Source organism: Pelecanus crispus, chromosome 10 (genome assembly GCF_030463565.1).
Source record: "Pelecanus crispus isolate bPelCri1 chromosome 10, bPelCri1.pri, whole genome shotgun sequence".
NCBI classification, from domain to species: Eukaryota; Metazoa; Chordata; class Aves; order Pelecaniformes; family Pelecanidae; genus Pelecanus; species Pelecanus crispus.
The window spans coordinates 24,175,403-24,317,530 of NC_134652.1; the positions used below are offsets into that span (position 1 = coordinate 24,175,403).

General features: G+C 43.4%; 6 protein-coding genes across 10 annotated transcripts in view; 4 read left to right on the forward strand and 2 right to left on the reverse strand.

The window, feature by feature from the left end:
- Positions 1-10,452: 10,452 nt before the first annotated feature.
- MYOZ1 (myozenin 1) lies at positions 10,453-24,625 on the reverse strand. Its single transcript, XM_009492235.2, has 5 exons — positions 24,550-24,625; positions 22,708-22,889; positions 14,070-14,304; positions 11,532-11,691; positions 10,453-10,684 (listed from the first exon to the last, which is right to left on the reverse strand). Exons 1-5 carry the CDS (start codon positions 24,623-24,625, stop codon positions 10,453-10,455), a joined length of 885 nt encoding a protein of 294 aa, XP_009490510.1.
- A 13,132-nt stretch (positions 24,626-37,757) lies between these two features.
- SYNPO2L (synaptopodin 2 like) lies at positions 37,758-74,016 on the reverse strand. The gene is made up of 4 exons (XM_075717646.1): positions 72,682-74,016; positions 58,746-58,897; positions 55,268-55,929; positions 37,758-40,096 (listed from the first exon to the last, which is right to left on the reverse strand). The coding sequence occupies exons 1-4, from the start codon at positions 72,784-72,786 to the stop codon at positions 37,758-37,760; spliced, it is 3,258 nt and encodes a 1,085-aa protein (XP_075573761.1). The 5' UTR covers positions 72,787-74,016.
- A 663-nt stretch (positions 74,017-74,679) lies between these two features.
- On the forward strand, positions 74,680-113,034 carry SEC24C (SEC24 homolog C, COPII component). 2 transcript variants are annotated; one of them, XM_075717514.1, is made up of 24 exons: positions 74,680-74,705; positions 82,605-82,807; positions 88,481-88,622; positions 89,599-89,777; positions 90,981-91,430; positions 92,509-92,639; positions 93,907-93,975; positions 95,760-95,871; positions 96,740-96,867; positions 99,556-99,694; positions 101,598-101,713; positions 102,995-103,119; positions 103,383-103,574; positions 104,517-104,610; positions 105,975-106,091; positions 106,574-106,744; positions 107,691-107,787; positions 108,076-108,221; positions 108,705-108,843; positions 109,650-109,768; positions 110,175-110,354; positions 111,016-111,207; positions 111,631-111,720; positions 112,166-113,034. In XM_075717514.1, exons 2-24 carry the CDS (start codon positions 82,633-82,635, stop codon positions 112,304-112,306), a joined length of 3,444 nt encoding a protein of 1,147 aa, XP_075573629.1. In that variant the 5' UTR covers positions 74,680-74,705; positions 82,605-82,632; the 3' UTR covers positions 112,307-113,034. The 2 variants fall into 2 exon arrangements, with proteins under 2 accessions (XP_075573629.1, XP_075573630.1); XM_075717515.1 differs by lacking the exon at positions 93,907-93,975.
- A 3,519-nt stretch (positions 113,035-116,553) lies between these two features.
- POFUT4 (protein O-fucosyltransferase 4) lies at positions 116,554-126,194 on the forward strand. Of its 4 annotated transcripts, none has more exons than XR_012831435.1 (4): positions 116,554-117,297; positions 118,618-119,243; positions 124,174-125,540; positions 126,169-126,194. XR_012831435.1 is itself a non-coding variant. In XM_009490946.2 (3 exons), the coding sequence occupies exons 1-3, from the start codon at positions 116,554-116,556 to the stop codon at positions 124,319-124,321; spliced, it is 1,518 nt and encodes a 505-aa protein (XP_009489221.2). In that variant the 3' UTR covers positions 124,322-125,746. The 4 variants fall into 4 exon arrangements, 1 of the variants encoding a protein (XP_009489221.2); XR_012831436.1 differs by having other exon boundaries at positions 124,174-125,363; positions 126,169-126,187; XR_012831437.1 differs by lacking the exon at positions 126,169-126,194 and having other exon boundaries at positions 124,174-124,600; positions 124,969-124,992.
- Positions 126,195-131,793: 5,599 nt separating this feature from the next.
- Positions 131,794-134,853, forward strand: CHCHD1 (coiled-coil-helix-coiled-coil-helix domain containing 1). Its single transcript, XM_075717756.1, has 3 exons — positions 131,794-131,935; positions 132,539-132,657; positions 134,066-134,853. The coding sequence occupies exons 1-3, from the start codon at positions 131,794-131,796 to the stop codon at positions 134,174-134,176; spliced, it is 372 nt and encodes a 123-aa protein (XP_075573871.1). The 3' UTR covers positions 134,177-134,853.
- A 4,536-nt stretch (positions 134,854-139,389) lies between these two features.
- LOC104027554 (neurotrypsin-like) overlaps positions 139,390-142,128 on the forward strand; it is a 15,549-nt gene continuing 12,810 nt past the window's right edge. Inside the window, exons 1-2 of the mRNA XM_009478320.2 lie at positions 139,390-139,461; positions 141,579-141,624. Coding sequence (XP_009476595.2) covers positions 139,390-139,461; positions 141,579-141,624 — 118 coding nt within the window. The remainder of the gene's footprint in view (positions 139,462-141,578; positions 141,625-142,128) is intronic.

A 142,128-nucleotide genomic window follows, 5' to 3' on the forward strand; every position in this document is an offset into this window, starting at 1 on the left:
ATGGAATAAACTGCATGCTAAACTTGCGTGTCAAGAGACACGACAAGAGACCTATATATAGTGTCACTTGCCTTAGAAAGTATCCAGGCTGCAGCTAGGAGGTGGTTCCTCCTAGCTGCCTCACACACAGGGTGCAAGCCTAGGAAAGGGGGCTGCCTACAGATGAAGGCAAAATCTTAAAGACTATAGACTGCCTATTACTTAACTTGCAATTATCAGGAACAACAGAGAGATCCGTGCAAGATGATCAAAATTCCTTGACAGTCAGTGACAAGATTTCTTGCTGCTCCTCTCTGCCATCAGACACTGCATATCTGTGCTAGGGAATGACCTTCAGTGACAGAAATACACAATGACTTTGGAATGGTGACTGCAGACACTACTGATAGAAAAGAAAGCAATTAAAAGGCAAAGTTTAGACAAAGGCAAGAAATGGAGTATATCTGAGAACAAATTAAAATAAACTGTTTGAATAAATGTGGGTGGAACATATGTTAGGAAACTGAAGGATGTGTAAGGGATTTAACTTTCAGGAGGTTGCATGAGAAAAATGAAAAGACTAGTAAGTTCTACAGGTGGCAGTACACTTATACTTTTATTGGGTCTAAACAGTAAGGTAAGCAGATTTTAAAAAAATAATAGCTGTGACTTTTTATTATTCTTTCATCCTCCTACCTCAGTTTCTTTTTTGTATCATCTGCTGCATTTTGCATAGTTGCACCAAAAAGTTATTCCGGACAGCCACAACTGTTCTTTATATAGATATGTTTATAGAGCACTCAAAGATAGTGAAGGCTAAATTCTGATTAGTGCAGATAGAACCTACTATAACTACAATAATGTGATACCTAGGAGCTCTGCCACTATTCTTTCGTCTCCAGGTAACAAGGTTTTTGAAGCTCCACAGACTGGGAAATAAACACACTTTCTCTTCTATGCACTCTCCATGAAAATTCGCATAAGAAGGCTTAATGCCTAATAACATACCAGGACTGGATAAAGAAGGATTTAAATTCCCGTTGTCCTTTTTAATGAACTCATGACTATGGTCTCAAAATAGACTGTTAACCCAGAACAGAGAGGAGAACTGACATAATTTTTGCCTGCGATGACTGAAAGAAATGAACTGAAATGCTTTTACAGCTGTCACTAGCATAAAGAAAGCAAAATTTCTAAATTCTCTGGGATAACTGTAAGTAAGTTTGTCTCTACTGGACAAATCAAGCACACCCTTCCCCCTCACCCCACCCCAAGAACGTTGCAGCAAAAGGCTTCCTGGCTGGCATCACCCAGGGGCGGGTGGTGTAGAAAAGGCTCCTATTTAATTCAGTCTGAATGATATGCAGCATTCTTGATTAGATATACTCTTGATTAGGCGCTGGAATAGAATTTAAACAGTATCCTGTCTTGTGAAATTATCATTATTTCTATCACGTCCTAAATGAGAACAGATTTCAACAGGCTCATTCAAAATTTTTTTAGCCCATAATACATTTTTGGTAATTATTTTTAAAAGCTGTCAAGTTCAAATTATGTATTACCTCACCAGTTTAGTTCCCAGCACAGCAGTACTTTCTTTCCCTCTGGAAACAAACACAAGACTATCTATGTTGCTATTGTCGCAATTGCTATTGTTGCTATTGTCTTCCAAAACTGCTATTCAACGTCAAGTATATTGCAGCACAAAACCCTTCAGCCACAGATTTTCATTTTCAAGTCTGAAGAGCAGCACAAGCTTAGAGAGGTTTGTTTTCAGTACATACTTCTTCCTTTCAAACTGCGTGAGAAATTACACAACTGTTTTTCCTCCCATTACACATGCATATTTTTCCGTGATTCTAACACTCAGAATTTGTTCTGAAATCCAAAAAACTCTTTGAATTCGTTTCACATGCACGATCAGCCACCACGTTACTTGCAACAATTTCACTCAGCTGAAAGACCAGAAAGCCGCTGTGTCTGCAACTTTTTGAAAGCAGAAGGTGTATATTGTTATGGTTTCTATTTAGGGCTGTAATCCTCATGAATCCTCACTCATAATCCTCCTACAGAACGAAGGGTTTCAAGCGAATTTAGATCCTGGAAAAGCAAGCAACTTCTGCCTTTTTTTTTTTTAAAGAGGGAAAAAAAAAAAAAGTACATGCTTGTGTCTGCCTTGGACCAACATAGTAAATCTAATACTATAACTGAGCAGCTTCTTCTAACCAACAGCTTCTCTACAAGTTTAACTTTTAAGGGCAGTTGATCACGTCTGAGTTATTAACCAACGTAATACAATGTCAGTGATACTAATCTTAAAGACCCCTGCTGATAAAAGGCCTTTTTAGCCTCCAGAAAAAGAATCCTCTCCTACCTGCTACCTCTTCCCTCCGTAAAGCTGCCCAGCTGCAGGCACGCCGGGGGCCCTGCGCTTGCTTACAGGCACCACGCCGGCGGTCAGGCCCCGGGGCCGGCGGCCGAGCCCCAGCAGACCCCGCCGACCGCAGCCTCCCCACGCGTGGGCTGCCTGCCCGCCGGCGGCAGCGGCCGGGCCGTACGGGCGTACGGGGCTGCACTGCTCTACAGAGCCGGGAGAGTCACCGACGGGTCTCCAGGCACATGGAGGAAGCAAGCAGTTAACGGTTGTTTTGTGGCTTTTTGATTTTTCCCCTGAGGGGACGGGACAGGAGGAAAGGAACCCCAAGTACTCCCGAGCGCGGTGGATCCGGGGTTCCCGCCGCGCCCCGCAAGCACCCGGCGGCTGCCGGCACCGCGGTACAAACTGCCCCGGCCCCTCACCCAGCCCGCCCGAGCCGCTGAGGGGAGCGACCGCTCCCGGCTCCCGTCCCGCCGCCGGAGCCACGGCCCCGCTGCCGCCCGGCGCCGAGAGGGTCAGGACGGCTCCGGACAGTGGCAGCGGGACCCCGCTGAAGGGCGGGGGGGCGGCGGGGGACCCAGCCCCTCCCCGGGACGGCGGTGCGGCGAGTCCCCTACCTGCCGGTGCCGGGTCCCGCCGCGGGACGCAGCGTCCCCTCCCCTCGGCCGCCCTCATCCCCCGCTGCTATAGCTACGGGGAGCCGCGGCAGCCGCCTCTCGCGAGAGGCGCCATCTTCCCGCGAGAGCCGCGGGCCGCGCCGGCGGCCAGGGGCGCCTCCTCTCGCGAGAGGTGAGGGCGCCCAGCCCAGGCCGGCGCGGCCCGGCCCGGCCCGGTTTCTCCACCGCCATTCCGCATTCCCTCAGCGCCGGGCAGCCCTGCCCCGGCTCGGGGCGCTCCGGAGGGCGGGCGGCATAACCCGGTGTCCCGTCCCAGAAGGGGTGAGAGGTCTCCGGGGTATTTAACTGACCCCCTCGCTGGGAGGCAGCCCAGGGTGTGTGTAACCTCTGACAGCTGCAAAGTATGGACTGTGATGGCTGCGGGATATGGCCGGAGCCAAGGTAACAGCCCAACACATTCATGTCTACAACAGTTTACTTGCACCTCATGTGAGAGCTGGGTTTCCTCACAGGTTAGAGCCGTAACATCATATCTTCACCATCATCCATCCAAGTACCTCAGGCGTGAATTAGACCATCTCAGGATCTGGGAAAATTTGAATAAGTCTTTTACAAATTTGTATTTGATTTTCTGAATACTAGACAATGTGTAAAATTTAATATTAAGCTTACATTCCCTGAAGTGCATCAGCTGCACACTGCAGTATGCGATTTTCCTGTCACCAGTGCAGGGTGCTGGTAATTATATTAACTCTGGCATAGTATTTTTGGTGAGAACCAAGAAGCACATTTCAAGCCCACTGAAATAAATGTGTCCTTTCCTATAAATTCAGGATCACACATGTGGAGAAAGCCTGAAGATGGGGGGGGGGGGGGGGGGGGGGCTGTCATTTCCATGAGCAGTTATCTCAGTGCTAGCACCCTGGATAAACAATGTAATATAAACAATGTAATTAATTAGTCAAACATGAAGACATGAGGGCTAATACACTTCCTTTTCTGCCCTTGTATTTCAGTGTTCCTGACATCTGAGAGAGATGTCTTTTGTAACAATCCTTAGAGGAGTGCCACCAGCTCTGTAAGTTGTGGAGGAAGTTCTTTTTATCCAGTTGGCTGAGCCCCATTTTTACATACAAGAAGTCAGTGAGTTGATGCATAATGTTCTGTATCTAAAAGATGTATTTCTGTATGCCAGAATTAGCAGCTTCTGATAATGCAAGTATACTGTCAGTGGTATACCAGATGCATAGAGTATGCCTGAAGGACTTGGGACTACCTTTTGTCCTGCCCAGAGCAAACACTTAAAGCATACTGTTTGTATATATGGGTGTCTGCAATACTGTTTGCACTGCTTCTGTCCATATGGTATTTCTAACACCACTAAAATAATTAAAAAAAAAAAAAAGTTTGTGCCTTTGGAAGAATGCTTGTTTACTTGTTGTGACTTCCCATCCCATTTCAGTCTTTTGCTTTGGGAATCAAGCCAATCATACTGGGAGAGAGAGCAAATGAGGAAGGCCTCAAGCCTCTCTTAGGGACCAAAGATAATTAAGAGAAACATTTAGAGACAGTAGATATAATGAAGTCCTGAATCCATGCTAGCTTCAGGCCCATTAAAGTATAGCTGTTTCCTTAATAGAATATGGAAGTAATTACTCATCTGAGCCAGGCACTATGGAGTTCGACTAAAGCGCTTTGCGGCGTCATTGAATTTGGATAGCATCTGTGAGCAGGGGAGGTCCTGTGTGGTAAGGCCCACAGGTTGTCCTTAGGCTGGCCAGCAGAAAGTTTCTCATTTGTTTGTTCCTACTTCCAGGGGCCACTTTGTTTTCCCTGCAGTGAATGATGTATAATGAGGTTGTTGCTTAAGGCAGGAACTTCCCCCATTAAGAAGGGGAAGTCTGCAGAGTCCTTATTTACCCTTTTGTGTAGAGGGATGTTTTAGAGCACAAGTAAAACATTGCCTAGTGGGTAGCCTTTTTTACTGCTGTTAGTGCCCTCCTTCTATGTTTTTTTTCTCCCCAGCTGCAAACGCAGGGACCTGGATTAAAACAGTGGTGCTGCCCTTAGCTCATGTCTGAGCCCAGGAAGAGTTGAGACCTTTGTCAGCCTTTCATAGTACGGTTGTTCCTTCCCTGTCCAAATTTCCCCAAAATAAGTGTTCCCAGGAAGCCTCGTTAGAAGAACAAAGAAGAAAAAATATTTTGGTTTGGCACTAGAAGAAGAACTTATAACCATAAATTAATCTTGCCTTATTTATGCATTTATTTGTTCACTGTGGACTTAGGAAAGGCAAATGTTCATTATAACTCTGGGTAGAGCTATACCTATAACTTCTTCCTATTTTTTAAAGGGTAGTGGTCCCTCTCTGCAAATTTATTTGTGTCAGTTCTCCCTGAAAGTACATCAGATGGAATTTTCTTTAAATGAAAATCTTTTAAAATGAAAACTCTTTGCACAAAACATTTTGTGTTCTTTTATGGTTAATCAGAAGGTGAAAAAAAAAAGAGCCTGCAGGTTTTCTTCAAAAAAGTTGGAAAATGTGCATTAAAAATTTTGATATAAATAATGTTTCTAAAAAGTATAATTGAAAATTAAAGGAAGAGTTTATACTTGAGAATTTGTTTATTAAGCTGACTGTAGTTTAGGATGCGTTTAAAAGCATTGCTTCAGATGGTGTATGTAGTTCTCTTCCCCTTACTGCATGTGTTAATTAAGACTATATGTCTGAGCAAGTACTTGCACTCATTGAAGCATCATGTAAGCTGTGCTGCAAGCAGAAGATCATCAGAGAGAAGATGACACTTACTGTGTGTTAAATACGTAGAGAGCAAGAGGTACAGCAGAAAGGAACTGCTATTTACTTTAGCTGAAGAGACTTTTACTAGTACATGAATATGATTAATAGTTTCTCAAATCCCACATACTCAGCAGTTCACAGCAGTTGTAGGGTTCCACAAAATGTGTGCAATCTTGCTTCTGCATGTGTCTGCAAATTCTGCTTGATTATCTGTGGTCCTGGTCAGGCACATCTCCAAGACAGAATAGGCAACTTGTCTAAGCTAGTTTGTAACCTGCAATTTGAGGATTTGGGCATAGATGAGATTACATATAAATGTATTAATGTGCTGTGAGCCAGCAGGCTGGCTTGCAAACTTTTCTAATACTCATTCAAGAGAAATTAGCATACATGCTGCTGATGGGCAGCAGTGGACCCCAGAAGTTGCCAGAGAAGTGCTAACAGCAGCTTGTTGTGCCAAGGGGCAGTCCTTTGGAAGTGGGTTGTTTGCCAGATGATTGTACCTGTGGCAGAGAACATACACTTGCAGACAAGGTAGGCAGGGAAGAAACCTCAGTGCAGTGAATGTTCAAGCCTTGCACCACAAGTCAGCGCTTCCCATGGAGGGACGGCCACATGCAGGCCTCTTTGCTCCATAACAGAGTGATCGTGTTAAGGCTCTTGGCTGTCTGGTGCCTGCCATCTTCTATAAGAGAGGTGTATACATTTTATGTATTCACAGTATGATTTAAAAAAAAAAAAGCCAAACAAGATGAAGCCCATATTCTAACAGCCTGAAACTGTTCCAAATTTTGAGTCACTAAGCCTAATGACAAAGCCATCTCCTCTAAATGCTCTGTCAATAACAACATCAAATGTTATTCCCAGATGTTAGCTGTATGAATTATATCATCATCACCACTAATGGCAAGCTGCTCACAGGAGAGAGACAATTATGAGATGGAAACCCTTTGATTAGGGAATACATTGTAGTCAAATGGAGTATTTTCTGCACAACACAGAGAAGCATACCAACTGTGCTACTACCTGCCGAATATTTATGCCATCAGCTATAACTTCAGGCAAGATTTTAAAACATATGAGTCCATATTTGTGGATAGTATTGCTGAGATTTTGTTAAAACACCTTTGTTTTACACTGAAATGTGGGCACTATTTTTTACACATTTTCAGTATGGCTTGGATTCTTTATCATACAAATTGCCTTACATGAGAGAAACATTTCAAAGCTTGCAAACTGTAAAATAATGTTTCTAAAAATAACTAAATATATAAATACATGTATATAAATATATGTAAATAACTAAAAATATAAGAAGTTTTTGTTCTGAATGAAAGATCTGAATGTCACAACATTCTGTCCAATCTGTTTTTCATGGGCCAGCCCCTCTCTATTAAATGGATTTTGGGCTGCTGTTCCATGGAGCATAAGCTTAATATCCAGTACACCCTCTATGAGGGAAGTGTAGCCTGCTTTTACAAGAGGATGGGCTCAATAATTTGTTAGTTCTTTTTTATCTCTAACTATGATGATCCTGCTTAAAAGCAGATGACTGAGTTTCCATTCTGTAGCTCCTAGTATGTGGGGGAAATCCACTGTAATTAAATCTTATAAAATCCTCTTATTCCCAATATAAATAATTCTCTGACATAGGCAATTCCCCTGAGTCTACATCATAGCCCAAGGAAAACAAAGAGCCGGAGCAGTTACTTAGTTCCTCTTAAATATTTGATCATTTGGACAAACTTCTGCCCTGATTACAGTAGCTGCAAGCCTCACTGAAATGAATTATTTTTGAGACAGAATTTGGATTACTGATTTTTCTCACTTTTAACGTTACTTTGAATGACTAAACTAGCATGTATCTTAAGCTATGTAAACAGCAAGACAATAGTCTGAACTGTTCTACAACTTGTAGTGTTGTATTTCTCATTTTGTACTAGAAACAAAAGCACATAAATCCTGCTTGACAGGATTTGAGATTGAAAGTGTACTGGCAAAAGAAGAGCTATATGCCTCATGAAGCAAATTTACCAAAACTGAAGGATCCTTTTATCTTACAAATATGAATTATAGCAATATTATTAATAATTTGCAGTGATACAATACTAATTCCAAGCACATTGCAACTTTTTATTCCCATTTAGGGTTTGGGATAATGGAGCGCACAGACAAAAACTCTTGTCCAACAGTACATGATGAACCAGAGAGAGCTTTGGGTATATACCTAGTCCTTTGACCTACTTGCTGGATGCTGCTGCCTTCCTTGCATGCGGGAACTTTGAAACTACACCACCAGAGAGCACTGTGCTATTTCTGCACAGTATTTCTTACTTTTCCTTGCACGTTTAAGGACCTATTTTATTTAGTCTTTTTTTCCTATGCTTCAGTAGAACTCAAATGATTGTTGTGATTATATTGGCATTCCCAAACATTTTGGTATCATTGCCCTGTGTGCATCAACAGCCCTTAGCTGCCCTGACCAGCCTCACCTGGGACCTGCACCCCACTTATGGCCCAGAAACTCCATTTAAGCTCAGTCCTGGGCCTGAGGTCCTTGTCTGAGCTACGTTGTAGGGGTGCTGGCCTGCACTCTTGTCTCCTGGGTGGACCTGAGACCTGTGCTGGAGCTAGCCTGTCTCCTAGATGGACTTTGGACCCACAGTGTAGCTTGTGTCCAGCCCTGTCTCCCTTTGCTCCTGACCAGACTCCCTGGATGGCCCCCGTGCCTGATTCATCCCCTCACCATGTCTGGGATGATTGGTGGACCCTGTCACCAGCACTTGGCTTTGCCTGCCATGCTCAGATGTGGTGGGCATGTGTGCTGGTTGCTGAGGGCACTGCCTGTGCCGGGCTTGCCTGGGGCTCACCCCTCCTTGGAGCAGCCAGCCCTCCCTGCACCTTGACATGTCTAACTAGCCCATGATCTGGAACACCTGCTACTGAAAATAGACCATGACATCCAGGTACCCAACTGTCTTGTTTCTGCGGCTCCTGATATATTTACCGTGAAAGCATCATGTCTTTCACTTTAAAAAATCATGTAATTCTGTATTGCAAGAGTCTAAAATCACTGTCAGAAAAGGGGAGGCAATAAATGGCATATTTGGTGGGAAAATATTTTGCTTAGTGTCACCTAGTTTTCTCTGAAATTTCCTGTCTTTCTGAACTTCTGGCATTCTCTTTGTAGCCTGGATTCTTGTAATACAGGTAGAATACTTTTCAAACTGGAAAAGAAATCCCTCCCCCTTAATTACAATGCAATTGAAAAAGGTAGATTGATTAAAAATGTTGGAAAAACCACAGCAACCTTATCTCCAGACAGAGATCAAATACAGAATAAACTAATAGTTTAGTAGAATGTGAGAATTTCTCATTTAAATGTCTTTCACCAGTGAAATTTGCATGTATTCATGTAGGAATTAGAAAAGGAAATCACTGTGGGAAATGTCTTTTCAACTAATTCCAGGATCCATTTTATCCAAAGAAACAAAAGAAGTTTTTCTGAGGATTTATTTTCAACTCAAAATACTTTGTAGGAACATGTCAAAAAGACAACCTTTTTCATTTTTGTTGAAATATTCTTCAGAAGATCAAAGTACCACCTTAATGTTTTTTAGCTTAGTCACAGAACTGAGTTATGGATACTTCTTAATCATGTAATAGGACATATAATAAATGTTCTTTAGCCATTTCAGCAAAAAGGTTAGGAAACTACTCATTCATTACTTCTGCAGCCTGTTAGCACAATTTTTAAGAGATCTCAGGGTAGCCCTGGCGGTAGCCTTGCAGAGGAGTGTAATAAAGCCAACCTCATAACTATCCAAACAGAATAAAATTCAAATATATGGTTGCAAGGATTTCTAGACAAGGAGGAAAAACTCCTACTTCTGTTGTAATTAAAGCTGCTGCTTACTTGCTGTGTAACTACGGGCAAGTTGTCTCACTTGGGTGTGCCTCTGTTCCTTCCGACCTATTGCCTTCTTGGTCTATCTGTGGGAAAAAAAAACCTTAAGCTATCACCTATTTTATACTCTGGAGAACTGGGGAATCTTAGGTGACGGTGAAATACTTTAATCTGTCTGTTACACTGACAGGCTGACTCGCTATTTTATCTCTGATGCTGTCATGATTATCTGTATCATTTCCTGTCAAAGTCCTCATTCTTCACCATCAGTTTTGCAGTATTTATCCAAGCCACCTTGATGTATACCTATCTTATGACCATCCCCATCAGTCCCCAATCTTTCTTCCAAGTCTAGTTGTGAGACTGAAACTTTTGTTATTGCTGATCCCCAAATTGATTTAGATTTGGCAGCATTTTTAAAGAGAAAACACAAAGGCTTATATTCCTCTTGGTGTTTTATTACTTGTTAATATATGACAAAACAGATTTATTATGGAGCAGAGAGGCAGCATTTAGCATTGCTAAACACAAAAACACTTCCTAGTTTTGCCCCTTTATGCCCTGGCGAATAAAAAGCTCCTTTCCCTCAAACTTTTCCTGATACCGATTAACACCACAGCGAAGATAAGTTTAGAACCTGCTAGGAACCTGTCTGGGCTAATGGCAAAAGAAAGGAAGGGCTGACAGAACTAGAGTTGCACTTTTCAGCTCCTTACTATCAACTTGCAAATAGAAAGGGCTGAGAAAAAAGGAAGGCCTTGGCAGTGGGGATTTACAGCTCTTCTGTTTCACCACTCCTTGGCACATTGATCTCAGTGTGGTACTCAGATGAGTCTCCTGAAGGCATCCAAGGTATTGGGGTTCTGTTGAAGGAGGGTCTGTTGCTGAAATTTTGATTATATATCATGAGAGATTCTGGAAGCAAAGGGCAAATATCAAACTGAGGCACTTTGAAGGTCATCCGTTTGGCTGCTTTCTCATAACCCCCATAAGGCATGGCAGTCCTGGCATAGGGGAATAGATGGAGTTAGTGAACAGAGCATAGGTAGACAATGGGATTTAGAAAATAAATCATCTCAGTTATCAAGATTGTCAATTTTACCACTGTTGCAGTTGGCTAGCCAACAAATCCTTCCCAAGAATATATACATATCCATTGCCTATATACTAAAAAAGATTTAAAACAAAAAAAAAAAACCCTCTCTGCTCCTGTGCACTTCCTTCACCCTTGTTGCATAAATCTCCATCAAACCACACACCTTTCACACCTGTTGGTGCCCCATACATGTAGGAGGCAGAGGCTGTGTTATTGCAGAAATTATTGGGATTTGGGTTTGTCCTGGGTTCTGATGTCCCGAGGCTATGGAAGGGAGTGGCAAAATCATATAGAGAGGTTAACAGGAAATTGTTGCTGCCCTAGAAATATTTGTAAAACTTTCAGTTCTTATCAGAAGCAGCAGGAAGATCCTGATTCTTATCTGAAGTACTGTGAAGTATATGGTCTCTGATCCTAAGTATTTTTCCTGAACTCTTGAACTTTAAATGGCTGCAGTAATAAACAGTGGCAAGCTAAAGCTCCTTGGTCAAATTGGGCAAGAAAGAAAGGGAAATAGCATTAAAGTCCTCTTAGCCTGCTGCGTAGGTTTTCTCTCCATAAACTGAATTAAAATCTCTAGCTTTTAATGTATCTTCTCTGTAGGCCTCCAAATGTTTCATCCACAGGAGACTGTGCTAAGCAACACGACATGCAACTTAAAAATTATTTATATTGCACAAGACGGGAGGGCTATGGCGGGGTTATTGTGTTTTCTCATGCTAAATAAACTGAATTGAATATCCAAGAAGACTTACCGGTTAAAAGACTTGTAATGGGGGAAATCAGCTTTGGGACTATATGACAGTAAGTCAATGGTGAACTGACTTTTGTCCTCAGGGCTGATACCCATTGCTCGTTCCCAGGGGGAGATGTAAGTTTTAAATACAGTGATTTTTTTGCCTCCTGACTTTCCATCTGTAAACAGAGGAAGGTAAAACACTCTAGTTAGATGACACTCTAAATACATTGCCTTTCTGTATTCTGCTATTGAAGTTGAGACACCAGCTTTGTTTCCAAATTCTGTACCTCCTAGATCAAGTCCAAGATTTTATGGTTAGATTTCTCTTAAAAAAGACTGTCATATGCCACTTCCATCTTTATCCACAAAAGCAGGTTTACCACAGTCTAAGAGCCACTCATCCAGGAATTTGGATTAGAGCATATATTTGAAAGCTAATTTTTCATTGTTCGCTGATTGCTCAGATAGAAACCTCTTACCACAAGAACCAACGTCCTTACCCCATCATCTCTTTCACTACCTCAGGGGAAGCTTTATATAAGGCAAAATGCTATCTAATTTCATAATTTACTTCTCTCCTCCCTGTCTGATCATAGCAGACATAACCCCTCCACATAAACCTCATCATCATGTGCAACAAACAAAGCCCTGATTGTAAACTGCAAAACTAGGCTCAGACTTTGAAGTTGGCTCTAACTGACCAAAAACCTTTAACCATCATATTTCAGGGTCTTGGCAACTCACAACCATCTTTACTAATGTCTTCCTCAGTAGACTATTCTTGAATGTTCTAAAATTACCATCTCCCTTGTCTCGGTATTTTTATAAGTTAGCATTTTGTTTGTGATTACATGAACAGACATTCATATTTTACCCCTGCTGAGCCAGGATGTTACAGACAAACACCTCAGGATGGCTAAAAGCAGTTTGAAAATATGATGGGATATCTCTCTGGGAGTTAAAATCCTGTCAATGACAGAACTGCACTTTGCTGTTAAGTCAGATAGTTGATTGCCAGAAATTTTAGGTTAGCTTCTGGCTGCTCTATTAAGCGAATTTGCTTAGACAAGGGTTTTCATTCTGTGTGCCTTTTTCTTTTTTTTTTTTTTTTCCTTCCCTTCCAGTTGTATATAATACGACCTTGCTAATAAGAGCACTGGTTGTGTATTGATATGTAGCACACTTTTAAGATTCTCGTCCTTCAGAAACCTTGAAACTCCTGAGCAATGACTAATGCTCAGCTTGATTAGGACAGATGGGAATAATAGGTTAATGAAATTAGTTAGACATTCTGGTGCTTTCATGGTGCTATAGTTTGTGTAGAAATCATAAATCCTTATGCCTTAAGTGGCAAAGAATGAGCACTATTACTCTTATCTGAAACTTTCTTCTTTCTCACACCTTCTTTCTTTGTCTTGCTTATTTTCTTCAAACCTTGCCAAATCCTGGGCTTTCCTGGTTACAGAGAATTGCAGACATGTACAAGAATCTCACTTTCATTAAAAAAATAAAACCAACTACCCCCCTCTTTCTGTGTGAACAAATTTAAGTAGTTTAGAAGTAAATTGATTGCTAGGGTTGAAAAATAAAAGCAGTTGGGATCCATCTCTGCAGTAAAAGCTGTGGTATGTTGTTAATTCTCCTTCTCCCTGCACACAGAAATAGGATAACAATGGAGAAAAATCTCCTATAAGAAGACAGAGAGTCTACACAGATTTCTTTTTCACAAGGATGCCCAGAAATGTAAAAGATTATTTTGATATAAAATGCACATTCTTCCAGAATGTAAATGAAAAACCTTGGATTTTACAAGTCACTCGTTTGGTCACTTACGACAGCGTTTCCTGGTTCCCAAGCAAATTTGCTTTTTGTGTAAAATCCCATAGGGACTGTTAAAATAACGATTTCACTTGCTGATTTTCATACAAGGGATTTGGTTCTAGAGGTTTCTGGCCAAACCACACAGACGGTAAAATTAAGCAAGGACTAAATTCAATGAAAAATACTTTTACTTGTAAAGATATTGCTTCAGTAGACCAGTGGTGATTACCAGATAACTTTTCAAAATACTACTGTCAGTTTCTGAAGATTATCCAAAAAGTGCTGTTTGTTTAGGTGAAAACTTTGATTTGAAAGCAGGATTGACATACTCGAGACTGATGTGTCAGGTCAGACTGCTGAGCTAAAGAGCTAGTACTACTATCTCCAGTAGTGGTCAGTGTGAAACACTTGAAAGGAAAGGGTTTCTTTCTGGCATACTGCCATACTGGCAGACTGCTGTATCAACCTTAGGAGCTCAGTAGTTAAGTTTCCCATCACTTCTTTGGGCCAGCCAAAGCAGGTATTTCTGCTTCTTGCCTATGATTGAGCAACACAGAAGCACGCAAACGAAACTGTCAAGCTAAAGGCAGTTCAACTTTTCTAGACTTTGCAATGGAACTTAGTTTGGAAGAATTCAGGTTTTAGTCGAATTAATTTACCTGTTCCTAAGAGTAAGGTTGGCACGAGCTCTGATAGCTTTAGTTATTTCTTGTTCTTGCAGAGAGATACTTGCCTTTCTCAGTACCGCCGCCGCCTCCTCCACCACTTCCAGCCGATTCCCCAGCACGCTCCCCTTCGCTGTCCCCAGGGCCTCCTTTGCTTCCAGGCCTAGGAGGAACAGCAGGATGCTGCTGCTTACTGGAGCCATGCTGCCCAGCTGTCACTCCTCCTACCATCCGCCCGTGGGCATAGCCATGAGCATCTTCCCTGTAATGCCCTCCTGGTGGGATGAACTTCTGAAAATGATCCTAGGGCAGGAGAAAAGAGAGTAGGAATCCCTGTTACAGGACATGGTCCATTCACATTTGCAGGGTTGGGTCCCAGAACGTGAAGTCCCGAGTCCCTGTGATCTGACCAGTTTTGTGTCTCAGTTACGAAACCAGTGGCAGAACTTCGTGTGAGTTATTCTCTATATTCAGTATAGGAGCAGTTGTAGAACAGCAGCAAGGGCAATGGAAGCACACCTTTTAATGGACACCTCATAGTCATTTTATATGATCAGGGTGAGAAGAGAAGGATCTGTGTATTGTCCCCAACAGTGATCAGTGTGAAATACAGGAGGAAGGGAAAGGAAATACAGGTTTTGCCAGAGCAGGTAGAGGTCCAGACACAGATGCATTGGCTGGCCTGTGGGAAAGCAAGGTGGACAAGAAATAGGAAATGTTTTCACATCAAGGTTAAGATAGTCCAACAAAGTCAGCTCGATTACAATGTTGGAGCTAAGTGTTACAGGGCACCAGAACAACAGGGTACCTGTGACAACATAAAAGCCTGTATGTCTGTTTTCCCTATGTATGAAGGTCTGCATGGGGAGGGGTATTTACACATTGAGAAAGACTGAAGAAATAGCAGCCTGGGAAAACATGAAAGACTTCCTGGAGACCACAAGAGGAAAATTACAAAAAGGAAGAGTTTTGTTTGCAGCAATATGTGCATTAATGAACCAAATCTAACCAGCAACAAGGCAAGAAAGCAAGCTATATCTATCAGTAAAATGAAGTTGGTCTTATTGACCAGGCCACCCACTCTCCCCAGTGCAGGGTAGAATGCACAATCCCTGCAGTACATAGTGAAAGAGCAAACGGTCTGTGCAGCATATATAGACCCTGGGGTGCTTAAGCTGAATGAATCCGTGGTTCCTCATGCTGCAATTCTGCTTGTATAAATTCATCCCAGGCAGTCAATGGGAGACAAGCATGCCAACCTCAGGGCTGGCTCTCAAAGGGTTAAGGCATCTCAGGGCTTACACCTAGTACAGTCTAGCAAAAAGAAGCTTTCCAAGCTGTAAACAGGCTTCCAAGGCCAGCTGTTCAGTCAGCTAAAAATAGATGAGAAATGAAAACCCCACAAGGCTCAAGGCAGAATTATCTAACCCTCTGCTCCCTGTGTCTGCAGCAACAGTGTCCAGTGTTTCACAGCAGGTCATCAGGCTGCAACCCAGGCAGGCAGCCAGCTGCAGGCTGAAGTGGCAGAGCTGGTGCCCCCAGGGCCTTTAGGGACTGTCTGTCCTTCTCCTAGCTATAGGGAATTCCCTTTTTAGGAACAGAGGAGATAATGTTCCCCTGAATGTCAGGAAGCACTGAGAAGGGAGAGGATTGTGAGCATTAAGCTGTACACAGGAGCTAGCAGGGCAATCTGTTCAATTATGTGTGGGAGCTATGTAGCTGTAAAAGGGCAAACTGAAAAGGGGTTTTTTTTGAGGGCTAGGGGTCAGAAAGAGGTTATTCTCAAAACGTTAATATATATGCAAGGTTAATGCTTCTACTGATTTGCTCAGTAATTTCAAAACAGGATTTGCATCTGTTTTCCTTCAAGTTTCATCCATGCTGTGTGCCCTTCCCGAGAATTAAATGCTTTTTTCTCTTTTCCTCTGGTTACTTACATGCACTCTCCTGAAAAAAAAAAAAAAAAGGGTCACAAAACATCAGCATAACATGAGCTACTGTAAAAATGGCTGGTTTGATTTTGTGCACAGCACTATTTGACATGACCAGGAAGGGGCATCATTGTCATCTGGTGTTATTTTAAATTGCAGTATTAACACTAAGCAGGAGTGAAGTTTCTCTGAAACACAAGGTCTACCTCAGGAAAGCCATACCTAAATCTTATTTAGCTGCAAATGAAATTAGTTTGATTGGTCTCAGGCTAGTTCCTGATTCTTCATGGACCCACTGGGAAAACATCCTATGTTCAGCAGACATCTCCATTCAGATAGGAAAGACCCATTTTCCATGCAATACCCCAGTCTACTAACGTGCTACAATAATAATATAATTTTCTTTAGTTCTGGCCACAACAATAGATTGTCTTAGCTCAAATTAACAGGAGAATCTTTTTTTTTCTATAACAGGAGGCGAAGGCAAATTAATCTTTTTGAAATCTTGAACCTTGGTGAATTCAAATGAGCTTATTCCAAGAGACTGGAGCACAGGAACAGCAGCCTCAAGCAGGAGTCTCAATGTAGTCAAAGCTGGGTAGGTGCAGCTTTGTCTCTGGTACTTACAGTATGCCTCTGGTCAGGGTGTTTGGAGTGAAATACGGCTTACACTTGAGGGGAATGCATGTCTTGGGCCGTTGCTAACAGGATGTGGAGCTTTTACATATATGCCTATTCACATCACAAAACCGACCTCTCAGGGTTGATTGACCCTGTTGCTGGAAGTCACAGGAGAGAAGCCCAGGAGTGCCAACTGAGAAGGCTGATAACCTTCTCCTGTTGGCTCTGGGGGCAGATCACACAGTCCCTGCGTGGTAGGGTCTGCCCTGTCTGTGCATTGCTGGAGGTAGTGGATGTTATCAGTCCCTGGGCATCCCTAAATCCACTCTAACAAAAGAACAACTATGGCAAGTTCATGTGATGTGTAGTCCCCTGGGTTGGCTAAACAAATTGGGCTCATGTCTTTCAAGTCCTTAGTGTTAGCAAGAGCCTGATCCTGCAGGCTGAGTGCCTAGATGGATGAATTCTGAGTTCTCTAGAGCTACTGCATATGTCTCATAAAAAATAGATAATGAAAGATGATCCAACTAATGGAGCTGAGATCTCTTAAGTATCTCAAGGCCCTGACGTCACTGCAGGCAGTCCCCAGGAGGAGACACTGTGTGCTCCCCGTCAGCTCCTTGCTGTGCCCTAAAGAGAATGATTGAGGCCACCAAATGTGTTTCTATTTCCACCTCTGATAAAGAGCTTCCCAAAGGGCTGATGCCTATGTAGTTACTAACACTTCTGAAGTTACTGTGACTGCATCCTCTCAGTGGCAGCCCCTCAAATGCTCCTTAATGGTGCGATGGGAGATTTAAAATTCAGACACTTGGAGAGTCTCATAGACTGCCTGCTGTTTTTATCGAAGTGTGTACCTCGGTCTTTAATTTGGAGTTGCATAGCCTTAAACCTATGATTCACTGTAAAAAAAAAGGATGAAAATAAAAAGTAACCTCAGCTCTTAAAGTATCTTAAGCTAATTTTTTTTTTAAACATGCTCCTCCAAGAGGCACAGTTCAGTAGGTTGAGCTCCTGCTTTCTATTTCCAGGTCTACTTCTGACTTGCTGTTTAATCTTAGGCAAATTATTTTTCACCTCTGTGCCTGAATTTACCAGTCTAAATAATGGGAATTTTAATCTAATACTACCAAAAAATATTTATATCTTATTTGTATATTTTATATCATCCTTGCCACATTTTCTTTGTGGATGAAAGAAATTGAGTTTCAGAATTTCAGTCCAAAGTTTTCTCGCAGTGCTCCAACAAACTGGTGTGGAAAATAAAAGGCTCTTCCTCTCTGTCATTCTGCTGTTTCCACACCAGTCACTTCTTGAGTAAGAAGGCGTCAGACTTCATGTTCACTCTTATACAGCTTTGGGTATAGTTGGGACCTCCAGGTCTTCTGCACCAATCCAACTCCAGCACAGCAAAGCTCATTTTGTTAGAAAGGTTACATCTCAGCTGGCTTGCTCTACTTAGGTCATAACCTGAGACTCTCTCATATCTCAGCTTGCAGTTATCCTGTAACATTTGTTCAAGAGGTTTAATATTCCCTGCAGAACAGGCTTCCTAGAAAGCATGCTTTTCCTAACATTTTGCCTTTAACTGTACTTTCAGTGATCTTGATTGGCATTCTTCTAAGTACATTAAGGGACAAAGCCATCAGTGCACGCTTGTGCATTAAACCAAGTAGCTGCATGATAACATCTCTGTTCCTCCGTCCTTATGCTTTCCTTCCCACACTGTATCATGTCTGGCTATTTAACATGCAAGATCTCTGAGGCACATTGTTTGTGCACTTCTGTCTGCTGTGAAGTACCACTTTTGGCGTTGTAACATAACCACTTCCATACTCGTCCTGCCATCTCTGCTTACTCCTCTTGAGTTCTTGTTCAGCAGCAAAAGGAATACAGGGTAACTCCTGACATTACCCAGAAGAACTGTAAGTCAATTCTTTAACCCTTTTTCACTTCTTATGTTTTGTTTCACAGTTGGCGTCGTAGCTTATCTGAAGAGACGTCTTGACTGAAGTCCAGCAGAAATTACTTGCCAATACATGTTCAGCTTGTTTTCATACAAGTGTTGCCAAGACGTGGAAACTGTATTTATTTTAACTTGTGGGCGAGTCTGAGAAAGTATCAAGGTGGGGTTTTTTGTCTGTTGGTCTGGGGTTTTTTGGTATGCTACTGCTGATAATTGTCTACTGAGATATTGGTTATTCCACCTTCCTAATGGTTTTAATTTAAGATCTGGTAGGTAAAGCAGAAAGAGGGGAAGAAAAAAAAAGAGGCAAATCAAGTCTTTCTATACTCCTGCATGTAACCCAAATCAGGCCACAGGTTTTGACTAGCAGGCCATTTTTAAGGATCCTCGCTGGAAGAAAAACAGCATAACAGCAACACCCAACAAGTGTAACTATGGTTTTGTTTTCAGTTTCCACTCAATGATAGCAGGAAGGTCTTACACAGAGGTTCCCAAAGTAGAGGTGGGACCTTGAGAGGAGTTAGGGCAATAATGAGTGGGGCTGTAAGGCTAAGAAACAGCTTCATATGATCTTGATGTGTTTGAGGCCAAACAAATTTACCATTATGAAGTGGAGAAACAGTCTATGAACTGCTGATCTATTAATTGCTGAACAGTGAAGTGGGATTTAGGAGACCTGGAGGTAGGACTGAGACCCTCTCTGTGATTTTGGGTGATTCGTTAATCTACCCCATGGTTCAGTTTCATCGTTAAAAAATAAATGTAGTAATTTCCTTCATGGTATAATTGGTCAGATGCTACAGTAATAGAGCACATAGCACATTGGAAGATAGGATTTCATCATGGTCTTTAGTCAGAGGTAAATTGCATCTTGCAGCTTCACAGTGAGGTTGATAATATCCTCTGAGAAATGGCGATAACCACAGTTCCTGCAACAGGGTGGCACAGCCTGGGGTGAGGAGAAGAAATCCTTTGGGTTTACTAGACAGGGCTCAGAGGACCTCAGCTTCTCCAGCACAGCAGCAAACAAGGAGGATGTCACATGAACTCTCCCTGTATGGCAGGATATTGGTGTGCTAAAAGTGTCAAACTCAGCCCTCCCTAAAAACATCCCCTTGTACTGTATATCTGCAAGAGAAGAGGGTCACAGTATTGAAAACAGCTATACAGTAGGTAGTGCATTTCATTTTGCTCATGTTGGGAATGGTCAGTCCTTTTCACTGTGCGTTTAGCTACTATTTGCCTTTAACTGGATGGGGTGGAGCCGCAGCAGCGATAGAAAGAGTGGCAGGTTCTCACTTCTGCATGGAGCTGTCTGACGTTCATGCACACACAACATATATGTTTTCCCTGCTGAAAGTAAGGAGAGTGATCTGATTGTCCAGTGTGGTTGGTTGGCTGGAGAAGGAGGAGGAGAGAAGCAGGAGGGTGGATCGATGGCACATGACTGCTGAGATCTTCTCCCTTGTGTGGAAGGTTTATGGCTACAGCACAGGCTATTCTGGGACCTCTTACATGGTTTGGATTTATTTTTAATAACCTTTCTCTTTGTGTATGTTTATATTACATTACCTTGCTGTTAAACTTTTTTCTGGGAGAAAGAAACAACCTGTAGTCCATCCTGGACCTTTCTTGCCCTGCTTTGCTGAGTGTGTCCTGAGAATATTCTAAGACAGTTAAGGAATCTATGACATAAAAGCAGAAAACACACCACTAGCTTTAAATCCCTTCACTGTCCCACAGCACAAGGAGTTCTTTGGGATGGGGAGCAAAGGACATGAAAATTAACTGGGGGGAGAAGTAACTGGACGTAGCAGTAGGAATTCTTTTATTCTGCCATTATCCCACAGTTCCTTTTTGTTTAAGCCTTTGTTTAAGCCTTCTGCATCCACCTTTGAGCAAAGCCAGGAGCAAGAAAGGAAAGGAACAGAAAGCTAATCAATATTGCACTCAGAAGGGCTTTTTGATGAAAGGTATTTGGTGCTAAGGTTAGGCATTGTCCTGATGAAACCATCAAGAAGATTACAGCGAGGCCACAGATCTGTTGCCTTTACCTGCCCAAGAGCAACCAGCTCTCTGAGAGGATGGCTCAGTTGCTGTGATAGCTCAGCTTTTCTTCTCACTGCTCTGACTGCCAGCAAAGGTGCTAACTCATGCTGGCTGTGGTGGTGAGAATAGTTATCCACAGAGGCAGTGGATGCAGCCTGGCAGAGTCCTTGCATAGAGCGCACAGGGCAGCCAGCAAATGGTAACAATTATGTTTGTGATCCTGCTAAGCTGGCCCCGAGCAAGGGTTATAGGGCAGACTGAAATCTTCCTGCACTGGCCAATGGAGATTTGTTATCTGTACCATGAATGTGGAGAAAAGATAGCTCTGAAAGCGAATCATGGAGGATTTTAAAGCAGAGTACCAGCTGCTGTTTGGAGGCCATGCCGTTGTTCTCATATAGCAAAGCCATGAAGAAAACCTTAGGCTTGTTAGGGTCTTGTCTAACCCCCAAATACATTTCTTCACAGCACAGAATCTTACAGTCTTGCTCAGAGAGCTTGGGAGCAGGCATGTTCTTACAGAATAGAAGGCAAGATTCACTACAGAAAGGGTACGGAGTGAATGTGAGGTGCGGATGAATAAACAAAGTAGGAAAACCAGCTAACAAAAAAGAAGTGATTGTCGTCAGCCTTTGTAATGTCAGTCTTGGAGGGACTCTGTGCATGTCCAGTTTTGAGTCAGTTTGTCACAACTCATTCGCGTTGTATTTCTCTTGACTGGACACCCTTAAGTGACACCCTCAAATTTTTGAACGTTTGGACTTCAGCGTTTTTATTTCCTCACCTTATTATTTTCCAGCTCCTCACTGCAGCAGATTCTGACATATGAACTTGGCCCTCATGTGTTTAAGGAACTCTGAGATTGCTGAATATTTATAAAAACAGCTTGCATTTCTCTAGGGTTTTCATCTGAAGAGTCCAAAGTTCAACACACCATTCATTCTTACATCCTTTCTAGGAGACAGCTCACTGAAGAGATGAACTACCTAAAGCACAAATAGATGAAGAAACTGCCCGAAGTCTAATACCAGATAGACTTGCTGTATCTCTGGTCTGTCATACCTGATCTGTCATCTGGCCTACTGTTGTAATTTTAATGACATTTTTTTTTCAACCATCTTTCCACATCCTGCTTCCCAAATTGTCAGTTTTAGAAATGAACTACAAAGATTTACTTATTGCTGCTTTTGAAAACATCAGAGGGCTAAAAAATAGTGTGGTTTTGTTTGGCAGAACACTTTCTTCAGCTTGACTTTTATTATTTTGCTTGAGTTTCCTTGGACTGGAAAATAGATGCCATAAATGGATAAAATGACACCAAACTGATTTTAAAGAACATCAGAAGAGGAGATGCTACATCAAAATGTATACGAACCTGAAACATTTTCTATTTGTTTTACTGAACTGCTGACAATAATGTGAAAGGAGAGTTTCAGCTGTAAGAGTTTAAGTATCTTCAGAAGACTTTACACCAGGCAACTAACTGTAGAGAGAAGTTCAAAGATTAAGTAACAGTGCTCACTCATGGGAAAGGGGAAAAAAAAAGGATGCCTGAATTTATACACCATATCTGATAGGAAAATACTTTAGAAGAAAAAAACCCATAGCTTCTAGCAAATAAACTAAAGATATTGCAGTGTGAGGTTAGAGGTTTCTGTATGAATTTTCATTTATGGAACTTCTTGCGGAAATGAGCAGAGGACTCTGCCCAGCAGGAAGCATAAAAGTGTATCCTAGGCTAAAAATAGAACCGCACCTACTGGAGCAGAAGTCAGACCTGGACAGATCATTTCCATCTTGCAAAAAAGAAACAGAATGGGTACAAAAACAATTAGTCCTGCCCTGTGCAGCTCTGAACACCTGCCAAACGTGCAGTCCTCCCTCGTCACTCAGTACTGAATTTTCTCATGCTTCTGCATGTGTGATACCAAGTATTTGCCAAAGGAAGCTAATGCTGCTGCTGAAAGGGAATAAAACTTGTGTGTTTATGTAATTTTGACTTTTTCCTGCACCACTTTGCTAATAGATCCCCCCCACACCCAGCCCATGCACATACAGACAGAGGAGGGCTTGGGCACACTCTGTTCCTGTTTCTCCTGGACGTATGGAGCAGCTTTTTAGTTTTAATCTCCAACCTACCACAGAATTGTCGGTGAAGGCATCAGGGTTATTCTCATAAATGAACTTCTCCACCCTCAGCTGACGTAATTTGAACATCTTGGATCCTTTGTTGGTGAGGAGAGAAAGCTCTTCTAGCATCACATCTCTGGGGATGCTGATCTTCTTCCCCAAGTTCAGCTTGGACACCTCTTGTGGCATGACTACAAAACATATGAAATGGGATGCTTTAGGAAGTGCTCTGGTCCAAGTCTTTTGTCCATTCCTTCCCAGCATCAGTATTTTTGTTAACTTCAAAGCAACAAAATTCTCTTCTAAACCAAGTTTTTAGGAAATAACCTATGCACCAAATTTTGACATTGATGATGCTTTGTGTATAGATGGGTGGAATTTACTCTGGATTGCAATCAAAGCAAATCTGCACGGAGAAGAGTTGCATAAGGGTGGAGCTAGATGCATGTGTCCTACATCTGAAGCACCTCAGTCAGAGCAGCAGGATTCCTTAGTACTGCCTCAAAATGCACCACTGCCTTGTCTGGTTACTGCCCTACACTCGCCTCCCCTCCTTTGGAATTAGATGAGTGGCAGTCAGCTTTTCGGATTGGGCTGACATACAATAAAGACAGACAGCTCTGGCATGCTTTGGTTTAAACATTATCCTGAAACCATGGCAAGATTCAGTGTTATTATATCATTTTGTTTGTTTGTTTTAAGGAGAATTTTTAAAGGGAAAAGTAGTTTAAGTTCTCTTCGAGTCTTAATACCCTGGTTACTCAACAAGTCCTTTTCCATTTAATTTGGTACCGCCAATTCTCCATCAAAGCAATGGATTCAAACATTTTCAGTGTAAAAGTCTTGCAGAAATGCAGTTAAAGCTTTTCATTCAGAAACAAGCAACTTTTCCTAGGCTTTCTTTTTTTCTGCATTAAGCAAGGTTAAGACCACTTATCCACCTCTACATCTCATTTACAACAGAAAATGAACCTCCATTCTTAAGCTGGTATAAAATTGGTATAAGCCCATTCGTTTTATTAGATAGGCTCCGAAGAAATTAGATTTTTAGGAACCGAATTTTATATAGCACTATTTCATAGCACAGGAGGAAATGCCCTTTAAGTAAAAATTGGATTTTTACTTACTTGTTTACTTGAATAAAGGGTTAGGGACAAACAGAAAAATATATAACTGTACCCTAGCAAAGAAGTTTCTACAGCCCTTTTTGGGGGCTGAAGAAAGGGACAGCACTGAATTACTGCTTTTCAAAACCTCTAAAAACCTTCCCCATGCTGTCAAAAGTAAAGAGAAGATAAGGATATCACAGTTAATTAAAAGTCACCCTACCCAATACACAGGTATTCTGTAGAAAGAAAATTATCCCAAGTTATATTCTTCCTGGTGTATTACCTCCTCTAAGACACTTTGACTTTTTCAACTAATGAGTGCTGGAATCAAAGGAATTCTCTCATATAGAGGAAAAACAAATTTGAGACAAAGGTTATAAGAGAGAGAACAACATAGAATATAACTAGGCACTGCAGTATTCATACCCCTAAAAGATTATGTTCTCTTTCTGTTCACACTGGTGTGCATCCAAATTAATGCTGCAGCAGAATATGGGTTTACAAAGTGTAATCTAGGTCAACATTTGACCTCTGTGTGTGTGTACAATGCTTTTGAACAGTAAATTAGAAAATGTGATGTGGTTGAAGGCTGAGCTTTAGTAATATTTGTGGCTCTGCCTCCTGGTATGTTCACTGCATGTCTTGCGCTGGGAGTTCAGTGAGACAGGGTGTAAAATTTTAAGGGCTGAAATTCAGGCTGAAATCCAAACAATTCTCATGTGTGTAGTTTTGCATATCTTACCTTCGTGTGTCAGCTTCCCAATGAGTTTAGTGGACTTTTTCCTTTTAACAGGAGCAGGAGTCCCTGCAAGGGGCATTCCCACAAAGGGTTCTCTGCTTTGCTCTAAACACACAAGGAAATGGAGAATGAAACGCTGGAAAGGTATTTCTTGCCTCTCTTTAGTTGCCATCTACAGTTAAGAGATACACAGCCTTCATTTCACACACAGGTTCTTTTCCACCCCTTCCACATGAAGGAGCTAGTAAATGGTATCATCTCATACAGAGTATCATCAGCAGGCCATTGTGGTGTTCTCTGGAGACTTAGAATTATGACACAAAACATGGCAGCAGGTCACAGCAGAAGCATTGCTAACGTGCCATATAGCATTGTCATCCAAAATAGGCATTTTAATTGCAACATGGCAGTCTCCCAGCACCCACGTGTGCCACTGTGGTGCTCTGTTACCATCTTGTGCTGCAGTAGCAGAATGCCAGTTTGAAAATTTGCTCTATCATACCATGTTATAATACCATGCAGTTATCATTAGATGGTAATATATATTTTTTTATAAAGACTTTGGGTCTGTCTGTGAGTTATTTGGGAGCATTTTGAATAATGTGCAAGTTTGGTTTGGATATTTAGATAGCCCTATTAGCATTAGAATAGGTATTCAGAAAACCACTAGACTGCAAGGTCTGAAAAAAACCCAAATAAATCAAAACCCTAAGTAATTCTGTCTTTTATGACTGCTACTGTTTTGTTACAGAAGGGCTGGAGGAAGAAGGTACAGGCAAACTTGTTAAAGTTGTTCGCCCAAGTTGTTTGAAGTCACTTGCTTATTGATCTTATCGCATTTCATTTTGGAGGGGGGAGGAGGGGAAGAGGGAGATTTCTTCTGGTACAGTGTTCCCCATCTCCATCCCCAGATAGGATGAGAAGTCTGTATTGCAAAGTGGGAAAGTTAGGACAAATCTCAGCAATTCCTCTTCAGGCAGCTTCTCAGAGTCCTTCTTGGGGGTTATCACACATAATGTAAGTAGGGCAAATGTCTTGCCTTCACTTCAGCACTGCCCATGCCCAAGCAACAGTATATAGGGGGACAGATCCTCACCTAATACAATATAATACAAAGAAAAATGAGTAAAGACCCATTTGCTTCAGCAATAGCAGACAATAACTGATCATCTCTGTCCTTGTTCTTCTTTGCACTTTAGTTGCTTAAAATTTCAGAACTGAAGACATTGAACTATGAGTTATATTTTAAAACTAGAAAGCGAACAGCTGGCTCTAGGAGTTTGTACACTGCCCTTGTTGTGATCAAGACATTTTTATCTCCTATGTATTTTACAGTTTCATTCCACCATTGCTCCTTTTGCAACATGATTTTCAAGTGATGAGGTGATGGTAACTGCGAAAAGAAGCCCAGCCACAGCAAACCAGCTCCAATCACATGGGCAGATACTCCCTTGGATTAGTTTTTCTTTCCGATTTCCAAGCTTTTCTTTTTACTGAGATGCTGTCTATGTAGTTCACATCGTAAAAGAGCCTATCTTGGTGTATTCCCAAAGCAAGCGTGAGCAGGTGCAGCCATAAAGCACGCGCTGCACATTCTCCTCGAGCAGACGGACATCTGTTTGGCTATATAAAAGAAGCAGGCCCTGCTTGACAGGAAAGGGGCAACGCTGCCAGGAGGCAAGGGGGGTAGGAGGTTATGGCCCACCTGATGGGTCATGAGACTGGCAAAACAGAGGGAAATCATCTGTATGTCCCAAACGTGGACTCCCTGGGTAAGGCAGAAAGGGCTGGCCCTGGTGGGGAACCGTGCTCCTCTAACACACCCATTCCCAAGGAGCAGCGAGGGCAAGTCCATCCCATTCTGCTCTCTTCGTCTACTAATCCAGCAGGACTGAGGAGTGGAAAACCTGCTGCATGCAATTGGTCTAGCATAAGGAAAGGGACTGCAGTCTTTCACTATGGACAGGGTCCAGAGCTACACTGGGACTACTGTTCTTTCAGCCACCCCACTGCGGGGAGGCTGCTGGAGCCTCAGTACCCATCCTCCCCACTATCCTGTACGTAAAGCCAGGGCCACAATTATCCTTTTCTCCCCTGAGCTCTCTGCCTTGGTTCAATTCCTGTCTTTTTCTGCATCAGTCTTTGCAGCAGTCATTTCCTTGGTTTTGCTGCAAACCAAACCAGTCTTTACCCTCTCCAGCGCCTGCTCTAAACTATTTTGCTGCCCGGTCAACTCACCTCAGGCTTGCAGTGCCAGGCTCAGACCAGCTCACGCACCTGCCCCAGAGCTCAGCAGTGGGCTGCCTCCTCCCAGCCCGTCTCTGGGTGCTGCTGGGGAAGCTTGTTCAGCAGCCCCGCTCACCCAGGGTGCCTGGGCGCAGGCAAGCTCTGCCCAGCACAAAGTGCTGATGCGAAGTGCTGTGAATTTGACTCCTGAAGGCTGCTCGCACAGGCATCCTGCAGTTATTAATAGCCAATGGCCCAGAGGGCAGAGTCTCAGATAGCACCACCGCCGGCCCCGAGGAGAGGGGAAAGGAAAAGGTTGCTCCTCAGGCCTCCTGCAGTCACTGCCTCAGTTCCCAGGAAGACCAGGCACACCGTAGGTGCCTCGCTTCTTCCTCCTCTCTGTTCAAATCAACATGCCGTTCCCCTTCCTCCTCCTATTGCATTTTAATGCTATTCATAAAACCTTCTAAATGTCCTGTTTGTCAGTAATGCCTCAATAGCTCTCTTGGGTCTTGCTCTGTTTTATGCTCTCCTTCTGCCCCCTCCTCACTCCATCATTCAACCTGTGTCCTCTAGGCTCTCATACATAATGCCTAAAATGCCAGGCATTCCAATTATGCATCAGAAAGCACAGAAGAAAAATAACTGTATGCATGAAGCAAGAAGTAGTAGGAAAACCACAAAGCCTAGAAAGCTATTTACAGAGTTCTAGGAAGTAGCTGTGTACTGTGTGTGGGAAACCCAGCAGAATCAAATAGCAAGGAAATGAATTTTCTGATTCATGACAGAAATGGGGTTGATTGTCTGCATTTGGTGCAGCTTTGTACATGCAAAAGACTCCCCTTCTTTGGCTCCTGTTCATTATGAGGCAACTCTCCCTGTTTCTTTCCCCATACCCAGTTGGGTTCTGTTTCTAGGATGAAGGGGATGTATCTCATTATACTGGATGACTCAAAGGTGCACATACCTTTCAGCTTCCATGTAAAGCAGAAATCCTACAGAAAGCATTGTCTTCCTACTTCACATTGGATCAAAATCAAGTTGTCCACTGAATAAACCTAGAGTCTAGTGGGAGAAAAAAAAAACAAAACAAAAACACAGCTGTGATTGTAGTAGAAAATCATCTGCACAGAGAATTGCAGGCAAAGTTGATAGAAAGAAACATCAGGAGACAGTCACTTTCCCTTTCTCCTGATTTTGTAGAGTTGTTTTTGCTTGCACCAAAGCATATAAAACTTCCCAGTGTGCTAAGTGGTTTGAAAGCACAAAGCGTTGACCCCCAGTACTATTTGGAAGATCCTGTATAAAAGCGCTGTAACATGCCTATGGGCAATAATCATCCTTTATACCATGCTTGGAGTCAGGGCATGTATGGCAATCTCCTGGCCTAAAGTTTCCCATTTTCCTCTCGCATCCATATAACCACTTTGTATACCTCACATTGCGCCTATAGCACAGCTCATATTCTCCCTCATTTGTATCTACTGTAACACCATGCTGTAAGCTTTCCACTATCCAAAAGAGTGCTGCATCCTTCACTGTGCCCAACAGGTACACCAGGATGATCCGTGGGGGCTGGATGGCCCAGATCCTGTCCCCACACTCCCGTGCCAGTGATCTGTGAGTAAATCCCCGGAGCTGTGCCAGTGTAAAACAGGTGTGGGGCATAGCAGAATTGAACTGTAAACACCCAGTGCCTGCTCTGGGCACCATCACAGAGCTCTACGTCTGGTGAAGGCATTTACATCTGCACAAAGCTGGAGGGTGTCGAATACTACTGTCACAACTGACCATCTGTCCACATTTCACACCCACTCTGCACAAGTGCAGGTGGCCACAGAGGAGCAGGTCTCTTGGTGTTGGCCAAGCCCTGCTCACTGCAGGTTGTACAAAGAGGAGTATTTTTTCACCACATTTATTTCCCTTGGATTGGTTAAGCACCATGCTGGGTGTTTTCCCAGAGTGCCCAGTGCCTGCTGTGAAGTCCAGTTATGCTCTTTGAGATGCTGCTCACCTATTGAAGTTCCCTGCATTCTAAAACCTGTTTATCAAGGGAGCCATTGCCTATCATAAGGTGATGGCATGCAGTGGGGGCACAGTGAGGACAGACACGATGTGCTGCTATATTGCTTAAAATCAGCAGCCCTTTGCCTCCCCTTTCCCAAAGGCATGAGGTACAGTTACCTCTTAATTTTAAGAAGTTTCTAGCTCCATTTTGATAATCATCTAAGAAATGAATGTGATTTTTATTATGGGGTGAGAAGCTGAGAAATGCAGCTACCACTATGTGGCACCTTCTTCCAATCACTAGAGTGATGCTAAACTCTGCTTCCTCTCTGCTTTCAGCAGCTGTTTTCAGACCAATTTATAGCTGCTGTATTATTTCTCCAGTCATCTCCTGTGCCTTCCTGAGCACAAATTACACCTTAGGGGAACAGTTTGTGCCAGATGGATATCATGTGGAAACCTGCTGGATTTTGAGGCATGGTGTAGCTCCAAAAGATGATGTAGCAGGGAAGTATGTGGTTGCTCTTCCCTGCCATGAGCATGGCCTGCTGCTCCTCTGCTTCCTCCCACCCCAGGGGTTCACAGCAGCTGCAGGGAGAGAGGAGCTGAGCAGGCTGGAAGGAAGGAGAGTGCCCCATGGCTAGCTGGTAATTGGAGGTGCGCAGGGAACAGATGTGAGCCCTCTTATGAAACTCAAGAGAGACTAGGGAAAAGCAATAGCTAGGAGATGAAGAGAGGGCATGTCTAGCATGGTGGGTGAGCATCTCAATCAGGATAAGAGCAGGCATGCCCAGCAATTAGGACCAGGAACAAGGCACTGACAGCAATTCAGGGTAAGCCAACTCCAGGAGACAAGACTCCTCTGTGGATCCCCAGCCCAAAGGGCAAGAGGCAAGCAAGGTTAAGGGCAAGGCCAAGGACCTTGAAGTCCAGCTTCAAGGACTGATGGGAACTGTGGTCTGATGGGAACAAAGCGTTTGTACGCCAAGTCAAGGTCTCTTGTGAGAAGTAGGCAGGGTGGTGAGGAACTGGAAATGAGACAGGCTGAGCAGGCACATGAAGGAAAGTAAGCTAGGAGTAGAGAGTACAGGGCAGGATCTTTATCCAGGGCTCAGAAATAGTATCTGGAAGCTGAAATGATGAAATGGGGAGATTCCTTTATTCCCTGGATGCTGGTGGGTAGTATTTATGTTCCTAGACCAATCATCAGACTCCTCAGAAAATCCAGTAGCAAAATCCAAGGTTTAGACCAGTCTCTTGTCCAGGTTTTTCAGTGCTGTTGTGTCTGTGGCTGTCATCAGGCTCAAATTCTGAAGAGACCGTGGCCACCTCCACTTTGAAAGATGATCCATAGCCCTCATTCAGTGCTATGTGAAGTCCCGTTCTGTCCTTGCAACCCTGATCCTCCAGAGGTTATTTTCATCTGCATGTGCATATATGCATACACCGGGTGAGACACAGGACCTAGGAGTGCAGCTGGAGTGTACCACACAGAGCCTGAGCCTTGAACCCAGAAGGAATATAAGAGAGGGTTTATCCTATTAGTATGGCACCAGGATTTATAGGGAGATTTGGATAAAGCAGTCTCATGTCTGACACTTATGCACCAAGGCACATCCTTAACTGAGATTCTCACCTCCTACTCTACCTTCAGATAAAATTATATATCTCCATTTTCAGTTACCAGGCTGAGAACTAAATCCTGCTCCTTTCTCCTCTCTATGCACAGTTTCTCTTGAGAGATAGAAATCTCTAGTTCAGTAGTCCAGAAATGTCAATGGTGGGGTCTAGCAGAGACTTCACTTGTGCCCTGCCATGGTGCCAGGTTCAGCAGCTCAGTGGCTTTTTCCGCTGGGAATATTGTACCAATCTGATATCTCTGCCATAAGTAATATGATGAACTCACCATAGATAAGAAGTTATGTAAGGCTCTTGCTGTTATCTTACCCACTCATGCTACTCAGTGCTCAAGGTTTTAAATCATGACAAGCCTTGGTCGATGAGCTGGTTTAGTTTTGGTTTGGGGGGTGGGATCTACCTGGAGTGTGGTGAGGTTTGGTGGCTAAACTCAATCTTTGCTAGGGTACATGGAGTTTCCACTTAGGTCAGCGGGGTAGTACATGTGCCGCCTGTAGGACGTTTCAGCACTTCAGGGAGGAGTTTTTAATCATACAAGGAACTGTTGGTATCTCACTGTGACGACCTCCCTCTTTCCAAATATACCCTTTGCTTAAGTGTCCTTAGGAACAGCCTGTGCAAAGCTTTGCTTTCTCTGACATATCTTCAAAATGAATTTATTTTTGCACTGCGTTCTTGTGCACCTAATTTCAAATGGTCTAACTTCAAATTGTTCATGTCTGCAAAATCAAGTCAAGAGCAGCAGATGAGATCTGCTTCATTACACAGTACTAGATGGACATAAGCAGTAGCTAAGACAGGCGTTGTCAGCAGGGCTGTCTCCTGAGCACACTTTTATCATGTGGAATTCTGGCAAACGGCGTCAGTCTGGCAAATAGCCTTCACCATTTTAACTTTCCAAAGATAGAGAATTAAACCTTGATGCTGCTCCCCTTTTTCCCTGGAGCCCAGGATTGATCTGTGCTGAAAGTATTCATAAGCAGCGGATTTCAACACGATTCAGTTGGTTCTGAAAAAAAAGTTGCAAAACTCTTGATATGGCGCTTTTTTCTGGTTGTTTTTTATTTTGAAATACATCATATATAATAATTTGTTATTTTAAAATATTTCATATTTGCTTAATCTCTTCCACTTTTACACAGACATCAGGAAGACTTGTCAGTAGTTTGTAGCACCACACAGTTAATGCCAGTCTCCCTCCTGCCACTAAGTGGGCTTAATGCACGATGAGATGTAGGACTGGGACAGAAATATGTAGGATTTGATCACAGAGCTGGAGCGTTGAAATAACTGGCATGCCCATGGTGTGTTACTTGTTGGGAAGCCTGTTTGCCTGCGTGCCCCACATGCTACCACCCAGGAATCCCCTCCAAGCTGCAGCAAGCCTCTTGCTGCCAAAACTCCCTGGTATGAAGCTGGCCTTCTCCTCTGGTATGTGGGACTGAGCGACACCATATGTGAACAACAAAAGAGGATAGATTAGGAAGAAAGGATTTCCTAAGATTTTAAACCCTCCAGACTTAACACCACATCAGGCGAATGCCAAAACCCCAGGTAACTCAGAGAAGAACAGTGGCAACATCTAGTGGCCGTTGAAGCTATAGGTCTGTACTGCCTGGGAATACCCTTAATTCTTCCTACATGCCACATACTTGCCCTGCTGTGCTCTTTGCTGGACACTTCTGCTTCCATCGGGTATGATTGTTTGGGGGTAGATACCCCTGCTAGGCACCTTACTATTTTCTGGTTTTAAACTACTGTCCGAGTAGCACACTGAAGTCCCAAGTTCACCCCTAGCCTGCTGCATAGCTGTTCAGTAATCCTTCGGCTTTGCATTGGGCCGGTAACCTCAGGGCTGGCTCCTGTTCCATCTTTGAAAGTCTGTTTGTCTGGCTCCTTCTGACATGATCTGCTGTGAGAAGGAATGACTCTCACTTGAGAAGGTTGTAGAGGTGAACAGGGAATTTAATCAGAGCCGTGGACACAGCAGCTCTCCTGCAATGTGTCATACCACCTGGTAGCTCATAATCCTACTATGTCAGCTTTATTAAGCAAAACAAGATTCAGTCCTAATCTGCAGCCTGTGCATCTGTAGACTTGTATCTCTGGGAGCTGTGCTTCTAGTTGGACAGAAGCTCAGGTTTGGCATCAGCAAACATTGCTTCCCCTTTGTGCGTTTCCTGTCCACAAATCAATCAGAAATATGCCGGAGAGTCCCAAGACCCATCTCCAGACCACCTCATAAGGGACCTCTCCTTGTAATTAATCTAAAAACATCCACAAAATGATACCTGGACAAGTGTCCAGAGTCTGCAGTCCAATCCTACATCTGACCCCAGCATCTCCTGCAGAGCTCAGGAATTGCTGTCTGTGAGTGACATGCATCTGGGAAAGGTGACCTGCTAACACTTGTCCAAAACTGAGCACAATTAACCCCTCAGGATCCAGAAATTGAGTAGACTTTAACAGGAATTGGGTTAGGGTTAGGGTTAGGTTAGGGTTAGGGTTAGAGTTAGGATTAGCCTTGGAGCCTGAGGATACGATGGGATATATTTGATTTTCTGACTGATTTGTTTTTCTGATCTCTTGGTCAATATTAAGTTGAATCATTCAATTTGAGTTTATATTTGGATTTACCAGAGCTGACAAACTTACGTTGATACCAGATTTACAAGCAGAGGGTAGGGCTCAGGTTAGAGCAGGCTGAAGGGCAGGGCTGGGGCAGGCCAGCTGGGGCTGGCCCATAAATTTCTTCACCCTGTCAGTAAGTGCATGTTTTATAGCCTGTAGTACCAAAGTTTTGGATTTCACTTAAGTTTTTGCTTGCATGGGACCTTTTTAATGTATAGAGGGTTTAAGTTCAACTTAGGTGTTTTTATTCTATTGCTGAGACATCCCATCATTTTTTGGACTCCTTATATTCTCATGGCCTAGTAGTTTGTTGGTACTGCTAACTGCATGTGCTGTACACAGCAGTTCCTCCTAGGTGTCAAGCAAAGAAGGTGACAAAACACCACATGTAAAGTGCATATCACAAGTTTATTCTTCTGCACAAACAAATAGAAAGTGACTGTAAATTGGAAAAAAAAAAAGACAGAAAAGGAAAAAAAGTATTTCCATAAACAAAGATGCCAACTCTGTTCTTCTTCTGGGGTCACATCTTCCACCAGACAGAGCACTGCTGCTGGGCTCCCATTTACTGAGCACTGATGAGTCTCTTCTAGGAACAGGGTCTGGTAGGGGATGCTGGATATTATAGCAGAAAGGGAGCATATTCTTCTCAGCAGACAATCTTGGCTTGCACTGCACTCATGTCTGGTGATCAGTGACCCCTCATCACACCAGTCTCTTCCGAGATTCTTCCTCTCAGCTGTTGCAGGATCTTGAGGTTATCTCTGGCAAGTGTTCCCACATATTCAGAGGGAAAGGACTGATACTTCTGAAGCAAAGATAAACCCCCAGAACTGCCATAGCTGCAATGTGTAACCTGCAGCATGCTAGAGAGGAGGGATGATAGGCAGTTTTAAATCAGAGCCCATGTGGACATCTTCAAATGCTTAACAAGGGGACACTGGGGTTTGGCCTACCACTGCAGCTTATAACTTAGCAGGTGGGAGCTAAAACTTGTCAAACAACTGTTTCTGTCTGTGCTTATTCAACAGCTAAGGAATTAGAAATTTGGAGAGGCTCAAGACAAGCTTATATAGTTCAAAAGTATTCCTCGTAACCTCACCTGAGACCTTTCTAACAGGCCAGCCACAATATTTTCATGAGCAGTCACTAGCAGAGCTGCTTGAAGCCAGCAGTAGTGCAGGTTTCTTCATTATAGCTTAGCAGATGCATCTCAGTGTTATTTCTCATCTCATGCTACTTGCAGCCACAGGCCTTATTTGGGATATGCCACAAGCACTGTAGGCCTCATCTGCAACACCCTCTGCTTCTGCACATCATGTCCTGTGTCAGCATACCATCCAGAAAAGATCGGGAGGGGCTGAGAGCCATCAGACTACTTTGGCTTTGCTTCTAAACATAGCTTTGAACCAAGCATGTTAGAAGTGAAATGCAGGATGCCCAGCCTCCTGGTTCTTTTCCTTGCTCTGATGTTTAATACTCATTCCCCAATCAAATCTATCTTTTTTTCATCTCCTGCCCATTACACTATCAGAAATGATGAGCCAAATGCAGTTATTCCACCCACTTGAGTCCTGACATCTAACACTCAACAGTGTTTGGCCATCACTCCTTGGCTTGCATCAGCGTCTCCCAGAAATCTGGAGTGTGACCACTGAAATCCTAACCCCACGCAATTTCCCTTACATGCTAAGGCCAGACCTTTCTTTTTTCCCAGTGGAAAAATGAATTTCCCAAGACACTCAGGCCCTGAGAGCACTTACCTTTAGGGGCCTGAGGGAAAGAGACACTGGAGTAAGATTCAGACTTTCTGAGGTTATTTCTTCACTGCAGAATTATCTTGAGCACCCTTTCTCTGGTCCACACAACCCCTCTCTACACCTGAGTTCAGTAATGCTTTCAACCTGGGCTAGCTTGTCTGTCTAAGGCTAGTGGCTAAAACCACTAGCCAGTGACAGCACTCCGCATGGAGACTAGAGACAAAGCTTTTGGAACACTGCTAGTCCTTGAGCTCCTTCCCACAGCTTTCCTAGAAAAATAGAAGATGACTCCTTCCATGTTTGGGAAGAATCACAGAGATTCAGCTTGCTACAGCACACAGGATTTTTTTTCCAGAAACGCTGGCAATGCAATGCAGCACAGGATGAGTGAGAAAGCAATTGTCCAAGTCAGGTTTTGTAGCGTGGCTGCTCCCCTTCAACAGAGCTAAGTGGATTCTGGTGATCCGAATTAACTCTGTGGTGACAGCTTGTCCTAAGACCTCCCCTGTGGGGCTTTCCAGGAACACATACAATCACCTCATCAGTTCAGCTCGGCTGCTCTGCTATGTCATACAACGAATTGCAACACCTCTTCTGGCTCACCCACCCCTTTGCTTATTAACTAAAGGCAATCCCAAAGGTTTTCTCTCCATCCTCTCCCATGGCTGATAGTCTGCCAAGTGAGGTGTAAATACTGTCCTCCTCCCTTCCCAGCACGCTCATCCTATGCTTCAGGGCCCCCAGGAATGTGCACTGCAAACACAGGCCTGCAGAACAAGCCCAGCCAGAGCGTGAAGGATTCAAAGGCAGGATTGTGTATTACTTTTCCTTTTCTTTCATTCTCTCCCCCCCAAGCTTGTCCAGGACTAGTGCTGCTAGCTAGGTTCTTTAGCCCTCTTTTTCTTCATGGGAGAGCACACATGCAAAATCTCCAGGTGCTCACAGAGAAGCACTTTAGAGCCTTCAAGAAAAAGTAGAGCCCCCAGCTTTTGTGAGAAGAGCTACACATCATAAGCTCCAGCTGCACAGAGGAAGGTTGGCTTGGACTTAGTGTGAAACCACACTAGCTGCACTGCTTACAGACTTGGCATCAGCCCCATTTGCACTCCTTTTTTTCTCCCCAGAACCTACAGTTTTGTACATCCAAAGATTGTGCTCAGTCCAGTCAGAGAACGGCTTCTGCTTGAAGGAGAGGAGCTAGTCTAATGAGATGGAGACATGTCTCTGGCAGGGCTATGGGACCCTCATCCTGCCTCCAGTACTCATTCCTGAGGGTCCAGCAAAAGACTGGGGAACCCCTGCCCAGGAAGAGGTGGCAAGCCCCTTCCCTGCAGCTGGGGCATCTGCTGTGTTTGGGAGCCAGTGCTTCAGGAGCAGTGCTTTCTTGGTGTACTTGTGCGATCACACTGTAAAAGTGGCTGCTGCCAAAGGGGGAGCACAGGCAGAAAGCAAGTGGCAGGGGTGTGTGCAAACCAGAGCACAGATGACATGGACATACACATGCACAGTCCCTGCTAATATCCTGAATTCTTCCTTGGGAAACGGAATGCTTTCTTTTTGTATGCCTTTAGTGTAGGGATTAAGTCTGAGGCTAGCCTGGGATGTTCAAGGAATAACCAGTCCTGTTTCCCCAGCATCGCCAGCAAACTGAGCTCTCTATGTGTGTGACAGTGCAGATCCTCTGGGACTCTCAGAGCACTTCAGTTCTTACCAAATAGACCTCAGGGATACTTAAATAATTTAGTATGAAATTCTACTTGTGACTGTTTCCCTGTCCTCCACTTCCATACTGAGAGCATCTGTAAAGGGGCTTCGTTTTCCAGCTCATCACAGAGTTTTCAGCAAGTTTGATGTCATGACTCATTGCCAATCTAGCCACACTTCTGTCCTAAACTAAACAAAAAGATGATGTGCAAATGCATATTCAATCCTGTCTCCTTTTAAAGCAACTGTACCTTCTCCCACACGATCCTCCTTTGTACTTACACGATCTGTATCCTGTTCCAGTGGGACTAATGCTGCAGAACCTTCCTTGTGCCAACCAGCCAATGCCTGAGCTTAGCTTTGATTTTGTTTATCCTCAAAAATTGATAGTTCCTTCTGCAGTTCCTCCAGCTTGTGACAGCCCCATCAAGTCCATTCAACGCCCCTCTTCGGCAGACCGCTCGCAGACCTGATGATAGCCATGTTTAGCACCAGCTAGGATGACTCTCCCTTTTACCCCGAGCCCTGGTGACTGGAGGGACAGGCCCACATGGCCACACTCCTGCGCAGGGCACACTGCCCACACATGCATGCACAAGCACCCCTGCTCACTCTGCTCTCTTGCCTCCTTTCCCATACCCCTCCGGAGGGGAGTCTGAGAGAAGTGTCCAAGGCGGAGCCCCACTTCTACTTTGACTTCCTATTGAGTGTTGCTGTGTGCATGTGTGTGTGCACACACAGGTGTGTGTGTACAGACTGACAGGCTTAGAGGAAAGCAGTCTAGCGGGGAAGCTAGGGCTTCTGTACCATAATCCCACCTCTGACCCTTTCTTCCTGGAAAGCTCTTGCCCCCCAGTCTCCCTCCATTCAGGGGGGTGACTCCAAAGCCCTTGGGGAAGGACAACCACTACTGTCTTCATGTCCTCATGTTAGACAGCCCCTGCCATTCACCCCCTCCAGAGGTGGGTTTTGCTGTTGCGTGCAAGTTCCCAGTCTCTGTGTACGACACGTGCCCTCTCTCCACATTCTTCCTCCTGCTGTAAGCCACAGCCTGTAAGCCCTGCCATGAAGCTGCCCATGTGAGACCAAGGGGAGGCTGGGGGAGAGGGTGGTGCAGAAGGAGCGTAATTTTTTTTTCTCTTTTCTTCATTTTGTGTCACTCATCCCAACATACTCAGCTGACAAGAAAGACAAAACGAGCACTACCTCTGCAGGGCCATGGACGGGATGGGAGGGGTGCCTGCCTTAGTGGTGGCCAAAGCTCGGCCTCCACACATTGGCCTGCATCCCTGTTCTTGCTGCTGAGAATTTGGGCCTGGCCACCTGAAACCGAGAGGCCGAGGCTGGGTTTGGGGAAGGCCCCTGGCCCACCTGACCGGGCTCTGGGGAGCTCTGGTATGGCTTAGGGGACTGGCTGAGCTCCACCTGGAAGGGCGCTGGTGTAGTGGGGGCGGAAGAGGCCATTTCTGTTCTCCACACCGGCTCATCCAACGTGGTGGCCGAGCGGGGCACAAGCACGGTGGGTGCCAGGCTGCTTGAGGCTGGCATGGGAGCCGGAGTGGAGAAGCGACGAATCTCCTGGGTCTTGGCTGTTTTCACCGGGACCTGCTTGGCTGCCGTGAAGGACGAGCTAGCCTGAGGGGCTGCCTGACCAGGAGACTCCTGAATGCTGGAGCTTGGGGGATCCCCAAAACAGAACATGGCTGACTTTAATTGGTAGGGCTGGTGGCGCATTAAATCAATGACCTTGATCCCTGATTTCTGGCCAGGTGCCTTTTTCACTTTGCTCTCTGCTTTGCTAGCCTGAGATTTGCTAGCTGCCAGAGGATAGAAAGGGGAATGCATGGGGTTGTAAGCTATTGGAGGGGGAGCCCTGATGTTGGGTGAATATTTCCAGGATGAGGGTAGAGAAGGGGAAGGAGAGGGGGTCCTGGGCTTGGACTCTGGCTTCGGTGTCGTCTCCACCACAAATTTGTCCATGCGGCTCTGGCGTTTGGCAAAGAGCTCTGCCCCCTTGCCTTTAAGCTGAGGCATGTCCTGGGCCCCATTTACCAGACCACCATCTTGCTGCTGAGGCTTAGGAGCCACCGGAGGTGGGGTCTTGAACTTTCGGCCAGAGGACTGCATGAAGTTGCAGGCCTCAGCGCCCAGGCTGAGGAAGTCTTCCTCAGGCCCAGACTCGAAGCCTGCCCCAGGGTGGTCACCTTTCGGCTTCTCATCCAGGTTCTGCACCAGAGACAGGAGCTCTGGGTTGGGTGAATTCTTCTTCTTCTCCTCAATCTTACTGAACATGGGTTTCTTGTTGCCCCGCCGGCGAGCCTCCTGCAGGATGCCTGTGCGGGGAGCTGGTACGGCAATCCTCTGCTCCCTGGAGGTTAAGGGCTCAGAAGGAGGTCGTGGCATTGCTGGTGAGATGGCAGGAGAAGGCTGCTTTGGCACGGGGGAACTGCTTATCGTGTGCTGTGATGGTGCTGGACTAATATACAAAGAAGAAGAGGCTGTTCCAGGGACTCGTGGCTGGGATGCTGCGGAGGCCACCTCCCCCCCTGGCTTCGAGGGAGTTGACAGAAAGATAGAGGTGGTGGATGTCCGGGCAGTGTTGGCAGAAGGCTTCGTCTCTGGAGCACTTCCTCCCCCTCTTGGCTGTGACTCCAGTGGTGGTGTTGGCCTTCCTGGTGCAGGAATATACAGAGATGTGGAGGAGCTGACTGGACTGCGGTGCGTTGGCACTGGTGCATTGGCAGGTGTTCCTGGAGCCAGAGGCGAGAAAGGGGGAACCACTGTGCTTTGCCCACCCAGACTTTCACTAGGTTTTTTGGGTGCAGATGGCCTGAAGATGACAGAGGATGTTGCTGGGCGTTGGCCAGAAAAGCCAGGAGTAAAGGGCCGTGCAGACCTGTTGAACATGCTCGTTGTGCTTGCAGAGGAGGGGTCAGGGGTGCTTGGGGGAGGCGGGAAGAAAGTGGGGCTAGGGGGAGCCAGGAGCTGAGTGGGGAGGGTGGCTGGCTGCTTGCTGGGCATTTGCACGCCTTCCAGGTGGATGCTGAGGGGCACACTGTCTGCCTTCTGTGGCACAGGCATGTCTCCGTTCACTGTGCCCTGCTGCGGCTGGGCAGCCGGGGCAAGCTGGGGCCTCTTCTGTGCTGGGACTTTCTCGACTGTGTACTTCCCAACCCGTTCCCTCTGCTGCTCAAATAATCGTGCTCCTTTACCTGAGGCCTCACTTAAACCTTTTTGCTTCTCTTCCTTCTGTTCAGAGTCAGACTTGGCCTTTTCAATGTCCAGGTAAGTGGTGTCCCAGTCTGAGTGATTAGTTAGGCTTCGGGCATCAGAGAAACCTTCCTCATCAAATTCAGACTCACTAGTTGGAAAAACTCCGTCTTCCTCCTCGTAGGAGCGGTCTTCGTCGACACTCCCAAAGCTTACCAATGTATACTTCTTAGCCCTCTGCCTGCGCTTCTTGAACATCAGCACCCCCTTGGAGTGGGGGTTGGGTGCGTCTGTCAGCAGGGATGCAATGGTTCTGCACTTGGTTTTGGCTTCTTTCACGTTCTTCTCTTGGATGCTCTCGTGGCGGTGGAGCTCTGCAATGAACAAAAAGAGGCAAGCTCAGAGTTCAGCAAGGGGCTGGGTGAGCAAAGATGGACAGTGGTATGGCTGTAAGTATTCTAGTACCCATACGAGGAGACACACTGTCACCCCCTGCCCTTCTTTTTCTTTCCTACTTTTGCTGATAGTGTCTTTAGGAACTGCTGATAGAAACCCAGGTGCAGTTTTCTCTTTCCCTGCAAACACAACAGAAGTCCATGCAGGTGTGGGGAAGGAACTGTCCCCACTCTGACAGATGGTCTCTGTTTCCTGGTCAGACCTGGGATTTCCTATTTCTGCAGCATGTGGCCAAGAGTCCTAGGCTGTATATCACAGCGTTTTTAAAGTGCGTGCCCTTGCTCCTGGGAATTTTTACCATTTACTTATCACCCTGAAGGTGGAGCCTTGCTTTTTGTAGACCTTCCTCCTACCATATGGAGGATTCCCAGGAGCAAGCAATCCCAGTGGTCCTGAGAGCTTGGGAAGCAGCCGCTGCTACTGTTAGCACACACATGTGTGCAATGGGAGAGGTGCTCTTCAGGCACAGCCGGGCTGCTCCTGCTCTAGGCCCTGCAGTGCCAGCGACAGAATCAGTGTCTTGCAGCAGCACTGTGTATAGGGCTGTTCACAGCTCTCTGCAGCAGCCCTGCAACAGCAGCAGGCATGTTTTCACCCTTGCTGCAGTCCCTTGCCTGTGCCCCATGCCCAGCAAGGAAGAAGAGCATTTGCTCCTGAGCAAGAATCCCAGAACTCCACAACTAATAAGCCAGGCCAGAAAGAATCCACTTAGGCTTGCTTGGAAAAGCCAACACCTGTTGGGACACTGGCATGAAAGTGTGGCACAATCATTTTCCACCTGCTCTGCCAGGCCAGCGGTCAGTAAAGCCCCAGGGAGGAACGTTGTGTTCTCTGCCCTGCGTGCAGGCAAAGCAGAGGGTGAATAAGATTCAATAGTAACACCAAATTCCGCTGCCCTAAGGAAGGTATGGACATGCCTTGAATCAGTGTTCAAGTGACAGAAATCAGTGCTAACCTTGCACAGAAGAAAAAGAACACACCTAAACCATAGACTAATTTCTGATTTCTTTCATCATTTTCCTTAGTCCCATTGTCTTTTTGCCAGCATGATAGTACAGATGAAACATCTATTCACTGCCTACATCTAATAATTTGTCAAAAAACTGTGTAGCACCTGGTCCAGCCCTGACATTCTCCAGAAGGAGGTACAAAATTATAGCCTGCTGAGAGGAGAGGAGAGGAGAGGAGAGGAGAGGAGAGGAGAGGAGAGGAGAGGAGAGGAGAGGAGAGGAGAGGAGAGGAGAGGAGAGGAGAGGAGAGGAGAGCTGCAGGCAGTGCTGGGGGACAGTGTTAGCTCAGGAGAGGATGAAAGCTGCTCGGGATCTCACCTCTAGCCATTTTATCACAGAGCATTCATTCAGTGGGGATCTGCTAATGTGGCAAAGTTACTTGCAGTGGGGGACAAGGAGCTTAGCTAGGAAGGATACTAGTTTTCCTGAGGGCTACAAATGCCCCCCAAAACCTGGCTAGGCTGCACAATTGTGGCAGGTGTCATCATTCCATATTGCACCAGTGTAACCACAGCAGAAAGAGCTTCCCTCTCTCACCCCATGCTGAAAATTAGGTATTGATTTGCAGAACAGTCATTCTCCCAGGAAGCTTAAGATAAATACAAGGAAAGACTTTTCTCAAGGTTTGCAGCCATTCCATAGCATGTGCTGCTGCTTTGGGATTTCAGCAAAGGGACTTTGGTGGCTTGAGATCATCTCATGTGGATGTACAGTCCATTCCTCCCCTTTGCACCCAGAAAACTGGAAACAGCAAAATCAATGCTGAAGAGATGGCTCACTATTTGTACTCACACTTGCAAAGGGAAGGCTCTCTACAAAACTTTCCTTACAGAATGATTCCACCTTGCTGAACCAAGACTGAAGTAGCTTCCAGGTTTTTGTGGAGACCTACTGGTCTTCCAGGCACTCATAGACTTGCCCTCAAAGACCTGCTGTCCATGATGGAAATGAGCTACAGTCCCTGAAGGTCTGTGCACTCCATTTAGAAATCTGCATGCATGTGTCTCTTGTTCACAATGGAGGAAATAAGAGAAATTTCTTTCTTGCTACCATCCTTGCTACAAGCTACTACACCTCACCTGGCTCATATTTTGCTTCTAACTTTACAAGGAGGAAGAGCAGCACTACAGAATCTTAGTCAAGTCCAGAATATGTAAACTCTGGGTCCTGAGTGACTCACAGGAGGATTTCTGGCATCGGGAACTAACAGCTAGGGAGCTACACTGTCCAAAGTGAGTGTCTGTGCAACCCCTTCCATCAGCAGAGTGCTGTGAAAGCGCTCAGCTCTGGTCCAGCAAGTAGTGTCAGAGAAAATATAACAGTAGACAGTCTTGGCTATGCCTCCACCAACTCTTGGTCCTGGCTCAGCATTAGCATCCACGCACAACTTCCCTAGGAAGTTGTTCTGAACTGCCCTGTGCTCTGAAGCAGTTGGCAAGTAAGGCCCTCTGGGACCTGCCACTCACCTACCTCTTCTCTTCTTCCTACTTTCCTTCTCATCAAAGGCTAAAGCACATAAATAATTATAGTGATCCTCCCAACAGAAAAATTATCGTGGTATTTAAGCTACAATCTCCCACAACAGTTTAAGAAAAAAGGGAAAGAGAAATCTTCCTGAGATTACTTGCTGAAGGTAAAGAGCAAGAGTGAAATCAGAATAGGCAAAAGAACAGGGGAAGGAGAGGAGAAGAAAAATGAGAAGAGAGGAAAGGAAAGGGGGAAGAAAGAAAAGGAAAAGAAAAAAGAAAAGGAAAAGAAAAAAGAAAAGAAAAGAAAAGAAAAGAAAAGAAAAGAAAAGAAAAGAAAAGAAAAGAAAAGAAAAGAAAAGAAAAGAAAAGAAAAGAAAAGAAAAGAAAAAGAAAAGGAAAAGAAAAGAAAAGAAAAGAAAAGAAAAGAAAAGAAAAGAAAAGAAAAGAAAAGAAAAGAAAAGAAAAGAAAAGAAAAAGAAAAGAAAAAGGGAAAAGAAGAAAATAAAAGAAAAAGGGAAAAGAAGAAAATAAAAGAAAGGAAAAGAATAGAAAAGAAGAGACATCTGTACCTGCATAAGGCTGATCCAAGCTTGAGAAGGCAGAGTCCAGACCTGGAGAGCTGGGCATGTCACAAAGCCCGTTTAATTCACAACTCCCCATAAACAGAGAGAGAGGCAATGAGAGAGAAGCAAAGCAGTTCCCTGCTGGAGCAGAACCAAAACTCTGAGGTGTCCAAGCCCTTTGCTATCAGCTCCACAAGCCTTTTAAAGCCTCTCTTTTGTCTCGTAGGCATTGCTGCCGAAAGCCATGAGGTCACTTTGTCTATTTTTGTCTTCTTAGCTTCATCACTGAGCAGTGTGATGGACATTGTCACCTGGCACTTAAACACTCCTTCTTTCCCCCATCCTCTACTCCCTGTGAGAAGAAACTCCTCTTTTTTATTTTAAAATACGAAAAATATATTCTATACTCTCACTGCTTCTGTGGTGCAAGCTTCAGGTTAGAAAGGTGCAAGCTTCAGGTTAGTGTTTCCAATGCCTCAACATCCAGCATTTCTGTACTAAAGAGCCGTTCAAAGAGACGAGACTAACACTGTGCTCATGTCCAACATGGACAGGCAGAGAAGCCCACCCAGCAGAAAAGAAACTTTCCTTTTCTGAAACCCTCAGAGAGCACCCAGCTGCAGGTAAATATAAGGAAGAAAAGAGAGAGAAGAGGCTTTCTTTTCCTGTGTATACCAATTTCTTCCCATGTCTGAGGAGAACCAGGTACAGATTCCTGTTGTGTACCAGGGCTGAGGAACATTTAACAGAGGAGCATTAGGATCCTGGGTGCCTGTAGTGAAGTGTTTTAGTTGAATTAAAATTGCAGAGGCTGTTACGTACACCACTGAAGAGTGTGGCTGTGCCCAGGGAGGGTGATGGAGTGTTTGGAGGCCAAGGAGTGGTGTGTTGGCAGCACCATTCAGAGCTCCAGTGCTGGAGACTGAGAGGTGTTGAAAGATGAGGTGCTGATAGTGAGGACTGGGGTGGACAGGGAGGAAGGGAACAGAGGATGCTGGGAGTCTACAAATCTCCACCGTTGTGGCCTGCTCAGCATCTCCTCACATTTTGGCTAGGTCTCGTCTTACTGCCTCTTTCAGTACACGAGTAACAGGTCCTGTGAGAGAATCCAGAGTTGTGGCCAAGGGACACCCTGTGATTCTTCCTCCCAGCAGTCCCAGCCTTACAACACTGTAGCCCAGGACCGGAGCAGACCTTCTCCAGTGTTAGTGAGTCTAGAAAAGTGAAGGTCTGACCATGCCTCCTGAAATCCACTACCCATCGCAGCATGCCAAGGAAGACAACTTCCACAAGCAATGTTGGTATAAGAGAGACCTGTCATGCGTCATACAGAGGCTCTTGCAGCAAGAGCAATGAAAGTGGTTCAGTCTCTTCTTCTTTGATGAATATTTACACATATAGGGATACAGTCTCTGTGGGAAAACCTTACAGAATCTGATATATACAATATGCAACTGGAAATGAAAATACAGCTCTGCAGTACAGAAGAAAATCTCTATTAAGAACATTCAAATGGAATAGATAAAAATGTAAGTGGAAGGGTTATAAAAGTCTCCTACATTCTGGTATGGTGGATAATTTCTATAGAAAACTTTTTGTTAACATTTAAAGCACTAAGTTCTGTTGGAATAATCCACAAAAAGGAAAAATGTCTATTAAGCAAAGCCTACAAAGTTTTTTCCATTAACTTAACTAAATTTCACTGAAGTGAAATGAATTACATTACTAATTACAGTAAAGAGAAGTGTAAAAAGTGTAAATCTTTTCAAGATCAGGCCCTATTAAAAGAAAGCATTTTAATGTATGCTCAGGAAAACTACTGAACAAGCAGGCTTACATGAGGCCAGATACTGTTCATATTCACTAGGAAACAAACAACAGTAAATTTTATTACCAAAGACCAAATTCTAGAAAAGCCATTACCATAGAAAATAAGCACACTGCTAATTTCAGAGATATAGAGCCTGTTCCTCTGTGATGAAATACTACTTGTCTACTATTTTTTCATGTGGGATCAACTATAATTTTGTTCTTCCAGCTATTTATGTTAGGCAAGGTCATTTTTCCATGGCTAACATTGCAAATATCTCAGTAAGTCATTAGAGGCTATAGACATCTCATGCTTTTCATACCTGGAGTCCTTTCAAAATAAGATTTGGATAGGTTATATTGGCCTTCTAAGTATTTCCCTGTTGAAAGCTTCAACCTTTCAAGCTTCGACCAATGTTTGAATTGCAAAAATAAAGCAGAGGAGAATATATTCTTCTACATAAAAGAAGTGGAAAACTCTTGGGACAGAAAACTTGTTTCTCATTCTTGGATATTTGCACACTTCCATCACATAATCCGTGCATAATATAAAACATAGATATGGCTTCAGCTCCAATTTAGGATGCTACAGGCAAATGCTTCAGTCCTACTCAAGTCTGCAACACTTAAGCATGTATCTGAAGTTAAATATATAGTTACTGTCAACCAATATTTCTTCTTAAATGGCTAGTGATTTTAAGAGTTCCCAGTGAAACACTGCCCCACTGCAATCTCCTGGTTTTAGAAGAACAGAAATCATGCTTCTCTGCAGGTGAATTGACAGCCCATGGGAAAAAGCATGCCCAGTAATTTTGTAGATTTTTGACCATACTTAGCCATTCTGTGGCTCTGACGCTGCTACTGAAGAGCTCTGCTAGGCAGAGAAGGTGTGGAAACATTGCTGTGCGTGGCTGCAGTAGATTAGTCTCATGGTATCCTGCTGGAGACTTGAATAGCTTGTTCACTCACAAAAATCTCCCTCAGTTGAGTGAGAGAGGGTTTGCCTTTCTTCCTGAGCTGGATGGAAATGTGTCCTGAGCGCAAAAGGTAGCACACATGGCCAGCTTTCCTGTGCTGACCGCTCACACTCGGGCACTGGATATTCCCTACATAGTCTTCTGCGACAAGACTGCCAAAGGAGAGCTTTCTTTTGCCAGGACAGCACCTGTTGAATGCACTAGTGAATCTGTCTTTTGCAGTTTTAGCCTGATTTCCTAAGAAAGGCTTATGCAGTCATGCTGCATGTCTTTCGCTCTTACCTGTTTCATGCTAATAGCTTTTGAGCCTATTTGCTAATTTTGAGTCTGAAGTCACAAAGATACAATGCTCCTACAAGTTTGCATGAAAATATGTGGCTGGACAGAGGAGAGAGACCCCACCATAGGAAGCAGGAAGCCTGAGTACAGTCTTAATTAGGCACCAAAAACTGCAGAACACACACAACAGAGAGATTATGAGTTCTCATTTTGAATGTGAGAGACATCAGACCGATTGCCATTTTACCAGACATGAGAGCATGAGAAATCAAATACAAGACATTAATTAAAAGGACACCAGGATCTGTTAATTCTGCTGCTCACAAAATTGTTTGATGTCTGACAGCAGGATACCACTGATTCATCTTCTCCTTGTCCTTCAGTGTTTCCAGCATCCACTCTCTAGTAATACAGACAAGCATATGCTCACCATCTGGGTCTGTGAACTTGATTAATCCTGTAGCACTTGCCATATATTCTTGTTATCCAATTGATTTTAGTCCTTTTCTGCAACCAGTCAAGTTCCTACTACATTTAAAAATCCAGCCTTTCATGAGACAACTGTATACCTTCCATGCTTTATGTCATCTGCTGATTAATACACAGCAATCTCTGCTGAATACTCAGGCCATCCATTAAAAATGCTATTACTGCTATTTCCTGTTACTGCTTGCTAGGTACAACACACTCAAGAGAAACAAAAAACATTTAAAAAGCGTCATTAGCAGAAATTTGCAGTTGAAAAAGCAGACAGGAAGACAATACTGGTGTACCTCCTCAGTCCAGGTAACCCACCTCCCTCCCCTGTGTCCCCCACACACCTGGGTTTCTGTGGGAAGAAACACCAAAGAAAAGCTGCAAGGTGTCCCAGACAGGTCCCAGTTCTGAATAGCAGCAGTTTCGGGGCTGTGGGGTGCCCCACAGCACATACTGCCTGTTCTGTCTAGATGCAGCCAGAGGACAAGATCCACTGACAGAAGAGAGGAGGGTTGGGATTTTTAATCATCTGTCTCCTCGCCAGTCATATAACATTGAGGTGGAGAAGACATTTGATTGACATATGTTAGTGTTTAAAGCTCCATGGGTGAAAATATAGAGGTAGTCCTGTTAGATTCAGAAGCCCAGTGAAACACTACTACCAACTTAGTCAGTTAGCTAATCTGACATCATGAGCCATTAATAGTTATGTTTTCTGTTCTATTCTTATCCAATTGTGCAGTCACCTTACAGTAGTCCTATCTCATCCATATTTCTCTCATTGGAAGAGTCATGTGGAACCATATCAGATATCTTACAGAGGCCAACATATACTGTGTCCACCCTATTTCTTTAGCCACAAAGTCTTGTCTTACTGAACAGGTCAAAGACTATCTCTTTTTCTAGTTTTTATTAATCCATGTTGGTTTTACTGATCATTTTGTTTTCCACAAAGCGTGCCCAAGAGAACAACTTTGTTCACCTAGCCGAAGCTAAAAATTTTTTTTTCTTATCCCCAGAGCCTGTGTCTATAAGAAGGGTGCTATTCTTGATCTCTTTCCCTGAGACCCTTCCCATTATTGCAGAGTATTTATCAAGGACTGAGGGCCATTCTGATACAATTTTCACTAATTCCTTACATTTCACCTCTACAGAGAATATGATTCAGCCTTGTCCTTTCAGTATAGTCAGTGTATCAAGATATGCTGAATCTACTCGCCCCCGTTCCTGCTCCCTATTTCTTTTATACAAAGGGCTAGATTCTTGGTTAACATAAGCAGTAGATACACTGATGACAGTGGAGCTTTACAGATTTCACAACAAACTGATCTCCCTTACTACGATGGATTTAAGTGAAACTGATGAACGATTATTTGTCAGGTTGACAGTTTTCTCCTTCCTAGCTATAATTTTCTCTCACTGTTGTTGAGCAATGACTCTGTTGTTTAATTGCCCCTTGTCAAAGTCCTTTTATGCCTCACCCTTTTATGCCTCTCCCTCCCCCATCACTATCACTTTGTCTTATTTCAGTGTTGCCTCTGAGCTGACTTGTCCCAACCTTGCCAGCAAGTCCCATATCACTTTCAGAACTGATGGAAACAACATTGGACAAGGAGAGGGATTCCCATTACCAGTTTGCATTACAATTTCTTTCAACTCTGCTCTCAAAATCCTGGAACCTAGAAACTATCAGTTTGACTAAGACAGTCTATGGGGCTATATATAGTTGTTTCAGTGTGATTATTGCTCTAATCACCTTGAAATCTGAATTACTGGCAAAATTTTGGCTTAATCCCATTGTTTCCCATCCTAAGTCACTCCAGAAGTGCATGTGCAAGGACAGGCTATGTTAAGTTAAGGTGTGTGGCAGCTCATTCTGAAAAATCACTAGCTGGGGCTCTGCAAGGACCATGGAAGCGTGAGCTCAGAAAAAAACTGCTGACACTGTTTCACCAGCAGCAGGATGATGAATGACCTCTGACCATGTCTGAGGAAGTGTGACCCAGAGTCAGAGTCCCTGCGCTGACAATAGTAACATAGAGAAGCAATGTCTGAGTAACTGACAGTTTCAAAAAGATGCTCAAAATGGTGTCTCATATAGTGGAAATACTAGGACAAAAGAGAGTATATACCTTTTCATTTCAGGGATCACATACAGCTTTCCTCCAAACATCTTCAAATACTGAAGATCTTTCCCCTCCCAGAGAATATTATATGCAGCTAGATTTACCTTGAGCTAACACATGTTCAGCTAAATCCATGTCTCTGTCAGGCTCTGGTGCAGCAGGATAGCAGTGAGGTACATAGGTGAAGCAGAGCAGAGCTCTATCAACCTTATTTCCAGTGCTGCAATGCACAGCATCTGCACTGAAATGCTGGACAAGAGTGATGCCTGAGGGAACAATGCTGGAAGTCTCCAATAAGGATACCTGAAGAAGATGGCCAATTACTTGTGGCAATTTCTGAGATGGCCCAAGAAAAAAGGAAAAATTCATCCACAGTAGCCAAGACAGACAACACTAGCTTATAATCTCTGTCTTCTGCCCAAACAGTTAATACATCAGCCTGAAAATATCACCTCTGTGCTTTTAATAGAATATAAAATGAAAGCCCAAGTTCAAATGCCATACTCAAGCCTAAAACTGGAGGAAGAGGGCTCCAGAAGCACAGTGTTTATCTCACTGTTTTCGTCTTTAGCAAATGCCTTCCAAGCTGCAGAGAATTCAAAACTGAATGTTAGTTATTAAGTGGGATATTCTTAAGCAAAGGCATACAACTGGACTGCATACACCAGTGTATGTAAATTGATTTCCCAGGCGGAGGCAATTTCCATCCAGTTCAATGCATGCTGAAGTGAGATCAGACTCTTCACCTGTGATTCAGCTATGGAGGCTGTTGTCCTTGTTTTCCTAGTGGTTGGCTGCTCATTGAGTAGCAAGGGCCAAGGGTTATTTAGCATTGCTTCATACTGCTAGGAACAGACTTTCTGTAAGATCAATAGTTCAGGCAATTAATTTTAATCTCCTGGTCTGAGCAGAATGCTTTTCTATTCTACTTTAAAGCAGGTAGGATGGGGACAGTTGACTACTATCCCAAACCTTTTGGTCTTCTAGACTGCAGTGAATGGCAAAACCAGTAAGTTAGCCTAACAGCCGCGTAACTGTGATCATTAGGGTCACAACTGTCAAAGTTGAAAGCCAAGTAGAAAATGTGGTGCAGTAAGTTCAAACTGCCATTCAGGTACTTTATCTTGTTCTCAGCTCCTGTGGCCTTATACCAATTGTAATAGGCTGATAGATGGCTTGCTGCACTCACCCCCTCTGCAGAGAAATGTGACTGCAGTCACTCTTAGAAGAGGTAATCTGTATGACCCTCCAATGAATAGGCCACTTATAAATAAGCATCCTATCTCGTCAAGTGATGCTGCTGTACATCCGCTTTAAACAAGAAGGATTTCCTTTTCTGATATGGAATGTAGTAACTTTGATGACTCTGCACAGGCAGCCAGGCCCATATAAAGCAGAGGAGGAAATTTCCCCACCCATTTTTCCCTCCCTTCCCCTACCGTACATGGAGAGGCTCTCGAGTCCTGGGAACTAAAAATAGTCCAGCGGATAAGTTTAAATTGAGATATTTTGAAGCACTTCTTGCACTGAAACAAATTCCTACAGTGTGATAGCAAGTTAGGACTAGACAGCTGTCCTGGTAGGTCTGTATTCTGCTAGCAACTGGTATTTCCAGTTGTGAGAAAGCCTGAGCCCATTGTCCCTGGGAGATGATTTAGGATGGGGGTGAAAGTAGAGTGCACCTTAGAGAGCACACCCACAGTCCTGGCTACAGATGGATCCCAAGGCTGTGAGGGTGGGGTGAGCAGAGGAGGACACTGCAGGAGCTACAGGGAACCAAAGAACCTCACTAGCAATTACTTGTGACAACTATAGTCTGATTCTCCCTGCCACAAGCTCCTGCTTTCCACTAACCTCCTGAAACTCATTCAGATTATTTTTATTTGTATTTTCTGTCTTGTTATCTCTTCCTTTCCTTCTGCACTGTCCAAGCAGCACAGAAATCATTTCAGGGAGGGGTGTGGCTTGGCCCTTTACAGTGATGATGAACTTAGGCCCTAAAGATCCCCGATTGCCCCAGGGATTAATCACCTCTTTAAAGAGAGCAAGTTACTGCTGTAGTGAGGAGGAGACAAATTTGTACTTTTGTTTCTTCAGATTAGGCAAAATACTGGCTATTTGCAAGTATGAATGCTCTCCTGTAGTTCATTTAGAGTACAGCAAAGAGTCCCTGTTTGCTGGCTGTTCTCTTGCCCCACTGACCAAAACACCAGGGTGCATAGTAGCCACTGGGTAGCAATGAAGACTGAAGTCCTATTACTTGTAGGGCGAGTTTCCCACATTTGGACGGTGTGTGGCTCCCCACACTGCCCCACTAGTCTGCATCAGCAATGCTCCAAGTGGTTTTTGAGCAGGCATGTCCAAGTCATGTGTCCTGTGGAGGGCTGGGATGATGTACATGCTCATCCCACAGGTTGGAAAAAATGAGCCAATACCAATGTACAAATTGTGATAGAGCAGGAACTTTGGAAGGACAGGCCCAAACCTCACTGCAAGGCCTGTTGCCTCTCTAAGGAGTTCCAAGGCCTTGTGTCTTTGCTGGGGAAGGAGAGGCAAGCTCAGCAGCTGGTGACATGTGGGGCATTGTGAGGTGGCACTGTCAGCTCCTGCCCCTTCTTTCCTGTGCTTATTTTGCTCCACTCCACCCACTGTCAAATCCTCTCTTGGGCTGTTGGTTCTTGCCACCACACTGCATTCTGCTCCCAGAGTCAAATCCTTGCCTAGTGTACAAGTGAGCTCCATTTGCTCCTGACTTACTGCAGTGCAAAGCAGGTGTTACAGCAGTGTCACCTCCGGCAATTGCCATGTGATTTGTATCCTCACAGCAAAGACAAGGAAAGCAGCTGTAGTTGTCAGGAGTTGGTGGAGTTGATGCAAAAATAAATACATGTACTGGAGAAATGTCAGTCAGATGAAAATGAAGAGAAAATGAATCGGTAACAATCAGAACATAAAGAGTGATCACCCATCATGATGAGACTAGGAAAGATGGTGGGGAAATATGGGAAACATTTCTTAGTTTCAGTGATGGTCTTGAGGACAGTATACAGTCAGCCCAGATCAGATTTGCTAACAACATCAGAAATGAAGGAAAATCATACAGAAAAGGGGAGGTAGGGGGGCTGAATCAACTTGCCTATGATCTGGAAAGCTCAGAGCTCTGGAAAGCATGCAGTGAGGACAAAGGTCTACAAAAGCTCTAGAGACAGGAAATAAAGAGCAGAGCTACAGACCTTAAGTTTGAGAAAACCCAAGAGCTGACAGGCGATATAGCAGTCTTACTGAGATAGATCCTTGCAGGGCGATAGAGCTGTGAAGGATGTCAGTTGCTACTCTCAGTGATGTACAAGAGAATTATTATGTATCTTTGTTCTTGTACAGGGATTTCAATTATTCATCTAGAAATGTGATGTTTCTAGATACTCATCTAGAAATACTATACCTGCAATTCTGTCTGCCTGAGGTGCAGGGACAGGTGGGAAAGGGAGAAAGTCTCTGTAGCTTAAAAATTACAGTGAAAAGTTAGAAAGAATGAATACAAAGGACAAAACAAATACCCCCAAAATTGGAGAAAACATCAGAGCAGGCATGAGAAAGGAGTACGTTCTAGAAAGAAAAGGTGAGCAACCATCTGGGTAACAGTCCCAACAAAGAAAAAAGGAGTTTTTCACATTCTTATGTTGCAGTGGTGGGAGCTATAATGGAGAAGGCCATGGCAAGGCAAGGCGAGTGTGCTGAGCAGGTGCACTGGGAATATATTTAGATAGGTAGTGCTCCAAAAGGCAGACATCTGATTAGGTAGTCAGAATGGTCCTTAAATGTCTTCTGTGTATATATCAAGCTCCAGGCTCCCATGACTGATCGTCCAAGTCACCTACTGTAGTTAACTCAGATTTTAAAAACTTGCCTAGCTTCTAAACCATGAGCTTCATTTTGCATTCTTGTTTAGCAAAACCCAGGAGTCTCTGTGTTCCAGAGTAGGCTACTGTGCTGTGGGCATTACTAAGGAAAGGCAGAGAAACAGAGCTTTAAACTCTGCTGGCTCCATCAGAGCCTGGAGCAGCTGTAGGAGCTAAACCAATGCATGCCCAAACATCCTTGCCAAGGCTACATCTTTCTGGCAAGAGATGCTGTACCGTGTGCCTCCCATGCCGATAGCTCCTCTGCAGGCAGCCTCCCCACAAAGCCAGTGCAGCTTAGCAGTCCCACATCCTCCTGTGTTTATTCCAGGTATAGGTGCTCCTTAGCGCTGTTCACCACATAATGAACACCCTCCATCTCTCTTCCTTCTTTGCTTCCTTCCTTCATAGAGTTACTGGCTGCTGATCATGACTTTTGTTTTAATGTCTGCAGTGCTCCAGCATTATCAGGACATAGAGTTTTGCCTTCACATTTACTGCCAAGATTCCTAACCCAATAAAAGGCCAAGCTGGCCATGTGAGTTGCCGTCCATGGCAGAGTAACTCTTACATAAGGACACCCATGGCCAAACATAATCCAGAAGCGGGGTGAGCAGTGGAGGGGTAATAGGAGAATAAAATATTATCTCAGTCTGCAGTGCTTCTGGGAACCCTACCTCTAGCTGGCAAGAGAGTTGCATCATCTTCTGCCATGGGATATTATTTTGCCATCAGAAATGATCTGCATTAAATACATGGCTTTCCTGGGAGCCTTCTGTACTGACGCTGTCCATGGAAATAAGTCTTGATGTAAAGCAATTGCTCATCCACTGCTAGAACTATCAGGTGGCAGGGAGCAGCTGAACATGCCTTTCTCAACATTCACCTCATGCTTGTACGTTATTCAAAGGGGGAAAAAATAGCTTCATCCTCAGGGAGGCTGAAATTGCTACTTTCTTTGCTGTCCTAAGGAAAGTAAGTGCTAAAGACTAGGAAGAAATAGTACAAAGTACCAGGTCAGTTGTACTGCCTAGCAGGGCCTCACATAAAGGACCCAACCAAGTCTGTCCTCTCAACACAGGGCAGAGCAGTAAGATAGTGCCCTGCCTGATGGAAGCAGCCTAGTTTTGAAAGTTACTCCTATAGGATCCCTTGGGCAGAACAGATAAAGGAATGTTTAGCCCAAGGAAAAGAGAAAAGAGAGGCTTAACAATTGCCTTGCAATATTATCTGGTCTGGGGGAAAATGTCTAGCGTTTGGAGCAGAGAATCTGTGTGCTTTATTTCTCATTCAGTCTAGTAACATTTCTGTTTCTCAGTTTCCCCATTCTGTCCCCCAGCTAAGTCACTTTTTAAAACCTGCTTTGTTTCTAGGCTCACAGAAGCGTCAATTAGTCAATCATACTGCACACTGAAGTACTCATATGAAAACAAGTTTTTGATTACCTTGTTTTTAATATTACTGGATAGATCACAGCTGTGAAGTCAGGTAACATCTTATTCTGCCTTCATGTCTGGGTTTGAAATACTCCACGTGTAGCAGAAACCAGGAAAGATATTCACAATTAAGGTCACTTCAGGTCCATCACCCATGTACTATACTACATTTTTCAGTACTGTATTCCATGTGGAGAGGTCTTGACTAGTAGGGGTCCCACTACAAGGAACTGTTCCAAAGGCTGATTTACCAGCTCCCGCCTGTCCTTGCTGGCAGCCCTCCACTGCCAATACCTAAAAAGTGATAAATTCTACCAGAGCTCACCAGCTGCTGCCAGACGTGGACACCCTTGCTGCAGTTAAGTACCTGCAGAGAAAACATCCTCCAAAAGTTGATGTAGACAAGCTCCTCCCGGAGCTTGACAGAGTGAGAGAAATAAATGAGCTAGTGACAACACTCTTTTAGGGCTATGCTGACTGAAAATTATCTCTATGTGGTCCTTAATCATGTGTAATACTACATGCCTGTGTGCCCATGGAGAGCTGAGCTGAACAGGGGGCTCCTCGGGAGCCTTGGAATGAGCGTCCTGTGCTTGGACACACCGATAGCTAAGGAGCAAACTGAGCTGCTGTGAGATCTCTGAAAGGCCAGGCCTGGGAAATTTAACCCCCAGCTTCTTCCCTGACACCATCATTTCCCCTGAGTCTTCTTCAGCCCAAACTGTTGAAGAAACCAATGACCTCCACCCTGTTTCCAGCACATATACGTGCTAGAGCACAGCTGGTTGTGTGGCTGCAGCTTCTATGAGTGACTCCCAGATCCCAGACCCTTTCTCCCATCTGTTCCTTGGGACATCTTGGGTGAGGTAGACCCCAGTGCCAAAGCTACAATAGGAAGCCCCAGTCCCTGCAGGTCTGACTTGACTCTGCTTCTTCCCAAGCTAGAGGAGCTAACACACTGGACCTTTACAGGAATGAGGTTTTTGGAAGGAGATCCAGCATAGGAAGAGGACATGGGTGAGTGGCAGGGTGCAGAGGACTTACTGGCCTGCTTGGCTTTCTCCGCATACGTGGTGGTTAGGTCTTCGTCAACCGGGTGCTCCACTGGCCCCACCATGGGGATGAGATGGCGTTCTGCTCGGATAGCCTTGGTGGCATGGGGCAGGAGCATCGCCTCTGGAGAAGGCTCCCGTCCCTCTGTTGACGGTGGCCGCAACTGTCCCTCGCTCTCCGAGAATGGAGTGTCTGTGCGGCTGCCAGGCGGGCAGGCAATCTCCCTCTTGGCCACCCCGACAGAGGTGGCCACCTCGGGTCCCCCCTGCGCAGCAGCCTCCGGCATGCTCTCGTAGCCGCTCTGTTCGGACAGGGACACCTCATCCTGAGGCGCATCCCCCTTGCTGTTGGTGCTGTCGGGTGGGGAGCGCGGGCTTTTCTTGCGAGCCCGGCGGTGCTTCTCCTGGGCCACGTTGTCAGCATCGCTGTCCGTCTCGCCATAGTAGGCCTCACTGTCCGGTGGGGAGGTGAGGCTCTCCAGGTGCCTCTGCGACTTCCGTGGCTGCGAGGGCTGTGCTGTGGCTGGGGCTCCTGCCGGTTCAGGGCTGAGTAGCTGCGCCGGGGGGCTGAGCGGGGACGGTGGGGAGAGCACTCGCTGCCCTGGAGAAGGGGAGCGCTGGAGCCGTGGGCCGGTCTGGTCCCCACCAACTATCCTATGGGGAGAATGAAAAGCGGTGAGCGAGGTCTGCTTGGTAGGGCTGAGCTGGGAGGAAACTCCCACATGTGAGAGAGGAGTAAGGATTGAGCTGGTGTTTCAGGTGTCTTTCAGGTGGTACAGACACCTGAATTGCAGACACCAAGGGCAGACTCATCTCTGACATCAGCTACATGCTCTCATCCTGACTTTCTGCTTCATGACTCTTTGAAAACCAGGTGTTAAACACTTGAAAATCAGAATGCCCTGAGAGCATAAAAATCTACTGAGACAGCTTAATCAGCTCCCCAGGCATTTCTCCTGGGGAGGTGAATTCCTGCACAGCAAACATTCCCCAGGACAGTGGGACATAGCCCTGCAGCCTGCCGCTTGGCTTGCCGGGGGGGCAGGTGGTGCCTCAGCCACCACACTGCGCTCCAGCTGCCCCCGCAGCTGGGACTGCACCACGGAGCTGTCAGCTCTGCAGATCCTGCATCCCCCAAACTGCTTTAGTTCAGAGAGGGCTCCAAACAAAGGAGTCGGTGCTGTTTGTTTGCCCTGACCTCTACGTGGGAGTAAATAGCAAATACTTAGGAGCAAAAGGCCCAAGCGTTTTTGCGGGTAGGACTCTGCTATACTGTGGTAGGGGTCCACCCTGATGCGTGTGGCCTGCTCACTGCGGGACTGCTTTGCAAGCTAGCCACCAGTGCCTAAACCAGGGTTTTGACGACCCCACTGCAGTCATGCCAGCCAGCCCAATCCATGGTGGCATTTGTCATTGGCTTAGACATAGCAACTTCTAGTCTGTAAGTCAGCTGGAAGGATGACTAGGGTAGGGGCAGGGCAGACTGGGGCAGTGAGCCCGACTGCTGACTGCCAGAGGGAGGGAGAACTGGCTGTGCTGATGGGAAAAGAGCCAGCTCTGCCCTCCCGCTCCTCAAGAGTGAGTCTGGATTTCAACAGCAGTTTGACACCAGGCCACGCAGATGGGGTGGGGAACTTCTTCCTTCCCTTGCCAGAGTCACCAGGGCTTGTTAGAGTTATAAAGGAGCCCTAAGTATTTGCCTTCTGAGCATGCATACTGGGAAGCCAGGCAGACAGCACTGCCTCTGTAAAGCTGTGGAATTCATGACTTGGATCCCAATTCTGAACTGTGAAGAATTATATTCATGTCAAATGTAAACCTTTGTGGAAGCTAAGGGTGGGGCGATTTCTCCGACAGTTTATTTTTTAATAATGTTTGCTATTATGAACTCTCACTGGGGAACAAACTCAAAGCTCCCCAAGCAAAGCAGAGCAGTCCTTTCTCTTCTTTAAATAGTTGACCAAATAACTGAAAAGCATTACTGCTTGTAAGCCAGTTTCTCCTCTTCTGCACTGTCAGGTCACAGTCTCTCTCCCTGCCTCTCTTTCTCTCTCTTCACACACATCCCACACTGGAAGACATAAACATATGACCTTGCGTACTCCAGAGTCATCCAGCTACCTTTGCTTTCTGAACAGGACTGATTGGTGTTTTCCCTGGGAACATAAATATGAAGTGGGAATAGGGATCTGATCAGAAAGCAGTATTTGATGAGTTCTCCACTAGCCCAAGATGAAGCCAACTGGTTACATTATTTCCAAACCATCCAGTGTTGGCTCCCAGGGGCCTGCGAGAAGCCTGCCTTTGTCACTTTGCTAATTCAAAGTGTGCTGATTTTGGCCCATTGGAATTTGCCCAGGCACCTGTTGGCTGCAGATAGGCTCCGATGGGGTGAGATCAGGCTTTGGCAAGGGACCAGGAGCTATTCTGGACACCTTGTGCAGGGGTCACTCATCCCACTTAATCACAGCTAGGGTATGGGGTGAGCACATCAGAAGGTGCCGGCGCTTTCCCTGAAGCCAAGGGGAAGATCCTACATGCTCAGGCTTTACTTCTCTGAGCACTGCCCACCTCTGCCCCCACTTTATAGATGCCAGCAACCAGTGTGGCTCTCCCTCCCCAATGCTCACAGTGCTCTGTCTTTTCAGGGCTGTAAAAAAACCGCATCTCCCAGCCCCCTTCACCAGGGCCATACTTCCTGAGGGTGACTTCTGTTTTGGCAGTACTGTGGACTAGCTGGGACCTCACACAGCTTTGCTGCCTTCATCTTTATATGATTAATTTACAGCTTGGGCCTCATCCAGCATGTGCTGAGGCACTGGGTTAGCTTTAGCACAGGTAGAACCAGGGACATTACTGAGACCATATTTGTGCTTAAATTTGAGCCTGATCTCCAGTATTCTGCTGGAGTAGAGACTTTGCCAGAGATATTTCTTCCTGCAAGAAGGGACACAGCTACACAGCTCTGTTGAAGTCAATTCACACCCTATCAGACTGCAACGGCCTGCTCTAGTAAATACTTGGGTCATCTTGTCTTGGCTCAATTATCCAATGTGTAGTCAAATCCATTTCTACAGAACAGTTATGTACACAGAATGAACTGGGGTCTCTGTTAATTGCTGAGATGAACTGCCCTATGGGATCTGCTTGCTTGGAGCCTAAATTGCTCGTTCTTTGCAGCATAGCCCTCACACTGCAAACATTTCCCTCCAGCCTGAGGGGCAGGGGCAGGGAGGTCTGGGGTCAGTTCAGCCCCAGGGCCAGGCACTCTGGAGAGCAGCACAGAGACAGTGCAAAACTTTTGGACGGCCACGTTAGCCATGGGGAAGTCCTCCTAGTACACCTTGCAGTATGGAGAAACCAAAGGCTTCTGCCTGCCTTCTTTCTGCTAGGTGTGGATAGCTGCTGGGCTGGATGAAGATGCCCTGATGCCTGCACTGTCACAGCACCAGCACTTGGGAGCAGGTTACCTTTTCACGCGGATGTTGAGCGTGCCATTGGAGGAGTCAATGATCTGCATGGCAGTAGCATGGGAGAGGCCAGCACATGACTTCCCGTTGATAGATACTAGCACGTCATTTTCCCACAGGCCTCCACGGCACGCTTTGCTTCTCTTTCGGATCTGGAAAAGCAGAATAGAGAGGATAGGGATGAAGGGAAGAAGAGCAGCTATTTAGTTCAGTTGCTTGTCTCCTGCTGGCCCTACTCTTGCTCCACCCCTGACAATAAAATAAGGCCTAAGACTATGGTGCTGCCAGGGTGGAGGACCAGTCCTCTCGGGTGAGCCCTGGCTGTGCCTTTCAGTCTCTGTATTCCTGTTAATTCCAAGAGTCACTCTGCTGAGCGTAGGTCTGACTTGATGACCAACCCAATTCAAGTCCTTTAGTGCAGATGAAAGACTCAAGAGCACCTACGTGCTCTTCTCCTCTCGTTCCCTAAGTTGCTTAGTGAGTCTGTGTTTCAGAGAGGGAACAGGAACTCTTTCCAGACTATCCCTTTACATGGCTGTGTGTCCTTCCAGACTACCCCTGCACATGGCTGTGTGTCCTTCCGTATGGCCCTACTGCGCTTCCTTGGTATGATCCCTGACACTCACATGGAGCCTCTGCAGGTACCATCCTCGGGGAAGCTGACATTGGGAAGAGATGGTGGCGCTGAGGCACTTCCTGCTGTCAAGCATTCCTGCTCTATTGGCTTTGGCCACTGTATTTCTGGACATCTGCATCAGGCCATATGGTGTCCTGTTACACAAGTGTAAACTTGGAGTGAATCTTTAGCCTTAACAGGAGCTGTGCAGGATATGCATTGCTGTATCTGAGCATGGACTCTGGGTCTCTAGTTCCAGGTTAGTTCCTAGATTTGGCCTCTCATAGCCGTCTTGGTGTAAACCAAGTGTTTCCTCTCCCTTTTGTTCCATCATCCATCAGTTAAACCTCTTACTGAAACCCCCAACCCAGCCTAGCCTTTCTGTTAGGGCAAGCAAACAAACCAAATGCTTACTCAGCTCAAAACCACAGACCTCTCCCATATAGGCAAGCAATGGGATAGTCTTGTAGGACAGCTTGGCACCCACAATGCAGTCATTTTGCACATAAAAGAGTAGCCAGAAAAAAACACTGGGTTGGGGCAAATCAGGCCCAAGATACGCTGGATTTGTAGATGCTTCTAGAATATTTCTTCAGATCTTGCAGTTAAGTGAGAGACAAATCAGTGCAGAGCTGTTTAACAGAGGGTGCAGTGAATGAACTGTGGCAGATCCTTGCACAGAGGTAATACACAGCAGGGGACCTAGCCACATCTTATAGCCTTGCTGCTCGAGCAACCAGACTCAGCTATAAAATCACACAAGCTACTTTGCCCGCACTCCCATGGCAGCCCTGGGAAAGAGAAGGGGACGTGAGAGGATTGCTGCTCTGTCATTGTTCTTGCAGGGGCAGGACGGGGAGCAGGAAAGGAGGGAGCTGGAGCCCTTGAGGAGGTCCAGTGGTATGGCTGGCTGGTCTCAGGGCCCAAGCCCTCTGCACCCAGGGGGTGTGTGCACACCCAGGGCTCATCCCTGCTGGCTTGTGTTGAGCAGGCAAGAGCAGCACTCCTCCTAGGTCAGCCTGTCAGCAGGACTGAGAGGTGTTGGGGAAGAAGATGGAAAGAGGAGGGCTATGCTCCGAGTTGTTTGTGCGTTCACTGGCACTTTATCACTCTGTAGCCTCTCCAGCTTGACCCCAAATTTTGCCTGCATGCTTAAAATAGGGACTGGCTCATCCCAGCTGCCACATCCATCAGCCTCTGTCACCTTAGTCCTTTATCTCCCTCCTTGTTAATATAAGCCTGGAATGAGAACATGTGGGTCTGTAATGAACTACTGCTGATGAACCACTTTTCTGCTGTTACAGTATAAATGCCGCTTCTTGATACTCCCTCAAGGTGCAGCTCTTAACTGAGAAGAGATAGCAGATACATTTTCCAGTGCTGCCAACCAACACAACAGCTAATGCAGAGAGTTAGGAAGTTGAAGAGAGGTTAGGAGGGTCTCATTCTCGTATTCCCCAAAAGGCCAACTGCTGCTCCATGGCCAAGTGCCTGATGCTCAGCACTGGATGGGAACACACTTGCTGAGTATCTCTCCCAATCACGGAACAAGGGGACTGGGGGTTAAAGGCTATCAGCAGGTGCTCAGAGCATTCCTCGCATCCCATCGTACTCCTCCATGCTTCACTGAAACCAACTGGATGTGGGCTGGTGACCACCCAGAGCAGAGCCAGTAAGCTTCCTGCAGTCCTGTGGTCCCACAGTACTGCAGGACTTTGCAGACAAGCATTTGGGATTCCCAGGCAGGGACAGTCAGGCTGCGCTCATGGCACTGCCTGCTGCTGCTTCAGGCACCTTTAGATCAGAGCAGGCTGGTGGGACACGAGCTGCCCCACGCGAGCTGAGCAACATCAGCAGGCAATGCATTTCTTTTGTGGTTAGTAAAGGTGCTGGCTTTGGCTTGGTCTGTGCTCAGATTTTACCAGGGCAGCAGAAGGCCCACACACTAAAGCAATTATAGTTACTTCAGTGCTGTTGTGGGAGCCTGCAAATTAGCTCTACAGTCCAGGAGGGGACTTCTCCCTGTCTCTGTTCCTCCTTGGGAAAACAGGACCAGGTCTCTTCCAGCGCAGGAAGAGACCTACAGAGTCCGAAAATAGCACGTAATTGTTCCTGGCTGTCAGTCGCCCACAGGTTTATAAATCTCTCCCTGGAAGTTTATCAATCTGCTTCCCAGAGGCAGAGTGAAACAAACTATTCACAGCTTCATTTTAATGACAAACCCCTACCCCACCGCATTTGCCAGGGAGGAAAGCAAAGGGGTTAAAGGCAGAAGAGGATTGTGCAGGAAGAGGGGGAGGAAAGCACATAGTACAGAAAGGACAGGACTTAATCCACAACCATGTCAGCAGGGTGCAGTGGGCCGGAGGCTGGAGAGCCTCTGGACAGAGACCAGCACAAGCCTGCCAGTTTTTATATGACTGCCAGCACGGTGCTGTGGAGACCTTTAATGACAACCCATAGCCTGCACGTCTCGCTTGCAGCGAGGGCAGCACCGAGCCTTTGAGGCCCCAGGCCAGGGCAGCTGCCCAGTCCAAAGGCCAGGCTCGCTGCCCACCCTGAAGGTCAGGCTGCCCTCAGGCTCAGCCGCTTGCTCCCCATGTCCAAAAGATGCCCTCTCCTGGGCACCCAGCGAGCCGCATGAAGCATCACTAACAGGGATCTTCTGCTTAGGCTGCAGACAGGTTGGAAGGTGTCACTCAGCAGCTGTTCTAAAGAGATGGGAAAGGATGGGTAAGGCAGCATTTCAAAGTGGTATCTTCTCTGCTCCCTGTAGCAGATCCCTGGAGAGCTTTCTTGTGCGAGTGAGAGGCAGCACTGAGGGACTCTGACAAGTGGTCAGGGGTAGCCACAGACCTGGCTCTCGGGGATTGCACTGTCCAACCTCCCGGCACATACTGTGAGGATTGACCTCTCCTTTTGGGGGGGAACGCCACAAATTCTCTGAGCCTCTTGTAACTAACTGCCTGTTACACTTACCACTCCATGCCTCAGTGGACAGCCCCCCCCCCCCCCCCCCCCAGCACACCTTGGCCCACATGGGAGGAATGTCCTGTTTAGATTTCAGGTGGGGTTAGGGAATCCCAATTTCAGGGCCTTACTGATTTATGCTACTGGAAATACAGATCAGTGTAGAAAACTGGAACTACAAAGTAATGAAACACATTCACTCAGAAGATTGTCCATCTCACTACCCTCTCAGCAGGACTTCTGTTGTGACAAAAGAGCTCGTCAGAGAGGTTTGGGTGTCTGCAGCACCTAGGTTCATGCACATACATGTGCATGTTTTCTTTCATTACTTTGCCCTCTTCCTCTCATTGATCATATTGAATCAGGCAGGAGGGAAAGGACAGAAGCAGCTGAGGGGAAAAAAGGAAAAGGGTGAAGGCAACAAATGAGGAGGAAGAAGAAAAGATGTTGAAGGGAAGGCCAGTGCTAGGAGAGGCCAGGAAGGCCAAGGCTAGGGTCAGGCTTTAACAGAAGTTTCCTTGTACAGTCCTGGGGAGACAAAAGGACATGCTGACTATTGGACGTGTCTCGGGGGAATTCGGCCTAGCTTTCGGGAACAGAATGCAAGAGAGGAGGGGGTCAGATGCAACTTGGCAGCATCTGTCCTTCAGTAGGGACTATATTTAGATAGCGGTATGTGGGGGTTGAACACACGCTGGGATGCTAAGAATAGAGTAATCCTGATAGTAACTCAGTGGCTTCACATCTTGCCTGAGTACAGCCCAGGGAACCTGTCTCAAAACTTTGCTACCACCCTCCATGCTGGCCAGCACCGCTTCTTTATAAGAAAGGAAATAATGCTGTGGGTAATCAAAGTGGTTTGCAGTGCCTTTCAGAAATAAGCTGTAAAAGGTTCATGCCATCCTCCCCCTTGCCTCCTCAAGGCACCTCCCTCCTCCTTTCATTGGGAGAGCTCAATCTGTAAAGTAGGAAAACAAATGACATTATCGGTCTTCCCTTAATCTCCTAAAATCTTTCCAGCAGCAACCTAGCAAACTCAGGGCAAGTCAGAGTTGTATAATGAATACAATTCATCTTCCCATCCACTGCCCCTTCCACTCTCTGATTGCATCTCTCATCACACAGCTGCCCCCCTTCCCTCAGCAGCTACAATGCCATGGGGTCCAACACTCCATGGCAACCTGGCAGTGTTTAAATTTCATTCCCAGACTTATGTGAAATGTAGTCCTGTCACAGAGTTCCTATGCAGAGGTAAGAACTGCCTTGTTCTAGTATAAAGCAGTATAAAGCATTACCAAAAGGGAACGAGTTCAGGGAGGAGCCAACCAGCACTTGGGTCTGCTCCTCCCAGAACTTCCTGCTCAGCTGAACCACAAATGCAGTAGTTGCTAGATGCAAGAGCAGACACAAACACCCTCCATCTCTTCTTCTTTCTGAACATCTGTGTTGACATCATTTTGGTTACTGGAACAGGTTTTTTTTTCCTCCAAGGCCAGGGCCTAATCTTTACTTGTGCAAGGAAGGATACCCCTATGGCTAAAGCACTAGAGTGGGATTCAGGAGACCTGGACGATTTTTCATGTGACCTTGGAGAAAACACTCAGAGTGTGAGCCATAAATGACAGGAGCCTGGAAATCAGGAAGTTTGTCAACAGTCTTTTGCTCTGGCTCTTAGATTTTCTTTGTCTCATCTGCCCACCTGAACACAGAGATCCAGTAAGATACTTTTTCTATGCTTTGTCTATTAAGTGTGTGAATACATCACATCTTCATGGCAATGCCATATTTTTATTGGAAGCTATTTTACAGGACAATATTTACTGTAGTCCATTATAATTACACTAACTATTAATATTACACTTCTCTACTTAGTTCTAATAGCTTCCTGACCAAACACCGTATTCCTGTTTAAGAGGTGACACTGGATGACTTGCCTCTTGGTAAAGTAGGTCCAGTGTCTCTGCAGACCTGCTTCACAGGTCATCCACAGTGGAGCTTAATTAGGGTGTCGTTAATATAGAGAAAGAAGGGAGAGAACACACATTTACTTAGATGAACATAGCAAGGGAGGGTGGTTGAAAGAAGGTATCTTGAGTAACAGGACAGACTTGGGTGGCTTCTGGGTAACGGGTTTAGAGATGAAACTTGGTGGTGGCAGAGGATGCTGGTGCTGGCCAATCGATTCAGTGCATATAAGACTACTGTAATATGTTACCGCCTAGAATGTACTGGTGAGGGGAATATTGCTATCCCAGTGTGAGAAAGAGAGAACTTCTTCGGTGCACGAGACTTAATTCTGATTTGTACCAGGGGGTACAAGCTGATAAAAAAAACAATGCTAGCAATCAGGGGTTGTTAGTTTTCTCTCTCTGTTGAAACCAATTGCCTTAAAAAGAGCATTTTGTCGTGATAATACAAGGAGGGAAGAGAACAACCCCAAACAATCCACCTTCTTTGCCTAAGCAAAAAGTTTAGCACAGGGATTGTTGCTGGGAACAAGTATCTACCCAGAGTTGGCTGCAGGTAGATACAAAAGAGGCTTTATCTCCATAGCCTTTTGTTACTTGATGGGAGATTAGCTGAAAGGCAAGTGAAGTGTAATACCAATGACAAGGAATAATGCCACATGTACTAGAATAGATACTAAAAGTACTTGATAAGCATTTTACTCTCAACACAGTAAACAGCAGGATATCAAAGGTTTTTTACATGAAGCAAGGATTCAGAACGAACGGGTATGTTTGTCAAAAAGCAAAAGTCCCAGTGCCCACATCTAGCTGCTGGGACAAAAGGAACTGAGTGTTCAGAAGAAACATGCTTATACATGTCCCGTGTAGGTCCTTTTCTAGAGGCTCAGCCTTGCTCCTTTTGACATAAAAGATTTTAGGATCAAAATCTAAGGGAATTGGAGCTCATAAGCAAATCCAGCCACCAAAATGTCTTTTTAGAGGGACAGGTATAGATACAGCTTGTGTGGTTTCACCACAACTGCTGATAGTCATCTGTCAAGAGATTCTTCCAGGATGCCTGTCTGCTAATGGGCAAATAGGATGTAAAGAGAAAACTGCCCACTCTCTTCACCTCTGCAAGGAGGAGAGAGAAACCTTTTCTAGCATTGTCCTTCAAACAGAAGTCTGAGACAACTTGTGGAAGCAAAAAGCATGGGGCAGCACAGCTTGACACAGCAGAGGAGAAACCATTCAGGACAGTAATGTGTGACAGACCAGGAGCCGACATCACACTTTGTCATAGGCATGACTGCCTCATGTCCTTTGGAGGGAAGGTTGGAAGCCAAAAAAAGAATAAACACAAGAGTGAAGTGGCTTGGGCAGTGAGAAAGGAATAGTTTAACAAATGGTTAAAGATTACCTGAGAGTAAACATAGAGTATAAATCAAGATTCTAATAGAGGGAATGGCATAACCACTGATCCAGTCCATCCACGCAGTCTGCTCTCTGCACTTGTTTTGGGAGGGAGTTCCTGTGTAAGGCTGCTTCCCTTGCAGGTGGCTCCAAGCCCCGGTGACGCACAGGGTATTGTGAAGCAGATCATTAACTGATACAATCAGCAATGGTGACTTGCAACCATGATAATACAGTTTTCTGTTTAGGCCACCTTCTTATCATTGTCCTGGAGGTCCTATTCCCCCATCTCTGCTGGGAAGGAAGGGCAAAGCTCCCCTTCCAAGCTCTGCACCTTGCTCACTGCTGTCCCAGCACTGTGCAGAGCTTGCAGCTTCTTGGCTGGACAGCAGCCCTGGAGCCCCCCACATTCTCCCAGCAGTGGTGACTGCCGGGCCCAGCTGCTCCTTGGAAAGTTCCACCAGCGCCGCAGCCTGCGCTCCCTCGCTGGCAGCCAAGGGTGGCACCTGCCTAAGTGCCGACAGGCCATAAAACATGTCCAGGAGCACTCCCAACGCTGCTTGAGGCGCTCCTTCCACAGCGCTGGCAGACATATTCAGCCCTCCAAAACCAGCATTAGTGACTGCCGGAGACTAGGCTGCCAGCAGTGCTTTTTTAGGTGTGACAGTAAACATTTGTGAAAACAGATAAAGAACAGCCTGCCCAAGGAAAGGGGGAGAGGAAGAGAAGGTGCTTGCAAATCTGGAAGCCATCAGACCTGTTTAGGTTAGAGCTGGCATCTCCAGCAGGAATAATGTCACATGAGCAAAGGTGAATGGGACTCAGCAGCCAGGCTGTGGGTCACAGGGACCAGCAGCAAGGCATACAGGGGGCAAGGATATCTGGCAGAGGAGACAACAGAAACAGTGAAGTGTCAGCAGAGAAACATACAGGAGAAAGTGGGGATGTGTGAGAAAGAGGTAAAAAGGAAGTTGCGATGAACTGCTCTTAAATGATGAAATAATTCTTGGGTTTAGAAGCTATACAATCCTGTGCCACTGCTTCCCTGAACAATTCACTCCATTGCTGCAGAGTATTTGTACAGAACAGGGAACTGAAAGGAGCCTCTTGAGTTATCAGGGCCAATCCCCTGTTGTTTCAGATGCCATATTGTTTACTCCAGTTCATAAACGGGTTGCAAAAGGTTTTCAGTTCCTTTTCTAGACTGGAAATTTGTTGCTGAACCTCCCTGGTTAGTTGTTTTCTGCACATTTGATTGGTGACATGCTGTCCTATATTTGAACAGTGCTGCTGGTATTTGCCCAACATCTATTTGTAGACAGCAGTCATATCTTTCAACCTTTTGCTAGGTGAAAGAAGCCTTCTCCCCTCCTTTTCTATAGCTGCTCTTCCTTAACTTCTTTTTTTCTTGAAAGTGGGTGGCTCCACAGGTGTGATATTTCCAGTGAATTCCCACATGTGCATTAGACAGTAACATCAACGCCTTCCTATCTCAGTTAGATATGGCTACCCGAGGCTCATTTGTTTCTGTTTGCCTTTTTTTCAGAGATGCATCATTTTGCTGGCTCATTATCCTCCTGTGATGCACTAATACGCCCAGGTCTTTCTCCTCTACTATCAGTACCAGCTGGAAAGCCTCCAGTTTCTGCTTATTTCTTCAGTATTACTCGTGCACCAGACTATGCTGGAGGTACAAGTGCCTTCCTTGCTTTGTATAGTAACTAGGTTACCCTCTCATGGAATAAATCTTGGTTTGTAGCAGGATCCCTAAAGGCAGCTTTGCATGCACTTGCACCATCTTAAAGCTGCTCTGTTCATCTTCATAAAAATTATTTCCCTACTATAGTTCCATGTTATGTTTCTACTTTGGTTGATTATAAGCTTAATGTTTATGTCCTGTCTTACGACTTTTCTCAGACTAGCTATTTTACATTTTGTTTAGTTTCAAGTGCATTTGATGCACATATCCTTATTGCAAAGAAATCCTCCAGGAACCCGATGGTATTGTTCTCCCTTACTCACTTTTCAGAATGGATGAACCTTCTCATCATTTATAGCTTCTCCTTGCAAGGAAAGCTGTACATGTCAGGACCATGTACTTTTCCCTCAGCCTTTCTAAAATAAAAACCTTGCCATCTATGGATCCTTTTTGTTTCTTGCTTTTATGCTTGTTTTCTTTCTTTCCTGATGACTGTTTCTGGCCAAAGATGTGTTGTGTTGTGGTGCCATGTGCACCACAACTACTGAGCTATACCAAATCAGTTTTATTTTTGTAATGGGTAGTGTAAAATCCGCTATACTTTATCTGCTTCACTGGGTAAGAGTTAAAAGATTCATTAGGAATCACAATAAGCCAAATATGAATGCACAGTAGTTTGATGGATTTCACTTAAAAGGACACTGCTGTAACAAGAACAAAAAGGAGATCTTCCTTTCCTTGTTAGGTTCTTTACTCTTTATTTTCCCCTTTATTTGTTTCTCTAGTTCTCCATATTCCAATCCTTCCTAATTTCTGCAGAATTATTTATGTCTCCCGTTGATGTTTGATCCTGCTGTGTATCTGCCTGCTGAGCATATCAATGTCTGCTGTTCTTTCAGCTTACTCATTACTGAGTTGATATTTTAATACAACCCTAATTTTAAAATCATCTAGTCTTTCTCACTGAAGGCTCCCCAGACACTAATAAATTTTCTTTTGTTCTTCTTTTGTCTCACCCTCCACTCTTACAGTATCTGTTTTTATGAGACTGAATTGTTATGGTAACCCTTTCATCAGTATGGTATCCTTCATATACACAACATTTTTAGCACCCAGACACTGCAAGTGATTGGGTGGAACAAAATAGTCAGTATATGCTCTTGTAGGCAAGTTTAAGATGAAAGGAATAGACATTTGCAGTTACAGACCTGGAACCATATAGTCAGTTGGTGTTAATATTAGCATTTCAGTCTTGCTTATATTATTTAAATTTGAGCTTTTTCCTCAATATCCACTGGGCACTGCTGCAAGAAGCAATGTGTGTTTCCCTGATCCTGAAGTAGGCAGAGCTGGTTTGGCTCCATAAGGTTACTTGAACACGAGGATACTTATGTATGACCCAAGAGGCTGTCCACAAGGTATATAATTCCAGCATCTTGCTCTAGGCCTGTCCCTGAACCCATAACCCACAGGGAATCAGATGGTGCAGAAGCTCTATGGCAACTGGATCCAGCATGTGAAGATCCAGCTGCTTTTCTATCCCTTTGTGTTGGCTGGACTGTGGTTTGCAACTGATCCCTTGCTTGGTCAAATGGTTTAAACTATAGCTATGCATCCTTTCAGTCTGTAGAAAAATGGGTTCACACCCCACTTCCAGCATATTCATTTACTTTATTTAGTTGTGGCCAGTTGAATACTTTGCATTAGAAAAGACGGTTTAAAATGCATATATGCTCACTGTACATTCTGAGTTAGCTGCAACTTGAAAAAAGCCAGTAATTTAAGCCATCATTGTGAACAGCTTATGACAGAAAAATCAAGCAGAGTCCCACCAATGTATTTGAAGAGGATAGAGAATAATGCTGAAAACATTCTAATGTCATTAAATACCATCTCGTCTCAAAAAAAAAAAAAAAAAAAGGGAAAAAAAGGGAAAAAAAGAAGAAAAAAGAAAGCATACAGCAGATCCCAAAGAATTTTCGGGGGGAGGGAGGGGGATACCAAGAACAGCAATTAGTGATTGATTTTATCGCAATCTTTATATAGAGAAACACTAAAAAGATGATGATGATGATGTAAACTTTAGAAAGAAGAAAGGCAAGAAGACCTGTGACTGTGTAAATTGATCATGTAAGATGATGAATTACACAGGGCTTTGCAATACAACAAGAGCGACTCAAACAGGAAATCCTACTTTGTGCAACATTTAGTCTTTGGAATGCCTGGCTGCTTGATGTTATCCAATCTTCATTCAGAAACCATATAAGATTTAGTCAGACAAGTAAAGCACTAGCTGTTCACAAATAATTATCTGTTTATGTGTAGGGTAAACCACCAGGACTGTCCATCCTTATGTACTTCATAGGGCATGCTGATAATTAACTGGGGTGAAAGAATTTCCCTCCACATTGCATTACTAGAAAATTAGATGCACTGGTGAAGTTTACAACTTCCTCTGAAACACCTGCAGGAAGCACAAAGGAAATGGGAAGCAGGAGATGGAGTGACCATTAACCTAGTCTGGTCTAGCAATTCCAGCATCTCTACATAACTACAATGTATATCATTTATATATAACTTATTTGTTATACTTGATTCCTTTCCACTTACTGGGCCCAAATTAGCTTTTTATCTCTCTCTTTCATCCAGAAAGGTATATAGAAACAATCTGACTCGGCATCCAAGGGTAAGCCTCTTTCCTAGTGTTACTACTATGACTCTTCTAGTCTAGAAGTTGAAATTGCCTAAAATGACAGCACTGGAATTCCCTGAGACACCAACTGTATCCACTCAAGTATCTCCTGGCACCTATCGGATATTCACGCCTGTATCTCCTATCACATTTTCTCCAGATTCATCCATGTTCCTGTTCTGTCATTCCCCATTCTGTCCAAATAGGTTTTGCTCTAAGAACCAAAGCGCTAATATTTCTGTTCTGCTAAGCCAAAGTTTTCCTGGTCTCATATGAACACTTCTCTTTCTCCCCAAGAGTCCTTTCTTTGACAACAATCAGCTTACTAATAGACCCTCTCATTTATCTGATCTGTCTTTCCATGCACACACAACACATTCTTCACCGTACTAATGAACATCATGTTGTTATTTGAGCTTACCTCTGCTAGGCAGGCTCAATCTCAGTGACACCTCCCTCTGACCACACTTCCCAGTGCTGCCCAATCGCACTGATCTCCTGGATGGAGGCCGAACAAAGAGAATTAATCACTCAGCCACCTCAGTCCCAGCTCTAACAAACCAAGAGAGAAATGCACAATACTGCCCTGTTTCTCTGTGCGATATCATATGGCCATAATCCCTGGTCAGGCTTCTTTAGCGATGTGACCATTCCCATCTTTGGCTCCTAAAATATCCAAATGGACAGTGCTAATGATATTAAGAGTTTTGAAAGATGCTTTGCAGGCAGCATTTTGGCCCAGACTTCATCCTGCTGGTGTCAATAGCAGAATCCTAACTGCAGAATAACAAAGAGCTGATCTTTCAACTCAAAGAGCCAAAAACCGAGATTCAAACTTCTACTCTCTGCATGGTAAGAGGAGGACAATTAGGTTCCTCCATGACTGCTGGGGGTTTATTCTCTTCCAAGCAGTTTACATTCAGATATGATCTTACTGGGTTCCCAGTAGGGATCCATAAATCCTTTCTGTGGAGACTGTTTAAATGGTGTCACCTTTAAGACAGTGAGTATGTATGGTCACCCAGATGCCATTAAATTCTGGACAATAGTAGCCCAAAATGGTAATTACAGAATCAAAGTCCTGCTTGAAGAATGATGTATACTTTGAGCCTCAAATGGATTTGTATCAATTATATTTTCCATAATTATTTTTTATGCACTATTCAAGTATTGTAAAATATATATATATATATATATATTTGTATTGCTAGACTTAAGGTATGACACGCAGTTCTCAGTGAGAGCTACTTCTAGTTAATACCTTTCTGGAAATGCTACTAATCCTTGAGCAATATTCCATTCACCTTAGGGTGCAACTTAGCCTGGGTAATGGCTAGTTCTTGCTGCTGTTCAATCCTGAGTAATCTTACTGAGTAAGACACCCAGTATCTCCTCCCTCTTCAGTCCCAGTTTCTTGTCTATCGGGGGAAAAACAAGAGTCAAAATAATCCTAGACCCTACAGAGTTTGTGTGGCCACTGAAAATCCCATTTTCCTAACAACCACTGATGCCAGATACCTGCTTCAAGGATATTGATTCTTTCTCTTCAGCACCTGAAGCTCTATGAGCGTGCGCAGTTGTTGTTTCCCTGGAGAAAAACCATCTTTCTCTGTGTAAGAAACATCCACTTCAGGGCCAAGCTATGGGATTCCAAACCATTTGGCAGAAGTTATAAACACCTTGACCTGGCATGAGCCAAATGACACAGAACATTTCATTTTAAAATTCTCTGTCAGAAGCACCATCTACTTATGGTAACAGAAGGAGCTGGGCATAGCATTTTTTCATTCCTCCTGCTGGGTGCCTTCCAGTGAGACATCCCAAGATATCATTGCATCAAGGCTAATGCAGCTGTTATGAGCTTAATAAACAGAGGACTTCTTTTCCTAATTTTTAAGCTACTCAGTAGTCTTTATGAAAACAGAGCAGTAGCAGCTGTTTATCAAAAGAAGTGCAACTCAAGGTTCATGTTTATTCCTTTTTTATTATTTCATCTCCCATCCAAACAACTGCTTTTCTTTAATTATTGAAACGGACCCAATATTTGCTGCTTAGATCATCAAAAATATTCACTTCAGACAGTACTGAGAAAGTTTCACCAACTGAAGAGACCCTAAGAAATGTGCATTTATTTTGAAAGCTGGAACATAGTAACAAAGTGTTAGGGACAGCTGAATTGAATTACAAATATGGCTTTTGTTGCTTCAATTTAAACTATTTTTTCTTTAGTTGGATGTCTTACACAAGTACTGAAGCTTCCATATTTGAGCCCTTTTTCCTGCATTGTCACAATGGTTATATCTCTGCTGACAACTGCAGAGAGCTGTACATATTACAAAGTGTCTCAGCTGTACAGACCTGCACTGAAGCAGGTCTTCACCTGACACTTGTCTCTACCTCAACAGCATCTATTTCAGGACCCACCTCCCACCCCACACCCTGCTTGACCATTCCACCCAAGTTTTCCTTTAAAGCTCTGCTGCCATGGGAAGGAGTTCCTGCATTCCTTAATGGTAGTGAAAGATGCCCGGCTCAGTAGAGATACCCAAGTTCAGTGGAACAACTCTGCCCTCACAGTTCACATCTCAAGGTCCTACCTTCGACACTTGAAGGGGTCTTTTCTGCTCTGAACCGCCTTGCAGGCGGAAGCCCCAGGGGGCACCTCCAGACAGAGTGATGAGCATTTCTTCTTCAGCTCCCATGATTTCTGCGCTTTGGATATTTTGTCTTCCCAACTTCAAAACAGACTCCAGTTCTTAACAGGCAGTATCTTCTACTCCCATCTTCACACTTCACACAATTCTCCGGTCCCCCCAAGGCCCTCTGCTCACTTTCTTCTTCAAGTTCACACACAAACACACACGAAGAGAGTTGAGACTGTCAAGCCCAGCCTTCCCTGCTCTTCTGGACTCTCAGCTGCTGCTCTGCCTATGATTAGACATTTGATTCTGTTCTTGGTAGGGGGCCAGAGTTGTCCTACACACGTGTCATGTCAATCTCACCCTCTGTGCCCCCCGCCATACACCATAGATCTCTCACCGGAGTGTGGCTGAAAATAGCGCACCTCCTGTCTCTCCAGAGCTTTGTCTGACGCTCTTAAAGCTGGAAGCATTTCAGTAAAAATTTTATTTCCACTTCCCATTCCAAATGCAAATCTTAGAGTCACCCAGCACTCAGGATTCATCAGTACGAGTTTCCGGCAAGGACATGACACAGGCACCAACTTGTACGAGATCAGGTGATAGCACCTGACCCTGAGAAATTGAACAAAACCAGCTTGCAAGTGGTGTGCTCTCCACCTGGGTTTTCTCTGTGCAGGTAGTGTTACTACACAGTAGCGCTATCCACCTGCCCTGAAAACCACAGGCAGACTATAGATGTAATGTGCTCACTCTGCAGCTTGCTGCTCCCCGACATCCCCTACAGCCACTCCTAATATTAGACACTGGGACCAGAATAGCCAGGATTAGCAACGCAGATGGGATTCAAACGGTTCTCTGCGGGGCACTGCATACGTGGACTCCCCAATGGCCAGGAGAACAGCTTTGCACCCGGGTCCTTCACTGTCTTCTCTTTAGGATCATGGCAGACAATACCTCCTGGCTATCCCAAACCACCTCAATCCCTCAGAGTTACAGGAGAAATAAAACCCATGTTCCCCTCTTTTGTTACAGGGCTTAAAATGTAATTTTCTGTTACCATCCTGAGAACAAACTTATTTCTTCCTTATTCTGCATATGCTTAGCTCTCAGTGACTAACAAGTATCTTATCAATCTCTGACACCCTTGTACCGTAACATTCAAAGGACGCAGTTTTGCTGCGATAACTATTGCTCAACACTCTACTCCATTGCCAGGACTGTAGCACCACTCATCCAGGGCCACTGCATGGTGCTGCCGGGTGCACAGCAACGAAACATTACAAAGCAGCGAACAACTCTTGCGCCACCGTCGCGTTTTGGTGCACAACCGGCCCCGGGTGCTCCTGCGTCGTGGTCTTCCACAGGCCGCTGGCGGGACACACGGCCACGAGCAGCACCACCGGCGCGGGCCGAGGCTCGGCAGCGTTCGGCCGCTCCTGCGGCGCAAGGCTGGCTCCCGGACTGCGCAGGCAACCCCAGGACACGGCCCCCGCGGCTCTGCCTCCCCCCGCCCCCGCACGGGCCCGCCCGCCCCGCTCGGGGCTCGCCTGGGCCCGCGGGCAGCGCACGGCGCTCGCCGGGCAAGCGCGGCTCCGGCCCGGGCGTCCCGGCGCCGGCCGCTGCCGGAGTGGCGGCTGGGCCCGGGCCCACCGGCGCCTGGGGCCGGCACTTCCGAGCACCCGGGCAGTAACGCCACGACACGCGAAGACGCCCGCCACACGCCCGCGGAGCGCCGCAGCTGACGTGCGCCCCCGGAGTGACGTCAGCTCCCGGGGGCGGGGGCAGTGCGCGCGCTGCCGGCCTCACGGCGCCTGCGCCGCATCCGGGCCCCGCCGGGTGGGGCGCGGCGGCGGCCGGGGGTTGGCGGGGAGTGCGGACGTGGCAGGCAGCGGGCGGGGGAGCGGCGCTTCCGGGGGAGCGGCGGGTCCGGGAACCGGAAGCGGGCCCGGCAGCAGCGCCGGGAGCGGCGGGCAGCGGTGGTGAGTGAGGCCGCGGAGCGGCTCCGGGGGGGGGGAGGGCGCCGAGCCTGCCGGTGGCGGCCGCACAGGTGCTCGGGGCGGGCGGGCGGCTGGCAGCCCGGCCGGGGCCCGAGCCTGAGGCGCCGCCGCTTCCTTCCCCGCCAAGGAGTTGAGGCCTGGCGGTGCCCAGCCGGGCGGCACATCGGGCCCGCCGTGCCTGCGCGGCACGCCCGGCCTCTGCAGGGGCCCGGGGCTCCCCCGGTAACGTGTCCGGGCGGGAGCGCCCCGCGCCGTCGGCGGCATGGCACGGCCCGGCCCGGCCCGGCCCGGCCCCGCGGGTGCTGGCCTGCCGGGCCGGGGCCGGCTGTCGGCGGGGCCTTCCCCGCCGGGGCACGGGCTGCCCCGAGGGGAGCTGTCGGCGTCCCGGTGTGGTGCGACGAGTCCCGGGGGTACGAGTCGGGCCATCGCTCCCTCCCGGAAAGCCGAGCCTTGTTTTTCGGCCCGGGTGCGCCGTGAGGCAGATACCCCCTGTGCAAGGTCCCTAATCTCTCGTAATCCGCGGATCCTTGCCCCAGCGTTTGCGTTGTGCTGTTCAAGCTTCCATTCATTCGAGGCTTGCAAAGGACGGTCGTCCCGTGCGCAGACCCGGTGGCTGAGTTTGGTTGGGTTTGGGAGTAAAACTTAGCGATTCAAACCTGTAGATTTGAAAAAAGGAGGAGGAAAGGAATGGAGACGGCATGACCAAAATACAAGTGTAGTCTTGAAAAAGTGGTCATGTGAGATGGACTCTTGCTTTCCTTGTAGGTGGTGCTTTAAACGTGTTTGTATCGTTGGAGTTCACTTTCGCTCTTTTTGAGCAATGCTCTTTAGAGTAGAATGAAGGCTAGTTTCATTTGGTTTTATTCTTGGGATGTACTTGAGTGTTTTTCAGTATGTGTGTGTGGTGTCTTAGCTCTGAAATCTTTATCAGAGAGACTTTCAAAACCATCCAAACTGGGCCTCCTTGGTAACTGTCACACTGTAGTTGAAGTTCTGTTTTATACTTACTGGCTGATGGAAGTGGTCGCTGAAACATAGGTGAGTTGCTTACACCCACATCAGAAGTTGTCCACCAGAGTTAACATTTGTACAGTCATGTTTAAATACAGATTTTTCAGTTGGGTACTCATTGCTGATTTCCAGCCATTAATATGATAGTTCTGTAAGAATATTTCTAGATCCTTTTCTGTTACAGGGTTCCTTAGTCAACTTCACCAGATGCTGGGGGGGTGTTAGAGGGAGAGAAATTGCCATCTGACACATAACATGCAATGTCCTTTTTTTTGTTGTTGTTTACAAGCACTGTAAAATCACACCACTAGAAGGGGAGGTGACTTGTTGCTGATTTTGTCCTAAAGTCTTTACTGTTTATTAATAATGAAGTTGTCCTGAGTAGGTTTAGGGAACTTTGGCTTTAACCTTACACTCCCACCCCCATTCTCGTAGAGCAGGTGTTCTCATTATGGGGTGGATAGAAATATACGTGGCCTAAAACTCCAGAGCCTCTCTCTTTAGAAGAGACTTACCTTCAGTCATGTATATACACTGTTTGTGCAAGCATCAGCATTTCTATCTGGTTTCGTGTGGAAATGGTTCTTGCTTCTGGAACTACCCTTTTCTGCTTGAAGCTGTACCACTCGGGATTCTTTATTGCTATAGACAGACTGTGAAATGGACATAAATATAAGGAATATTTCTTCTTAATATGCTGGGACATTCACTCCAGGTTCTAATTTCATGGCTGAAAGCTGAGTTATAGTAGTGAACAGATGTCTAAAGGATTATTTCTTTAACGAGGCATTGATGCTTGTACCTCTTTGAGTGTTTTCTCCTGTAAGGAGTATATTTTCTTCCTGTAACACTTATTATCAGAAGGAGGGTCAAAAATCCAAGAAAGAATTGATGGTTGGCTAAGGAAGGGCAAGGTACAAAGAGTGACTAAAAGTGATCAACAACAAGGTCTCCACAGAAGACAGAAGGTGGATGTTTCTTGTTCTTTAGATTTGAAAAGCTTTATTAACAATTGTGAAGATAGAGCTTGTTCTTATATATTCATCAAAATTCATTGTTAACATAGAAAGCACTAGAAGACAGTATAAACTGGGCAGTATGCCTTAGGAAAAGCTAATTCTGAGCTTTTTTGTTTCTTGCAAGTGATGGGAATTGTGTAATGCGTATTTGTGTAGAGGAAATCATAGTACAGAAATTTTGGATGAAAGATGGTCAGTGTTACAATGTATATGAAGGAAACTTGTTTAGCATTATAACATTAGTCTTAACTCTATGTATTCCTATTCATACGTTCTTCCTTCTGGCCTCTTCTCTAAACTTTAAACTACTCTGGTAACTTTTTCTAATCAACTATACTTGTGCAAAGCTCACAAGAGATTAGTCAGGTGACTTCACATGTTGTAACATGTATGTGGAGGTAGCTAAGGAAGAGAGAAATCTTTCACTGTTATTTTTTCTATGTCATCTTTTCAATGACTTTTGCCTCCACAGGGTTGCTCCCCAGAAGCAGTGCCCATAACTGAGCATTTTTTAAATCTTTTCTTAGAGCTTTATTACAGAGATAGAGGTGTAAATCAGTCCCACAAGGAGACTTCAATCACATTTTACACTCTTTGGTCACTTAAGTAAAAATCTGGTGTGGAGGCAGGGGCTGGAAATAGCTGTAGGTTTAAGGTTAAGTCAAGACTAAGGCTTCTTTGTGTTTGGTTTTTAACCACTTTCACACTCTCATATCTTGTAAGTTATGTTGGACCTTGCCCAAGATGATGAATCAACCTAACAAAACAGGGTTTAATGTGGCCCTTCTTTAGAAGAACATGGAAGTGATCACACCTTCAATGTGAACTTGAAAGACCTCTTCGAAAGAGCACAAGAAAGACTGGGCTGCAAAATTCTGCTCCAGTACCTGTTGTGTCAAGAAGTTCTAGCAGCTAATCTATCCTTTCTTCTCCTGAAAGTGTCTTCAGTGAAAATATTGTGGCTTCTGGACTTTAACTGGTGCTCAGCTGTAAAGTTTCATTTTGAAAACTGTGTGTCTTATACCATACCTCTCATGAACTGTTAAAACAGATCTTTCTGGCAGTGACTCACAATGTATAGATGAAGAAAATATTACCTATGGTGTGACAAGTTGAGAATCTGCCCAGGTGGAAGGACAGAGCATGACAAAAAATAAAACTGAATTGGAGGGTCAGTTCCAGTAGTGCCATTTGGATTGATTTGAACAAATGTTTGGGAGGCATCCTGTTATAATGTCCTGAGGGCTTCCAGATCAGTTGGCAGTCTCTGACTTCCAGGATATGAGCTTCCCTTCCAGGATTTTCTGTAGAAAAACGAAACGGGAGTTTCTTGTATCTGAAGAGAACCATGTGTTCCATGAGTGCTTGTAGAAGACCTAGTCAAGCTGTCAGTGAAACAGAAGCAAGGACATCTGCCTTTCAGAAGAGTGTTCTTAGCTCCAGAGTCTAGGTCTTTATAAGGATGGCGTAACTTTGCTACTTGTCCAGAAAGTTGCAGAACAGAAGCATTAAAAGCACTGTAGGTAATATTCTGAATAGGTCTCTGAGGATGCTGATTGTCTCCTTCTGTCCCATCTTTGGGAAATGGTTTTGATTCCTGTGTTGAGAAATGAAGTAGACATATTTCCTTCAGTTTCAGTGTAATACGAGGCCGTGCTGTTGTCTTTTTTTTGGGGTGGGGTGGGGGGGGCGGGCAGGGATCAGTCTCTGCAGAAGTTGAAACAAACAGGCCTTTTATTTCTCTGGGACCAGTAAAAAAGGCGCTAGCATTTTTCTGAAGGAAAGTAATTTTGCTGTATACGTTTCCTTTAGAAAGCGATCAAGAACTGATGAGATCAAGCTTTTTGGTTTCAAAAGGGAATTAACAGTGAATGCAGACCATAAAAAATGATGAATATGCAGTTTTCAGTGATTTGGGAGATTTGCTGATTGAAACAAGCTCATGTGAATCACTAGGTTTTTAAAAAAAAACAGTCCATAAAAACTGCACTGTAGTCTGCTTTGTTTGGATACTAAGGAATCTGGAAACTATTGTAAAAGTCAAAAGATTTCCCTCCCCACCCCCTTCCAGTATTACTGTGTATTTTTCTCCCATCAGTTCATTGCTGATCTGCACTGGTTGTCTGTCATATATAACAGTGTTCCAGTATGAATTTTAGCTGTGTAACTATTTTGACCAAAACTTCCATGGTCAACTGCCTTTATGCAGAGGAATAGAAAACAGCATAGAGTGACTCCTTTGTGCTTTGCAACAAAATTTTTTTATTTATAGTAATGACCGCTTGTTGTCATATTATTTTCCCAATAGCGTGAGTCCAGCTTATTTGAGCTTTGTGTATTGTAATTGCTGAGTAGTAATACTATGTTCAACAGCATGTTTTAATATTATGTTTGGCTTAGTTTTGGTAATGTGTTACTACATGCAAAGGAATATCCGCAGTATTTTTATCAAGTGAAACAGCCTATTTTCTCCATTTCCCCTTATCAGGTGTATATATTTCATTCTTTCTGTGATTCCACCCCCCCCTTCATGTCATAAGACAGCATAAAATTCTCCCTTTCCCTGTATCTCTTCAAGTGACCAAGTTCTAATTTACATATGTATTTTCTGAGTGGAGACAAAATGAATCCTGTTCAATACAAATGACTTGTCAGTGATAATTGTCTTCCGCCTTCTCAGGCATAGATACTCTTGGCCCTGCCCTTTATGGTATTCCCATCAATGATGAGCAAGCATGCCACTAGCCTTACATTTAGAGCAAGTCAAGCAGCCGAAATAATGAAGCAGCTTTGTCCCTAGCTTCAACACTGAGCTTGTTCTGGAGTCTTCCTCCTCCTTTTCAGCTTCATCCTTGACCTTCTGCCAGTATGGAGCAAGCATCAGCTTGTGCTATGGTGGAGATTAGCCTGTACTGGCTGCCACCTGGCTAGCTAAAGGTCTGAGGTATATCTACCTTTCTGTCAGCTGGGACACTGGGTTAGAAGCATCTCTTCTGTGTAGCTACTTTTTCCATAGAATTATAGGAAATTATCTCAAAACTCTTTTCCTCTGTAAGACTTGCATTAAATGAGCTTACCTCTTGGGCTCAGTATTATTGCGGAGAGAGCAACAAGCCAACAGATATTACCTGCTCAGGCGGGAAATACTGATATTCACATGAGGGAGGGGAGGGAAGGCTGAAGAGAGGATAGTAAAAGATCATTAGGTAAGGTCACTTACTGAGTATACACTCACAACAATAAGTCAGAAGTGGTTTGCAAGGGACATGCTTGAGTTCTTGCCCCATCATGCTTTAAAAAAAAAAAAAAGGATGAAGGATTGATCTTCTCCTGCCCTGTAGTAATTCCTTGTTCAAAGATCTGTTCAAGGATTTCTGTAGTTCTATAGGTGTAACTTGTGAAGAGTGTCTTAATGATTATAGCTCAGGAGGTGTCCTGCAGGATGCTGCTACTTTGCCTACAGCTCTTCCTGGAGGAAGGACCTCTTTGTAGGAGCAGTGACTAGAAGCCAAGCTCCTCATGCACAATCCAATAAGCAATAGTCAGGGGCAGGAAGAAGAGAAAGCAGCCTTCCTTCCTTGGCAGAAGCCCTGCCTGGATGTTCCAAGATGTGCGGGTAGAGCAGTTTTCTTGCCATGTTCTCCCTTCCATTTACCCTGACCCTTGCAGGAGGAACTCTCCTTGCAGGAGGAACTGTTTGCACTGAACAGGGGGTGGTTGGGAGTAGGTCTGTGATTGCAATGTGGTGACACTGGTTGCCTACCTGGGGAGGAAGAGGTTAACCTTCAAGGGAACTTGGGAAGGGAGCAGATCCCAAAGTCCAGATTTCCTGTCCCCATGGCTGCTCAGGTTAGACTGTTCCGCAGAACTAAGTCAAAGGTGGTGTGGAAAACCAGGATCTTTAGCAATGACTCTCTTGCTGTCATGTTTATCACGTGTAATCATGTTTAAAAACACTGCAAGCTGATAAAAAATTCTGTCATGCTGTTGTAAGCTGTTGCAAATGACATTAAATGTTACTTTCAAGAGCAAATTACCTTCAAATATTTTAAGATAAGTTCTTATTCTAAACAACAGCCCTATCATTACCTTTATACAACTTGAAGAATAAAAATATAAAGCTTTGTTTATTTCCTTTCATATAAAGTTTAATATCTAATTTCACAGTAAGCATTAGCATTCTTAGTATTGACATTTGTCATATTTACTACCTATAGGAGGTTAAATGTAGTATGTATGTATGTATGATGCTAGATTTCTAATGTAAATAATTAGATCGCTCTGTTGTGATACATGTATTTTCCCTTTATTTTACATATATATGGATCTGAAAGAATTTCTTTTTACGTGGATGGTTCTTACAGAGATGTAGTTATTTTAGTACCCTTGCTGTACAACTGTTGTGTCAGTTGTTGAAATAATTCTTTCACATCATATTTTTGGTAATGTGAAGAACCAACCTTAGCATTGGTTGGCATACTCTAATCAATGTATAAGCAAAACAGCTCAGGTGTTTGTTAGCCGCTTCAGTTAAGCTGTAGATTCCTTGTTGGAATTTGCCTCAACTGGCTGGTGGTTATTGCAGCTGTATGTCTCCTCTGTGTTGAGATTTACTATGTATCTTTAACACACAAGTTCATCATAGGGTTTGGAGCAAAATACGAGGGCAAAATTAGTTAGTTGCTTCACTTTAACTTTGTATTTTTATATAAACTGCAGTCTTTTAATAAAAAATTAAATTGCTCTAAACACATGTTTCTTTACCGTGTTAGTGCAGATAGTCCTAGCTGGAGAGGGTAACAGTGACATATGGAGTGTCCAAAGGAGTGCAAGGGATGCAAAATATCCTTGAGAAACAGGCCATGAGGGAATCTCCTGTCCATGAAGTCATCTCCTTGGCTCTTCACAATTCAAGGGCTCTGTGGCTTATCTGCCTGCTTAGTACCGTAGTATTGTAAGAATTGCCTGCTTGGTTTGGGGTCTCCCAATGCTGTTTCTGGTTTTCTCTATAAAGTTAGTCAACCTCTTTATACAGTTAGAGGAACTGGGAATCTGTATGTAAAGCAAGATTTCTTGCATAACTTTGATAAGAAACATCTGTCCTGTCTCTGACGCTCCGTTTCGGGTCCTTCCCTTTTGTATAACTCCTTTAGTGACGTCTTTGCCTGTGATACTTTTCCATTTTAAACATCTTTCTTAGATGAACATGCTGCTTTTGGAATATCTTAGTTTTCTGAAATGTATGTACGTAACAAGGACTTTAAATAATCTATTTTTTTTTTTAAAAAGGCAAAAAAACCCTATATTGGTCCTGTTCTGAATTCTGTCAAACACTTCAAGAAGCAACCTTTGTGGGATGAAGAGTATGTTGCTTGTAGCAAGGAAGCATGATCAAGTAGACTAACATAGAAATGAAAGCTGAACTTGTTCAGTGTTATGGAAGTGTTACATTGAGGAATCTCTCATCTGTGTCATGAAATCTGCTTTCTGTTGGTCTGATGTTCTTTGAGGTGGAGGTAGTTCATAAGGTGTCTCAGGAAGCTTGATAATCATCTGCTATGGAATGGCAAATTATGGTATTTTTTTCTATGATGATGATCACAAGTCTACCCACGATGAAGCAGTGAATAAGGTGATTAGAAAACATCGTTTCTGAAAATACTGTTTTCTAACTAGCTTTTGTAAAGCATTTTTCTTACTTGAAAAAATTGCTGTGCAAGAGTAAATAACCATTAATGTTTTACCTTCCCTAGTATCTCAGGAGCTCTCATTTCTATGAAAACAGTAGAGAAGTTGGCCAGTTTGGTTTTATGTCTGCTAAAAGCCATTTTTCCCCCCCTCCTTTTTGCAGGTGAGATTAGTTTGGGGATGTGAATACAATGAGTGTAAACCAGCAAGCTCACACAGGGCCTCCTTATGGGCAACCTCAGCCTGGATATCAGGGATACCAGCAGCCTGCCTACGGAGGACAGCCATTGCCAGGAGTTCCTCAGTCGCAGTATGGAGCTTATAATGGTCCGATGCCAGGATATCAACAGCCAGTCCCTCCACAAGGTACTTCTCAGTCAAAATTTAATGATTGATAACCTGTGAATTGTTGCGCACATGGAATTTTTTCTGTATACTTCCTATTGTTAGTCTTTATTTTGGGGTAGCAATTATCTTTTCTTCTGTGTGTAGCTTACATGATGTTAAAAATCATGTTCTTCCTGTACATTCTGAGGTTATTGTTCTGTCATTTGTCCATTTCAGTAGGGCTTACTCTTCTTTTAATAGCTGATAAAATTAACATGATGAGAAGCACAGCCTGCTTTTTTTCTGTGTGTCCCTGCCCCCGTGGTACTGAAGCACCTGACTAGGACAGTCTCCTGATGAGGTTATGTTGAGGGGCAGTAGTTAGGGACTGTAACAAATTTGTAACTGAGACTGCCTTACATTATTATGTAGAAAGTTTTGCACTCCTTCCTGGAAGATTAAGACATGCAACTCTATGCAGAAAGGGTATTTGAAGAATTTTCTCCAACGCCTTTAAAATCAGTAGGAAGTTTGTGGACATGTGGGCAAGCTAATGCATTCCAGAATTTCCCTGGTTCTGCAGGATCATATCACTTGTTTTTGTTTGGTAAAGAAAAAAAAAAGTGTAGTTCAACTTTTTTTTTCCTGTTTTCAAAAGAAAGGCTAACTTAAAATTATTAAAGAACTTTAGGAGACTTTGTTTCCAAGTACCTGAATTGCTTTAGGAGATTAATAGCGACTTTAACATCTGAAATGTAGAGGAGAAAATACTATTGCTTTGAGTAGATATTTCTGCCTTTCAAAATCATGTGGATGAATTCAGTTCTGCTGAGATAAGCACAACACAAACTTTCACTCTGAAATGTTTGTTTAGATTTCAGATCGGTATTCTAAGGAAATGAGGAATATACTAATCATGCTAATGGTCTCTGTATTATTTTCCCTTCCAAATACATCTTGATTTTTTTGCAACTTCTTGAATTTTAAACCAAACTCAGAAGGATAGAACAATCAAAGTGCCTGTAGTTGTCTTGAAACTAACAGAAGTGGGAGACTGGAATTTGGGAGCTAAATGATTACCCTGTTGGCTTTTTTGTCTGGAGTTAGCAGGGTAGTGGAGTAGAAGAAGAGTTAGTGTGGTATGCTAAAGAATGGGTTATTCAGTTGCTCCATCTTGCTTTTCTTTCCTTAATCCTTTTCCTCCCCTCCTCTCAATAAATCTCTTCCAACAGCACTTCTAATCTGTGACTTTTGAACTAATTTCACAGAGGGTTTAAATTCCTACAAAAGTAATGAAAATCAGCGCTGGGCAGAGGAAGGAAATCCTGCTTCCTGGGAAGACAGAGGCAGAGCTCAGCCATTGAGCGCTCCGTTTGGCTGCTCAATGTAGCCATTGACTAACTAGTGTTTCCTGTCCTGTGGAAGGAATGGGGAGAAATTGGACTTGCTTCAGTGAGGGAGAGAAAGAGATTCAAGAAGGACAAAGATTACTACAGATTTGTTGGAAAAGTTTCATCAGTGCAGCTATTTATAGAAAGCAGGTTTTGGCTGTTAGCTGTGTGAAAAACGTTCAGGATGTTTGTGAAAAGAAGCTGATGAGCATCTTCTATCAGATACTTCAAGAATTATTTACAAGTCTGAAAAGCATTTCCTTTTAAAGTAATTAACTTTTTTCCTTCTGAATTATTTCTGGTTTGCCTTTTAATTTCAGAACAGAAATGTGGTTCATCACAGCTCGGTAAGGACATACCTAGAAAGCTTGATAACATGCATACAGACTTGTGCAGATTAAAAATGAAGATTTTGCTTGAGCCAGTAATGATTGAAAGGTAGTGTGACACTGAGGGCAACCAGGTGATCTCATTTGGACAACAAAAGTGTATTGCACTACTCATAAGTAGTATCTCGTGTACTTTATTGATATATCAGGCAAAGGCCACTCATGGTTTGTGGAGATTTCTCTTCCATCTTTTCTCCTGAGACCATCTTTCCTAGACTTAGCAGACTGTATTAAGGAAATCTCAGTTGTCAAGTTGTGCATTTTGGACCTGTTACTGTAAATCCAGGATTCCTATCTTCAGAAGGAAGGAATGTAAAATTCGGAGCACTAGCACAACAGCCAGAAGTTGACCTGTTAGTAGCTCCTAAATATGACATCCAGGTGGAAAAGAGTGGCAAACAAACAATGCGTTATCAAAGAGAGCAGACAGGTGATAGTGACAGTTGTCCCTTCTACCCCCATGTCCAACATGTCTTATTTTTTGCAGGTCTTTGTAGCAAGACCTGTTGTAGCTGCATAACATAGAGGAGAGAGAATTAATTTCAGAGGCACTAGAGTGACAGGAATTTAGTGAACACTGAGGGGTAAAAGGAAAACTGCCAATGTTACTCTGTGATCACAAAGTGGTTGTCTTAGGGTTTTATTTTAAAAATAACAATAAAATTGCTTGGAGGACTCAGTGGAAAACTGTTGGGAGCAGGTGCCATCCTCAGTCAGGGAGTCTTTCACATTTGATTTATGTGACAAACCCTAGCTCTAACTAATGGAAACATGGGAATGCTGTGCTAGTGGTGCTAGTCTTGCTTGAGACCAGAAGTGGAGTACTGTGCTGCTAGCTGAAAATAGCTGCTTCTTGTTATGAGAATGTTGAAAGAACCAGGACAATTTTGCACGAATCTTTCAGTCAGTCTATCCGTTTCCTTCTGATGAGATCATGCAGTTGGAAGTGCAAACACAATCATCTGAATACCAGTAACAATTAGGCTGCTGCTGAATTGTTTTATGTAGACTCAGTTTACAATACTATTAACACCTGTATTAACGTTAATATATGAAATGTCTTGGTAATATATGTTGTGCGTGGTAGAACAGTGAGAGGGAATATAGCTTAAGGAATAATGTGGTAAATGTGACATGAATTTTATGTATACGATATTTTCTGCACTGCAGACTGTCCTCAGCGTTGGAAAAACTGTCTCTTGGTGCTTTCTCTCAGGCTTGATTTACTGGTGTATTCTGTCTTTCCAGGTTACTTTCCTTCCTTGGGGTTCCCTTCGAAGGGCTCTCCTGTATCTCTCAACTCTGACACTTCTCTTGCACCTAATTTCATAGGTAAATGGTGTCCTTTCTGTGGGAGTGTTTGTGCTGTGCCACTTCTTCTGTGCCAAGTTCCCATTTAATATGGATATTTATCTCAAAGGTGTGGGTACCTGATTATTCAGGCAGAGGTGGGTGGGACACTTCCCAATCTATTTGTAAGCAGTGCTCAAGAAACATAAATAGGATATGAAGAAATAATCCTAGTAGAAATCCCTTATGCCTGCAGATTCATAGATAAAACCTGGCTTGTGACTAATGTTTTCTGAAGACTGATTTCAAAACCTCAATTGGCCCATTCAGGTTCTGTTGGGGAGAATCCTTAGTTTGAAAGAATGCAGTCTCACGCTTGAGAGAGAACTAAAACGTGAGGTTTGAAATGATATCATTGCCATGAAGAAATGAAAAATCTCCCCAAGCACCAGGAGGTTGTTATTGGAAGTCATGAGATATTTGTAACTTGTGCTTTTATTTAAGGGAAAAAAGAAATTTTTAGCTTGCTTGGCTGTAACATAGAAACCAAATATATGTTAGGAACAATTATGATTCCAAAAGCTGTAGCTTGAAGAAGGAAATACTTTTGCAAAGCTAGCAATCAAGATGTAAGAATTAGAAACGCTGCAAGAATCATATTGTGTTTTTCCTTCTTTCCAACGAGTGGTATTTTGGAAGAGCTATTTCCAGTGGTGGGTGTCAATTTGTTTTGAAGAGTACAGAGTTAGGCCAAGACCATATAGTGTCAGGGCTTTGTGTAAAATCACAGGCATTTCCCATTTCGCTGTAATCTACCTCCATTTTGAACAGTATCTCAAAGGTGTTAAAGGGGAACATCAGGATTCCTCAAGCGTAATGAATCTTAAATAAGCCACTAGATATTCATACCTGTACAAGTGAATTTTTTTCAGTGGCTATTTGAGCAGTCTGTGGTAATGGGTACAGAAGTATATTTCTGACAAGAACTAGAAAAAGAAGACTTCAGAAGCTTTTTCTGAAGTAAGCATGTATTTGTCAAATTGTATGCCTGCTAAAGTTGAGGGGGGGGAAATGTTAAGGGGGGTGGTGGTGTAGAATCCCACCAGGAAATGGATTAAGTATGCTTTCAAAGACAAAAGACAACAATGCCAAACAGTGCACATGTACTATCAAAGGAGAGAGATTCCAAAATAGATGGAAGTATATCAAATTAACTGAAAAGGTATCACAAAAGACATTCAGAAATAGAAATACCACACAACATACAAATATTTAGAGATCGGGAAATGCTTAGCCAGAGGAACAGTGAGACAAAGGTGCTGTAACAGTAGTTTAGAAAAGACAAGATTTAATGAGATGAAGCTATATAAAAAATAATAAATGTCTCTGGAAATAATTAAGTCCTAAGTCTCAAAATGAAGAACAGGAGGAGGTTTAGTAATAAAAGCGCCCCAAGAAATTACTGGTTATTCATACAAGGTCTAGTTAATTCCTTCCTTGAATTTACATCCACAAGCTTACTAAGAATTACATGTAGCGGATAAGATAAAAATATATGAGTTAAAACCTCATGCTTTGGTGTATAAATTAGACTGTAGATTTGAGAAATGGCTTCTCTTATTTCCTGTTTCATAACGGTTCCTCACAGGAAGGTTTCAGAGTCCCTTTTAAACTTGTCATGCCAGTCACCGTCAGAGAGACACAACAATGTGTATGTGCTGCCCTGGTCTCATGGGGCAGTTCACTCTATTTAGTCATCTGTATTTAATGATATCCAATACATGAAATATGTTCCCTTGTGGTTAGCAGGCATGGTCATATGGTTGTTCTAATTATCAGCATTTTTAACATAATATTATTAAAATAGAAGTTTATGTTCTCTTTTTTGGAAGTAGACACTGCAGTTGGTCTGCTGGTATTGTATGCAGCATCGTGCGGTCTGTGGAAAGTGTGAAGACTTGTTTCTGAGGCAAATATATTTGGGATGTGACTGACCCAGCTCAGTCTGAAAGATGAGAAAGTATTTGTGTTAGCCTCCAACCTTGAGAGGTTGAGAAGAACAGGCTGTGGTGGCCCCCATTATGTTATATATAAAAGCAGTTAGTCGGATGTAATTTTTGAAAATTGAATCTACTCACATAACCTGCTTACCTTCCAAGTAGGGAAAACTGACCTGTAAAGAATGTTAGGTTCCGTGTGAATACTCTCCTTGGTCTGGATAAAAATAATTGGACTTGGAGGGGGAAGAATTTAATACCTTACTGACAAGATAATGGTTTTTTTCTTCATCAAAAGATGAAATTATCTTTCGAAGACCCTCCACAGTACATATTTTCTACTTGGTCTGTGTGGAGATGGTGACTAGTGACATTGGCTAAAAATATTTGTGCTTTCAGTTTTGCTACTTGTAATATAGTTGTGTAAATAATTTGTTGCTCATGGAGTATTGATAAATCAATTTGACCATTGTTGAACCGTTTCTGCACTTTTTTATTTCCTGGATTTTTCACGGTAGTTGGTTCCAGCCCTTCTTTCTGTGAGTAATTTGTGGGGTTTGGGGAGATTTTATTTTGTTTTGGTAGGGTTTTTTTGGTTTTTGGTTGTTTTTTTTTTTAACATTTTTTTCCCCCTTATGTCTGTAGGTTCGTTAAGAGCCCCTCCAACATCTGGAGCTCCCCCTCCAGCCTCTGGAGCATCTCTTCCTTCTGGCCACCTGGCATACAGTCAGTATGGACACGGAGATGTGCAGAATGGGATTCCAGCCTCAGCAGCCCCGATGCAGAGGTACATACAAGAAGAGCAAATCATAACAAAGGCCTGCCTTGATAGACCTATGCTAGGTCTAGACCTTCTAGGATCTAAAACAAACAAAATACTTTGTTTTTCCTGTGGTGGACATTGACTTTCTTTTATTGCTCCCTTATTGTTTTGGAACAACATTTTGCCATAGGGGTATTTGTTAGACAATAAGAAGCTCTGGACATGAAAAACTTCTGAAAGGATATGAGCAGATGTCAGTGACTGATCAAAACCACTTCTCCTCCAAAGCCTTCCTTTGTGGTAGTCATTTTCCCATAAGGAATTTTCCGATTCCCATAATCTGTCTTGTTTTAAAACAACTGCATCCACACAGCTGTAGTACTTGATTCCTTTGCAGTGTGAATTGATGTCTGTCTGGAGCATGTTGCTGTCTCTCATTACTGAGTAATTCCTTAGTATTGGTTCTGGGTCCTTTTCTGTCTATTATGGATCCCTGAGTTATCTTCATCTAAAGCTCTTGGGCATCTTCTCCAGACAGATACTGCCATTACCTCTGTGGTGGAAGTGGCAACAGTCCTCACTGCTTCATTCTGATTACTGGTTATGGAGGAAGGTGGCTGGTTTTTGTTTCCTTCTGGTTAAGCTCAGCACTGTCAGCTGGAGAGTCCAAATCATTTGAGCAGCAGAGCGTTCTTACATAGCTGTGCAGGCCTTACTGTGCTCACCTTGTTGCAGTATTTCTGATTTGTTGTGATAACTAAAATGGAATTAACAAAAAAATGCTATAAACATAGAATTTGTATTTTAAGAACTAATAGATTTTTTTTGATGAAAGGGGTTCACATCCATGCAGGATATGTAATTATTTTTCCGAAACTGAACTACAGGGCTTCATGTAAATAAGCTAGTGTTTATGTGGTAGAAAAATTTTAAAGGCACAGAGAATTGTAACTGCTTGTATAATGGGGAATCCATTGAAGTTTGTCATCTTTCTGCTCAGGCCACCTGCTTCTCAGCCGTTTCTCCCAGGCTCAGCACCCACGCCTGTCAGCCAGACATCTACGTTCCAGCAATATGGTCCCCCCCCAGCCAGTGTACAGCAGCTCAGCAATCACATGGCAGGGATGACAATTGGCAGTACTACAGCCTCTGCTCCTCCCCCAGCTGGACTGGGCTATGGTGAGGTTTCCTGGCTACAGAAATAATGATATTGGTTTTCATTTATGCTAGTAAACTAATAAAAGATTTGCTCTTGTCAATGATTCATTGCCATATGGTGATGGGAATTCTCTGGGTGAATTCATCTGCCATAGTAAATGGTCTAATAGGGTCATCATTGAACCGAGACTATTGTAGGGGACAGCGCAGGAAGTACTGCAGGATGTGAGTAACAAAGGAGAGTAACAATATTTCTCCTCAACTGTGTGAATCTTGGTGTGAAAAACAAAAATGGTCTATCCCTAAGTAAGCTGTTGGAGAGTCTACGTGCCTTGCCACTGTTGTGCAGCCCAGTCAAAAAAAGAAGGAAAAAGGGCTCAGTAAATTGCAGAGGGCTGAAATTAGTCTGATTCTGTGAAGGGTTTTGCTGGAAGTTGAGAAGAAGCTTAATTAAACAGTATAAACTGAATTTAGATGTTTTGTTCTGTTGTATTAGATTTACAGTCCCACTGCTGTATATTACAGGACTTTTTAAAATTGAAGACTAGAGATTTGTCTTTAGTATGTGTAGGCTGGTCTGACTACGCTTTGATTTTATTTTTTTAATTGTTTTGGTAAAGTACTTTTTGACAAGCATCTCTCATACCCTAACATAGACTTTATAGGAAAATTAGAAGTAGGGGATGCAGATTTCTCCAGCCTTTTGGCAATGTGTTTGTCTAAAATTATCCTCAGAAATAGTACAGTGGCAAATACAGAAGATGCTAGTTCCATGCTATTAAAACCATGAGGTTCAAAACCATTCTTGAACTACAGGCTCCACCTTAGTGTGGCATTTAAGACACAAACTTATTTCACTTCAAGAAGTCAGTAGACAGACTTGTGGTGGTTCTTGTTTTGCATAGTCCTGGCTTTGCCCCTTTTTTCTGGCCCTGAATTCTGAAGTATATTCTGATTATGTAAAATAAGAAGCTCAGACTTTGAGGGAGAGAGGACACTGAAAGAACTATCAAGTTTCAGATCCCTTGGAGGAGTTTCAATTCTCTGATCAATTTAGGAGGGTGTTCACTTAAGGTTTGTTTCTATTACTAATGGCAAGTCTATCTGAAGATGAGAAAGTGGTAGACCTATGTAGATGATCTAGAGCAAATGGGTTTTGCTTGCATCTTAATTGTCTTGAGGATAGAAGAAAATTATGTTACTATCATCTTTTCCTCTTACCAGGTCCCCCAACATCGGTTCCCCCAGTCTCAGGAAGCTTTAGTGCAACAGGATCTGGTCTCTACACACCTTATACTGCGAGCCAAGGACCCCCTCCTACCAGTGTGTCTCAGGGTCTTCCTTTGGCACAGCCTCCGTTTCCTGGTCAACCAATATCAACTCAGCGCCTACCTACTCAAGTCTCTGGTTTTGCACCACCTCCCTCTTCTACAGGGATTGGACCTTCCTCTTACCCTCCTACCACAGGTGCCCCGAGGCCACCTACCATGCCAGGCCCACCACTGCCTGGGCAGACAGTTGCTGGACCACCGACATCCCAGCCTAATCACGTATCCTCACCACCACCTCCATCAGCTATGTCAGGGCCTCACCCTGGGCCTCCCATGAGTGGCCTCCATGGACCACCTCCTCCCACTCATCCTCCTCAGCCAGGATACCAAATGCAGCAGAACGGTGAGTATTCCTAGTATAGGAACTGTAAATTACATGTGTTCTCTGTGTGCTGCAAACTGAGAACTGGGTTTCAGGTTTGTTACTTGTGGGCTCCTGGCTGCACTTCAAAGCTTCTGTCTTCTTTCCCTGTGCTCATGTCTGAAGGACAAATCCAAGATAAACAATAGGGTGTGTCATTCTAAGGTATTTGTCGTACATTTTTTAATCAGATTAATGTAACTAAAGGAATCTTAGCTTACTTGGCCAAAAAAGTTGTTTAATAATTAGTGCCATAATACTACAAGAATTCGTGATCAAAATTTTCCTTTCACATTTTGTGTGTGCTTAGAAGTAATACCAGATAAGCTTTCTGAATTATAAACAGTTTTGGCTGATGTTTAATCAATAACATTTACACGTAGCTAGGAAAAAGTAATCATGTGCAAGTGTCAGGATGGAGAATCCCATTCCCCATGCAGCTTTGCACAACTGGTCAGGTAAATTACTTAAAAATATCTGTCCAAATTGCTATGAACTGTAAAAACACTAATGGGGTAAATCATGCTGTTACTCCATAACTGACTGAAATTGTCTGAAGTAATATGAAATAACTTCAGGTAGTTACAAAGCAGAGATAATCATACGTTAACCTATTACTGTAATTTCAGACAAGCCAAAACTGCCAGAGAGAAATCCTTGCATACCTTTAGTTTGAGGAATTATGGGTCATCCACTAGCTTATTTGGCTGTTCTGTGTGCGCTTTCTATTAGGCAGTTCTGCAGTTTAACTTAAATGTTCATAGTGCATAATCTTCATGCGTATTTTAATCATGTTATTCTAAAAATAGTTATGTTAGTCTAAAAACTTGTGTTTCCTTAAGTCTGATTTTAAGGAGAACAGTAACCATCAGTTTATTGGATCATTGATAGATGTATGGGTCTGAGCTGAAACACTGGGATAAATATGTTTAATCCTAATTAACTGAAAACGTGACTTCTTTTCCTTGTTTTTTGACCATGACAGGAAAAGTGGGAAGTGCCTAATGAGGAAACACCTAGCATTAGCTATTGTTTGATTTTGCTGTCCCTTTCTTGTAAGGTTCCTTTGGGCAGGTGAGGGGTCCCCAACCAAACTATGGAGGAGCCTATCCAGGAACACCAAATTATGGAACTCAACCCGGAGCACCACCTCCACCAAAACGCTTGGATCCAGATTCCATTCCTAGCCCTGTAAGCTTACTTTGTTCTTACCAGTGTGAACTCTTTCATAGTGTCTTTACATAAAACGGAACTGAGAAAGACCAAAGCTGAAAACAGGTTTCTTGTTACAGAGAACGTCAGTCTGTTTTCCTGCTTACTTTTCTCTTGCATATCCAGCTTTAGTCTTTTGTTATGAATAAGCCCAGAAGCAGTATTTTTCTTGGTGACTAAAGAAAGGAACTGCATATGCAAATCAATGCTCTAATTCCTCAGGTCTTTTTCTGTAGTATGTTACATTTTGAGAATCCTTGAGGGCTTTGCTTAAGCTTGTTTCTCCATTTCTGGATTCTTGCTTAGTGACTTTCCAAGGTGAACTGATTTCAGTTTTTGAGATGACAATCTATAAACTGTATGATCCAAGTTTAAAGTATGGTTAATGGGAGGTGATTGTAGCGCTTTTCCTTTCCCTTTTCCTATAATCTGTCAAAAAGCTGGTTAGCATTTTTTTGGGTCATTAAGTCGCAACACTACTTCAGTCAAGTATGGACAACTTCTCAAATTATCTTTCAGAATGGAGGTTCTGAGAAACGGCGAGCAGTGATGTGTTATGGTTAGCAATGATGAGTAGTATTAAGCCTTGCAGTATTATTGCCACTGGTCTACTGTGCTGTTCCTTCCACTGCTGCTGATGCTGTTCTGTTATTGTCTCAGAAGGCCGCAGTCATCTGAGAACAGGAAACCTTTCCAGGGCAGTGCTTACAATCGGTTTACTTCAAAAGTATAAAAATAATCTACTTTAGTCTTGAGTTACGTCTTAGATCTGGACTGGTGCTGTTCAGAAGTTATTGCTGTTCAAAAAATATTATCTGTTTAGACTCCAGGTTTATGTAAAGTTTATGACCGTATTTTTTTTGTAGAATATAAGAAGTCTTTAATTGCTTGTCTGCTTCTCTTCTCTTCCACTAAATGAAATCTCAAATGGCTTATGTCAGTTGCCTTCATTTTAGCATGTTCTTAAAGCATAAATCCCCAATTTCTAACCAAAATGAGCACGTGAGTCATACCTCTGTTAGCAATGTGTTCAGTGCCCAAGCCTAATATCCTGGCAAGACTGGTTTTGGGATCAGTGTATGCTGCAGAAGCTGATATTTCCTGTTGCATGAACCAATGTCCAAATGTATCTAATTCCAGTGCTACAGGTTTGGGTAGAGAGAAGTAACGCTGTTACTTTTTGTTTTATTTTTCTCTTTTCTTTTTCTTTTTCTTTTTTGTGGCACTCTTACTTTTTTAAAAAAAGCAACTCAATGAGCTGCCACCCCAGCAGAAACCCAGGCACAGAATAGACCCAGATGCAATTCCTAGTCCAGTAAGTGCTGTATCTATGTCAGTTGTAGTCTGTGTGTTGGTGACCATCTGTGCATGCCTGAAACCTGAACTTCACCTCACTAACCCTCCTTCATTAATCCTTTACCCTTTCCTTGCTGTCTTCTGCTTGCCTTATCAAAATGAGTAACATTACACCACAAGAGGTTGTTCAAATCTTCTCTTCTGTGATGAATGGTGAGGCAATAGAAAGCAGACTGTTTCAGAAACAGATCATGAAGAATGTCTCCCCTTCACTTTGTCTGATCTTTAGAATATCTCCTTCATCAGATTCCAACTGGCATTTTCAGTGTAAGCCATCAGTATCATTGTCCATACAATGTGCGTCTTGTGTTAACATACACATAGCATGAGCCTTTGTAGCCATGTTTTCTACCAGTTTTGAGTAGAATTTGATTACTGTTCTTGTTGATATACCAGTACTGGACTAATGCTTTGAAGTTCTAAAATTGCAGATGAAGTCTTTTGCTTTGATGTTCATTCCTGATATAAATCTTCTAGCAGATTAATATGAGGCATGGGGAGCTATAAACATTCTCTCATTATCTGTGCTTATACATAACCATTAAATTTTGAATTTTAAAATTTAATGTTTATGCGTAGAGAATCTTACCTAAAGAAAGAAAAAAGCAGCTACCTTTTGGATTGGAAGAAAAAAAAATACATTTGACTTTCTGTTACCCTTGTATCACTTCTTCCTCGTTTAGCCAAAGTTGATCATGTAACGGGTACCAGCGGTGAGATCACCGATGTCAGTCAGTCTGTAGACTTTTGAAATGGAACTAGATTTATCCTAGAGTAGTCACTGTCTGACGCTATGTGAGGCTTTCTGCTGGCAACTTGGAATCCTTAGTGGCAGGGCAGAAGTTCTGCCATGCAAACTTCTGCATTTCACAATTTACTCAAAGCAAAGGCATGTGTGTTTTGTGGCAAAATAAGATCAGAAGAACGGTTGCTAGCTTTAATGCTTTCATTCAGGCACCAGTATGGAAATGTAGTTAAAACTGTGTATAACTACAATTTTCTGTTCTTATGCAAAGGTCAGTGGATATTTTAGTCAAGTAAAACTTGACTTTAATGCATTTCTTTTACCTTAAGCATGTTTGCATTAATGAAGAATTTGAAATACTAAGACATTTAAGACTTTTACTGGCTTTGTGAAGTTTAATCTTGATTCATTGATAAGTCTGCTGAAACTTCACTTTCCACATCCCCAGAATTCAAATCATAAACTCTTGAGCACCACAGAGTATTGAAGACTTCCACCTGAGCTTGCAAGCATCTGTCTTTAGGTCAGAGTTACAGTGGTTTAGAAATAAATGTATACTGTGAAAACAGTGGGAACATAACAGAAAGGAAAAGCCAGGTTATCTATAGAACTTCACCCTGAGGCTTACAGCAGCTTCTAATTTTAATTTGGCTAGGACCAGTATACAGGGGAGTGCTACCAAAAGTTCCTTTCTTGATCTGTGTTTTGCTTGTATGATTTCAGATCGGGCCTTAAAACACAAAATATGCTACTATTCAAAATACTTGGGGAAAAATACTATTTGCAACTTACAATTTATTGTTAGTCATTAAGTACTATTCGAAATCAAACTGAGAGGTGACTGCTTGACAAAACTTATGTACTTTAGACTTCTTATTTTTAGAGATAGTAATGTTTGCCTCAGGTCCTCTTTTCACTGCCTTACAGATATAAACTTTGTATTTTACAGTACTTTGAAATCAAGCCTCCAAATATTAATGTGGTGTTTTCCGTCATAGATTCAAGTGATTGAAGATGACAGAAGTAACCGTGGGTCAGAACCATTTGTCACTGGAGTGAGAGGGCAGGTCCCACCTCTTGTTACTACGAATTTCTTGGTCAAGGATCAAGGTAAAATTTTTTTTCTTTTCCTAAGCAAACAAACAAAACACAAAGCCCAAAGAGTCAGTGACAGAACTGTCTATGTCTTTAAAGGAAAAGTTTGAGGAATGATTTCAGTGGCTGGGGATGTGCGTTTTACCAACAGAAGCTTAGTTTCAAGTCCTGTGTTGATTTGGTCTCAATTTAGATTCTCCTGATTGTTTGGTAGCTAGTAACCAATTCACAAGTAAAAAATGTTTTCCAAGGCAGGTACCTGAGACCAGCATTAGCAGGGATATCAGAAAGCAGCAAATAAAGTGTCTTCTGTAGAGCTGTATCAATGACAGTTAAGAACTGAAATTTACTAGCAATATCATTTAAATTGTAGTGGGAACTGTATTTTTTTTAAATCATGAGTGGGATGTCAATTGGTCCATGGGCTTCATCGAGAAAAGATACTTCATCTTTTAATTTCCCATGCCTTTTTGGAGATTTTAAGCTCCCTTAAAATTTCAGAATCTGATTCTATAATCAAGTGCTTTAATCTTCAGCCAAAATTACAAAAATCAAACAGTAGAAATGTTTGAGTTCAGTTTTCTGCCTATAGTACATTTTAGTCTGCAAAGAGAGTGAAACAGGAATGCCTTTTTAGATGTTTAAGTTGATGTGGAGTCAAGTTAATTTGTTTTGAGTTAAGAGCTTTTATTATACATAGTTAATCATAAAGAGGCATTTTGTTTGGAATTCAAGTTTTGCATAGATTGAAATTAATTGATTGTTTAGATAAGCTTGTAGTCTCTGTGGCTTAACAATACAACTGAAGGTATCTTTATTTCTGTTCTTGAATATAAACTTAACTTGTACTGAAATTTGTAGGGATTTTTTCTTTGTTCCCCAGGTAACGCAAGCCCCCGCTACATAAGATGCACATCTTATAATATTCCCTGCACCTCAGATATGGCCAAACAGTCCCAAGTTCCCCTAGCTGCTGTCATAAAACCGCTGGCTACTCTACCCCCAGAGGAGGTGAGAACCTTTTGCAGACTTAGATATACACTGTATGCACTCTACACTCATGAGGGGAATGCTATTAGATGCGTTGAGAAGGAATGTTTAGGTAATGAAGACTAGGTAAACACCAATTCTCTCACAAGCATGTGGTAGAGATCTGTAAGGCAAAAGAATATTGTGTTCAAAACATTTAATATTTTGATCACCATGATAATTTCAGCTTTTTTGCAGTAACTGTCAAGCACTATTACCAAAATACTAGGATGATCACAAATGCGTACACTTCCATTGATCTCAATTTCTTTCTTGGCCTAAAGTATTTAAATGGTTACTAATCACTGATGTTGAGTCTTTTCTAGGATGTCAAGTTGTGGAATTGGATAGGAACGTATCAAGCAGCACTGGTTAAGCTGTCTAATGTGCATGTACATGCATAGCACTGTGTGGGGTGATAGCACAGACTGAGTACTGGGCACTGCTGCGCTGCACTTGTATTTCTGCCCTTGCTCTGTGCAGCCCTTATGTCCTTCTAGGTGTAATGTGTGGCTAGCTAGCCTTTTACCCACTCTCTCTGGTTGCTGAGAACATGAAAGCTTCAAGATATACGGAGCTAGAAATTTTATAAAATATTCTAAATATTCTAGCTACTGTGTAGTGTTAGCCTTCTTGGAGCAGTGACATAAAGACCAATACGCTTGCAAAATTTCAGTACATATGTTTGCAGTATTCTGTGCCTTCTTAAACTTAACTTTAGCATCTGCTGAGGAAAGAAATATCCTCTGGGCTTTTAAGGGTGGTTTTTTTTTCTGTTGCATTTCATTAATGTTCCTAAACTATGGTTTGGATTTTGAAAATTGGTTTGTGATTAAACTGAGTTGTGAAGCTAATTCCTGCATTGCTGTATTGAGGCTGGAGTTGAAAAGGAGCACAATAGGAGAATGTGGTCTTGTTTGAGAAACCTGGAGGCTTGTGGAGCTGCACATTATGAGAGAAGTTTTACAAACAACTAGTTGTGAGGTCTCCTGGTGTGTTTGTGCTTTGAACAAACACTTGTGATATCCAGAAAAAACATGGCTGGGATTGGAAAATTGCCCTGGAGACTGGTCAGCTTCTAGCATTGGAAAGTTCTTTATAGCAAGGGCAAACTCCCTGTGGAGGGGCCCTTCCAATGGATGAAGGCTCAGCTGTTCAGAGCAATAAGACTGTAAGTAGAGCTAAAGCTTAACATTTCAGTAATGAGAGGATAAATGTCTCATGAAAATACAGCATTCAGATAAATCTAGAATATGTAAAAATTCAGCACCTGGTTGCCAGATACGGGACCTTTGCCCTGTATTAATGCACAGTTCAGAAAGCAAAGCTTGAGGCTTCAGAAGGAAGTATCTCTGTGCCTTCTGGGAGCAAGTGGTTAGTGACAAATTATGCATAGCACTGCACGTTTACAGCACCCATGTAGTTTGTTTGCATGCATGTTACTGGGAGAGAGGCTGCGGAAAAAAGCTTATTGTGTGGAAGTACAATACCGACATTGCCTGGCAGTCAGAAAACTTGAAATTTTGTTTCCTCTGAGGAGGTCAGCCTGAGTGATGGGAGCTGAGAAACACTGGCCACAAAACCATTGTATTGTCAGTAAATGATTAGTGGGGTTGAATGAGAGATGTGACACATCTGTGGCACGAAGAGGAAGAAAGTGCCTGGAGCATTTGCTCAACTCCTACTCAATGAATCTGTTGTCTCTTAAACATGATCAGAGGTTTAGGGTGACTGAGAGAATTAAGACCGGACACCTTGTCAGAAAATTTAAAAGTAAGTAGTTAAACTTCCTTTTGAGCTAGATTCTTAGTTATGAAAGGTGCTTTGAATGATGAGTGCAGCTTGTAGCTTGCATGAGATCTGTCTTAGTAATTTTAAAGTGCTTCCTGCCTGTTCTGAGGTTGAGAAGCTGCAGAATTTGCCAAGCATTTTATTCTGGTTTGGCTGGAAACAGAATATATTATCAGTAATAGTTCAAAAATGGTATCACTACATAACAGTTTTGAGGACTTGCTATACAATGGGGTCAAGACAAGCAGAACTTAGGGGTATACTGTATGTCGTGGTGGACTTCAAAAATAAGCCATATCAGCTGAAATTTTTTAAGATTGTGTGGATGCTCTATGTTCTTGAATATATGGAATGCAATGACTGGCTTCTATTTTGTCAAAAAGCTTGCTTTTTTTTGAAGGGAAAAATGTAAGAGGTGAAGAGTTGCTTTTAAAACACCCAGCCTGTGGTAAAATGTAAATTGCATGGTCACTCCGATGAAGTTATCACAGCCATTCTTTGCATGGCTTCAGTCTTTGTGTTCACCTGGGATACATCTGTGCTGTGCAGTGCAGTACTCCTGCTAGAGCTCGTGCTCCTCAAGCAGGCTACTATATAAGGTGGTGCAGCACCATGCAGAAGTACTTGTTTGTGTCTAAGTGGGATAGCCCATTAATGGCTGCAGCCCACAAAGAACTGCTGTGCTAGAGCTTGAGTTGAAAAGCATTTACAAAATACTTGTTCGGGCTTCTCCACCCCATGCACTCTCTCCCACAGCTGCCAAAATGTTAAATCCTATGCAATGTACAGGGAGATAGTTTCAAGCTCTGCAGTATGTGTGGTCATTTCTTTCTCATCATCATGTGAACTTTCTTTTCTTTTTTTTATCTGCTTCCACAGACCCTTCCTTACTTGGTAGACCATGGAGAATCCGGTCCTGTCCGATGTAATAGGTGCAAGGCTTACATGTGCCCTTTTATGCAATTCATTGAGGGTGGAAGGAGGTTCCAGTGTTGTTTCTGCAGCTGTGTCACTGAGGGTAAGGTTTCTTCTGGAAATCTGTCTCCAGGCTCTATTGGAGTGATCTTTGAACAAGATGCAAGCAAATAAATCTTTATCATGTTATGATCATTTATAATGTATACTGTGCTTTAATGTGTGTATAGTCTTGTAAAAAAAAGTGGTTATTAAATGTTCAGTGCTCAGTTCTGAAATTATGTTCAAATTAAGTAGGTGCTTATGTGTTGAAGTATTATTGTACTAAATTTTTAACATGAGGTACTTGTAGCATAATGTATGGTGGTGTGAAAAATTATTTATGCTATTTTCTCGGGGTATTTCAAACTTACATTTTTCTATGACAGACAGAGATGTACATCTAGTCAGTAGCATGAGTTAGGATTCTTTTTTCTCACAAAGCTTTTTAAACACTGCTTAGTGATGAGATTGCAGCTAATCTGCTACAGCTGAACAGGAGTGTTCAATATATGCTAGTTAATCTTAGTTGGTCTTCTAAATGAATATAAAACATGCTTCCTTTTAAGCAGAAGTCACTATGTGCAGCTCATAGCATGACATCCATAGGTTTGTTTTGAAGGCATGGTGATGTTTTGAGTGTTTCTTTTGGTAGCACTGATGGCTTTTAATGGACTGTTTGTTCTTATTACCTCAGTTATGCTGTACAACTGTTTGTACAAACAAAAACGGGAAGCTGATGGGCAACAGAAATGGCCAACTTCAAAAAAAACCTTTTTTGTTTGGTGATTTTCATCCTGCACGCTTTCCCTGTCCCTGCTTACTCAGCAGCTGTATGAATGGCTGTACCTGTTACAACTGAGCAGGGGCAGAAAAGGGAGGGATGCTCAGAGACTGCTGGTGAAAGCAGTGCTGTGAAAATACAACGCAGTTGTACCTAATACTTGAGAACAGTTTCTGTTTTCTCTGGAAAAACAATCAGGTAATTAGCTTGTACTGGATATATGCTTGGAGAGGAGAAGAGTGATAAGTGCTTATATATAGTCACTTTGTTTTCTGTTGAAAATTTGAATGTTTAGAATAATTTAAAGGTGGTGAATACTATCATTACAGATAATCTCATTTTATTCTCCCCTGGAGCTATATAGGCAGCTATAGCTGCAATACATTTTGTCACCCTAGCAATTCTGCAGGAGGGACGCCCTGTCATGGTAGTTCTTGGAACATGAGGGAAATGCTTTCTTTGTTTCTGCAGCTGACTTTTGTAGGCGAAAACTTAGCTTAACTCCTATTTTACCTTCTGATGCCTGGTACCAGCATGGAAGTACTGGGCATGTGGTTACAATTTTGGTTCTTCCTTCTTAATGCTTTGCAATCCACTCTAAGAAGTACCCTGTCTATTCTGACAAAAGGATTATGGCAGTCTCTGCACCTGAGAGTGCCTAGAAGGCTTTATCTTGTGCAGCATGGGAAGGGAAGGGAAGGAAAAAGCTAACTTGTATAGCAAAATAAGGAGCTCAATCTTTTGGTAAGCCTGAATTGAGTCAGTAGTGTTGTAGCCTGTTTTGCCTCAAACGCTGTTGTAAGTCATTTGTTACTACTTACACAAAATTGTTATATTTTTCCTTTGGACTAAATCCTTCAGGAGAATCCTAAGAGCATGTTGTAGTGACATTTCTGATATGAAATGTAAAATAAGAATGTAAAGGAGAATCAGGAAAAGTACAATAGTGACTATACAGTGTGCCACCTGGTGCATAAGACAAACTGGAAGTAGTTTGTATTTCTTGGCTTTAATGATGCTCTTAAATTGCATGAATATTTTTAGCAATACTTGCATGCTAGCACAGAGTGCTAGCTAGCTTTCCTGGAGTTTTATTTGAAACAGCTGTTGTCATGTTAGCTCTCTAGTCACAGTATTTATCGTGGGCGTGTCACTGAACTTAATGGTTTTTTTCCTTCCCCAGTGCCACCTCACTACTTCCAGCATTTGGATCATACTGGAAAGCGAGTAGACTTCTATGATCGACCTGAGTTATCACTGGGGTCTTACGAGTTTCTAGCAACAGTTGACTATTGCAAGGTACAGTAGTATGTGTTTATTACTGGGTTGGGGGTTTTTTTTGCTTTTAAATAAAAACCCTATTTTTCCTGAAAGTAAGGATGACGTGAATTGTCTGGGTCTGCTTTCTAGCTGACAGAGATAATTAACAGCATTAATCCAACCCACTTCATTGTGTAAGGTAATGTGCGTGTCTGCTTACTTCCCAAAGTAGAGGAAGTCTTGATCACACATGACGTAATATAATTTTGTTATGGCTGCCTCTGTCATTCTCTTCTGGAGCTAAATAAGCAGCTATAGCTGCTGTTACCTTAGCAGTTCTGCAGGAGGGACTCTCTTGCAGTAGTCCTTGGGGCAGAAGGAGAATGTAGGAGAGATTCAAGTAAAGTACAGTAGTAACTATGCAATGTGCCACCTGTTGTGTAAGACAGACTTTACCTATTGAACTTAAATTTCAAATAGTGGTTAAAAACACAAGAACAGTGTGGAAATATATGTAGTCAGAGCTGGTTCACTTTTACATTAAAGATTTAAATAATAATAAACTTCTAAGGAATAGGAAAAATATGTGTTTATTAAAGCAATTTATATCTGCTGAAATAAATGCTGGGCTAATAAATGCCTAAATGTTGCAACTTTATACTGGTTACCTTCTGACGCCTCAGCTTTACTTCAAGTTAAGGGAAGAAACAATTATCTTGCTTCTAATTGTAAGAAGCGTTTTTAAATCAAGCAAGATGCGATCTTCCCAGCTTTCTTGAAAGTTCTTCTGTTTTGCTTTCATTCTGTGTGCTCCTTCCAGTATGACCTATGGATTTCAGAAAACTGTTGACTGAAACAGGTGTTTCTTTCCCAAAGCAACCCTGGTATTTCAGTAGAAGGGAAAGGTTGCAGTTCTCAAGAGAGGAAAATCTTTTGCTTTATGTTGATGAAATCACTTATAACGAGTCTGGTCAGATTCCAAAGTCTTGAGAACTGGAAAGAAACTTCCCTGTCTACTTTACCTAACTGTCCTAGTCATGTAAATGGATGATTTAGCTGTGACTAGCCTGCTCTTCACCGAGCAATGGCAAAATCAGTCTAGGGCATGTAATACCGGTCCATTTCAAGCACAGTGTGCTTACATGTCTGTTAGTTGGGCAGGGATGGGAGAATGATCTGACGAAGCAATTACTGCTCATGAGTAGAAAAGTGCATGAAAGCTATTAGAGTTTTGACCAGCATTCATTTGTCTGTGTTACAGAGCTGTTATGTGGGCTGCATTATATGGCCATAATGTGACTTATTCCTTCTCTTCCACAGAATAACAAGTTTCCCAGTCCACCTGCTTTCATTTTCATGATTGATGTGTCTTACAATGCTGTGAAGAGTGGCTTAGTGAGACTAATATGTGAAGAATTAAAGTCACTCCTAGATTACTTGCCCAGGTATGTATATTGTACTGTAGCCAGTCAAAATCGGGGAAACTGTCACTTTTTTCCTTTGAAAAAAGCTAGAAATTAAAATGTTGTTTGATAATCCTGTCAAGCTTTTCTTCAGAAAAAGGCCGAGCAGAACATCTTTCTGAGTACCTTTCTAGGTGAAAATAAGTTTTCCTTCATTTCATTTTTCCCTTATCTCTTATTGTGTTGGGTTCTGTGTAATGATTTCACTATCTACTTGGATGTGACGGCAAGTATGTCTCTTACAGGGAAGGCAACATGGAAGAATCAGCCATTCGAGTAGGCTTTGTCACATACAACAAAGTATTACACTTCTATAACGTGAAGAGCTCTCTGGCACAGCCACAAATGATGGTTGTCTCGGATGTGGCAGATATGTTTGTGCCACTCCTTGATGGTTTTCTGGTGAACATGAATGAGTCCAGGACAGTTATTGCCAGGTAATAGGAATTGATTTACAGTGTGTGTAGTAAACTTCTTGTTTGGTAGATTCAAGTGTTGCATCCTTATTTGGCATGTTATTCACCTAGAAGTCACTCCATGTATTTTAACTTCCTACACTCTTTGAGATTAAGCTGGCAAAGTAGGATGGGAAAACTCATGGGGTAAGGGTGTATTTGGCTCGTAGTCCAGCTTGGCAGAGGGTATATATAAGGGGATTTAGTGCAGAAGGGCATTTCTGTGGAAAAAAACAAAGCACAACTAGAATGATGCACAGTGAAAGTCGTAAGAATATTGAATCGCTGTCTGTAAGGCGACTGCCTAAATAACTGTAAACTGAAACAACAGTGGTGTCTAATTTTGGTTCTGTGGAGAAAATTGAATGAGTGGGATAGAGAAGATAAAACCTAGAAGGAAAGAAACAGAAATTAGCAAAGTTTTGGCAAACTATTTAACATGATACTTGAACTGTAATTAAACTATGGTGTGTAGCTAACTACAGGTTTTTTAAAGAAATTTTCTAGCCTGTTTTGTAGTGCATTAACAAGCTTATATACAAAACTGTGGATCAAACGTATTAATCTTTGAATAGTACACAGAATGCTTGTCAGAGGCCAAGAGTCACTAGCCTTTCCTAAGAGTTTACTTACCAATATATATTGGAAGAGCAGGAATACAGAAGAACTATTGGAGTAGGCATCAGTTGAGGCTATACAGCAAGCACTGAGGATATGGATGAGAGAAGCCAATGAAGAATGACAAAGCATCATTTTTTTCCACAAATAAATGATGAGATGCCAAATACTGTACAAAAATTATTCAGATTTACGTTAGGGACTTATGTTTAAATCACATCAATCTCATAGGTCATCAACTGCAACTGTGTGGCTTTTTCAGTTAAATGGAATCTTAAATTCCTCCTTTTTCTTGTTCTTTGCTAGTTTGCTGGATCAGATTCCAGAAATGTTTGCAGACACAAGAGAAACAGAAACTGTTTTTGCACCTGTGATTCAGGCAGGGCTGGAGGCACTGAAGGTTAGTAAATGCATTGTCATGGCAAATGGTTTTCATTCTGAGTTCTCCGAAGTTCATATTCTCCTAACACACACTAAGATGACAATTCTAAAGCTTTTTGTAACTCTCCTTGTGGTAGATGTGCTACATGTGCAACATTTTGTGTTCAAAAAACGGGTAGATGTGGCACTTCGGGATATGGTTTAGTCTAGTCTACCCTTGATTGGTTTAGGTGGGCTTGGTAGTGTAGGTTAATGGTTGGACCGGATGATCTTAAAGGTCTTTTCCAACCTAGACGATTCTATGATTCTATGTAGGGAGTACTTGGCTCATTCTTCAAGAGCATGTACCTCTGGTTCTATGTAGCTAGCTATCTGTTCTCTAACCAATTCTTTTTTAATAATTTTTGCTCAAAATATAGGACATGTGGCTTGATCTCAGTTACCTGGCTGGGTTTTGCTTTGAACAGTTTATAGAACCTACCAAAAAAAAAAAAAAGACCCCCCCCCCCAACATTAAAACCAAGTGCTGAAGTCTGTCATGTCTCATCGAGGAGTTGTGTAACTTGGTGTCTTTCTAATCCTGTGCTTAAAGCTCTGGTATAATCTTAAATAAAAGGAGACAATGTGACCTGTTGAAGTTGCCTGCAACAATGTGCTAACCTTTCCTAAAGTTCTTCCATTCCAGTACTTCATCCAGATAATTACATGCATGATCTCACTCTGACTTGTATATACTGATCAAATTGATTGCCTGTATGGTTCCATCCAAAGCTGTTCATATAGCTCTGTTTGTCTGTCATGGAAGTCCTTAGAAGTCTCTCTCAAACTCAGTTTTCATGACAATTGTTCAATCAAGAAATAATATCAATTACTAATTGATTGTTTACATACTGCATGTGTCAGAGAAAATAACCTACTAAACCTTGGCTAGTGTTGACATAGGTTGATTTAAAATTAATGCTCTGTTGAAGCTTAGATTACAAAATCTTTTGCCATTTCTGTGACTCTCTTCCTTTTCCACAAACTCAGTAGCTACAAATCAGAGAAGAAAGCGATCTAACATGTTTGTGCAAAACCTTTTGTGGCTAGTCCTGCTTACTGCTCTGTGTCTCCTTGGAGCCACTCCTTTTCTCCCTGCCATGGAAGTAGCACAGGTCCAGTAGAACTGGAAGTTGCTTTTCTGTAACTGCCCAGTAAGCTGTGCTCCCTGTGTTGGATACCACTGAAGTAACCAAGTGATCACTGAGCCTGCGTGTCTGATATAGTGCCTTCCTGACATGAAGTGAAGTAATAAGGATGTTTGAACGCTTGTTCCTGAATCTCAGTTTCCCTTAAAATTCTTATAAGTGTTTCTAACCTGTGCTTTTGCACTCTCTCCTGCAGGCAGCTGAGTGTGCTGGCAAGCTCTTCATTTTCCACACCTCTCTGCCCATCGCAGAGGCCCCAGGGAAGTTAAAGAACAGGGATGATAAGAAACTGATCAACACAGATAAGGAGAAGGTAATAATGACTTGCATGATGCTTAATTACAGTCTATATTATACCTTTTATGAGATAAAATAACTCTGAAGCAACATTAAAAAAAATTACAGGGGTAGCATGTAATGTAACCATCCCAGCTAGTATCTTTTAACATTGCACCTTTATGTTCTGTTCTCAAGCAGAGCTGTGTAGACTTGACATCATAAGGACAGCTCTGGTATGAGAGCAAGAAGAGATAGATCTAGATTCTTATACAGGATAAAAAACCCATAGTTGGGTTAAAGTAAATGTGCTGAACTTACAAATAAAGCAAGATGTGTAGTAACTTTCGTAATATTCAACAGTTCTTCAAAGGCAGGGTCAGGAAGAATTTACATGATTGTAATTTCCCTGAAGAAAGACTTAAAGTATAAAAGTGTATTGACTGGGATTATAAACTGGATCTCACTTTCCTTTTCTTACCACAAAATTCTGATCTCATGTCTGACTTCCTTTCTTAGACATTGTTTCAGCCACAGACAAGCTTTTACAACAACTTGGCCAAGGACTGTGTGGCCCAGGGCTGCTGTGTGGATCTGTTCCTATTTCCAAACCAGTATTTGGATGTGGCGACACTGGGTGTAGTAACTTACCAGACAGGAGGCTCCATTTATAAGTATGCGTATTTCCAGGTAAGAGTGACATTGACTCAGACTGGTATTTTCTCTAAATAAGAATTATTGTTTAGTTAAGAGTTCTTTTTCATAGTGTGAACCATAGTGAACAAGTACTTCTTTGGAAATAAATTGCTACTTAAATTTCAAGATTTGCACCAAAATTACTTTGTTAGCTTTATGTCTTTACACAAAATATCTCTGTTAATAACAAAAACAACAAGAAAAGCTGTGCTGTTACCTTCTAGCACAGTATTTTATTAGCAAGTGTCGTGGTTTAGCCCCAGCCAGCAACTAAGCACCACGCAGCCGCTCGCTCACTTCCCCTACCCCAATGGAATGGGGGAGAGACTGGAGGAGTAAGAGTGAGAAACACTCCTGGGTTGAAATAAGAACAGTTTAATAATTGAAATAAAGTAAAATAGTAATGATAATAATAACAATATAATAATGATGATAATAATAATATACAAAGCAAGTGATCCACAATGCAATTGCTTACCACCCGCCGACCGATACCCAGACCGTTCCTGAGCAGCAATCGCTGCTCCCTGACCAACCCCAGTTTATATACTGAGCATGACGCCATATGGTATGGAATAGCCCTTTGGGCAGTTTGGATCAACTATTCTGGCTGTGCCCCCTCCCAGTTTCTTGTGTACCTGGCAGAGCATGGGAAGCTGAAAAGTCCTTGACTAGCATAAGCAGTACTTAGCAACAACTAAAACCATCAGTGTGTTATCAACATTCTTCTCCTACTAAATCCAAAACACAGCACTATGCCTGCTACTAGGAAGAAAATTAACTCTATCCCAGCCGAAACCAGGACAGCAAGGCACTGGGCCCTGTATTATGGGTGATTTTTAGAACAAGACTGCGGGAGGTAGTATCTGGTTTAAAATTACTTTATGGAGCAGCTCTGATTTATGGGAATATGAAACTTGAATTGTCACTTGTGTTCTAGCTGGAGACAGACCAGGATAGGTTCCTGAATGACTTGAGAAGAGATGTCCAGAAAGAAGTGGGATTTGATGCTGTAATGAGAGTGCGCACAAGCACAGGTGGGTGTTAGCATGAATGAGTCTTAATAAACTGACCACTTCAAGCATGTCATATGGGAAGTAACAGATTTTCCCCTAATTTAAAACACCTTGAGACTAGGCTCTGCAAAAAGCTCTGCTAAAGCTTTGAAATTCTAAGACTTTTGTTGAGACTGAGCAAAGATCCCTGCTGAAATCTATCAAGATAACTTAGTGTCACCGATGACAAGATTTTCAGGGCTCCAAAGACTGGCTGTCTCGGTATTCTGTTGAAAATTGTAGTTCATGTTGGTTTTTTTTCTTTTTTAGGTATTCGAGCAACTGACTTTTTTGGAGCTTTCTATATGAGCAACACAACTGATGTAGAGATGGCAGGTTTGGACTGTGATAAAACAATCACAGTGGAATTCAAGCACGATGACAAACTGAGTGAAGACAGCGGTGCACTCCTTCAGGTGAGGGGGTAGGCTTTCTAGGAGAAAGAAGTCAGTTGACAATTTAGAATTGTCAACAAAACTGTGTCAAGGGGGAACCATATCTCAACTGGGGAGAGTGCCAGTTGCAGAAGAGGATGAGGTTGCTCTGAACTGAATTAGTAGACACTCCTTCAAGGAACTGTTCATTCTTTCTTTCTGCCCCTTACTGTACCCTTACCCTTTCAGCATACTTGTTCTCAGGGTGACCTAGACTGCTTGAAAGTACAATCTGTTTTCCAAGACCAGTTCCCTTAATACAAGCTGCTAACATTGCTGCTTGTTATCTTTCATTGACCCTGCTTCTTAGCATATGCTTTTAGCTTATTGTGCAAGACTTTACATAATTGTCTTATTTCTTCAGGCATCTGAGTCCTAGTTTTTAATGAAGTATATTCAAACCCTGCCTTTCTTATTGTAGCAGGACTTCATTTCTCTATATTCTGGCATTTTTGTCTCCTACAGTGTGCTCTGTTATACACAAGTTGTGCAGGACAGCGAAGACTCCGCATTCACAACCTCTCCTTAAACTGTTGCACGCAGCTTGCTGACCTCTATCGAAACTGTGAGACAGACACGCTCATCAATTACTTGGCTAAATATGGTAAGGGTAAATATGGTAACAAGAATTGCAACCTTTAACTGCTCTTAAAATGCCTGTTGTTATCCAATGACACCTGTTTATTCTCTTTGCATCAAATGTCAGGTGGCAATCCTGATACTTCAGTCATTTATGGGAAAGAGCATAAAGCTGTGATGATAGTGTTATTGCTTAGCATGAGTGGTACAGATAGAGGGTGTAGGCTTATCCTTCATACATATTCTTGTCTAATTTTTTTTAATAGAGACTTGTATTACAGCTGTCTGAATTCATCCTTGTATTTATTTTTGGACTGGTTTAGTTTGTTCTTTAACTGTTCCAGAATTTTGCTCCAGCAATAGGAAATGGTGTCCCTTGCTCACAGATCTGGGTTAAATATCATACTTTTATGCATTGTACCCTATTTACCCTTCCTAGTTGGCAGTAAAAGCCTACAAATCCAGCAGAGATTGAGTTCTGTGTATCACCATTAAAATGTAAACCAGTCTGTTTTCAGTCCATTAAAGAAAGATGGCCAGGCTATAAAAGGAGTTTTTATAGTAACCCATGCTTTCAAGTATGACTAAGTGTATTTTAAAGTACATGGGAGAGAGAGAGTTGAAGAATATGTAATAAAACAGAGTAAATGAGCTTCTTTAGATCTTCAATAGGAATGTATCATCTCTTTCCCACAAGTTTGAAGGGGAGGGGAAAAAAGACTTTCATAAACAATAGTTGTTTAGATTTACTTCGTGGAAGTAGTGTTGGGTTTTTTACTGTTCATGAGCAATCACTTGAGAGCCATCCATTTCTTTCCTCTATCTGTGCAGCATATCGTGGAGTTCTGGGTAGTCCAGTAAAGACTGTACGAGATGCACTGATCAACCAGTGTGCCCAGATCCTAGCTTGCTATCGAAAGAACTGTGCTAGTCCCTCTTCTGCTGGCCAGGTAAACTCCGGTGCTTTCACTTGAATTGCAGGCTTGGGTATTGAAAGGTGCTGAGAGCTTCTTCCTATGTAACCTACTCAAAAAAAAAAAAAAAAAAAAAAAAAAAGAAGTCAATTGCTTTACTCAGGCAGAAATTTGCAAAGAGAAGACTCAGGGAAGTAGAGAGACTGCAAGTAAAACTACAGTTGAGAATGGCTTCTTGGACATCTGTCTAGAGCCAGGAAGCACTGCCTGCTCCAGGGAAAAGTTTTATGTTGCTTTTGCAAGTCTGTGATCTAATTAGACTATCAGCTTTCACTCCTCACAGCTGTACCACACTTTGTTGGTTCATGCAAGCCTTGTTTTGTCAAACATAGGCTTATTCAGCAAGACAGCTGACCAACTTCTGTCTGTTTGTGACTTGTAGCTGATCCTTCCTGAATGCATGAAGCTGCTTCCTGTGTATTTGAATTGTGTGTTGAAGAGTGACGTCCTTCAGCCTGGTCCAGAGGTCACAACGGATGACCGTGCCTACATTCGTCAGTTAGTCACATCCATGGATGTGGCAGAAACAAATGTTTTCTTTTATCCCAGGCTTTTGCCCCTGGTGAGTAATTCAGGATATTCTTACCGCTTGAGACTTGCTGTTGTCTTGACTCATCATAAGGACTGGCATTTGTATTTGAGCAAGGGAAAGTGATTTGAGAAGGATTTGGGATCTGCCATCTGTTGGGATACTTCACTTAATTCCACTCAGTGATAGATGGATTACTGCATCTTGTGAATTTGCTGGGGGATTTTTTTCCTGAGCTGTGAGCATGTGACTAGTGGCAAAGATGACACTTTCGACCCTTTCATAGTCTTTTATAACAAGTCCTAAAGTTTCTTGTAACTTTATGTATTAATTTTCATCATTGCAGGCCAATGCCACGTACTATTCTGACTTTTCAGTACCATAGTTGCTGGAATAACACTAACAACAAATTAAATTCCTACTCCAGGAGGCAATATTGGAACTACAGAGTAATTTCACAGCAGCCTTATGTTCTCTTTTGCTGACCAAGAGTCTCTGATGTGCTTCTGTGTCACGTTCAGTAAGGAGACTAAGCTAAGGAAGATGATACTTCAGTCACAGCTGTTGCAGTCTTACGAGTCCTAGAAATGAGAAAACCATTGAGGTCTTAGTGGCAGAAATTTTCAGGACTTCGTAAGATGTTCTTGTTTTATAACCTTGATTTTATTTTATTTTTTATTTTACTCTAAACCAGACCAAAGCAGATGTTGACAGTGACTCCTTGCCAGCAGCAATACGGAACTCAGAGGAACGTCTCTCCAAGGGTGACATATACCTGCTGGAGAATGGGCTGAACATCTTTGTGTGGGTGGGAGTCAACGTGCAGCAAGGCCTGATCCAGAACCTCTTTGGAGTGTCATCCTTCAGTCAGATTAGCAACACCTTGGTGAGCTGGATGGCAGTGCTCTCTCTCTGTGATAGTTGCCCAAAACTTAAAACAATGAGAAAGCAAGTTGAGAAAATAGTGTTAAATCTTTCATACTAGGAACAAGAGCAGCACAGGTATGTGAAACTGTAGTGGAAATGTCCCTAGCCTGGGCATGTCGGGCATGCTTTTGCCTAGCTTTATTTGACAAGCCACATCTCCACTGACGGTCAGGAGAGCAGTTGATATGTAAATGGAATGAATAGTTGACCTTTCATTCTGATATCATGTTATATTCTCTTTTAACTAGTTGAGGTCAAAGAGATTGTATATTAGTGGGGGTAGACATATCTCTACCCTTAATAATACAACAAAACTGCTGAGTTTTGTTTAATGTTGCTTTATTTTGTGTGACTAATGGGGATTTGATATCTTTCATTCCAGAGTACCCTGCCTGTTTTGGAAAACCCCTTTTCAAAGAAAGTACGATCTATTGTTGACATGCTTCAAGTGCAGAGATCCCGCTACATGAAGGTAAAAATGTTGTCCCCCATTTGTAGCTTTAAATCCCCTTCCCTTTTAGCAGAACAGGTGATGCCTGGTAGTGCTACAATGCTGAATTTATTGTTCCTGATCTCATAAATGTGATTCAAACATAAAATTTTCAAGGATCTGAAAAAAAATTTGTTACTAGTTTTGGAGTTCTATGCTTACCGTGGTTCTAAAACTAAATTTTTTCAGACCTGTTATAATATGCTACGGCACAAACCACATACATGGTATTTTCCTTCTGTTTAGAAAAGATTGAGACTTAGCTTAGTTACAGAAGTCAAAGCACGTAAGCCATATATGCTGTGATTCTCGATATCTGTCTTTGGATTTTTGAGCTATTTAGCTTTGCTCTTGTTTCCAAGAACATTAATTCTGCTAACTCCTCACTGTTGGTTTTGTTCTTTTTTTTTTTTTTTCCCCACCGTAGTTAATAATTGTGAAGCAAGAAGATAAGCTGGAAATGCTGTTCAAACACTTTCTAGTGGAGGACAAGAGCCTGAGTGGGGGGGCTTCTTATGTGGACTTCCTGTGTCATATGCACAAGGAGATTCGGCAGCTACTGAGCTAGAGGAGGGAGTGGTGCTGGAACTCAGCAGTGACATTTCAGTCTCCACTAATGACCTGATCGGAAGGCCCAGCGCCCTCAAAGAGGACAACGTAGAAATCTGTACAATTCCATAATTTTTAATACACATTGCATAAGCAGAAATCCTTTCAACCTCTCCCAGTCCTGTATGAGAGATGAAAGATTTTCCTGGTGAGGGCTAGAAAAAAAAGGCCTTTGATACCAGGTCTTTTACTTGTATCTAAATTGTTTCCTGTGCTTGACAGGAGTTCACCCCCCCACCCCATGCTCGCTAATCCTGTCGTAATGAATGTAGTTTTTTTCAGTTCGCTGTACATGATTCAACATTGGGTGAAAAAGCGATAACTCTTCAAAACTTCTGGTAGTTGCTGTGTGTTTGTATGGGCGCGTGTGCATGCTCCAATTGTGAAGAGGATGCGCAGGTTGGGAGGACAAGAGGCAGGTCAGGTGATGGGAGCTGGAGCAGCCAAACATTTTGTGTCTCCTTCTCTTAAGAGGGAAACATGACATTGCAGAGCACAGGTGTATCATGTGGCTGTCTGAACCAGAAATCCATGAAAAAGGAAATTAATGGTAAGCCAGGAGGTAGCAGGGCAAACTTCTTTCCACAATCTTCCCTGTACTATACATTGCTGTGCAGATCTGTAATGGAGTAATTAATAGTTCAGTGAGCAACAATCAACGGCTTCTGAACAGCGTAGGGGTAGAGACGGTGCGTGTGGTGACTTCTCCTCATTGCACGGCTCTGTAATGTCCTACTCGATCCATGTTCCATGGCCTCTCCTGCAGAGCTTACCTGTCTATCCAGATGGTGGCGGGAACAAAAGCCTCTTAATGTTAAGCAGAAAATACTTTTAACAAGGTGATGTGGGGCTGTGTAGGAACTGGATGATAAGGAAGTGGCCATTTTCAAACATATTATTGTGAATTATAGCAAACAAGCAGGAATTTGATGCAAATTTGAGACTGCTTTGTACCCTGGAATACAAGGAAGGGGATACAAAACCTAAGATTTAGACTGTACTGTAGTAGGTATTGCAAGTACCTGATTTTGGTTATTGAAAGCATCTGGGCCATAGTGAAGAGTTTCATTACTGGATGTTTATACCCTCCCCCATTCTACCTACTGATCAGCTTGCACAGAACCTTTTTATAAGCCTGTTTGTTAAACTAAAATACCTCAGACAGATTAATCCATCCACTTTGGCCACTCTGCTGCTCCATTCTGCAAGGGTGGATGAGAAGACTCCTGCGAAGAGGGAGCGAGTGTAAATCAAATTCAGAATTCTAAGGGCTTTGTTTATTCACTTTTGAAAGGGGGCTTATATATTTTAGCTTGAATGCTTAACAAGTGTTCTTACAATACCCAGGAGTTTAAGCTACCAATAGCACTAAAAGTGGAAGGAAGGATGTGGGTAGATTAGAGAACATATTATCTGGGCTTGATATTTCAGAGGAAAGTCCTTGTCAAGATCAGAAGAATATCTGGCTGTGGTTTTAGTTCTGTATCCTGTAGCATGTACATAAATCCATTTTTCTTCTAATGCTGCTAGTTTGTCTTCCCTCCCATCGCTACACAGAAAGGGGGATATGAAAATTGTAATGGAGAAACTCTTTCAAGATGTAGTTGACAGAACCTTCAGCGTTTTTGTATGAATGTGGCTGACTTTTTACTCCACGTACTGCCTCCAACCAAAAAATCTAGAGGATTTTTAACCAGAGGGGAAAAACAACTTCCCAGGAATATAAGGCACAGCAACCACAGACTTCCATAAATACTGATTTCTAGTATTAATATTGGGGGGGGAGGGGAGGTGGAAATGAAATCATAAATGAACCTTTCATTTTCTTCACTTGTTTTTCCAATGCATCTTTTAATTTGTAAAGAAATAAAAATATATTAAGATGTATTTTATGTCATTGTTAGTAAATAAACACTGCTTATTTTTCCAAACCCTGTATTTTGCGGGAGGGAGGAAATGGGAAGGGCTGAAGTCTAGCTGATTGATCCTTTAAAATCCAATCTTCTGCTGACCAAATTCAGTCTTTTTTTTTCTTATTCACAGTGAATGGTGTTAAGAAATTCAACAAGAGTCAGCAGACAAAAGGTGCTGTTTAATCTCAGTGTTACTTTGCTTAGATGAACGCTTTTTAACTTTCTGCCCCTTCTGAACTTTGATTTTGCAAGGAGATTTCCATTTTCTCTAACAGCTTGGGTCAGATTGATTGGGGTTTTTTTGGTCTACTTTGTCGTAGGGTAAGGGTAATATTTCCAATGTTAACTTAAAGACATCTGCAGTCTTAATTTTTCAGAGAAATAGAGCTATTTCAGAGTTAAGATAGCAGGGAAGTTGGGTGGGTTTTTGTGGTTTGGGTTTGGTTTGGTGTTTTGGGGTTTGGGTTTTTTTTTTTTTGGAGGGGAGGGTGCTGATTGCAAAAATAAAGTTCAGAATGAACTGGCAGTGTAACTTGACTGTAGCCTAGAACATTCATATTGTATAATGTGCTGATAACAATCTGTATGAAAGCACAAGACAATCATTGCTAAATATCCAACAATACCTAGTTTGCTGTAGAATATTTTTGAGATTACTCTCCTGCAGAATGTACATCATGTCCAGAATCTGCTACTGAACTGATATATTGCAATAATGATGGGCCTTGTGCATCTTGTACATTAATGGTGTGGAGTAAATTGTGCTTGCAGGCATTTTTGTGGCAGCACCCCTTCTGATGCGCATGGAAATTGCCTTGCGGAGCCCATGTCTGTTAGCGCTCTTTCGGGATATAAGCGGAGGAGCTGGTGGGGATGGCATGGGGGTGGTAGTCTTTCTGCATTCTCTGGTGTGCTTCTGGATCGTGCCCGAGCAGTGTCAAGACCTAACTTTTCAGAGGAAAGCACAAAGATTCCCATATTTTAACCTGTTCTTTATACAGATAGAGAACACTTATTTGCTTGTGTCCATACTGACTAATGTCCTGCATTATGAGTTATAGATATTGTGATCGGGATTAAGTTATTTCTTAAGGAATGAATTTGAAGCTTTTAGCAATTCCATAACTGGGTGTAATTCTAGCATACTTTATTTTTATAGTGTAGCCCAAACTCAGCTTTGCAGATACCAATTTCCCATTTACAGAATATTTTAACACCCAACGCGTTATTCCAGGCTGGTACAGAAGAGCAGCTTCAAGGGAGCTTCAAACCTACCCGTAGGTGTTAAAAACCCCACAGCGGTTCCGTTCTTGCAGGCTGCTTTCTGCTCCCGCCCGTTACGGTCTTCAGCAGGAGCTGGTCGCGGTGTCCTGTCTCGCACCATGGGCTGCGCCTGCCCCAGGGAGGCAGCTCGGCTCTCCCTGTCGCTTTGGGTGCTGCTCCCGCAGGCGTCTTCACGGCCGGATGCCGCTGCGTGGGAGGCAGAGGATTTACTTGAAGTAAGACTGCACAAGTCGTGACGTGCTGCTCTTGTCCGAACTGATCTGCGTTACGTTTCTAGACATTAGAAAGAAGTTTTTTACAATGAGGGTGGTGAGGCACTGGAATGGGTTGCCCAGAGAGGTGGTAGAGGCCCCATCCCTGGAAACACTCAAGGTCAGGTTGGACGGGGCTCTGAGCAACCTGATCTGGTTAAAGCTGTCCCTGCTCACTGCAGGGGGTTGGGCTAGATGACCTCTAAAGGTCCCTTCCAACCCAAAGCATTCTGTGATTCTATGAAAAACAGTACATGGACAAATGAAGAAAAACAGATGAAAAGAAATGGAGGAAGAAAGCAAAGTGCTTTGACAGCCTCTTCTCAAACGCTCGTGCAAAGCATACTAGGAATGTGTTGCAGAAACATCTTCTTCATAGGACCTGCCCCTACGGACACTGGGCAGCACATTGTCGAGAGGATTTTCTGCAGTTTTTTCAGTGCCCAGCAGTAGCACTGGCATAGCTCAAAACAGTGCTGTCAAAAAAGAAAGCATTCATGGTACTGGTATTTCTCCCTCCCCTACAATTTTAGAATCAGGGAGTTGGAAACTGCTGAATATTTTCATTTCAGCATTCTATGATTCTACAGCCGCTCCTCGCTTGCCGGGAGGGTGCGGGGGACAGGGGCGGCACCGGGGCCGGACACCCCCACGCCGCCTCCCCCCGCTCCCGGGCCCCGCCTCCGCCCGCCCGGCGGGCGGGGCCCCGGCGGCCGCTTCCTGGGCCGGGGCGGCGGGGCCGGGCGGCGGTGGGGGGCATGGGTGGCGGCAGGCCGGGCCGCCGAGTGCGGCGGGGGCCCGCTCGCCTCTGGCTGGCGCTGGCGCTGGCGCTGGCGGGGGCCGCGCTGGCCGCGGGAGGGCCGGGGGCGGCGGAGGGGGAGGCCGGGCCGGCGGGCGGCGAGGAGCCGTGCGGGGCGGAGGGCTGGGCGCAGGACGCCGTCCCGCCGGGCGCGGCCTTCGTGGCCTCCGCGTCCTACCGCGGCCCCGGCAACAACGACACGCGGAGCAACAAGGCGCTGCCCATCCTGCTGTGGTGGAGCGGGAGCCTCTTCCCCCACTTCCCCGGCGACACGGAGCGGATCGACTGCCCCCGCGGCTCCTGCCTCGTCACCCGCAGCCGGCGGGCGGCCCGGCACCGCCGCACCAAGGCCCTCATCTTCTACGGCACCGACTTCAGGGCCTACGAGGCGCCGCTGCCCCGCCTGCCCCACCAGACCTGGGCGCTCTTCCACGAGGAGTCCCCCATGAACAACTACGTCCTCTCCCACCCGCCGGGCATCCAGCTCTTCAACTACACGGCCACCTTCCGCCGGGAGTCCGACTACCCCCTCACGCTGCAGTGGCTGCCCGGCGTGGGGTACCTGCGGGGCCCGGCGCTGCCCCTGGCCGAGAAGGACGCGTGGCGGCGGAAGGGCTATGCCCCGCTGCTCTACATGCAGTCCCACTGCGATGTCCCCTCCGACCGGGACCGCTACGTGCGGGAGCTCATGAGATACATCCAGGTGGGTGGCGGTGCTGAGGAGCTGGGCCCGCCTGGCTGCCCCCCGCCGCCGCCGCCGCCTCTTTTTAATGGGGTTTGTTTGCCCTTGGTTTTAGCCAAGACGCGAATCGTAACGGGGTGCATGCCGACTGCAAGCTGGACGGAAAAACTAGTTGTATTTCTTCCCAAAGCGTGGTCTAGGCTACACCGTGTGCCAGTAGGTAGGCCTGATGGTAGCTGCTAGTTGTGGAGTTAGCCAGACTCGGGATCGGTCACAAGTTGGGCTAAGCCCGAATTAGCTTGGCCTTGTGGACCAACTCCTAGAAGTTGCCGAAATCTCTGGACCTTTAAGTTAGCGTACAGGAAGGCTGTCCATTTGCAAGCCTTGCTCCCATTTGCAAGCCTTGCTCCCATTTGCAAGTATAGGTGTGCAGTAAAACAACGGATTGCTGTGTCTCGAGAATCTGCCCCTTTTCTGTGTTGTGGTGGGACAGTGTTATTTCTGTGGTGGTTTGTACTGCTGCGGCACAGCTGATGGAGAGTAGCTTCATAACCTGAAATAACATAGTTTCTTTCAAGCAGAAAAAAAGGTTAGTGCTTTTTTTCTTAAACATTCTGAAGGATAGTAGATTAGGGGAAAAAAAAAAGTATCTGTTTTTAGTCCTTATCGGAAACATCTTTTTCCTAGTCATTTCCGCTGTTCTTATTAGTAGCGATTCATTTATTGTGCAAGTTCATCACATACTCAGTAGTGAAGCAAAGACAAAATTATTTTAAAAATATGACTGTGTATTGTTAAAGTATGAAGCAGATTCCAGATCAAGTGTATTGTCTGTCATTTTTAGACAGGATTCTTTTAGCTCCCTGCATCAATTTTTCTCAATCTAACAAATGGAAAAAAAATTTGCCAGTCTGCTGAGACTGGCAGGGACTGTGTAATAACTGTTTGGAAAAGTACTGGGTCCCTGTTAAGTGGAAAGATGACTTTTAAGTTAACAGAGAGAGAGTTGAATGCCCTTCTTTACCTCTCAGTTTCTGATTTATCTGGTAATAAATACATTTTGGGATGACATCTTCCTTTCTGCGCTCTTCCCCCCCCCCCCCCCCCCGAATCTGTAGCATAGTTTATGCTGCTTTTGAAACTGAGCACTCGGTTTCCTCTAAAGCTGTTAGAACTGGGACTCCAGGAATAGTCACAACGGAAAGAACTTGAAGTGAAAGGGAAGCTAAACTAAGGTAGCTAGGAACTGATCAAAGTTAGGAATTTTATGAGATCTGCAAGCTCTGAAAACAAGCTCTGGGCAAACAAATCACTTTGTAAAGATGCTGGTTGTTATTTTAGGTTGACTCCTATGGGAAATGCCTGCATAACCGTGAGCTTCCCAGTGAGCGACTGAGAGATACTTCTACAGCCACTACAGAAGATTCTGAATTTATGAGTTTTATCGCCAGGTACAAGTTTCACCTGGCCTTGGAGAATGCCATATGTGATGATTACATGACAGAGAAGCTGTGGCGTCCGATGCATGTGGGTGCTGTCCCAGTATACCGAGGCTCCCCAGCTGTCCGGGACTGGATGCCAAACAACCTCTCCATCATTCTTATAGATGACTTTGACAGCCCCCAAGAGCTGGCAAAGTATCTTGATTTCCTGGACAAGAATGGAGAAGAATATATGAAGTATCTAGAGTACAAAAACCTTGGTGGAATCAAAAACCAGTTCTTGCTAGAGAGCTTGGAGAGGCGGGAGTGGGGTGTGAATGACATGACTCTGCCCAATTACCTGAATGGCTTCGAGTGTTTCATCTGTGACAGGGAGAACACCAGGGTCAAAGAGGAGCAGGAACACAAAAAGTCTCATGGGAAAATTCCAGCTCCCAGACCTCGCATAGCTCAGTTCAAGCACATGGGATGTCCTATGCCAACCCCTGGGTTTGGAATTGTTGAAGACCTCTCTGGAGGAGACAGGTAATGTACCAATACCATGCTTTTTGAAGGAAAAATAGCTTCAAATAATAGTAGCTGTAACTTTTAATAATGCTTTATACTTAAAGTATCTCTTAACATGTCTCATATTATGGTTTGTATTAATGTGGGTGGTATGGTAGTTCTGCTAATAATGTGTAACACTGGCTGAAAAAGAGGCTTGGACGGTGGCATTGGTTAGTGGTTGAATGAGGAGCGTGAGACACCCGTAACACTTAAAATGCTCTGTGTGACCTTGGGCAATGTGGTTATCCGTTGTCTATCTTAGTGTTTGTTTGTTTGTTTGGAGGAGGGATGTTTTTCAGTACAGTGATGGTAAAGCCCTTGGTAGCCCTTGGGTGAAAGAAGCTTTATACCTCGTTACAAAGTACTGCGTTAGGAATGGGGTTGCCACTGTTCAGTGCAGGTCTGGTTAACTCCTGTTGACTTCAGAGCAGAAGTTAGGCTCACCCAGAATACTTTACAAGAACTTTTTGTTGTTTTGTGTGACAGAATTCTGGCTTGTGTTGAAGGACGCCATCCCATTTATTTAGGAGAGGGACCACGTGAGACAGAGAATAGGTTGAGTAGTTTCTTGTCCCCTTTGCACACAGGGATTGCTGGTGTTGCTGGAATCTCCCAGGCCTATAGCCCAGTGTTAGCCATCTCTAGCGTGAGCCGCCCTGAAGTCTGTCAGCAGGGAGCAAACCACAGCAATCTTGAGGCAACGACTTTTGAGAGGCAGAATAGAGTTTTGTTTGCATGGTCTGCTTGGTATTTATACATGCGTTGGTACAAAACAAGTCAGTGCTTGGGTTCCCAAACCTCGAGTTTTTCCATTGACAGTGTTTGAAGTTGCAGTTGGTAGAAGAAAGGGTTCTTGCAGTTCATAAACCATGTGTGCAATTTCTGTAGCACGTATTACTAGTGTAACCTGTTTGGATCCACCAGGTTTGTAATTTTTCTTTGCATTATCTGCAACGATTTCTGCCATTTTAGGCAACTACTCAAGTGCATGCAATTCACTTTCTATAAGCCATCGGACAGCCATCATAAAGATAGACCCTCAGCCACAGCAGATTTTGCCTATGTTCATACCTATCTGTCACCAAAGATTTCAAAGTTCCGATGCCAGTCCCACTGTAGTATTAAATTAATGGCTTTTTGAAAATACTGGGAAGACTTCATGCACTGTCCAGAAGGAAGTCATCAGTATACTCTGTCCCAATTTATATCAGTTTACAGCTTTGTTAATAATTTCCTAGACTAAGGAATTGAATGCTTAGGAGTGTTAAAATGTTAACAGAAACTGTGTTGAAAATGTAGAATCCATCATTTCAAGTACGCTAACCCAGAACTAAGTTCTATGTGGATATGAAGCTTTTTTAAAAAAGTTTTTATTACGTTATCCATCCACAAAAAAGTAAGAAGAATTTTGTAAGTGTGGGGAACCACATCATCCTATGTTTGGATGCTTTCAAAAATGGCTAACTGAAATTAAAAAAGGAAGAAGAAGCCTGAGATCATTCAGGTTGTTTAGGAAAAGCCTATTTCACAAAACTTGTGATGTTTGTCATTAAAAAGCATTTCTCACGGTACAATTAATTCTCATACTGACTAATTGAAAAGTTACGCTTGTAAGTAAAAGGGGTCTCTAATTCTTTGTTTTCTGTTGGTTGATTGATTTATTGGAGCTTTTTTATAGTAATACCTTTTCTCAGTCTCAGTAGCAAAATGTGCTTTTCGCTTGTAGCATGCTATGCAGCACCTTAGGCTGAGAGTAGTCTCTACTTTTCCATCGATTTTCTGTTGCTGGCGCAGCAGGTGGCAGTAGAGAAACGCCTTGGAAGTCCCAGCACGGGTGCCTGTGCCGCTTGCTTGCAAGCTCAGGTACTCCGTCATTCTGTGCAGGGGTCATCAGCAAGGAGTTTTGAACAGTTGGTCCATATTTCAAGCTACAGTTGCATCCCACAGAAGTTTCCACGTCTCATTGAACCATAGCGTGTTATCCTCCCCATGCTTATAGACATGAGATGCATCTGGAAAAATTGTACCAGGGAAGCTTTTACATTGCCTGCTATCTGCTTTGATAGCTATCTGCTATGAAAGATATGTATCTGTACCTTCTGCGGCATGATCAAGGGCATCTCCAGTGAAATAAACTGGTTTCTATCTCGTAAGCATCTGAGCTTTCCCTGTTTTTTATCTCTAAAATGGAACATGATTACTTAGAATTGTAAATGGTGTGACAGTAGCATAAAATTGCTACCAAAGCATTAGCTAAACATGCTCGTATTTTGTTTGAGTTTGACAGTAATATTATGTCAAGAGTATGATCAATTTAGATGACTGTCTACCCAGCCAGTCAATTTTGTATTTTGTTACTTTAGAAAACATTGTGGAAAAATGATGCAGGCCTAGAGGGGTTACAAGTGACACAATATACGCAAAGTACAAGGTCTGACTATAAACATACGCGGTGATTTTGGGTTCTGGAGGCTTCTGGAACTCAGAGAACAACAAAGGCAATTGGAGTTTATATATTTGTAGAGCAAGTACCCAATTACAATATGGTTACCCTGCGCATCTGCATGCTCTGTAACCCTTATTCCCAGACATAATTTTTTTTTTAGGGTTGATGAACGTGCTGAATTGACAGAACTGACGCATCAGAATCTCTATGTAGGTATATGTAGCTGGAGTACATTATTATACCTTCACCTTGCTGTCCTTTAGGTCTAAGTGTGGAGATGTGGTTCCTAAATCTTTATGTTTGCAGCCTCACTTGTGTTTGGACCTCTGGGCTTCACACCCAAGTGAGCTTCAGAAGAAAGGCTGTAGAACAACCATTGGTATGTGTTAGGTTATAGGTCAGTCACTATAATCTGTTGAATTCTTGGCTGCTTTGTACAGAAAATAGTGAGTTACAGTGCTAGTGATGAGTAGAATATCTGTTTAGTAGGAACTGGAATCTCCAGTTGTTCTTGGGTTCGTGATCACCTTTGTGAAGAGAAATGTTTGGTTTGTTTCACTGATAAGGATTCATTTTCCAAAAGTGGGGCATTTGAGAGGATAACTAGAAGAAGACTAGGTGACAATACCTTTCCGGTTACCTAAACAGTTTTCATCTGTGGTAGCATGAGAAAAGAGAAGTCAGTGTGCCTTTGATAAAGGAATACCATCATGGTTGAAAACCATCATGGTTTTGCTAGTTCCATTTTATATCGATGTCACAGTTTATTTATGACAAGAGGAAAAACAGCTTGAAAGTGTATCAGATTTGCCACATGTACGCTGTAAGGTGTCTCTTGCAATAGAATCCAGTAATCAGCCAGGATTAAAGATAGATCTGTGTCTCATGGTAATAATGTTTCAGGTGTATGTAGTTGGTGGTTTCAGGTATTTGTACAGTCCTGTTCATCCTGAGGTACCAATTTTTTCCAAGTTACGGAATCAGAGTGAAATTATTTTCTTGAAAACCAGTAACAGCAATGTAAAAAGAAAAATACCAAAGTGTTCTTATTTAATGTTTTTGACAAAAGTCTTCACTTGGATATTTGAATTCCTTTCAGTGTTGTTTCTGTAGAGTTCAGCTGGAAAACATTTTCTTTTTCCTGTTACCTACTGCCACTTAGTCCTGTGTCTAGTATGTAATGCAAATGCACTCCTTTTCCTAATGTGTGCTGTAAAAACCAAGTAATTCATGTTGGCAGTCCTTGAACAAAGGTTAATGAATTTAGCTGGTAAGCAAAGTGATCTCACAGTATATCCAAGTGCTGCATTTTACAAAGGAATCTTTTGTCAGACATCTTTTTTTTTAATGCAGAAGTAAGCCTCTGTCTATGATCCTTCACATTGTAATCTATGTTAAATGTTTATTTTGAGGTCTCTGTTGGTGTACACTGCAGAAACGTCCCACCATAGATGATGCTGTTGACGACAGAAAATTAATTTGCATGACATACAAGTTGTATGCTGCTGTACAAAGAAAGCAACTATGATGTGTTGTGTGTTTCTTCTGGTCTTCCTGGAGTAGTGGGTGAAATCTGTTTCTGGGCAGTGCAGCCATGCTTGCTTTAATATATGATGCATAGAGTGAACACAGAAGGCACTGTACTTATTTCTGTGATTGGGAGAGAAAAGAAGCAAAAAGCTCTGTATATAAGTTAACAAGTATTGGGTACTTGGACAGATTAAAAAGAGCATCGTGTTTGGTCCTTCTTTCCAAAATTTGTGATGGGCTTATGTGGCTGGGTAGCAGATATAACGGAGAAGAGATAAATAAATTATTGCCATACATTGATATAATACAAATGGGAGAAGTAGTCCACATGATCATGACTGGGAAGGGAATTGCTGAAAGTTGCAGTGATGTAGTCTGTGCTATGAAAAGTTTGAGAACGTATGCATTGAATAGAGTCATAAAGAATAGAGTCAGGGTTGAGGGATATAATGATTTTTTTGCCTTTGTCATGTATAACCTGAGTCTGTAATGAGTAGCTGTCATTCTCTAATTGTTAAATGGTTTATCTGAAAAAAAAAATTGGCTCTTAGGCTGTTATATGCATACTGGCCATGGAAGGCTACTCTCAAAATCATGTAAGCACTGGTGCTAGATTTTATTTTAATAGAAGTTTTTATTCTCTACAATTAATAATTTAGTCTCTTTGGTTACCACTACAATCGCATGCTGATACTTCTAGAATGTTGGAAAGCTAATAGTGAACTTACATTTTCTGTAGAGAATTTTCATAGCAAGTTTCTTTAAATGACTTGGAGCACAATGGCACAGTAACAACATACTTTGTCATGACCGTCTCTGGGCCTGTTTTCCTCTTAGGTGAAAGGAAAAACAATGGTTTCAGTGCTATTACAGTTGCAGACTCATTTGTTTTTTTAATGGTTTATGGTGGTGTCTCTTTTTTTGTTTCAGTTGGAAAGAGATGTGGCTGCAGGATTATTGGCAAAGCCTTGACCAGGGTGAGGCCCTCACTGCTATGATTCACCGCAATGAGTCACATCAGGGAAGATTTTGGGACTATATGCATGAGATTTTTCTCAAGAGGACAAGGCAACCCTGACCCATCTTTGTAAGAGCTTGATTTGAAAATTGCATTGGAAGTTGAGACTGTGAATTCTTACCTCGCTCCAAATGTTTGCCTTGAAATAGAAGAAAAACTCACAGAGACTATTTTTTCTGGTGCATGAACTGAGTAGGTTTCTGCTATGATTGGATTACAGCAGTGGAGATCTTGGCAACTGCTTTGATTTGAATTTCAGCTCTGTGGTGTGAAGCCATTCCTGACTTGCAGGTGTCAGCATGTGGGACAAAAGAAGAATTTACTCTCCTTTTGCATTTGGTATAGGTTCCTTGTGGCTTACATGACTTCAGAGGAACACCTTTTCAGACTCTTGCTCAAATGCCCTAAGTTTTTTCAGGGATATTTTTAATCTCAAAAATATTAATCATTTTTATAAGTGTTTTATCAATCACTTATTCTCCTCATTAAGGTGTACTGTTAACTGCTATTAATAAATAGCTTTTCCAGTGAAGGAATTAGAAAAGACAAATGTCTGTGGAGAGCAATTGTGCCTTATGAAATTGCAGCAATAAAGTCTCTTCTCCCCAAATAAGCGTGCCTCATACTCCTACTTTTCAGGTTAATTGAATAGCTATGGACAGGTCACTTATTCTCTGCCTAATTTTCCTCTTTTGCTAACTTTCCAGGTGATACGTACAATGGGATGAGAGACTACATTATTTAATTCACAACTTTCAACAAAGTATTTCACATCAGAAAGTGTATTACCTGGTATTGTGCAGAACTAGAGTAAAATCAGTATGCTTTGCTTCTTTAAGTTTCCATCAAAGCTGAAATCCCAGCTATAATCTTGACTTCTTGTTATCTCCTTAATACCAGCAATTCAGAGGCCTTTATTTGTTCTTTTTGAGTATCTGCAGCTTTCTGCAAAGACAAATACATTTAACGGTGGTGCCTTTCCAGTGGCCTCTGGAGTTTGGATACAAACCTTGCAGTCTTTCTGTGCTGAAGTGGATGATCAGAATTGGGTGCACCGAGATGGTTTTGTGTCTCTTGCAAATCTGAATACAGTATGATGCTGGTATGTGACTGGAGTTCCTAAAAGTGATGACGTGATCTTCCTTGTTGCGTAGTGTGTGTCTCTTACAGATGTAAATAAAGTCCACTGTTCCCTGCCATGTCGGGTACCTTTCTGAAATAATTGATTTTGCATTGGAGGGAGACTAATTCACTTAGAGTCATGGGTTTAAATGCACAGGTAAATATGGCCACATTGTAGTGAAGTCTCTAATTGTATAATGGTATTTTATTTCTCCATTTCTCCTCCCTTTTCAGAAGTAAATACTGACTAAATAGCCAGAATTTATTCTTGCCTAAGACAGAAAGTTGATAATGAAGGTCTAGAGTCTGTGGGGTAATTTCATTTTGTAAGGCAGTTCACACATTGCTATGGGAAGTCTGAAGCCTGTTAGTAAAAGTTAGGAACAGGAGTAAATCTACATTCGGTCCCTAATTAAGTCACTATCTATTACTTAGCTGCGGATGGATCACCTAATCTCTTCCCCCCCCCCCCGAATTCCCATTCATAATGTTATAGGTATGATATTATAGGTATTATATTAGTATAGGTAATGATATGCATCTCAGTGTTTGCCTCTCAAGTGATACAATGATATTGCAGTCTTAAAATCTGGGCACCTTGCCAGAGGAGACTTAAGACCCATAACTATCACTGGATTCTTGTAAATGTGGAAAATACATAAAATATACGCTGATCTCACCTGATTTTTTTTAAGGAGAAAACTGCTTTATCTTTTCTGTAATAATAGTAACAAATGGTTCTTCAGCTAAAATGTGTTCATCAGTTTACATTCTTTTTTTTTCAGCTACTCAGAAGACATGAATACCTAAGTGACTATATCTGAATTAATTGGTGAAGTGGATTACTCAAATCAGATTAAGATTACAGATATGTGTATTCAGGATTGAAGTGGCCACAATGTGCTTGAGAAGTAAATTAAGATAAAACAAATTAAGGCTGCTTTAGTTCTGAATATCAACTTCTACTGAACAGTTTAATGATATTTAAATAAATTGTTTGAATTAATGCCTTCAGTTACTTCAGATTCTCTTCATTTCATGTTTCTGTGTAGAAAATCATTCAGTCATCTTTAACTGTGGTGTTCTCTTAATTAGCTATGTCTCAAACCCCTTTCTTATTCAAGTATTTGGTGGGATAGTCAGGAAGAGAAATTCTGATCTTGCTTTTTGTACTAAACATAAAAGATAAGAACCAGGTACTAGCACATTCTGCTTTTACTATTGTAGCCTGTAATTTAAGTAGATTTTCTAGAAAAGTGTAGTATTTATAACCAAGTCCAGGTATTTGTTATAATTTATCTGCTGTTGCCAAAATTAGATATGCTACATTTAACATATTGTCCTTACAGGATTAACAGGACAAAGTACCATTATAAGCATGTATATCATAGCACCTGCTTAGTTCTTGATTAGCAATGTCCTAAGGCCTTACTTTGCCTTCCTGCTCAGCAAAATGAGCGTGTTTGTCAACTAACAATGAAATTGAAGATACGGTGGCACAAACTCAAGAGTAGCAAGCAAACCAGATAAAAACTTATTCCTTGGGACCCTGATTCATTAATTTGCTAGTTCACAACCATGTATTCTTTCACCAGTATTTATTATCTGTACTCAGTATATTACAGCATCAGTCAACAAGTTTTTTTTGTTAGTCCTACAGGGTTTTTTGTTTGTTTTCTCTATATATGTACTACAGAAGGCTGTTGCTTTGAGCTTTATGACTGTTGTCAGACATGAGTATTTCTGATTGCCATATCCCTCCATAGCACAGATATGAAAGTAACTTTAACACAGATATTCTGTGGGTTTTGTCTTGAGTTTTTCAAAGTGCAACTGTTAGTTTGTAGTTAAGAGTCACGATCCAGTTTCAATAGCTTTCTCTTCTGAGTTCTTAGTGTCTTCCTAGGTTTAACTATTTTTTACAGTCTTACAGGTGGTGACTTCTCAAAAGGTAATGAGTATCAGCTACCACTCTTCACAGCTGTTGATGCTCACCCAAGCCTTGTGTTTCTCTTGTATCTGCAGAGTTTTTTCTGTAGGAATAGATCATACTAGCTTTATCATCTCCTGTATGTCACAGTATGTCCATGATTTATAAATTGTGTCTATTGCCTATATTAATATACTGAATGTGTTTCACTTATTGTACACGGTGCACAAGAATTAAGGCTGAAATATTTCTTCCAGTGTGTAGTATGAATAACTTGTATAGCTGCCAGGCAAACTCCTCAGGGGCAGGAGAGGCGGGAATCCTCCCTAGCTGGCTAGAGTTGTGGCTGCGGTTCTGTTCCAGACTGCTGACTGACCTTCACAACATCCACTTCTCTGCACAGCAAGGACTGCAAAATGTTGAATAAAGGTGGTTCTACCACCAGGGCTTTGCTTTCATCTCTCTCCTGTTATTTGGAGGAGGCAGGAGGAGAAGCTGGGTCTCATACCCTTGAAGAGTTTGAGACTAATTTATGTAATAATGAATTTGAAAGGATTGCTATATAATGTCCAAAGACTACTGCCAGTCTTAGCCAAAGTGAATTCAATTTACGATCCTAGTTGTCTTTCTACTAATGCAAGTATGTGAATGCAGACAAGGAGGAAGGTCACTGCAGCAACTATTAGTATTTTGGAAAAAGGTTTCTGATTTCTGTTCTTGACTGCTAACTGGATTTTTCACTTCACTGCTTTAAATCCAAACCAGCTAGATGGTGGCTGAATGTCATTGCTTATGTTATGGCTACTGGAAGGCTTATGTGATACTCAGACTGGACAGTGTATACACCATCTTTCTTAATCAAGTTCTTGCAGTGCAGGTGCCCATACTCATAAAAACACACAACTGAGACTAATCAAGAATTTTAGCAAAGATATCAAATACTGAGGATGATAAAGAGATTACCTCTGTAAACCCTTCGGTAGGCTTCTGCTAACTAGGGTGAGTCACTTCAAGGCTTGTCATGCATTTTGCTTGTTTACTGTGTGACTGGAGGGAGGATTTCAAAGGTGTCAGGATAGCTTTATTCACTAGCATTAATGTCCTAAAAATAGGTATCTCCTCATTACTGCTCATATGAAACACTAGTAGATTCTGTCAATGCTGTGTCTCAGAATTGACTTGACAAGCCAGCATAAGTTTATGCCCTCTGAGAGGCGAGAGAGAAAAAACAAATGTCTGACAGAAGGCTAAAAATCTAGCAATCCAGTTCATGGCATTGGGCAAGCTAAAGTGCTCATTCTCCTGCCAAAACTGTGATACCAGGTGATGCCTATTTTTTCAGTAAGAAGCTGGGTATTTTATATACTTTAGTAGTCTGTGTTTTCTGTCCTTTAGCAAGGACTGCAATCTCTAGGAAGCAAATAACCTCACTGAAGAATGTTGATTTGATACCTAAAATTGATAATTTCTAGAACTGAAAAAAAAAATTGCCTTTTCTTATTTCTGTCACTGTAGTAATTTTCAAACTGAAGGATCTCTGGGTCCTCTGTGATGGTAAGTAGAATGAGAGCCAAGCAACAGTGGATGTGTACATTTGGAGGGAAAGGAGGATGATATTCTTTCCCTGGAAATGGTCTGCAAAGTGCAGCAGCTGCAGAATTGCAGCAGAAATGCCCCTCTTGCACCTTGGCAGAGGATAGTTTTAACTGGTATGGAAGAACAAGTAACTCCTAAAGGACTGGGAATAGGATAAATTGCATTGAAACACAGCCGTCAGGGACATCACTGTTTAAACAGGCTTTGTGATCTTAGACAAGTAGCCACCTGCCTCCCTTACCGTCCTTGCATACCCACTCTTCACCCACTGTCCCAAGAGAGCCACTCCCTTAACGATTAGATGTCATCCATTTGGTTGGATTTAATTAAGATTGTTGATGGATCTCCAGGCACCTTCTGAGAAGTTGTATTAATCAGAAACATGGGGTGGCAGGTTCCTTCGTTCTGCCCTGAGACCTCTGCTGACAGGTTGAAATTAATCAGAGACAAAATCCTTTTAGTGATATGACCAGCTGAGCCAAAGCCTGTGTCAGGCTTTTAACAAACTGCACTTCTCTTATGATTCAGTGTCTCAAGGCTGGCAGTGAGAGATACATGGCCCTGCAGAGGAATTAGGAAGAGTGGAGGAGAATGGAACTGCGGGATTTGTTCCAGAGCTCTGACATGACTGGCATCTTAATTTGTATGCTGTTAGATACATTCTTCCCTGCAGAAAAGACCCATCTAATGCTGAAGTGTCTCAGCTAGAGTTGGTTCTGGGGATCTTGGAATGGATCAGAGCAGATCATGATACTTTGTGGCATCTCTGAGCAAATAAGGAGGCATCAGGTAATTTGCAGAGGAAATGGGCTGGATTTGAGTAGATCTGGGAGTTAAGGATGGCAGCTCAGAAAACTAGTTAGGTGGACAGAATGATGCAGGGCGGCTGATCTGACCGAGATAGCTCAGGATAAGGTAGGCTAGCACTGAAGTTGGGGCGGGGGGTGACATGTCAGGAAAGAAATTGCATCTCATTGTGCTAATGAATGCATTTGTGCTAATAAGTGCATTAAGTGCTAATAGTGTCCAAACACAATAGCTCAGCAGACAGGAATAAGTCTGAACCGACTAGAATCGTAGCAAACTGGCTAGTTTCACTACTGAAGTTAAAGTGGGGGTGCCTTAACTTTTAAGGCATTTCCAATTAAATTGGAGTTTAAGGAGGGCAGGGTGAGACAGCTGACAACAAACTGTGGTAGGTGAGGGTATTATGAAGTTGTGTGAGAAGAATTGGGGCATTCAGGATAAATGGGTGAATATACTGCAATTTACCTGAAAGCTGGATCCAAGCAGCTGAGAAAGACATAGATACCAACTCTATTCATTTTTCCCAATACAACTGATTTCTTAGCCTCGTCACCTAATTGTTTTTAGGCAGTGTCTGGAGGTTTCACATAGTTACTCCAGAAAGCAAAGGATCCACGGTGTAATTTCTCACCTCTTAAAAAGGTATTGAAGACAAAAATCTCATTTTAAGGGTGTATTTTATTACAGCATTGTTAGCATTGTATTTAATTTATAATTAGTATTTACTGCATCATCATAACTTGCCCTTATTCTGGTTGTGATATAGATTCTTTTCAAATCTAATACTAATACTAAAAACTAATACTAATCTCTGTGGTTCATTTTGATTTTTGACTAGCTGAAATGCAGGCTAGGATTCAGCTTTAACTCTGTTGATCCAAGTAAAGTAAACACAGTTAGAATTTTACATGTTCTTTATAGTTGTACATTCAGGACTCTGAAACATCTGTGAGGTTCACTCGTCAGTGTGTTGAGGGAATTGGGTTTCTGACTGTCCCTATAAAGCCAGAAGTTCTGTCCCATCCATTAGTGTCTCTGTGCCATCAGCTATACAAAATACAGGCTATCGAGAGACTTGGCTATTGGGTAGCACACCCCTTCTGTAGATCCACATCCTCCCTTAAAATGAATGTGTCTTGCAATGAATGTGTCATACATCTCTGCATCATGTGTGCAGACGCCATCACGTACGTTATTCTGTCTGCTCGGGAATTTCTTAGGCTGATGCTCCAATCCCAGGCTGAATGCCAAAAAAAAAGAGATTCCAATGCAGACAGCAGTAACTGACGGGAAGCTATTACAATTCTCCTTGTGTAGCTTGCCTTTCTCTTTCTCGGCCTCCCCCCATTTTTCTTGGAATTACTTAAAAGAGAGAGCAGCTTTTGAAGGTGAATGTACCTGAAGGTGCTGCCACCATTAGCTAGCGTAATTTGGAAAAAGGGGGGTTGATTTACAGGGAGTGCAGTTCAGCTTCGCTTACGTCCTAGTATTTGCGTCTTTTCTTTTTATTGTTCTTGTGCAAGTCTGCTTAGTAACTGCAGCAGGCAAGTGCAGCAGAGAAAAGTGGGTATCAGTAGGGGCAACTACAAGAGGCAAAACCAAGAGCAGCTGAACCTCACATGGACTGGAACACTGGAAAGTACTTCATCTCCCTCTCTTGAATTTGCAAGATCTCTAATGCTTAGAGTTGCAAGACGCAAGCCCTCTAGCCTAATCTGAAGGTGTCTCCACGTTGTTACTGGGTGGTTCCCTATCACACAGAAACTGTGAGAAGTTACTGAATTTTCACGGCCTTTGCCTGGAGGAGAGCGTGGGGGAGGAAGAACGAGGTCACACCGCAAACGCATCCATTTGCCCGACGTTACCTGCGGGCTGCCGGCGGCTGCACACGTACTGCCGCGGCCCGGAGCAGGTGGTTAGCGTTCCCGGCCCCTGTCGCGGCGGGCCGGCCCCTGTCGCGGCGGGCGGCTGTCGCACGGCACCGTGGCGGCGGGCGGCGGCCCCGGGGCGGGCCGCGCATGCGCCCCCCGGTGGGCGTGGCCGGGGCCCGCTCGCCGTACGGCCTGTCGCAAAGAGCATGGCGGCGCCCGTCTACCCGGCCTGGGTCACCCGCTGGGTCTCCGGGCAGTGGCGGCAGAAGAAGCGGCCCCCGGTTATCCGCCCGACCCGGCCGCTGGTGCTGGCCAACAAGGTCGCGAACCGCAGGGAGCGGGCGGGAGGTGAGTTGCCGGTGCCAGGCTGTTAAACCGCCCCCCCTCGCCGGGGAGAGAGGGCCGGGGATGGGGGGCCCAGCCGCGGTGGGCCGGACTGCCGCCGGTGGGCCCCGGCCTTGTCCCCGGCAGCTGTCCCGCCGCTCCGCTGCGGCTTTACCCTGGGAAGGGTCACGGTGCTGTCAGGGCTGGGTCGAGCTCACGCTCGGAAGCGCCTTGTGCTCTGCAGGGCAGCAGAGGGGCAGGGGGTCTGGTTTGTGCCATAGAGTAAGCACACGGGTTCTCTTGAAAAGGTTACTTTCTCGTGCAACAACCCTAAATTTGCCCCTTGTGATATTCGTAAGTGAACCGTGCATGTAAAATACACTTACATCTCGGTATAGCATTTACCGTAAGAATTCAGTCAGACATTAGATGGCTGCAACGGTGCTAATCTTTGTGCTAGCAACATCTTCTCTACACAAAGCAACGATGAGATCTTTACTTCAGTGTTGTTTTTCTCACTTGCCTCTACCCCACCTTAAACTTCTGTCTGGAGATTAATGCACTGTGGAGGCTCTTTGCAAGAAATCCCAAGCACCTGAGATTTTTGGTTGTGTCTTTCCCTCCTAGAGGCGACATGCATTACGGAGATGTCAGTAATGATGGCCTGCTGGAAACAGAATGACTTCAATGATACAGCTTGTGCCGAGGAGATCCGGATGTTCTATGACTGCGTGGCAAAGGCAGAAGTAATTATAGGCCTCTTTTGTGTTCTGTAAGACTAGTAGTAGGGAAGGAGGAAGCCCCCAATCATTTTTTGTGTGCCGACAATAATAAGGTTCTCTGAACAATTTGATGGGTGTTGTAACTTATTTGAGCTGTAGGAGAGATGCAGAATGATGTAGATCAAACATGCACTCCTTCCTTTTTGAATGCAGAGGTTAAATTAGAATTAAAATAAAGGAGTGTAGGAAGGGACTGGATGTTTGGCATGTTATAACTAAGGATGAAACAACAGTGGCATCCAGTCCTTTTTGTGTTGTCAAATTCTTGCAGTCAAGCTTAGTTGTGCTCTCAGTTTTCTGACCTAGGCCATTTGTTTTGATTTATTCCAGTTTTTTATCTCTAATGTTTCAGCACTAAAGAAGCAATAACCATCACTGTTTTTCTCCACATTACATGATAGTTCTGAATGAGGGAGAGTACGATTTGGAGCTGTTAAGCAGAGCAGTCAGTGATTTGTATGGTGCAAGATGTGGTTTATATTGTAACCGGGGAGACGTACAGTGTAAATAAGTTTCAGCAACTGCTCTGATTCATAAAATTAAGAACCAGCTGAGTCAGGTACCAATTCAATACCTGCATTATCTAGACAGTGGGGGAGAGCATGGGGAATTAGGATTCCCAAATCCCAATCTGTTGTGACTCTGTAAAGAGTTCTGTGCTTGCAGGGGTGAGGGTGGAGATAAGGTGGTAGAAAAATAACCAGTGGTTTCAGTAATCCTCATAACAAACAGAATTTTCAGGATACATGAGATAGTTACAGCTATTGCAGATTCTCTGAAAATTAGGAGTTCTATTAGGCTGTTTCTGAGTTTGAAGGCTAGACGTTTTCTTGAAAAATAAGTTTCATATTGTTTGGAAATTAAAGGTTTCCAGCTATATGATAAATTAGAAATCAAATCAGTTTCAAAAGCAGACTAAAGGTAAGTACAGGTACTAAACTTGTCCTTAAACTGATTTCAGGTTTCCATTTTTTTCAGTAATAGTACCATCATTTAATAAATAATTATTTACTGTTGCTGTTTGACAGCATAAATGAAAATTGTCCAGAATTTATTTGGTAGATTACAAAGGAAACAAATGAATAATAGAAAGTAGAAAGAAAAGATCTTCTGCCTTGTTACTGTAAGTTTATAATATTGTTAACTAAAAATATGGAAGAATGTCAGTCATTCATTAATTTCATCATTTCAAGGTCATCAGCTTTTGAAAGCCTTGTGATTATTGAGCCAAGTGCTGTTATAAACATTCCTTAATGAAACAGCATTCTTCTCAAAGAAACATCCAAGTACAGTTAGTAGTAGTCATTGGGGGTGAGAGTCAAGTCGGCAAGTAAACAGAGGTAATATTTTGAGGTTTCTTTTTCTGTTTCAGAAGGAGCGCAAGGATCAAAATGAGGACACCCTGTCACCCAGGGGAGACTTAACTTCAAGCAAAGTGAACAAGCTCCTGAGGAGGTTTCCTCAGATCACACGCTATATATAATCTGCTTTACTAATGGGACTGTGGACAAGCAATTAAAGTTGGAGTCTTGGGCAAAAAAGTGAAAAGCAGACTTGAATGAGTGTTTGATGTCATGTGGTATCTGTCGGCACTGCTGCATGGATCTTGACTGCACCTTTGTTTCCAGAGTGAAAAACACCCATCTTGACCACCTGCTGACTTTGTTCATGAGGTTATTGGGTCTTGCGGTCTTAGGATTTCTGCAGTGTGTTGTTCAACTAGCCACAGTGTGGAGTCGGGTTCTCACTGTGAAATAAAATCTTGTAGGAATGCATGTAAATGCATTTTGTAACAGTTAGGGGGTGACTTTTCCTCATGTATAAGGTTCCTGCCTAACTTCTGAGCTGCTATCAAAAAGTGCTCAGGCCCAGATATTGAGCCAACTTAAAACTGATAGTAATCTCATGACTCGTACTCCTACATGTATGTATACACAATTTGGTTCCTCTTGAAATTTTTTAAATTCCTGCTGCTGTACAAGAATGCTGTGGAATGAGGAAGAAACCTCCAGCAAAATACCTTGTTAATACACAGTACATTGGTAAGGATCGAATATAACTTTAATGTAGAAGTTTGCGATGTAGGCCCTCTGATTTGCAGGTGGGACAGGTATGGTGCCATGTCAGATTGATTACGTTGTCTGTACTATAATAAAATAATGCAAGACTGCAGTTTGGCTTGGGCGACTCATAATCTACAACAAAATGTTCCATTGTTTTGGTAAAAAAAACTGAAAGGGGAGAGAAAGTTCAAGCATGGACCAATACTGAAATCATGTAATTAATTAGTAGTTTTGATTTGTTTTTTTTTTTCACTAGAGTACCACAAAACTGCGGGCAGGTCCCTGTTGTTTTAGGACCGGTACCTAATTGGTAAGAAAAATGCAGTGCCTCAGAGAACTAACAATACAACCATTTATATCACTAATTCTTTGGGGCATAAAGAGAAAGCAGAGTAAGAGGAGTGTCAGGCACACAGACTCTGTGGTTACCCACATGTGACTGACTGTAGAGTTTGCGTGGAGCTGGAGCGGAATTCTCTGGAGCCCTAGGCCAATTGATACCTGTTCATCACATAAATATTGGTCAAGTGTATGCTTTCAAGTTGTTGAAGCAATTTTCATTTAACTGTTACTTTCAATGGCTCATTAGTGGGTTATCCCACAGGGTAGCTTATTCTGTTGTTGCTATTGTGGCATAAATGGGTCTTCCAGAGGACTTGAGGACAGTAAGAACGTGATGTCCACATCTAAGTTTGGGAAAACACTTTGTTTCTATGACGTTTTGCATTTTCAGTCCGAAAGATGCTCTTCAAGAAGGAGAGCTACTTACTAATTCTTTGTTTCTGAAGGAGACAAGCTAAGTTGGGAGTGAGGAACCGATGAATTCTCAGTTCACTTTTGTTGATGATGGTTTTTCTTTCTTTGTATTAAAACTTACAAGTATAGTTTTGCACGTCTTAAGCTAGCAGCTGTGCTAAATGTACCGAATTCTAGTGTCTGTGAAGAACTGTCTCGTTATATAAGAGTCTGTAACGGAGAAACTAACACTTTTTTCTGGTACTTTTACTTTTGAAATTTTGCGCCACTCGCCCTAATCTGGACAGCTGGTTTTGGATTTTACTGCTTCACAGTGAGTTTCACAAGTTCAGTTGTTTGGGTTTTTTTTCTGACCTTTTACATGTCTACTGTAAGCTTAAAATTACTAAATTACTATGCTGAGGTTCTCCAGTCCTTAAAGGAATGCATTTATTTGGAGAAAGAAGGAGGGAAAGAGAATGCTTTTCAGATGCACCCAGGTTTTACAGTGCTTCTTTTAACAGTACTCTAGCAGTTCTTTTGGCTCAGGATCCCATGCTGTAACCGAAAAGCCTCCAGTTACTGATTGTCCTTGGCAATTTGAGCTGCTGCCATTTCCCCATATCTCACTGTTAAGCTTATATTGGGTGTTTAAATGCATTCCGTGACATGCTCATATTGGGGGTTATTGCATTAATAGTTCATGTGCATAGCTGCAGTGAATGACACCGTCCTCTCTGAGTTCAGGGCTTGTACCACCCCATGATGCTGTTGCTGGGGAATAAAAGAAAACTGGGCTCTGGTGCTGAGCCCACTGGTTAAGGACATTGCTGCAGAGAGCTGTATGTGATTGCGTGGTGGGGAAAGAATTAAACAAAAGCTGACTAGCTGTTCTACCCTCCTAAGTCAGATTTACAGGATTTAAGCAAATCTGCTGGAATTCCTTGATCTTACTTCTGTTCCTTACAGCTTGAATATTATACCAGCTCTGGGTATGATTGCTATTAACTACCTCACTTTTTAGGCTTTGACTGAAGATCTCTTATGGAGGAAGCACTGATAGTTCAGCTGGTTTTGATGAATAGTAGTCCTGCCAGTTCAGGAGAAAGAGGTTGAATTCCAGAGAGCCAAGAGCATTTTTAGAAGATGGTACTTCTTCTTCAGAAGGGTCAATACAGAATAATCTGGAAAAATCCAGGCGGAAAGACTCTGTAGGGAATCATAGACTTATTATTACAGAACTGTGCTTATATCAGGGTGAGAAGGTGATTTGTGTTAGTGGACTTGGGTATTTACAATGGCTTCAAACTTGCCCACAAAAGAAAGTTCAATGTATGTTTTATCTTATCTTTAGATAAGTTACCTATCTAAACTGCCACAGTTATATTGGTATAATTTCCTTCTTGGTCTTCCTCTCTACCTTGGAGAGGGCCATGTAGCCATGAGAAGCTTTTGAGAATCTGAGATCCACCTCTCTCAGAGAATGTCTGCATGTGCCAGAAAAGCAGGGGGAGTCTTGCCAAGTAGGTAGTTCCAAAACAGGACCCACTACAGAGGAGACAGCTGCAAAATCTACTGTATCTTTGCACAGTTTGTCATTCCTCCAGAAACTGAATACCAAACTGGGACTTGGGTTGCTTTTGGTGCACTGGTCTGTCTGTCCTTTAAAACCACTTTATCTAGGAAACCACTTTATCTAGGAAAGCCTTCCCTTGAGAGGGAAGCAACTAACAAGCTACCGTGAGAGAAATTCAGTACAGTCTTGCTAGAGGTTTTAAACCCTATTAGTATGTGTCAGAGGCTGAATGCAGCTTTTTCTTTCCAGGTCTAAAGGGCTAAAAAGGTGACCGTCTTACAGGAGTTCTGAAGGGGCATAAACAACCTCTCTACTCCTGACTAAGGAGCGGATTTCTCTGAATGCTGGTAGATTTCCTGTTCCTGCCTCCGGTATGTCATTTCCTCATGTTTTCACTGGAGTAAGTGATTCTAAATTCCAACACATTCCCATCTTCTCATTTTGTTTTGCTCCTTTTTGCCAGTGCTGCCTGAGAGTTACAGCGTGCTGTAGCACCTAAGCTGTTTCCATCCTCTGTTGCTCTGATCATCTGCCTCCCTCGCTATGAGGATATAGGAGATTAACTTATTAACTGAGTGTAATTCTTGGCCAAATCCACTGTGTCCAGAATGCACGGTGGTGCAAATCCGCTCCAGAAAGCACTCCCTCCTACCACTTGGCGACTCCTGTGAAAGGTCCAGCATGTAGTGGAATTTCCTTGCATTTGTTGAGTGACCGAGGATGAGGCAACACAAAACTGTCATGTGAAGTGAGTAATGGGCAATAAGTGAGGGAAGAAAAAAATGACGCTTTTTGTTAAGCCAATGGATTTTTATCATCCCGATCCTTGTTTTTATGCTGAAGGTGTCTTTGGAAATGCTGCTCAGCAGACTTGGCCAAAAGTGAGCTCATTTCCTAAGGTGACCTTCATGTTTCATGCTGCAGAACACCAGGAGTTAATCCCTCCAAAATTGGAATATAAATATAGGAAATTCCCGTTAGACTGAGCTGAGGAGTGGCACAGGGAACGTGTAAAAAAAATTCCGAGATTGAACAGCTTCAAACTGACTGATCCCATTCTTAGATTTAATAATGTTTAAAACTTTTGCTGTAGCCTCTAACCCTAATTCATATGAAGGAGCAGTAAGCTGAAAACGCTAAAAAACCCCCATAGGAATGTTCATAGCAATACAATAATGATCAAGCCTCTGGAAAGCTGCCTAGCCAATCGAGTAAATAACTTTACAGCCCCAAGGTCAAGGAGACACCTGATGGAAAAGATCTCTGGAGGCAATACCCATGACAGCAAGATGCAGGGCTGAAAATGGGGAATGCGCCCTGGAGAGGGCTGTGCCACCCATGGGTTTTCCACCGGGAGATCTGGAAGCTGCTTAACGTAAAGTTTTTTTGGGTCCCATTTACCTGGGTTCAAATCTGAGGAGCGTTTGACCTCAAGAAGCTGCAGGCAGCTAATCGAGGAGGCAGCGGTCGGGGGGATAAAGTCCAGATTCCTTCCAACAAGCCTAATCCCTGGCAAGCGTGTGTGCACGAGCCGTTTCCTTTTCCATTTTCGTTGCCGGGGGTTTTGCGGTCGGACACGGCCCCAGCTCCCCGCTGGAGCCCTGGCCTTCGTGCCTCGGGGAGAGGAGGAAGAGGCAGCTGCAGTAGGAGGCATCGAGGGAGAGGAGTGGAGAGGGAGAGGAGAGGGAGAGGGAGAGGAGAGGGAGAGGGAGAGGAGAGGGAGAGGAGAGGGAGAGGAGAGGGAGAGGAGAGGGAGAGGAGAGGGAGAGGAGAGGGAGAGGAGAGGGAGAGGAGAGGGAGAGGAGAGGAGAGGAGAGGAGAGGAGAGGAGAGGAGAGGAGAGGAGAGGAGAGGGCAGGGCGGCGGGGCGGAGGCTGGGGCTGGGTCGAGGCGCGCACCTGGAGCGCGGCTGGGCGGGGGGGGGGGGGGGGCACGGCGGGGTGCTGAGGGCTGCGCCCCTCCCGCCTGCACTCTCCTCCTCCTGTTTTTAAGGGTGCTAGAGAAATTCCGGGCATGTTCTCCTCCCTGATTTCTCTCCCCTCTTTCTCCCTTTTCCGAAGAGAAGAATTAAGGAGAAGAGATGAGGAGAGGAAGGAGAAAGTGAAATTCTAAGATGCTGCTGGGAACTTTGATCCCTTCCCTTCCATCCCTTTCCCGACACAGAAATGGAAGAGGCATCCCGCTCCCGCTGGTGCGGAGCGGCTAGTGCCCTGCTCCCGGGGAAACCCGGCTGCAGAGCCCGGGGAGGAGGCAGCCGCTGAGCCCGGCAGCCAAACGAGAACGTGATGCTTGAAGAAGCTTCTGCCCACTTTGTACGGGAAGGATGGAGATCCCCAAAGCACTCGGGCTCCTGGTAGAGCTCGCGAGTCTGTTATCGTGTCTCAGATGCGTGGAGGTAAGAAATGGTTATTCTTCTATCTGCTTGTAGGAAGTCACATGGCTCTTTTAATATCCTCACTGTAAGTGGATCTTTTTATTACTTGAATATGTTTTCCAAAGCGTCTGGGCAGCTGTGGTCTCTGGGAAGGGCTGCGGGCTTGAGGAGGGATTCATTTTGTTGTGCATATGAAATTCAGAAAAGGAAACAAAGCAGGAAAGCGGGATGCGCAAGGGCTTGCAGATGCTTTGGCTCAGGTTTCCGATGTTTCTCAAGCGCTGCAGTGACCCTGGCAGGAGACATCCTTTGTTTCTGCTCTTTGCTGATTGACTGATTACTCCTCTTGCTGTTGTGGACAGATGATTTATAGTCGCGCGGACCTGGGGCAGTGACTGCAGCACAGGCTGTTTGCACTAAGATTTGGTGGTGGTGGTGATGGTCAGCATTAGGGGATTTTGGAAACTGCCACGGGAACTGGCAGCAGCTACTCTTTCATTAGAAGGGAAGCATATTACTTGGACTGCAGTTCTTTCGTTTATGGTCCATCTCCAAGAAGAGCAGGTTCAGACTTCCATGTACAGCCTGTTATTAGTGCAACCCATTCCTCTATCGCCTGCAGGTTTATGTGTGTGCAGGTGCACACTAAAAGCTAGCAGTCGGGGGACCTGGATCGTGGCTCAGTCACCTGCTCGGTGCAGTCGCAAAGGTGTAGCGTAGCTCACTTTGCTATCTTTGTAAAGAGCTTTGAGATCCTCAGATAAGTCCTCCAGCACTGTTGGTTCACAGACCACTATGTGGGCTTGCAACAGCCTGGTACATGCAGGTAGATGGATTTTTGGCTGGAAAAGGGTTTTTCAGTTACATGCTGTGTTATCTGTGCATCCCCTTGGGCATACACACCTGAGATCTGATCTGCTGTTTCTGAACCGTGTCAGGAATTCATCTGCAATAGGCAGTGTCACATTCTGAATTCTGGAGGGTGATGCTGGAGCTTGGCCGTGGTTGTCAACACCTGCTGGACCATATTCATAACCTTGATTTGAAAATGACACCTGCCATGAGTAGGTGTTATTCTTGTCAGGTATCTATGGGAACTATCTCTGCTTATTCCAGAGATGGATTTGGTTTAATTCCAAATTTTACTCTTCCCTTTTTCAGGGAGAGGTGAAGCTGAAAGAAGCAAAATTACTGCAGTTTGAAGAAAAACAGAAGCATTTCCAATAGCCAGTATTCTTTATATGCACACCTCTGCTCTGTGAATTACAACTCCTAGTTCATATAAAAGTATTAGAAATGTTCATTAAAAAGTATTTAGAAACGAATTAAACCACAAGGAGCTAGCAGAAGCATGTACAGTTCCTTTTTTTCACTCTGGGTCTGTGAAGATCTTGCACCTGCCTGCACACCATGTAATGGTGTTGAGTGGAGATCCCTATCTCTCAGCCAGCAGTTGAGTTATAACCACCAAACACACTGCCTGTAAGAGGAAATGGAGTTTTGGGGCCAGACAGGATGCTGGAATTCTGGGGCTTTGTTTCATATTTTGTGTTCTTAGCTATTTAACCCCATTTGGATAATAATACCACAGGCCATATCATCTTCTCACGTATTAAAAACAAAATCCTCAGAAAGGCTTGATGGATTTTCTTCTTTAGGTGTTTCCCACTTTGTGCACAGATGTTTATTACTATTTTAACAGGGATCCCTGGGGGCATCATCCCATCACGTAGATATATCTCTGCTGCTGTGGCCATAGATGGCTTGCCCCATAAACGGAGGGGGAATGAGTGGTTATTCATTATTTTTCTTACTGGTAACAATTATTTTCTTCTAGCTTTTCTTTCCATAGGCACCTCACTCAGGCTTCCAATTCTACTGGAAAAGAACAAGCAGAGCCCTGTAACGTAGTGCTTAGATCAAGGGTAAATCTCTGCAGGCCAGTAATTATTCATTTTGTTGTTAGTGGGCAGAGCTGTGATTGGATTTGAAGAGGAGCAATGGGGAGAGCGGGGAAGAGGCTGGTTACTAGGGTGTGTTTGCCTAAAGCAGCAAAAGGCCGAGCTGCTTTTAGGACATGCCCATGTTTATTTCATCGGATAATCATCTCTCTGCTTTTGCTCTGTTTCTTTTCCCAGGCTTTCCTGGGATCCCAGCCCAACCAAAACCATTTGCAGAGTGCAGGTAAGAACAAGAACTTATTAATTCAGTCATCAGGCAGATTCTTTCCTGCAGTGGTGATCTGAGACCATAGGTACGATGAACCACTGCTACCTGGCATTCTTCCTTTCTTTCCATCACTTCTTCAATCTTTTCTCCTGCCTCAATGTCTGTTTATCTCCTTCCCCAAAATGGCCAGACCGCTTTCTTGTCTTCATGTCTAATACTCTTGCAGTTCCCTACTCCTCCCACATGTTCTTTTCCTTTCATCTCTTTCTCTGCCTCAGTCTTTTTTGCACGCTCACCTTTCCTCCACTCTAATAACTAGTGAATTCTCATATGCCCCCCTCCGAGGGTCCCAGTTGATGCAAAGCGCACGGTGTGTTTTCCAGACACCTACCTGTAACTGCTTCTCATTTTTGTACCTTGCAGTTAGCCTTCAGCTGTCACTTACCCCCTCTGCACTTGGCAGCAGCTAGAAGGCAAATGGCGTGAGGCAAAGGTTCTTTGTACCCTTCCCGTTTGCCC

Bases quoted from the DNA above. Each gene is read 5' to 3' on its own strand.
- MYOZ1 (XM_009492235.2), bottom strand. From the start codon at position 24,625: ATGCCCCTTGCAGGGACTCCTGCTCCTGTTAAAAGGAAAAAGTCCACT. The intron at 22,890-24,549 runs GTAAGATATGCA...TATGTTTTGTAG, and splicing joins TGGGAAGCTGACACACGAAG to TCATGCCACAAGAGGTGTCC. The intron at 11,692-14,069 runs GCAAGTATCTCT...CTCTGTTTACAG, and splicing joins CGGCGGCGGTACTGAGAAAG to ATGGAAAGTCAGGAGGCAAA.
- SYNPO2L (XM_075717646.1), bottom strand. From the start codon at position 72,786: ATGGGAGCTGAAGAAGAAATGCTCATCACTCTGTCTGGAGGTGCCCCC. The intron at 55,930-58,745 runs GTAACCTGCTCC...TTCTCCCCATAG, and splicing joins CTCAACATCCGCGTGAAAAG to GATAGTTGGTGGGGACCAGA. The intron at 40,097-55,267 runs GTAAGTCCTCTG...TGTTCATTGCAG, and splicing joins GGAGAAAGCCAAGCAGGCCA to AGCTCCACCGCCACGAGAGC.
- SEC24C (XM_075717514.1), top strand. From the start codon at position 82,633: ATGAGTGTAAACCAGCAAGCTCACACAGGGCCTCCTTATGGGCAACCT. The intron at 88,623-89,598 runs GTACATACAAGA...CTTTCTGCTCAG, and splicing joins TCAGCAGCCCCGATGCAGAG to GCCACCTGCTTCTCAGCCGT. The intron at 111,208-111,630 runs GTGAGCTGGATG...CTTTCATTCCAG, and splicing joins GTCAGATTAGCAACACCTTG to AGTACCCTGCCTGTTTTGGA.
- POFUT4 (XM_009490946.2), top strand. From the start codon at position 116,554: ATGGGTGGCGGCAGGCCGGGCCGCCGAGTGCGGCGGGGGCCCGCTCGC. The intron at 117,298-118,617 runs GTGGGTGGCGGT...TTGTTATTTTAG, and splicing joins AGCTCATGAGATACATCCAG to GTTGACTCCTATGGGAAATG. The intron at 119,244-124,173 runs GTAATGTACCAA...TTTTTGTTTCAG, and splicing joins GACCTCTCTGGAGGAGACAG to TTGGAAAGAGATGTGGCTGC.
- CHCHD1 (XM_075717756.1), top strand. From the start codon at position 131,794: ATGGCGGCGCCCGTCTACCCGGCCTGGGTCACCCGCTGGGTCTCCGGG. The intron at 131,936-132,538 runs GTGAGTTGCCGG...TTTCCCTCCTAG, and splicing joins CCGCAGGGAGCGGGCGGGAG to AGGCGACATGCATTACGGAG. The intron at 132,658-134,065 runs GTAATTATAGGC...TTTCTGTTTCAG, and splicing joins ACTGCGTGGCAAAGGCAGAA to AAGGAGCGCAAGGATCAAAA.